General features: G+C 38.4%; 1 protein-coding gene across 1 annotated transcript; it reads right to left on the bottom strand.

The window, feature by feature from the left end:
- Positions 1-71,610: 71,610 nt before the first annotated feature.
- Positions 71,611-126,034, bottom strand: LOC145978638 (uncharacterized). The gene is made up of 5 exons (XM_083111393.1): positions 125,767-126,034; positions 89,526-89,647; positions 83,324-83,421; positions 74,318-74,406; positions 71,611-72,929 (listed from the first exon to the last, which is right to left on the bottom strand). Exon 5 carries the CDS (start codon positions 72,904-72,906, stop codon positions 72,163-72,165), a length of 744 nt encoding a protein of 247 aa, XP_082967519.1. The 5' UTR covers positions 72,907-72,929; positions 74,318-74,406; positions 83,324-83,421; positions 89,526-89,647; positions 125,767-126,034; the 3' UTR covers positions 71,611-72,162.
- Between the last annotated feature and the right edge of the window lie 5,432 nt (positions 126,035-131,466).

The raw sequence follows: 131,466 nt of genomic DNA, 5'->3' as shown, positions 1-131,466 counted from the left end.
ATATGAAAAATATAGGTTAATTTGTTCATCTAGTAGAACTTACGGTAAATATCCCTGCAAGTGACCATTATCATAAGCTTGCAATACAACGAACTTTTAAATAATGGCAACTTCTGTCCGAAAAAGAAACTGTAACATTGAAAATGCACTTTCCTCCTCCTATGACATGAGAACAATGCCTCAGAAATGTTTACCAGCTGTCACATATTTCAGGATGTGTGAAATAGTAGTGGATATAAACCACTAAAAATAAACTTATTTTCTCTGCAAAGATTTGTTTTACTCCTTCCTGTTTATTTTATAGTTATTTCTCATAACATTCTTATTTGTCCTTCTTGGAATTCATCTGTTGCATGTGGCGTAAGCTGTGACCCTTCCACGTAGTACATTCAATTTCCAACTTCACTTCCACGTAGTACAACCTGGACTGTATTTTGCAGGCTAACGAGGCTCTAGGGCGTCGGGACCTACGGCTAGTATAATCTTCCTAGTGTGTGTTTCGCCCTTGTTGTGCTGAGTGTCCCTCTACAGCCCCAGCTTTTAACTGAAGTCAGAATATCTTAAGATTTTAGTTATACGGCATTACAGTTGTATTATTACCTATGTTGGACCCCGTATCATGTGACGGGTGCAAAATAGACTAAGTGATGACTCCCTTGTAACTGCAACGCTTGTAACTCCCTCCCCTCTGTACAGTGGCGCAGGAACGGGGGGGTACAGGGGTACATTGTACCCCCGCAAATTTTTGAAGGGGGGTACTGTACCCCCCTAAATCCGTAAATCGAGTTGTGCCTCCTGTACCCCCCTTTGGTAATTTGACAGCAGACGGAAGGTGCTACTGTTAAAATTACCTATTATCAATTCGCCCAATAAAAAATGTATTATTGTTTATAAATTTTAAGCATTATAGTCCTTACGACAGAAATTCAAAACATTTAATTGTAAACTTATTAAACTACATTGTGCTTGCTACTAGTTAGTTCATTGACCTAAGTTCTTGGAAACCTCTTCAAGGAGATGAAAATTGTTTGAAATGTGTGTGGAACGATGGAATCAGATTAACTCTCAGACAATTACGCTGCAGACGATTGCTGCTTTGCGTAAGGGGGGGGGGGGTACACATTTCTAAAGCAGTGGTCGCGTCGATTCGAAGATAAGATACAAATTTTCATCAGAAGAGTATATGACCGACCCCATTTTCTTTTGAATATTTATAATGGAATTTTCCGAAACGGAACATTTACACGAACGAGACGAGACACGACAGACCAACTTGGGGGGGGGGGGGGATTACAATGCACTCCTGTACCTCACCCATATTTTTCATAACTTTGTAAGATGGTGTTGGGAAAACTATACTTAAACCTATATACTAAGATATATATATTTTTAAAAAATAGAGTGCCGATTAGCCTATCTGAGAATGAGGTAAATTTGGAATAAGTTTTCATAACTTCAGAGTGGAAACCGAAAGAAAAATAAGCACAAAGAAGAACGAGAAGGACCTCACCACACAGGAGACGAGATGAGGCTGTGACAATTCTCGACTCATCGCATCGCGATACCATTCCTAGGTGAAATGAAATCTTTCCTAGACATTTAAACAGGGTGCAATTTGCGATTTTATCAGAGGGGGACTATTTTTTACCTATGTATTAGGTATACTTATAATGGAACATAAATTGCTTAAAATCGAATTGTGATATCGAATGCAACACAAACACAACGCCATTTTATGTTAAACTCTAAAGTCAAATTGTAAGAAAATTATATTAGTCAGATGAATGCACGAGATAAATGAGACTCACTGCAGGTTCTATTGGTAGATTTTGGATTGGATTTACAAGGTCTCTGGGAGTAAGATGGGAATATTTGATTGATTGATTTGGTTTATTTTACTTCGCATTTCTGCCACTTTTGGATGAGGATTAGTGATGATGATATGATGAAATTGATGGACACTCAAAAATAACACCCATGGGCAGGCCAGGATTCGAACCTGGGACCTCAGGCGTCATAGCGCGCTATGCTAACCCCTCCGCCACGGAGTACGGCGAGGTGGGAATGTGTTTTGGATTTTCTTTGTAGATGCGAAAATCTTTAACTGTGACGCGCACATGCTTCTGCTTACATTAAAGTTTACATTTTCACATAAACTAGAAATTGACATGTCATCCTAAAACACACGCATGTATCTGCATTTAGTACCACTACATACGAAAATAAACCTTGGCCGGCTCTTCACATTGTCCACCAAAAATTGAAAAGAAAGAATAAACTTTTGAGCGTATGGCTTTCCTTGCTACTTCTGAGAGCTGAAGGATTTCGGTTTTGTAAATGAACGGAATGATATTACTTTCAGTACTTGAAGAGCGTCATTAGGTACAGCTAATTATATTACAAATAAATGATTTGTCATATTTCACAAATATTTCAAAGTTAGACTTCTTACGAATTGATTGGGAACCATCTGAACTCATTTTTTCTATTTTAATACAACACCCTATAGATGTCTGAGTAAATACCAAATACATGGCTTCTAAAAGGCATTGAATATGGTACACATCTGCCATAAATTGTTTAAAGATATTTTTATGCGTAGCTATGGGACTTTTAAAATTAGAAAGAACGAAACTGAAGTGGAACTACAATATATAATGTAGTTTCTATATCCAGTGGGTGGGAGATGATTATTCCTGGTTGGGGTGGCTCAAGATCCCCCTCACTCCTGATTTTCTGTTCCGTGAAATCCAAATAAGCCCAGAATGAGGTCCAGAGCTTAGCCTTATATGTTTCAGAATTGTTATCTGATTTTAAAATCTGTTTTTTTTTTAAACTTAAATTCTAACAAAAACAATGAAAAATATTTATGCAAATTTTGCATATAACAGGACATTCTTGTCTGCTGTTCTAAAAGAGAATATTTCTCATGGCCTCACATTATACCTAGGTATCAAGGACGTTTTTGTGAGGGTCCAGGGGGTCCGGACCCCTTCCCCCCGAAAGACTTACCAAGTAGTGAAAGTAATTTATCAAAATATAATTGTTTAGCATTTGTTATACTCAATTTTCATCAATGCCAATACCATGCTTGAACTGCGTAACAATTAAAAGTTAGGGTGCGGCAGAAATATCTCCCGAATTTCATTTGTGAATAACAAAGCAACGATAGATGTTATGCAAAACTTTATTGCACAGTTGGAAAGCACAAGGTTTACCATTTTATTGCACATTTGCAAAGAACAAAATGTTCCAACTATTTTTTACATAATTGCCACAAGTCACCATTTTGGGTGACATAGTTGACTTTGTTTTAAAATGCCGATCTGCACGGTGTACGCATTTCTGAAGTCTCGCCCTGAAGTTCTGCATTACGCTCCTAGTCATGTCTTGTCGGTATTGCTGCTCTTCCCTGTCTGATACCATCTTTCAGATCATTGGCTGTCCTCGGCCTTCCTTGGTAAACTTTAGCCTGCAGGTAGTCCCACAGAAAGAAGTCGCAGGGTGCGAACTCGGGGGAACGAGTTGGCCATGGAAGGTGACTTAAAAGTGAAATCAGACGCCCTGGAAACATTTCACGTAGCACGTTCATCGATACGCGTGCTGTGGCACCATCCTGTTGGAACCTCACAGCCAATTTACCACGTTCGTTCGATTGCGGCTGCAGGAAGTTGCGTAACATCCATACATAACGGTCAGACGTTACATTAACTGCGTGCCGTCTTCCTCAAAAAAGTAGAGGCGTTCATGGAGTTGTCTCGGTACATATGGGAAACAAAATGGTAACCCTTGTTCTTTCCAACTGTGAAATAAAATTTTGCATAACATCTATCGTTGCTTTGTTATTCACGAATGAAATCCTGGAGTTATTTCTGCCGCACACTGTATACTCGATGGTTTTCTCTGCTGAACTTATGGAAGGCAAGGAATTTGGCTCATACGGCTTTGAAGGATTCCAAAGAATTATGCACATTACTAATGATAATATCCATAAAATATTAATCAGGAACTTTACTTTTCGTTAATTGGATCTAACTCCTTCTTTGTTATTCAATAAATATTCAATTCTTTTTCTATCTGACATTAAATTCCTTGCCAGGCCAGTTGTTTTTGTGCAAATCTTGGCGATCTTACCTACACGTAAGCTAAACAATGAATACTTGCTGTTATATTTCTATTCTTTTACTACCTTTTACCTATTCATGTAATAATAACAATACAATATTAATTAATGTACATATTTAATTAATTAATATATTAAATTAATTAAATATAATTATCCTAATTATTATTATTATTGCGACACTTGATTGGACATATATATATATATATATATATATATATATATATATATATATATATATATATATATATGTATGTGTGTGTGTGTGTGTGTGTGTGTGTGAGGCTGAATTTTGTACCCCCCAAATGAAAAACGTTCCTGCGCCACTGCCTCTGTATGTGCGTGTGTTTTTCCTTTGTGGATAAGTGTATGAAAAAAGAAATATGCAGTCGCTAGCAAAGGTAAGTATACATTGATTCTCTTTATCGCCCTGTTGTTTTTCATAAGATGGTACTTTAGTGATAAGGAAAATGTCATCCTGCGTAGGTAAAGAAGAGATAAGTATCATCGAGACTTGTTAAGACGAGGTCAAGAACGTCGGGGAATGTAAAATCGAGATCGAAACTTAAATATTCGAGAGTCTTAATTTAAAATTATTTTCCTTATTTTGTGTGTCGATTCTGCCATTTTTGGCTAATTGCTACGACGAAGGTGAATGATGATTACTGTATATGATGAAGACACTCTCATAAGGTATGCAATAACGATGCGCATGTAAGTTTTCGAACCCAGACCTTCAGTGGTACGTCGACGATTTCGGTGAAATCGAAGTTGCTTTACTGTAAGACGTATTAGAATATAACAAAGAATCTATACTCTTTAATGTACAAACTTATGTCTTCATGGAGGTTTTCTTGTTTTAAATGTTTGTATTTCGAGATCTTTCCTTATCAAAAAAATTGTCAAAGTTTGTGAGTCCGGATGTACAGTTTAAAGTTATATCCGAACCAACATGTGGCCTCCCCGATGGCACAGTGGTAGCGTCGTCGCCTTGCTAACATAAGGGCCCCCGGGTTCGATACCCGGTGGATGCACATAGTGGTTCGGATCCCACTTTAAACTGTAGGTCCAGTCCCGATTAGCCTTACTGTGCATAAAGTGGACGTAAAAACACCAATTCAATCAATCAATCGGGACATCCCTAGATCGAAATACCTCTCGCATTTTCCTTTCTTTCGGATGAACGACAAATTTGCCAAATAATTCTAACCATACGCGTGTCGAGACTTTTTATCCCCAGAGGGGGATAAATCAAAACTATTTTCCAGGAGGACAAAGAATATGTACCCGTACTTATGGCGATGCTTTATTTTGAATTAATTAGTAAGGGAATAAATAACATTTATATTTATTTTACTTTCCAAGGTAAAAAGAACAGTGCACCAAATGAACAGCACTATCTTTTTCCAAGGGGAGTGACAAGTGCCCGTCTTGTCCCTCCCTGGTTCTAGCCACTTCCGCTTTTTTTTTTCCCCGTCCTATTTCCCTGGGTGCCGCTGAAGCGGAGGAGGGAGGGGGTTGGTTCGGGTATCACGTGACTTGCTGGAATTTTGTTTTCAATCGCAGGCGCGGAGTGTGAACAAAGGGACCAACTGTTTCCCCCGAGCGCTCGAGGCGTCTTTCAGTCTTTCCTATGCGAGCGCGGAGCGGTTTCGGTATTCGTTCGCGACTGAGCCGTTTCGAAGCGAATCAGTGAACCGGATCAGTCGTTCGTTGAAAAGATTCGTTCAAAAAGATTCGTTCGTTCGCGAACGACTCATCTCTAGTTTCAAGTCAACTGCATGCACAGTAAGGCCAATCACGACTGTGCCTAGAGCTCAAAGTGGAATTCGAACCACTGTGCCATGCGCCTCCACAGGGCATCGAACCCTTGGTTCCCCGACTACAATGCGACGACGTTACCACTACGCCATGGGGGGGGGATGTGATGAAAGAAAGTGATGAAATTCAGGAAGGGAGCAAAGAACTTCCATGACCAGACCGGGATTCGAACCTGGGACACCGTCAATGAGGTCTGCTGTAGTCAGCACTAAAACACAATTGCAACAGGTTTACTGCATCAATTCCGATTACCAAAATACATACATATATATAATTGAAAACTTTACTTGTATTTTCCCTATTTAGCGTCGCTTTTCTGTCGCTTGTAGCTAATGGTGACGATGAAGAGGAATGATGATTAAAGGAAATGGATGAAGAGACACACAAGACGAAACTCCGTGCCCAGATCGGGACTCGAACCTCTTCAAAAGAATAAGAGATAATTTTATTGGTCTGATACTGCCATATAATAGAAACTCTAATAACCTTTTATTCAATGATTTGTGGTTTAAACAACGTTCGTTATAAATCAGGCGGAGGAAATCATGAATACATCTTGTACGATGATTTAATGATTCCTGTACATTACAGTACGAAGCAAAACTTAATGAATTTATGAATAAATAAAGCACGCTGGGTTCGAGTATCGAACGGGAAGTTTTGCGAATAAAAATTTCTTCCGTGACGTGTCACAAGAGCGGGGGATACATAAAACGATTCTATCGAAGTTCGGAATTTTGTTCGTGACCTATGAGAATGTGGTGCCTCGCAATATTCTGCTGAAACCAGCAGCATGCCCAAGAAAACGCGCTGGGAGGGGGAAGTAACCGATGCTTCTGAAGTTCCGTTTCCTACAAAAATGAAAATAGAAAAAAGAGGTGGGAAAGAAAAGTTCTGAGCCGAGAAAACACGGCATAGAGGCACGAGAAATGAAAGTAAGCTTTATTCTCTGAAATTTCCATTTGCAGCTTTGATGTGGCAAAAAAGAAATAGTCAGTTTAGGAAATCTTGGTAGTTGAGACTGAGCTGGAAAGTGTCAAGTGCCCCGTTCGACGACACCAGTCGAAACAAAATGCACCAATCGAAACGAGACGGCACCAGTCGAAACGAGATGAGATAGGGACAAAGCAATGCGAAAGCGATGTCATATCAGATGAAGCAAGACAGGCGACACCCGGACCACTCGAGACAGGTAAGACGAAATCGAGAGCATCTGAGGTCAAACGAAGACAAGTAGATAAAACAAGAGACCAGTCGATTTGAAACTAAGACTAGCCCTGGTGAAACTAAGAACCAGTCGAGATAAAACAAGAGACCAGTCGATTTGAAACTAAGACTAGCCCTGGTGAAACTAAGAACCAGTCGAGATGAAACAAGAGACCAGTAGATTTGAAACTAAGACTAGCGATGGTGAAACTAAGAACCAGTCGAGATAAAACAAGAGACCAGTCGATTTGAAACTAAGACTAGCCCTGGTGAAACTAAGAACCAGTCGAGATAAAACAAGAGACCAGTCGATTTGAAACTAAGACTAGCCCTGGTGAAACTAAGAACCAGTCGAGATAAAACAAGAGACCAGTCGATTTGAAACTAAGACTAGCCCTGGTGAAACTAAGAACCAGTCGAGATAAAACAAGAGACCAGTCGATTTGAAACTAAGACTAGCCCTGGTGAAACTAAGAACCAGTCGAGATAAAACAAGAGACCAGTCGATTTGAAACTAAGACTAGCCCTGGTGAAACTAAGAACCAGTCGAGATGAAACAAGAGACCAGTAGATTTGAAACTAAGACTAGCCCTGGTGAAACTAAGAACCAGTCGAGATAAAACAAGAGACCAGTCGATTTGAAACTAAGACTAGCCCTGGTGAAACTAAGAACCAGTCGAGATAAAACAAGAGACCAGTCGATTTGAAACTAAGACTAGCCCTGGTGAAACTAAGAACTAGTCGAGATGAAACAAGAGACCAGTAGATTTGAAACTAAGACTAGCCCTGGTGAAACTAAGAACTAGTCGAGATGAAACAAGAGACCAGCAGATTTGAAACTAACACTAGCCCTGGTGAAACTAAGAACCAGTCGAGAAGAAACAAGAGACCAGTCGATTTGAAACAAAGACTAGCCCTGGTGAAACTAAGAACCAGTCGAGATAAAACAAGAGACCAGTCGATTTGAAACTAAGACTAGCCCTGGTGAAACTAAGAACCAGTCGAGATGAAACAAGAGACCAGTAGATTTGAAACTAAGACTAGCCCTGGTGAAACTAAGAACCAGTCGAGATAAAACAAGAGACCAGTCGATTTGAAACTAAGACTAGCCCTGGAGAAACTAAGAACCAGTCGAGATGAAACAAGAGACCAGTAGATTTGAAACTAAGACTAGCCCTGGTGAAACTAAGAACCAGTCGAGATAAAACAAGAGACCAGTCGATTTGAAACTAAGACTAGCCCTGGTGAAACTAAGAACCAGTCGAGATAAAACAAGAGACCAGTAGATTTGAAACTAAGACTAGCCCTGGTGAAACTAAGAACCAGTCATGATGAAACAAGAGACCAGTAGATTTGAAACTAAGACTAGCCCTGGTGAAACTAAGAACCAGTCGAGATAAAACAAGAGACCAGTAGATTTGAAACTAAGACTAGCCCTGGTGAAACTAAGAACAAGTCGAGATGAAACAAGAGACCAGTCGATTTGAAACTAACACTAGCCCTGGTAAAACTAAGAACCAGTCGAGATAAAACAAGAGACCAGTAGATTTGAAACTAAGACTAGCCCTGGTGAAACTAAGAACCAGTCGTGATGAAACAAGAGACCAGTAGATTTGAAACTAAGACTAGCCCTGGTGAAACTAAGAACCAGTCGAGATAAAACAAGAGACCAGTCGATTTGAAACTAAGACTAGCCCTGGTGAAACTAAGAACCAGTCGAGATAAAACAAGAGACCAGTCGATTTGAAACTAAGACTAGCCCTGGTGAAACTAAAAACCAGTCGAGATAAAACAAGAGACCAGTCGATTTGAAACTAGGACTAGCCCTGGTGAAACTAAGAACCAGTCGAGATAAAACAAGAGACCAGTCGATTTGAAACTAAGACTAGCCCTGGTGAAACTAAGAACCAGTCGAGATAAAACAAGAGACCAGTCGATTTGAAACTAAGACTAGCCCTGGTAAAACTAAGAACCAGTCGAGATAAAACAAGAGACCAGTCGATTTGAAACTAACACTAGCCCTGGTGAAACTAAGAACCAGTCGAGACGAAACAAGAGACCAGTCGATTTGAAACTAAGACTAGCCATGGTGAAACTAAGAACCAGTCGAGATAAAACAAGAGACCAGTCGATTTGAAAATAAGACTAGCCCTGGTGAAACTAAGAACTAGTCGAGATGAAACAAGAGACCAGCAGATTTGAAACTAACACTAGCCCTGGTGAAACTAAGAACCAGTCGAGATGAAACAAGAGACCAGTCGATTTGAAACTAAGACTAGCCCTGGTGAAACTAAGAACCAGTCGAGATAAAACAAGAGACCAGTCGATTTGAAACTAAGACTAGCCCTGGTGAAACTAAGAACCAGTCGAGATGAAACAAGAGACCAGTAGATTTGAAACTAAGACTAGCCCTGGTGAAACTAAGAACCAGTCGAGATAAAACAAGAGACCAGTAGATTTGAAACTAAGACTAGCCCTGGTGAAACTAAGAACCAGTCGAGATGAAACAAGAGACCAGTAGATTTGAAACTAAGACTAGCCCTGGTGAAACTAAGAACCAGTCGAGATAAAACAAGAGACCAGTCGATTTGAAACTAAGACTAGCCCTGGTGAAACTAAGAACCAGTCAAGATAAAACAAGAGACCAGTAGATTTGAAATTAAGACTAGCCCTGGTGAAACTAAGAACCAGTCATGATGAAACAAGAGACCAGTAGATTTGAAACTAAGACTAGCCCTGGTGAAACTAAGAACCAGTCGAGATAAAACAAGAGACCAGTCGATTTGAAACTAAGACTAGCCCTGGTGAAACTAAGAACAAGTCGAGATGAAACAAGAGACCAGTCGCTTTGAAACTAACACTAGCCCTGGTAAAACTAAGAACCAGTCGAGATAAAACAAGAGACCAGTAGATTTGAAACTAAGACTAGCCCTGGTGAAACTAAGAACCAGTCGTGATGAAACAAGAGACCAGTAGATTTGAAACTAAGACTAGCCCTGGTGAAACTAAGAACCAGTCGAGATAAAACAAGAGACCAGTCGATTTGAAACTAAGACTAGCCCTGGTGAAACTAAGAACCAGTCGAGATAAAACAAGAGACCAGTCGATTTGAAACTAAGACTAGCCCTGGTGAAACTAAGAACCAGTCGAGATAAAACAAGAGACCAGTCGATTTGAAACTAACACTAGCCCTGGTGAAACTAAGAACGAGTCGAGATGAAACAAGAGACCAGTAGATTTGAAACTAAGACTAGCCCTGGTGAAACTAACAACTAGTCGAGATGAAACAAGAGACCAGTAGATTTGAAACTAACACTAGCCCTGGTGAAACTAAGAACTAGTCGAGATGAAACAAGAGACCAGTAGATTTGAAACTAAGACTAGCCCTGGTGAAACTAAGAACCAGTCGAGATAAAACAAGAGACCAGTCGCTTTGAAACTAACACTAGCCCTGGTGAAACTAAGAACCAGTCGAGATAAAACAAGAGACCAGTCGATTTGAAACTGAGACTACCCCTGATGAAACTAAGAACCAGTCCAGATAAAACAAGATACCAGTCGATTTGAAACTAAGACTAGCCCTGGAAAAACTAAGAACCAGTCGAGATAAAACAAGAGACCAGTAGATTTGAAACTAAGACTAGTCCTGGTGAAACTAAGAACCAGTCGAGATGAAACAAGAGACCAGTAGATTTGAAACTAAGACTAGCCCTGGTGAAACTAAGAACCAGTCGAGATGAAACAAGAGACCAGTAGATTTGAAACTAAGACTAGCCCTGGTGAAACTAAGAACCAGTCGAGATGAAACAAGAGACCAGTCGATTTGAAACTAACACTAGCCCTGGTAAAACTAAGAACCAGTCGAGATAAAACAAGAGACCAGTCGATTTGAAACTAAGACTAGCCCTGGTGAAACTAAGAACCAGTCGAGATGAAACAAGAGACCAGTAGATTTGAAACTAAGACTAGCCCTGGTGAAACTAAGAACTAGTCGAGATGAAACAAGAGACCAGTCGATTTGAAACTAACACTAGCCCTGGTGAAACTAAGAACTAGTCGAGATGAAACAAGAGACCAGCCGATTTGAAACTAACACTAGCCCTGGTAAAACTAAGAACCAGTCGAGATAAAACAAGAGACCAGTCGATTTGAAACTAAGACTAGCCCTGGTGAAACTAAGAACCAGTCGAGATAAAACAAGAGACCAGTCGATTTGAAACTAAGACTAGCCCTGGTGAAACTAAGAACTAGTCGAGATGAAACAAGAGACCAGTCGATTTGAAACTAAGACTAGCCCTGGTGAAACTAAGAACTAGTCGAGATGAAACAAGAGACCAGTAGATTTGAAACTAACACTAGCCCTGGTGAAACTAAGAACTAGTCGAGATGAAACAAGAGACCAGTAGATTTAAAACTAAGACTAGCCCTGGTGAAACTAAGAACCAGTCGAGGTAAAACAAGAGACCAGTCGATTTGAAACTAAGACTAGCCCTGGTGAAACTAAGAACCAGTCGAGATGAAACAAGAGACCAGTCGATTTGAAACTAACACTAGCCCTGGTAAAACTAAGAACCAGTCGAGATAAAACAAGAGACCAGTCGATTTGAAACTAAGACTAGCCCTGGTGAAACTAAGAACCAGTCGAGATGAATCAAGAGACCAGTAGATTTGAAACTAAGACTAGCCCTGGTGAAACTAAGAACCAGTCGAGATGAAACAAGAGACCAGTAGATTTGAAACTAAGACTAGCCCTGGTAAAAATAAGAACCAATCGAGATAAAACAAGAGACCAGTCGATTTGAAACTAACACTAGCCCTGGTGAAACTAAGAACTAGTCGAGATGAAACAAGAGACCAGTCGATTTGAAACTAAGACTAGCCCTGGTGAAACTAAGAACTAGTCGAGATGAAACAAGAGACCAGTAGATTTGAAACTAAGACTAGCCCTAGTGAAACTAAGAACTAGTCGAGATGAAACAAGAGACCAGTAGATTTGAAACTAAGACTAGCCCTGGTGAAACTAAGAACCAGTCGAGATAAAACAAGAGACCAGTCGATTTGAAACTAAGACTAGCCCTGGTGAAACTAAGAACCAGTCGAGATAAAACAAGAGACCAGTCGATTTGAAACTAAGACTAGCCCTGATGAAACTAAGAACCAGTCGAGATAAAACAAGATACCAGTCGATTTGAAACTAACACTAGCCCTGGTAAAACTAAGAACCAGTCGAGATAAAACAAGAGACCAGTAGATTTCAAACTAAGACTAGCCCTGGTGAAACTAAGAACCAGTCGAGATAAAACAAGAGACCAGTCGATTTGAAACTAAGACTAGCCCTGGTGAAACTAAGAACCAGTCGAGATAAAACAAGAGACCAGTCGATTTGAAACTAAGACTAGCCCTGGTGAAACTAAGAACCAGTCGAGATAAAACAAGAGACCAGTCGATTTGAAACTAAGACTAGCCCTGGTGAAACTAAGAACCAGTCGAGATAAAACAAGAGACCAGTCGATTTGAAACTAAGACTAGCCCTGGTGAAACTAAGAACCAGTCGAGATAAAACAAGAGACCAGTCGATTTGAAACTAAGACTAGCCCTGGTGAAACTAAGAACCAGTCGAGATGAAACAAGAGACCAGTAGATTTGAAACTAAGACTAGCCCTGGTGAAACTAAGAACCAGTCGAGATAAAACAAGAGACCAGTCGATTTGAAACTAAGACTAGCCCTGGTGAAACTAAGAACCAGTCGAGATAAAACAAGAGACCAGTCGATTTGAAACTAAGACTAGCCCTGGTGAAACTAAGAACTAGTCGAGATGAAACAAGAGACCAGTAGATTTGAAACTAAGACTAGCCCTGGTGAAACTAAGAGCTAGTCGAGATGAAACAAGAGACCAGCAGATTTGAAACTAACACTAGCCCTGGTGAAACTAAGAACCAGTCGAGAAGAAACAAGAGACCAGTCGATTTGAAACTAAGACTAGCCCTGGTGAAACTAAGAACCAGTCGAGATAAAACAAGAGACCAGTCGATTTGAAACTAAGACTAGCCCTGGTGAAACTAAGAACCAGTCGAGATGAAACAAGAGACCAGTAGATTTGAAACTAAGACTAGCCCTGGTGAAACTAAGAACCAGTCGAGATAAAACAAGAGACCAGTCGATTTGAAACTAAGACTAGCCCTGGAGAAACTAAGAACCAGTCGAGATGAAACAAGAGACCAGTAGATTTGAAACTAAGACTAGCCCTGGTGAAACTAAGAACCAGTCGAGATAAAACAAGAGACCAGTCGATTTGAAACTAAGACTAGCCCTGGTGAAACTAAGAACCAGTCGAGATAAAACAAGAGACCAGTAGATTTGAAACTAAGACTAGCCCTGGTGAAACTAAGAACCAGTCATGATGAAACAAGAGACCAGTAGATTTGAAACTAAGACTAGCCCTGGTGAAACTAAGAACCAGTCGAGATAAAACAAGAGACCAGTAGATTTGAAACTAAGACTAGCCCTGGTGAAACTAAGAACAAGTCGAGATGAAACAAGAGACCAGTCGATTTGAAACTAACACTAGCCCTGGTAAAACTAAGAACCAGTCGAGATAGAACAAGAGACCAGTAGATTTGAAACTAAGACTAGCCCTGGTGAAACTAAGAACCAGTCGTGATGAAGCAAGAGACCAGTAGATTTGAAAGTAAGACTAGCCCTGGTGAAACTAAGATCCAGTCGAGATAAAACAAGAGACCAGTCGATTTGAAACTAAGACTAGCCCTGGTGAAACTAAGAACCAGTCGAGATAAAACAAGAGACCAGTCGATTTGAAACTAAGACTAGCCCTGGTGAAACTAAAAACCAGTCGAGATAAAACAAGAGACCAGTCGATTTGAAACTAGGACTAGCCCTGGTGAAACTAAGAACCAGTCGAGATAAAACAAGAGACCAGTCGATTTGAAACTAAGACTAGCCCTGGTGAAACTAAGAACCAGTCGAGATAAAACAAGAGACCAGTCGATTTGAAACTAAGACTAGCCCTGGTAAAACTAAGAACCAGTCGAGATAAAACAAGAGACCAGTCGATTTGAAACTAACACTAGCCCTGGTGAAACTAAGAACCAGTCGAGACGAAACAAGAGACCAGTCGATTTGAAACTAAGACTAGCCCTGGTGAAACTAAGAACCAGTCGAGATAAAACAAGAGACCAGTCGATTTGAAACTAAGACTAGCCCTGGTGAAACTAAGAACCAGTCGAGATAAAACAAGAGACCAGTCGATTTGAAACTAAGACTAGCCCTGGTGAAACTAAGAACTAGTCGAGATGAAACAAGAGACCAGTAGATTTGAAACTAAGACTAGCCCTGGTGAAACTAAGAACTAGTCGAGATGAAACAAGAGACCAGCAGATTTGAAACTAACACTAGCCCTGGTGAAACTAAGAACCAGTCGAGATGAAACAAGAGACCAGTCGATTTGAAACTAAGACTAGCCCTGGTGAAACTAAGAACCAGTCGAGATAAAACAAGAGACCAGCCGATTTGAAACTAACACTAGCCCTGGTAAAACTAAGAACCAGTCGAGATAAAACAAGAGACCAGTCGATTTGAAACTAAGACTAGCCCTGGTGAAACTAAGAACCAGTCGAGATAAAACAAGAGACCAGTCGATTTGAAACTAAGACTAGCCCTGGTGAAACTAAGAACTAGTCGAGATGAAACAAGAGACCAGTCGATTTGAAACTAAGACTAGCCCTGGTGAAACTAAGAACTAGTCGAGATGAAACAAGAGACCAGTAGATTTGAAACTAATACTAGCCCTGGTGAAACTAAGAACGAGTCGAGATGAAACAAGAGACCAGTAGATTTAAAACTAAGACTAGCCCTGGTGAAACTAAGAACCAGTCGAGATAAAACAAGAGACCAGTCGATTTGAAACTAAGACTAGCCCTGGTGAAACTAAGAACCAGTCGAGATGAAACAAGAGACCAGTCGATTTGAAACTAACACTAGCCCTGGTAAAACTAAGAACCAGTCGAGATAAAACAAGAGACCAGTCGATTTGAAACTAAGACTAGCCCTGGTGAAACTAAGAACCAGTCGAGATGAAACAAGAGACCAGTAGTTTTGAAACTAAGACTAGCCCTGGTGAAACTAAGAACCAGTCGAGATGAAACAAGAGACCAGTAGATTTGAAACTAAGAAGAGCCCTGGTAAAACTAAGAACCAATCGAGATAAAACAAGAGACCAGTCGATTTGAAATTAACACTAGCCCTGGTGAAACTAAGAACTAGTCGAGATGAAACAAGAGACCAGTCGATTTGAAACTAACACTAGCCCTGGTGAAACTAAGAACTAGTCGAGATGAAACAAGAGACCAGTCGATTTGAAACTAAGACTAGCCCTGGTGAAACTAAGAACTAGTCGAGATGAAACAAGAGACCAGTAGATTTGAAACTAAGACTAGCCCTGGTGAAACTAAGAACTAGTCGAGATGAAACAAGAGACCAGTAGATTTGAAACTAAGACTAGCCCTGGTGAAACTAAGAACCAGTCGAGATAAAAGAAGAGACCAGTCGATTTGAAATTAAGACTAGCCCTGGTGAAACTAAGAACCAGTCGAGATAAAACAAGAGACCAGTCGATTTGAAACTAAGACTAGCCCTGGTGAAACTAAGAACTAGTCGAGATGAAACAAGAGACCAGTAGATTTGAAACTAAGACTAGCCCTAGTGAAACTAAGAACTAGTCGAGATGAAACAAGAGACCAGTAGATTTGAAACTAAGACTAGCCCTGGTGAAACTAAGAACCAGTCGAGATAAAACAAGAGACCAGTCGATTTGAAACTAAGACTAGCCCTGGTGAAACTAAGAACCAGTCGAGATAAAACAAGAGACCAGTCGATTTGAAACTAAGACTAGCCCTGATGAAACTAAGAACCAGTCGAGATAAAACAAGATACCAGTCGATTTGAAACTAACACTAGCCCTGGTAAAACTAAGAACCAGTCGAGATAAAACAAGAGACCAGTAGATTTGAAATTAAGACTAGTCCTGGTGAAACTAAGAACCAGTCGAGATGAAACAAGAGACCAGTAGATTTGAAACTAATACTAGCCCTGGTGAAACTAAGAACCAGTCGAGATGAAACAAGAGACCAGTCGATTTGAAACTAAGACTAGCCCTGGTGAAACTTAGAACCAGTCGAGATGAAACAAGAGACCAGTCGATTTGAAACTAACACTAGCCCTGGTAAAACTAAGAACCAGTCGAGATAAAACAAGAGACCAGTCGATTTGAAACTAAGACTAGCCCTGGTGAAACTAAGAACCAGTCGAGATGAAACAAGAGACCAGTAGATTTGAAACTAAGACTAGCCCTGGTAAAACTAAGAACCAATCGAGATAAAACAAGAGACCAGTCGATTTGAAACTAACACTAGCCCTGGTGAAACTAAGAACTAGTCGAGATGAAACAAGAGACCAGTCGATTTGAAACTAAGACTAGCCCTGGTGAAACTAAGAACTAGTCGAGATGAAACAAGAGACCAGTAGATTTGAAACTAAGACTAGCCCTGGTGAAACTAAGAACTAGTCGAGATGAAACAAGAGACCAGTAGATTTGAAACTAAGACTAGCCCTGGTGAAACTAAGAACCAGTCGAGATAAAACAAGAGACCAGTAGATTTGAAACTAAGACTAGCCCTGCTGAAACTAAGAACCAGTCGAGATAAAACAAGAGACCAGCCGATTTAAAACTAAGACTAGCTCTGGTGAAACTAAGAACCAGTCGAGATAAAACAAGAGACCAGTCGATTTGAAACTAAGACTAGCCCTGGTGAAACTAAGAACCAGTCGAGATAAAACAAGAGACCAGTCGATTTGAAACTAAGACTAGCCCTGGTGAAACTAAGAACTAGTCGAGATGAAACAAGAGACCAGTCGATTTGAAACTAAGACTATCAATGGTGAAACTAAGAACTAGTCGAGATGAAACAAGAGACCAGTAGATTTAAAACTAAGACTAGCCCTGGTGAAACTAAGAACCAGTCGAGATAAAACAAGAGACCAGTCGATTTGAAACTAAGACTAGCCCTGGTGAAACTAAGAACCAGTCGAGATGAAACAAGAGACCAGTCGATTTGAAACTAACACTAGCCCTGGTAAAACTAAGAACCAGTCGACATAAAACAAGAGACCAGTCGATTTGAAACTAAGACTAGCCCTGGTGAAACTAAGAACCAGTCGAGATGAAACAAGAGACCAGTAGATTTGAAACTAAGACTAGCCCTGGTGAAACTAAAAACCAGTCGAGATGAAACAAGAGACCAGTAGATTTGAAACTAAGACTAGCCCTGGTAAAACTAAGAACCAATCGAGATAAAACAAGAGACCAGTCGATTTGAAACTAACACTAGCCCTGGTGAAACTAAGAACTAGTCGAGATGAAACAAGAGACCAGTCGATTTGAAACAAAGACTAGCCCTGGTGAAACTAAGAACTAGTCGAGATGAAACAAGAGACCAGTAGATTTGAAACTAAGACTAGCCCTGGTGAAACTAAGAACTAGTCGAGATGAAACAAGAGACCAGTAGATTTGAAACTAAGACTAGCCCTGGTGAAACTAAGAACCAGTCGAGATAAAACAAGAGACCAGTCGATTTGAAATTAAGACTAGCCCTGGTGAAACTAAGAACCAGTCGAGATAAAACAAGAGACCAGTCGATTTGAAACTAAGACTAGCCCTGGTGAAACTAAGAACCAGTCGAGATAAAACAAGAGACCAGTAGATTTGAAACTAAGACTAGCCCTGGTGAAACTAAAAACCAGTCGAGATGAAACAAGAGACCAGTAGATTTGAAACTAAGACTAGCCCTGGTAAAGCTAAGAACCAGTCGAGATAAAACAAGAGACCAGTCGATTTGAAACTAAGACTAGCCCTGGTGAAACTAAGAACCAGTCGAGATGAAACAAGAGACCAGTAGATTTGAAACTAAGACTAGCCCTGGTGAAACTAAAAACCAGTCGAGATGAAACAAGAGACCAGTAGATTTGAAACTAAGACTAGCCCTGGTAAAACTAAGAACCAATCGAGATAAAACAAGAGACCAGTCGATTTGAAACTAACACTAGCCCTGGTGAAACTAAGAACTAGTCGAGATGAAACAAGAGACCAGTCGATTTGAAACTAAGACTAGCCCTGGTGAAACTAAGAACGAGTCGAGATGAAACAAGAGACCAGTAGATTTGAAACTAAAACTAGCCCTAGTGAAACTAAGAACTAGTCGAGATGAAACAAGAGACCAGTAGATTTGAAACTAAGGCTAGCCCTGGTGAAACTAAGAACCAGTCGAGATAAAACAAGAGACCAGTCGATTTGAAATTAAGACTAGCCCTGGTGAAACTAAGAACCAGTCGAGATAAAACAAGAGACCAGTCGATTTGAAACTAAGACTAGCCCTGGTGAAACTAAGAACCAGTCGAGATAAAACAAGAGACCAGTAGATTTGAAACTAAGACTAGCCCTGGTGAAACTAAAAACCAGTCGAGATGAAACAAGAGACCAGTAGATTTGAAACTAAGACTAGCCCTGGTAAAACTAAGAACCAATCGAGATAAAACAAGAGACCAGTCGATTTGAAACTAACACTAGCCCTGGTGAAACTAAGAACTAGTCGAGATGAAACAAGAGACCAGTCGATTTGAAACTAAGACTAGCCCTGGTGACACTAAGAACTAGTCGAGATGAAACAAGAGACCAGTAGATTTGAAACTAAGACTAGTCCTGGTGAAACTAAGAACTAGTCGAGATGAAACAAGAGACCAGTAGATTTGAAACTAAGACTAGCCCTGGTGAAACTAAGAACCAGTCGAGATAAAACAAGAGACCAGTCGATTTGAAACTAAGACTAGCCCTGATGAAACTAAGAACCAGTCGAGATAAAACAAGATACCAGTCGATTTGAAACTAACACTAGCCCTGGTAAAACTAAGAACCAGTCGAGATGAAACAAGAGACCAGTCGATTTGAAACTAAGACTAGTCCTGGTGAAACTAAGAACCAGTCGAGATGAAACAAGAGACCAGTAGATTTGAAACTAAGACTAGCCCTGGTGAAACTAAGAACCAGTCGAGATGAAACAAGAGACCAGTAGATTTGAAATTAAGACTAGCCCTGGTGAAACTAACAACTAGTCGAGATGAAACAAGAGACCAGTCGATTTGAAACTAACACTAGCCCTGGTAAAACTAAGAACCAGTCGAGATAAAACAAGAGACCAGTCGATTTGAAACTAAGACTAGCCCTGGTGAAACTAAGAACTAGTCGAGATGAAACAAGAGACCAGTAGATTTGAAACTAAGACTAGCCCTGGTGAAACTAAGAACTAGTCGAGATGAAACAAGAGACCAGTCGATTTGAAACTAACACTAGCCCTGGTGAAACTAAGAACTAGTCGAGATGAAACAAGAGACCAGTAGATTTGAAACTAACACTAGCCCTGGTAAAACTAAGAACCAGTCGAGATAAAACAAGAGACCTGTAGATTTGAAACTAAGACTAGCCCTGGTGAAATTAAGAACAAGTCGAGATGAAACAAGAGACCAGTAGATTTGAAACTAAGACTAGCCCTGGTGAAACTAACAACTAGTCGAGATGAAACAAGAGACCAGTAGATTTGAAACTAACGCTAGCCCTGGTAAGACTAAGAACCAGTCGAGATAAAACAAGAGACCAGTCGATTCGAAACTAAGACTAGCCCTGGTGAAACTAAGAACCAGTCATGATGAAAGAAGAGACCAGTAGATTTGAAACTAAGACTAGCCTTGGTGAAACTAAGAACCAGTCGAGATAAAACAAGAGACCAGTAGATTTGAAACTAAGACTAGCTCTGGTGAAAGTAAGAACCAGTCGAGATGAAACAAGAGACCAGTCGATTTGAAACTAACACTAGCCCTGGTAAAACTAAGAACCAGTCGAGAAATAAACAAGAGACCAGTCGATTTGAAACTAAGACTAGCCCTGGTGAAACTAAGAACTAGTCGAGATGAAACAAGAGACCAGTAGATTTGAAACTAAGACTAGCCCTGGCGAAACTAAGAACTAGTCGAGATGAAACAAGAGACCAGTAGATTTGAAACTAACAGTAGCCCTGGTGAAACTAAGAACTAGTCGAGATGAAACAAGAGACCAGTAGATTTGAAACTAAGACTAGCCCTCGTGAAACTAAGAACTAGTCGAGATGAAACAAGAGACCAGTCGATTTGAAACTAAGACTAGCCCTGGTGAAATTAAGAACCAGTCGAGATAAAACAAGAGACCAGTCGATTTGAAACTAGGACTAGCCCTGGTGAAACTAAGAACCAGTCGAGATGAAACAAGAGACCAGTCGATTTGAAACTAACACTAGCCCTGGTAAAACTAAGAACCAGTCGAGATAAAACAAGAGACCAGTCGATTTGAAACTAAGACTAGCCCTGGTGAAACTAAGAACCAGTCGAGATAAAACAAGAGACCAGTCGATTTGAAACTAAGACTAGCCCTGGTGAAACTAAGAACCAGTCGAGATAAAACAAGAGACCAGTCGATTTGAAACTAAGACTAGCCCTGGTGAAACTAAGAACCAGTCGAGATAAAACAAGAGACCAGTCGATTTGAAACTAAGACTAGCCCTGGTGAAACTAAGAACTAGTCGAGATGAAACAAGGGACCAGTAGATTTGAAACTAAGACTAGCCCTGGTGAAACTAAGATCTAGTTGAGATGAAACAAGAGACCAGTAGATTTGAAACTAACACTAGCCCTGGTGAAACTAAGAACTAGTCGAGATGAAACAAGAGACCAGTAGATTTAAAACTAAGACTAGCCCTGGTGAAACTAAGAACCAGTCGAGATAAAACAAGAGACCAGTCGATTTGAAACTAAGACTAGCCCTGGTGAAACTAAGAACCAGTCGAGATAAAACAAGAGACCAGTCGATTTGAAACTAAGACTAGCCCTGGTGAAACTAAGAACCCGTCGAGATGAAACAAGAGACCAGTAGATTTGAAACTAAGACTAGCCCTGGTGAAACTAAGAACCAGTCGAGATAAAACAAGAGACCAGTCGATTTGAAACTAAGACTAGCCCTGATGAAACTAAGAACCAGTCGAGATAAAACAAGATACCAGTCGATTTGAAACTAACACTAGCCCTGGTAAAACTAAGAACCAGTCGAGATAAAACAAGAGACCAGTAGATTTGAAACTAAGACTAGTCCTGGTGAAACTAAGAACCAGTCGAGATGAAACAAGAGACCAGTAGATTTGAAACTAATACTAGCCCTGGTGAAACTAAGAACCAGTCGAGATGAAACAAGAGACCAGTAGATTTGAAACTAAGACTAGCCCTGGTGAAACTAAGAACCAGTCGAGATGAGACAAGAGAACAGTCGATTTGAAACTAACACTAGCCCTGGTAAAACTAAGAACCAGTCGAGATAAAACAAGAGACCAGTCGATTTGAAACTAAGACTAGCCCTGGTGAAACTAAGAACCAGTCGAGTTGAAACAAGAGACCAGTAGATTTGAAACTAAGACTAGACCTGGTGAAACTAAGAACTAGTCGAGATGAAACAAGAGACCAGTAGATTTGAAACTAAGACTAGCCCTGGTAAAACTAAGAACCAATCGAGATAAAACAAGAGACCAGTCGATTTGAAACTAACACTAGCCCTGGTGAAACTAAGAACTAGTCGAGATGAAACAAGAGACCAGTCGATTTGAAACTAAGACTAGCCCTGGTGAAACTAAGAACTAGTCGAGATGAAACAAGAGACCAGTAGATTTGAAACTAAGACTAGCCCTGGTGAAACTAAGAACTAGTCGAGATGAAACAACAGACCAGTAGATTTGAAACTAAGACTAGCCCTGGTGAAACTAAGAACCAGTCGAGATAAAACAAGAGACCAGTCGATTTGAAATTAAGACTAGCCCTGGTGAAACTAAGAACCAGTCGAGATAAAACAAGAGACCAGTCGATTTGAAACTAAGACTAGCCCTGGTGAAACTAAGAACCAATCGAGATAAAACAAGAGACCAGTAGATTTGAAACTAAGACTAGCCCTGGTGAAACTAAAAACCAGTCGAGATGAAACAAGAGACCAGTAGATTTGAAACTAAGACTAGCGCTGGTAAAACTAAGAACCAGTCGAGATAAAACAAGAGACCAGTCGATTTGAAACTAAGACTAGCCCTGGTGAAACTAAGAACCAGTCGAGATGAAACAAGAGACCAGTAGATTTGAAACTAAGACTAGCCCTGGTGAAACTAAAAACCAGTCGAGATGAAACAAGAGACCAGTAGATTTGAAACTAAGACTAGCCCTGGTAAAACTAAGAACCAATCGAGATAAAACAAGAGACCAGTCGATTTGAAACTAACACTAGCCCTGGTGAAACTAAGAACTAGTCGAGATGAAACAAGAGACCAGTCGATTTGAAACTAAGACTAGCCCTGGTGAAACTAAGAACTAGTCGAGATGAAACAAGAGACCAGTAGATTTGAAACTAAGACTAGCCCTAGTGAAACTAAGAACTAGTCGAGATGAAACAAGAGACCAGTAGATTTGAAACTAAGACTAGCCCTGGTGAAACTAAGAACCAGTCGAGATAAAACAAGAGACCAGTCGATTTGAAATTAAGACTAGCCCTGGTGAAACTAAGAACCAGTCGAGATAAAACAAGAGACCAGTCGATTTGAAACTAAGACTAGCCCTGGTGATACTAAGAACCAGTCGAGATAAAACAAGAGACCAGTAGATTTGAAACTAAGACTAGCCCTGGTGAAACTAAAAACCAGTCGAGATGAAACAAGAGACCAGTAGATTTGAAACTAAGACTAGCCCTGGTAAAACTAAGAACCAATCGAGATAAAACAAGAGACCAGTCGATTTGAAACTAACACTAGCCCTGGTGAAACTAAGAACTAGTCGAGATGAAACAAGAGACCAGTCGATTTGAAACTAAGACTAGCCCTGGTGACACTAAGAACTAGTCGAGATGAAACAAGAGACCAGTAGATTTGAAACTAAGACTAGTCCTGGTGAAACTAAGAACTAGTCGAGATGAAACAAGAGACCAGTAGATTTGAAACTAAGACTAGCCCTGGTGAAACTAAGAACCAGTCGAGATAAAACAAGAGACCAGTCGATTTGAAACTAAGACTAGCCCTGATGAAACTAAGAACCAGTCGAGATAAAACAAGATACCAGTCGATTTGAAACTAACACTAGCCCTGGTAAAACTAAGAACCAGTCGAGATAAAACAAGAGACCAGTCGATTTGAAACTAAGACTAGTCCTGGTGAAACTAAGAACCAGTCGAGATGAAACAAGAGACCAGTAGATTTGAAACTAAGACTAGCCCTGGTGAAACTAAGAACCAGTCGAGATGAAACAAGAGACCAGTAGATTTGAAATTAAGACTAGCCCTGGTGATACTAACAACTAGTCGAGATGAAACAAGAGACCAGTCGATTTGAAACTAACACTAGCCCTGGTAAAACTAAGAACCAGTCGAGATAAAACAAGAGACCAGTCGATTTGAAACTAAGACTAGCCCTGGTGAAACTAAGAACTAGTCGAGATGAAACAAGAGACCAGTAGATTTGAAACTAAGACTAGCCCTGGTGAAACTAAGAACTAGTCGAGATGAAACAAGAGACCAGTCGATTTGAAACTAACACTAGCCCTGGTGAAACTAAGAACTAGTCGAGATGAAACAAGAGACCAGTAGATTTGAAACTAACACTAGCCCTGGTAAAACTAAGAACCAGTCGAGATAAAACAAGAGACCTGTAGATTTGAAACTAAGACTAGCCCTGGTGAAATTAAGAACTAGTCGAGATGAAACAAGAGACCAGTAGATTTGAAACTAAGACTAGCCCTGGTGAAACTAAGAACTAGTCGAGATGAAACAAGAGACCAGTAGATTTGAAACTAACGCTAGCCCTGGTAAAACTAAGAACCAGTCGAGATAAAACAAGAGACCAGTCGATTCGAAACTAAGACTAGCCCTGGTGAAACTAAGAACCAGTCATGATGAAAGAAGAGACCAGTAGATTTGAAACTAAGACTAGCCTTGGTGAAACTAAGAACCAGTCGAGATAAAACAAGAGACCAGTAGATTTGAAACTAAGACTAGCTCTGGTGAAAGTAAGAACCAGTCGAGATGAAACAAGAGACCAGTCGATTTGAAACTAACACTAGCCCTGGTAAAACTAAGAACCAGTCGAGATAAAACAAGAGACCAGTCGATTTGAAACTAAGACTAGCCCTGGTGAAACTAAGAACTAGTCGAGATGAAACAAGAGACCAGTAGATTTGAAACTAAGACTAGCCCTGGTGAAACTAAGAACTAGTCGAGATGAAACAAGAGACCAGTAGATTTGAAACTAACAGTAGCCCTGGTGAAACTAAGAACTAGTCGAGATGAAACAAGAGACCAGTAGATTTGAAAATAAGACTAGCCCTAGTGAAACTAAGAACTAGTCGAGATGAAACAAGAGACCAGTCGATTTGAAACTAAGACTAGCCCTGGTGAAATTAAGAACCAGTCGAGATAAAACAAGAGACCAGTCGATTTGAAACTAGGACTAGCCCTGGTGAAACTAAGAACCAGTCGAGATGAAACAAGAGACCAGTCGATTTGAAACTAACACTAGCCCTGGTAAAACTAAGAACCAGTCGAGATAAAACAAGAGACCAGTCGATTTGAAACTAAGACTAGCCCTGGTGAAACTAAGAACCAGTCGAGATAAAACAAGAGACAAGTCGATTTGAAACTAAGACTAGCCCTGGTGAAACTAAGAACCAGTCGAGATAAAACAAGAGACCAGTCGATTTGAAACTAAGACTAGCCCTGGTGAAACTAAGAACCAGTCGAGATAAAACAAGAGACCAGTCGATTTGAAACTAAGACTAGCCCTGGTGAAACTAAGAACTAGTCGAGATGAAACAAGGGACCAGTAGATTTGAAACTAAGACTAGCCCTGGTGAAACTAAGATCTAGTTGAGATGAAACAAGAGACCAGTAGATTTGAAACTAACACTAGCCCTGGTGAAACTAAGAACTAGTCGAGATGAAACAAGAGACCAGTAGATTTAAAACTAAGACTAGCCCTGGTGAAACTAAGAACCAGTCGAGATAAAACAAGAGACCAGTCGATTTGAAACTAAGACTAGCCCTGGTGAAACTAAGAACCAGTCGAGATAAAACAAGAGACCAGTGGATTTGAAACTAAGACTAGCCCTGGTGAAACTAAGAACCAGTCGAGATGAAACAAGAGACCAGTCAATTTGAAACTAACACTAGCCCTGGTAAAACTAAGAACCAGTCGAGATAAAACAAGAGACCAGTCGATTTGAAACTAAGACTAGCCCTGGTGAAACTAAGAACCAGTCGAGATGAAACAAGAGACCAGTAGATTTGAAACTAAGACTAGCCCTGGTGAAACTAAGAACCAGTCGAGATAAAACAAGAGACCAGTCGATTTGAAACTAAGACTAGCCCTGATGAAACTAAGAACCAGTCGAGATAAAACAAGATACCAGTCGATTTGAAACTAACACTAGCCCTGGTAAAACTAAGAACCAGTCGAGATAAAACAAGAGACCAGTAGATTTGAAAATAAGACTAGTCCTGGTGAAACTAAGAACCAGTCGAGATGAAACAAGAGACCAGTAGATTTGAAACTAATACTAGCCCTGGTGAAACTAAGAACCAGTCGAGATGAAACAAGAGACCAGTAGATTTGAAACTAAGACTAGCCCTGGTGAAACTAAGAACCAGGCGAGATGAGACAAGAGACCAGTCGATTTGAAACTAACACTAGCCCTGGTAAAACTAAGAACCAGTCGAGATAAAACAAGAGACCAGTCGATTTGAAACTAAGACTAGCCCTGGTGAAACTAAGAACCAGTCGAGTTGAAACAAGAGACCAGTAGATTTGAAACTAAGACTAGCCCTGGTGAAACTAAGAACTAGTCGAGATGAAACAAGAGACCAGTAGATTTGAAACTAAGACTAGCCCTGGTAAAACTAAGAACCAATCGAGATAAAACAAGAGACCAGTCGATTTGAAACTAACACTAGCCCTGGTGAAACTAAGAACTAGTCGAGATGAAACAAGAGACCAGTCGATTTGAAACTAAGACTAGCCCTTGTGAAACTAAGAACTAGTCGAGATGAAACAAGAGACCAGTAGATTTGAAACTAAAACTAGCCCTGGTGAAACTAAGAACTAGTCGAGATGAAACAAGAGACCAGTAGATTTGAAACTAAGACTAGCCCTGGTGAAACTAAGAACCAGTCGAGATAAAACAAGAGACCAGTCGATTTGAAACTAAGACTAGCCCTGGTGAAACTAAGAACCAGTCGAGATAAAACAAGAGACCAGCCGATTTAAAACTAAGACTAGCTCTGGTGAAACTAAGAACCAGTCGAGATAAAACAAGAGACCAGTCGATTTGAAACTAAGACTAGCCCTGGTGAAACTAAGAACCAGTCGAGATAAAACAAGAGACCAGTCGATTTGAAACTAAGACTAGCCCTGGTGAAACTAAGAACTAGTCGAGATGAAACAAGAGACCAGTCGATTTGAAACTAAGACTAGCCCTGGTGAAACTAATAACTAGTTGAGATGAAACAAGAGACCAGTAGATTTGAAACTAACACTAGCCCTGGTGAAACTAAGAACCAGTCGAGATGAGACAAGAGACCAGTAGATTTAAAACTAAGACTAGCCCTGGTGAAACTAAGAACCAGTCGAGATAAAACAAGAGACCAGTCGATTTGAAACTAAGACTAGCCCTGGTGAAACTATGAACCAGTCGAGATGAAACAAGAGACCAGTCGATTTGAAACTAACACTAGCCCTGGTAAAACTAAGAACCAGTCGAGATAAAACAAGAGACCAGTCGATTTGAAACTAAGACTAGCCCTGGTGAAACAAAGAACCAGTCGAGATGAAACAAGAGACCAGTAGATTTGAAACTAAGACTAGCCCTTGTTGAAACTAAAAACCAGTCGAGATGAAACAAGAGACCAGTAGATTTGAAACTAAGACTAGCCCTGGTAAAACTAAGAACCAATAGAGATGAAACAAGAGACCAGTCGATTTGAAACTAACACTAGCCCTGGTGAAACTAAGAACTAGTCGAGATGAAACAAGAGACCAGTCGATTTGAAACTAAGACTAGCCCTGGTGAAACTAAGAACTAGTCGAGATGAAACAAGAGACCAGTAGATTTGAAACTAAGACTAGCCCTGGTGAAACTAAGAACTAGTCGAGATGAAACAAGAGACCAGTAGATTTGAAACTAAGACTAGCCCTGGTGAAACTAAGAACCAGTCGAGATAAAACAAGAGACCAGTCGATTTGAAATTAACACTAGCCCTGGTGAAACTAAGAACCATTCGAGATAAAACAAGAGACCAGTCGATTTGAAACTAAGACTAGCCCTGGTGAAACTAAGAACCAGTCGAGATAAAACAAGAGACCAGTAGATTTGAAACTAAGACTAGCCCTGGTGAAACTAAGAACCAGTCGAGATGAAACAAGAGACCAGTAGATTTGAAACTAAGACTAGCCCTGGTAAAACTAAGAACCAATCGAGATAAAACAAGAGACCAGTCGATTTGAAACTAACACTAGCCCTGGTGAAACTAAGAACTAGTCTTGATGAAACAAGAGACCAGTCGATTTGAAACTAAGACAAGCCCGGGGGAAACTAAGAACTAGTCGAGATGAAACAAGAGACCAGTGTATTTGAAACTAAGACTAGCCCTGGTGAAACTAAGAACTAGTCGAGATGAAACAAGAGACCAGTAGATTTGAAACTAAGACTAGCCCTGGTGAAACTAAGAACCAGTCGAGATAAAACAAGAGACCAGTCGATTTGAAACTAAGACTAGCCCTGATGAAACTAAGAACCAGTCGAGATAAAACAAGATACCAGTCGATTTGAAACTAACACTAGCCCTGGTAAAACTAAGAACCAGTCGAGATAAAACAAGAGACCAGTAGATTTGAAACTAAGACTAGTCCTGGTGAAACTAAGAACCAGTCGAGATGAAACAAGAGACCAGTAGATTTGAAACTAAGACTAGCCCTGGTGAAACTAAGAACCAGTCGAGATGAAACAAGAGACCAGTAGATTTGAAACTAAGACTAGCCCTGGTGAAACTAAGAACCAGTCGAGATGAAACAAGAGACCAGTCGATTTGAAACTAACACTAGCCCTGGTAAAACTAAGAACCAGTCGAGATAAAACAAGAGACCAGTCGATTTGAAACTAAGACTAGCCCTGGTGAAACTAAGAACTAGTCGAGATGAAACAAGAGACCAGTAGATTTGAAACTAAGACTAGCCCTGGTGAAACTAAGAACTAGTCGAGATGAAACAAGAGACCAGTCGATTTGAAACTAACACTAGCCCTGGTGAAACTAAGAACTAGTCGAGATGAAACAAGAGACCAGTAGATTTGAAACTAAGACTAGCCCTGGTGAAACTAAGAACCAGTCGAGATAAAACAAGAGACCTGTAGATTTGAAACTAAGACTAGCCCTGGTGAAATTAAGAACTAGTCGAAATGAAACAAGAGACCAGTAGATTTGAAACTAAGACTAGCCCTGGTGAAACTAAGAACTAGTCGAGATGAAACAAGAGACCAGTAGATTTGAAACTAACGCTAGCCCTGGTAAAACTAAGAACCAGTCGAGATAAAACAAGAGACCAGTCGATTCGAAACTAATACTAGCCCTGGTGAAACTAAGATCCAGTCATGATGAAAGAAGAGACCAGTAGATTTGAAACTAAGACTAGCCTTGGTGAAACTAAGAACCAGTCGAGATAAAACAAGAGACCAGTAGATTTGAAACTAAGACTAGCTCTGGTGAAAGTAAGAACCAGTCGAGATGAAACAAGAGACCAGTCGATTTGAAACTAACACTAGCCCTGGTAAAACTAAGAACCAGTCGAGATAAAACAAGAGACCAGTCGATTTGAAACTAAGACTAGCCCTGGTGAAACTAAGAACTAGTTGAGATGAAACAAGAGACCAGTAGATTTGAAACTAAGACTAGCCCTGGTGAAACTAAGAACCAGTCGAGATGAAACAAGAGACCAGTCGATTTGAAACTAACACTAGCCCTGGTAAAACTAAGAACCAGTCGAGATAAAACAAGAGACCAGTCGATTTGAAACTAAGACTAGCCCTGGTGAAACTAAGAACCAGTCGAGATAAAACAAGAGACCAGTCGATTTGAAACTAAGACTAGCCCTGGTGAAACTAAGAACCAGTCGAGATAAAACAAGAGACCAGTCGATTTGAAACTAAGACTAGCCCTGGTGAAACTAAGAACCAGTCGAGATAAAACAAGAGACCAGTCGATTTGAAACTAAGACTAGCCCTGGTGAAACTAAGAACTAGTCGAGATGAAACAAGAGACCAGTCGATTTGAAACTAAGACTAGCCCTGGTGAAACTAATAACTAGTTGAGATGAAACAAGAGACCAGTAGATTTGAAACTAACACTAGCCCTGGTGAAACTAAGAACTAGTCGAGATGAGACAAGAGACCAGTAGATTTAAAACTAAGACTAGCCCTGGTGAAACTAAGAACCAGTCGAGATAAAACAAGAGACCAGTCGATTTGAAACTAAGACTAGCCCTGGTGAAACTATGAACCAGTCGAGATGAAACAAGAGACCAGTCGATTTGAAACTAACACTAGCCCTGGTAAAACTAAGAACCAGTCGAGATAAAACAAGAGACCAGTCGATTTGAAACTAAGACTAGCCCTGGTGAAACAAAGAACCAGTCGAGATGAAACAAGAGACCAGTAGATTTGAAACTAAGACTAGCCCTTGTTGAAACTAAAAACCAGTCGAGATGAAACAAGAGACCAGTAGATTTGAAACTAAGACTAGCCCTGGTAAAACTAAGAACCAATAGAGATGAAACAAGAGACCAGTCGATTTGAAACTAACACTAGCCCTGGTGAAACTAAGAACTAGTCGAGATGAAACAAGAGACCAGTCGATTTGAAACTAAGACTAGCCCTGGTGAAACTAAGAACTAGTCGAGATGAAACAAGAGACCAGTAGATTTGAAACTAAGACTAGCCCTGGTGAAACTAAGAACTAGTCGAGATGAAACAAGAGACCAGTAGATTTGAAACTAAGACTAGCCCTGGTGAAACTAAGAACCAGTCGAGATAAAACAAGAGACCAGTCGATTTGAAATTAACACTAGCCCTGGTGAAACTAAGAACCATTCGAGATAAAACAAGAGACCAGTCGATTTGAAACTAAGACTAGCCCTGGTGAAACTAAGAACCAGTCGAGATAAAACAAGAGACCAGTAGATTTGAAACTAAGACTAGCCCTGGTGAAACTAAGAACCAGTCGAGATGAAACAAGAGACCAGTAGATTTGAAACTAAGACTAGCCCTGGTAAAACTAAGAACCAATCGAGATAAAACAAGAGACCAGTCGATTTGAAACTAACACTAGCCCTGGTGAAACTAAGAACTAGTCTTGATGAAACAAGAGACCAGTCGATTTGAAACTAAGACAAGCCCGGGGGAAACTAAGAACTAGTCGAGATGAAACAAGAGACCAGTGTATTTGAAACTAAGACTAGCCCTGGTGAAACTAAGAACTAGTCGAGATGAAACAAGAGACCAGTAGATTTGAAACTAAGACTAGCCCTGGTGAAACTAAGAACCAGTCGAGATAAAACAAGAGACCAGTCGATTTGAAACTAAGACTAGCCCTGATGAAACTAAGAACCAGTCGAGATAAAACAAGATACCAGTCGATTTGAAACTAACACTAGCCCTGGTAAAACTAAGAACCAGTCGAGATAAAACAAGAGACCAGTAGATTTGAAACTAAGACTAGTCCTGGTGAAACTAAGAACCAGTCGAGATGAAACAAGAGACCAGTAGATTTGAAACTAAGACTAGCCCTGGTGAAACTAAGAACCAGTCGAGATGAAACAAGAGACCAGTAGATTTGAAACTAAGACTAGCCCTGGTGAAACTAAGAACCAGTCGAGATGAAACAAGAGACCAGTCGATTTGAAACTAACACTAGCCCTGGTAAAACTAAGAACCAGTCGAGATAAAACAAGAGACCAGTCGATTTGAAACTAAGACTAGCCCTGGTGAAACTAAGAACTAGTCGAGATGAAACAAGAGACCAGTAGATTTGAAACTAAGACTAGCCCTGGTGAAACTAAGAACTAGTCGAGATGAAACAAGAGACCAGTCGATTTGAAACTAACACTAGCCCTGGTGAAACTAAGAACTAGTCGAGATGAAACAAGAGACCAGTAGATTTGAAACTAAGACTAGCCCTGGTGAAACTAAGAACCAGTCGAGATAAAACAAGAGACCTGTAGATTTGAAACTAAGACTAGCCCTGGTGAAATTAAGAACTAGTCGAAATGAAACAAGAGACCAGTAGATTTGAAACTAAGACTAGCCCTGGTGAAACTAAGAACTAGTCGAGATGAAACAAGAGACCAGTAGATTTGAAACTAACGCTAGCCCTGGTAAAACTAAGAACCAGTCGAGATAAAACAAGAGACCAGTCGATTCGAAACTAATACTAGCCCTGGTGAAACTAAGATCCAGTCATGATGAAAGAAGAGACCAGTAGATTTGAAACTAAGACTAGCCTTGGTGAAACTAAGAACCAGTCGAGATAAAACAAGAGACCAGTAGATTTGAAACTAAGACTAGCTCTGGTGAAAGTAAGAACCAGTCGAGATGAAACAAGAGACCAGTCGATTTGAAACTAACACTAGCCCTGGTAAAACTAAGAACCAGTCGAGATAAAACAAGAGACCAGTCGATTTGAAACTAAGACTAGCCCTGGTGAAACTAAGAACTAGTTGAGATGAAACAAGAGACCAGTAGATTTGAAACTAAGACTAGCCCTGGTGAAACTAAGAACCAGTCGAGATGAAACAAGAGACCAGTCGATTTGAAACTAACACTAGCCCTGGTAAAACTAAGAACCAGTCGAGATAAAACAAGAGACCAGTCGATTTGAAACTAAGACTAGCCCTGGTGAAACTAAGAACCAGTCGAGATAAAACAAGAGACCAGTCGATTTGAAACTAAGACTAGCCCTGGTGAAACTAAGAACCAGTCGAGATAAAACAAGAGACCAGTCGATTTGAAACTAAGACTAGCCCTGGTGAAACTAAGAACCAGTCGAGATAAAACAAGAGACCAGTCGATTTGAAACTAAGACTAGCCCTGGTGAAACTAAGAACTAGTCGAGATGAAACAAGGGACCAGTGGATTTGAAACTAAGACTAGCCCTGGTGAAACTAAGATCTAGTTGAGATGAAACAAGAGACCAGTAGATTTGAAACTAACACTAGCCCTGGTGAAACTAAGAACCAGTCGAGATGAAACAAGAGACCAGTAGATTTAAAACTAAGACTAGCCCTGGTGAAACTAAGAACCAGTCGAGATAAAACAAGAGACCAGTCGATTTGAAACTAAGACTAGCCCTGGTGAAACTAAGAACCAGTCGAGATAAAACAAGAGACCAGTCGATTTGAAACTAAGACTAGCCCTGGTGAAACTAAGAACCAGTCGAGATGAAACAAGAGACCAGTCGATTTGAAACTAACACTAGCCCTGGTAAAACTAAGAACCAGTCGAGATAAAACAAGAGACCAGTCGATTTGAAACTAAGACTAGCCCTGGTGAAACTAAGAACCAGTCGAGATGAAACAAGAGACCAGTGGATTTGAAACTAAGACTAGCCCTGGTAAAACGAAGAACCAGTCGAGATGAAACAAGAGACCAGTCGATTTGAAACTAAGACTAGCCCTGGTGAAACTAAAAACCAGTCGAGATGAAACAAGAGACCAGTGGATTTGAAACTAAGACTAGCCCTGGTAAAACGAAGAACCAGTCGAGATGAAACAAGAGACCAGTCGATTTGAAACTAACACTAGCCCTGGTGAAACTAAGAACTAGTCGAGATGAAACAAGAGACCAGTAGATTTGAAACTAAGACTATAGAGGAGCCCAAGTTAAGAGTTCAGTATGGGCTGTTATGGGCTTTTACTTTTGAGATCCCCATACCCATTCTGCCAGAAACAAAAGTCGTTAACATGAGAAGAGAAAATAATAAATATGCAAAAAGGAGAGGAAATGTAAGGTTTTGATGGTCTATACCTTCGAATACAATTCAGAACATTCAAAATATGCGCTTTCCTTTCTTATGTTAGGCGCGATTTGGGGAGTCAAAAATAACAGCCGTCCGCCTGTTGCCGCTCGCTGCAAACACGTGTTGGGAAGAGGGAAGGGGGTGGGGAAAGGCCAGGCAAAAGTTTGTGAATAGGCTTCCGTCATGGGGCCAGGTCAAGAAATTTATTATTTGTGTGTGGGCTTTCTCGTTTTGGGGAATTTTTCTCTGAAAACAGGCATATTGTATGCATTGGCGGATCTAGCGGGAATACCCCCGGTTCACTTGCTCTTCCCAAAGGATGACTAACTATTATAAAAAGTTAGATATTAAAAGAACATAAAATGATCGAGCAGTTCTTTTCCAGATAGTAAAGTTTGAGGCAAATGCATAAATAGGGAATAGATTTATGAGATACCTAAGTAAATTTAATCCGGGACTTGTTGTTTGCAAGGCTATAACGTCAACTGATGGACACAAAGCGAGAGCATTTTAGATTGAATATTTCCAATGTCTGTCCTTTCTTTCTGTTATCATTGTTCACACAAATACAACAGAACTTCATCTATTTCACACCTCTAGTAATTGATTAATTGAGTTTTAAATTCACTTTTCTGCACAGATATGTTAATTGGGACTGGACGGACTTACGGTTTTATGTGAGATACGAACCTTTAAATGCCTCCACAGGGTATGGAACTCTAATCCCTTAATTAAAATGCGACGACCGGGGTTTTTTGGTGTATGCCGGTATTATAATGAACACTGTTCCGTTTCAAATGAGACAGTGCAATGTGCAATGTGAAAGAGGCCTCCCCGATGGCGCAGTGGTAACGTTGTCGCCTCGTAATCAAGGGGTCCCGGGTTTGATACCCGTTGGAGACACATAGTGGTTCGGATCCCACTTTAAACTGTAGGTCCAGTCCCGATTTGCCTTTATGTGCATAAAGAAAAGAAAAACACTGTGATAAAATAGAGAGCAAGACGTATGAAAAGTATATTCGGAAACAGTTATTTTCAAATCTTCCTCCACGGACCGTCATTATTCTGGACCAACAGCTGCAAGAATGAACAGCTTCCCACCAAGTCATGCATTCTTGTATGTTCCTGGTCAAAGCAAACTATTGTAGGTGCCAGCACCCATGTTGTGACCCCACGCTTTTGATGGGCAATTGTTCTCCCATATTTAAATATAAGGGGAATTTGATGCTGAACGTGCTGCTATTACATTAAATTGCAAGTTCAATTTCATCTTAACATCGGAAATTATGTCGGAACATCAGTGTTGTGAAACTAAGAATTTTAATAAGACGATCGTCAATAACAGAAAAGATATCAGAACTAAAAAAAGCCTTAAAATTTGCACAGAATTTCTTTACGTCACTTTGAATTTTCACAATTTAAGTGCTTTATTGTTGTGAATCTGGTAAAGAATAATACATAATAATTCCACGCGACTGCACTTTTTTTATAGCTAGTTGTTATTAATACCCGACTTTCGTGATATCACACTTTTCCTCATGGCTACTAAATAGGGTTCTCTATTTTATACATACACATTTATCGAGAAGAATAATTATTACAAAAAAATATGTTACATTCTGTTTCATATCTCGCAACCTCTAGGACTTTCTTATTTACAGGAATTATAATCTTAAAAGGACGAAAATACGAGGGGGAAATGTCTGCTTCATACAAAGAAAACATATGTTAATATTAAGTTATCGGATAGGGCATAGTGTATAATAATAAATATTATGCGCTTATCCACTTAATACATTTTCTCTTTGTAATTTGGGTAGTTTCCCCGATTCCTACTCCCGCTGTTGAATTGCACACATACTCACAAGTCAAAACAAGAGGAAACATAAAAGCGTAGTGTAAAAATCTATTTTTTTAAAATTATAGACCCATGGCAGCTAGGGACGACCAAAATAACGTCAAGTTTAGTGCTCTTTGTGCATAAATATACTATATTTAGCCCGTCTGAGCTATCCTGTCGTTGCGCTTTAATATATTAATTCTTAGGTTCAGGAGAACGTAATTTTCAGAATCTTATGACTTGCTACATAATCCTAAAGGTTTGCTAAACCATTTTTGTTATCGATTTACGCGAGAAATTCTTACCTTCGTTGAAAATAACGTTTGAATAGCCATCCTATCGCGCTCCAATGTAAAGCTTAGGGCAACCAGATGACGAACGAAATTATTTAGGGACACAACAGTTCTAGCGCCTCTAGTGGAAAAGTTTGACAGTGAACAGCCCCGTTGACCACTAACTTTTGTTGCGGCGTGTACTACAGCAGACGCTTGATGCGCGCTGGAGCTTTCTTGTACTGCGCACCATGCGGCAACGCTGTTGCCATAAGCCCCATACTGAACTCTTAAGTTGGGCTCACCAATAGCCCTGGTGAAACTAAGAACTAGTCGAGATGAAACAAGAGACCAGTAGATTTGAAACTAACACTAGCCCTGGTGAAACTAAGAACTAGTCGAGATGAAACAAGAGACCAGTCGATTTGAAACTAAGACTAGCCCTGGTGAAACTAAGAACCAGTCGAGATAAAACAAGAGACCAGTCGATTCGAAACTAAGTCTAGCCCTGGTGAAACTAAGAACCAGTCGAGATAAAACAAGAGACCAGTCGATTTGAAACTAAGACTAGCCCTGGTGAAACTAAGAACCAGTCGAGATAAAACAAGAGACCAGTCGATTTGAAACTAAGACTAGCCCTGGTGAAACTAAGAACCAGTCGAGATAAAACAAGAGACCAGTCGATTTGAAACTAAGACTAGCCCTGGTGAAACTAAGAACCAGTCGAGATAAAACAAGAGACCAGTCGATTTGAAACTAAGACTAGCCCTGGTGAAACTAAGAACCAGTCGAGATAAAACAAGAGACCAGTCGATTTGAAACTAAGACTAGCCCTGATGAAACTAAGAACCAGTCGAGATAAAACAAGATACCAGTAGATTTGAAACTAAGACTAGTCCTGGTGAAACTAAGAACCAGTCGAGATGAAACAAGAGACCAGTAGATTTGAAACTAAGACTAGCCCTGGTGAAACTAAGAACCAGTCGAGATGAAACAAGAGACCAATAGATTTGAAACTAAGACTAGCCCTGGTGAAACTAAGAACCAGTCGAGATGAAACAAGAGACCAGTCGATTTGAAACTAACACTAGCCCTGGTAAAACTAAGAACCAGTCGAGATAAAACAAGAGACCAGTCGATTTGAAACTAAGACTAGCCCTGGTGAAACTAAGAACTAGTCGAGATGAAACAAGAGACCAGTAGATTTGAAACTAAGACTAGCCCTGGTGAAACTAAGAACTAGTCGAGATGAAACAAGAGACCAGTCGATTTGAAACTAACACTAGCCCTGGTGAAACTAAGAACTAGTCGAGATGAAACAAGAGACCAGTAGATTTGAAACTAAGACTAGCCCTGGTGAAACTAAGAACTAGTCGAGATGAAACAAGAGACCAGTCGATTCGAAACTAAGACTAGCCCTGGTGAAACTAAGAACCAGTCGAGATAAAACAATGGGCTACTAGTGGTAATATCACAAAAAGCAATTAAAATATTAAAAAACAGTAATTTATCGCTAAAATTCATATTTATGAATAATCTGTGGTTTTGAAAATCACGCGGACTGGGAAAAATCGAAATTAAGAAAAACTTCCAAATATTTGTTGAAAATGTGATCTCAACATCAGACATCATGCCACAGCCCGTATTTATACCATGACGCTATTTTTCTTCTTCAATTTTATTTCGCTCTCTTTGGTACATACTTCACAAACAAATCATGGCATTATAAAAGCCCAGATTTGTTTTATGTACCGCTAATATCATAACCTATAAAAAGCAGACGAGAATTCAGAAAACACTGAGTTAAAACATACCTGCAAAAAGTTTTCGGAGGTCGCAATTCTATAACAGCGACCAAGGCCGAAACTAACCACCACTTTCTCTTGCGAATTGGCGCCGCAACCTTTGTCCTTGACAGATAACCAGTTCCCATACCCTCTGCCAGGCTGCAGCACCCGGCAGCGCTGATAACTCCAAAACCCATATTTAAACCTTCGCCCATATTTAGACCTTCTCCTCTACTATTATTATTACTACTACTTTACAATCATACAATTCAAATTGAATTGAAAATGCTTTGGCGTTATATGCAAGTTCCCAGTCTACTATTCAGATAGAAACTGGATTCGCCTTGCTTCATTTAAATAAACATCCATCACTTTGTTGATGTCTTTTTTTACTTCTTCATAATGCACAGATATCAATCAAAGTCAGAGACCACTTAATCTACTGTCATTCACTGCTCCATGATTTTACTGTATAATAATAATAATAATAATAATAATAATAATAATAGTAAATGTAACTTACGGCCAGTAAGTCACAGAAAACAATATTTTTTTGTTATAAAATATAGCTATAATTTCACTATTCGAGTTACATTAACTCTTTCCAGAAATTTCAGGGGGCAAGTGCCCCCTGCTCCCACCCCTCCCCGCGGGCGCCGTTGCAGAAAAGTGTATTTATTAAATTATGCACTTCGCACACCCTTAACTAATCACCTGATACCTCTTCATGCAGCTCCCCAGTCATCCACTCGTTAGTTCACGAAGTACATATTTCTTGTAATTCACAATGCTGTTTTACCCATCGTAGCTTTTCTGAAAAATCAAAAATATGTTTAAAAATAGAACTAAGAACAAACAATTAGCACAATCTACAATTGGTCAGAGCAACAACATCGAACGCCATGTAACGTTTCAGGACTCCTGAAGAGATTTCAATATCCCCAGGGTCTTAGGACAACACTCGGAGAAACAATGAGGCAGACGAGTTAAGTTACATGGCTGTTCTAAGATAATAAAAAAATAAGTAGATAACATTACACTGTGCGGAGTGGAAAGATATGGCATAATCTTGCAAGATTAATTTTCTCCTGTCTCTTCACATGCTTACCTGTCTGGAAACTACATGAGCAACTCATTTGGATGAGGCTTACTTCTTGTCGATCCCATAATGTGATAATAGAAAGTATATTGATAACATTTTATCGTTTCCATGACATTTGATTAGGAAGGTCCTAGAAACCAAGTACGGAAGCTTTGTGGCGTAAAAAAAAGTCAATCAAAATAAAAGTCCGTTGTTTCAAATAAATTGCTTTAGACTAAATCAACCATCAATTCAGGAAAACATGGTTGACACACTTTTGTGTCTCAATATTGATTGATTGATTTTGTTTATTTTACTTTTATCTCACCATAATGCATTCAATTTTAGACTCAGTGTATTGTTTGGCAATTAGTCTTGGGCCAGGATACTTATATAACAACATTTTTGGATCAAATCAGTGAAATACCTATTGGCGTTTCATTCCAAATAGAGTCTAAATTGTGCATATTTTACTTATAAGTATATATATTTACATATTTTACTCATAAGTACATATATTTATATACTTCGTAACATTTTCATATTTAATACATTTAATACACATTTCTGACATTTTCTTATTTACGTATATACACTGAGGAATGTATGGCTCAAAACAGCTTTGAAATTTTTCACTCAACAGTCGCTTCTCTCGAAAGTGTGGAAGGATCGTTTTGGGACACGGTGAAAAAAGAAGTGTCTTCCGTTTTGGAGGGAAAAACCCAGGGTGCGATACAATTTTAGCTATTTCTATTGTCAAGGTGCTAAGTGGAGACAATTGTTCCGACGCCTTGGAAAACTGAGTTCTCACCAAAAGATTTGGGCAAGTTTAAATATGTACCTTTACTTGGTGCTAAGCGGGAAAATCATTTAGTCAACACAAAGCCATATTACGCGACAACAGGATTAGTTTCATATTTGAAAATAGATATTTATTATTCCTTACTGTTACGGGGATCGTTTTGGAAAAACAACAGGGATGTAAAATATTATGTTTAATAATGTATTTCTGTTGGTTTGTTCGACTTGAGAAACTGGCTGAAATGCTGGGAATACGATGTTCCTGACGCTACATATTTCTTACTTTTTGAACGTGTGACTGTCCAATATTGACATTCACAATTATTATGAACTTATTGTAAAAAAATTAAGGTGTTTGTAACACTGATACATATTTAATTTGTTTAGAAAGTTGTTGATAAAAATTGAACATCAAAAGAATGGCTGTGAATGCTATCTATCATTGTGATTGTACAAGTGTGTTAATATAGATATATATTCGAAATTATGATGTATCTACATTTTTATATGTGCAATCCGTGAACTTAACTAAAAGGTTATTTGGGATTAGCAAGATCCACGTCTCAAATGGTTTCAGTACATATTTTTAGGTTTTTGATGCATGTAGATGTACCTATTTTGCGGTTTTAGTACATTATTAGTCGGGACATTGTAATTACATATCAGATCTTGTTGTACTCGTATCTATTCCATCTTTACTTATAAACCAAAAAACTCAAGTTTATATTATACTTTTTAATTATGCCGCTGTTTGACAGGAATGTTATATACGTTAATTAATCCACAATTGCCACTGGTACCTCTCGGAAAAAATCTCTTCTTAACAAAATCACCTAGTAAGTAAACATGTTTTAGAATCCTGTTACATGAATCTTAAATCCTTTATAAAAAAAGAAGAAACATGAATATCATTATCTCTTCAGGTCTCTGATGTGTGTGCTTATTTGACTGTTTTCATTTAAAATGTCTCTAATATTAATTTTATGGCATAAAATTGTTCAGCTTCCTGTGATTGTTGTTTTTATAATACTATTGAAATTGAGCAGATTGCTGAATTTAGATATATTTAAATGATCTTAACGTAAGGTAAGCTAAAATTCCCCGTGTCATGAAGGCACATTTATGGGATGTGGGGTAGGGCGTCACAGGTCTGCTGTAGGTTCTATTCTCACCGCCATGAGAGAAGAGACGCTTTCTCGAAACGAAGTGTTAGAATAAGTATAGTTTCAAGTAATAGACAATGGATAATGTCCAATTAACATTGCGTGCTAATGTAGAATCATTGTCACTAACATGCAGAGAATCATCGAAATATTTGCTACACATACGTTACCGTAACATTCTCGTCATCTGTCCAATCTAGTGAATCTCGGCTATTTATCTTGTCATCTACATCAAAGCATTTCGTTAGCTTGAAGGTTCTGTTTTTGGTAACTTAATGGAAAGTATGGAGGCTCAACACATTCTTGATTTCAGTCACAGCTGAAGTGATAGCACCATTATTCGGTTCCAGGAACACGAACGAAAATTTTCTTTCAACAGAATACCCTCTGTTTTCTTGCAAATTATAACCATGACAACGTATATAAATTGTATTGTAATTGTAATGTCTAAACGGTAACCACAGAAACGAAAGTCCTATTGAAATTTAAGTTGTTCTTCCGTTCAACTGCTGATTGAACAGCAGTACTTGTGACTTGTCACCGTTAAAAATCTGGATATCTCTGAATAAAAACCCAACATACTTCTGGAGCAGAAACAACGCTCTTCCATTCTAGCAAGTTAAGAAATCTTAGATCTTTGTTCTACTATTGAGAGGAGACATGATTTGAGATGCCAAAGTTCTAGGCATTTCCCAAAGTTTTACGATAAGGAAGGTAAGAGTTAAAAATTTTCATACAGGGTTCAGGAGTATTACAAAGTTTTTCTAAAAGGGGTTTACGTGGGGGCAGCACGTCGAACCCCCAGCAGTTATAGGAGATATCCGTGACCGGGTTACGCTACTCACTCGTAGCTTCCCAATTTCCTCACGATGGTGGGTTGCCACCGGTCCTATACACAGGCCGAAAACACAGAGACTGAACCCAGGTGGACTCGAACCCATGCCGTTCCGTAGCCGGAATCCAAAGCACAGCGCCTTAGACCGCACTTCCACGGAGGCATATATTATTGATTATAATTTTATTGAATTTTATTTTGGAGTCCAATAAAATGACATTCAGCTAATAACAGAAGAGTTCAAGTTGAAAACAGAGTATTTTATAGGTATCTTCTACTGTTACGGCGGCCGGTCCTCATGCTGGCAAGGGAAGTGGGGAGCGGGGATTACGCCGCAGACCAATCAGACAACAGCGGTGGCGTCAAGAGTTACAACGCGGTGGTAGAAAGGACTACGTGCACATCGTTCTATTGCTGCTGCGTTTCTTATCGTGCTGCATTGGTCGCTTAACCGCTCCCTGCTCCCCTTGCCAGCATGAGGACCGGCCGCCGTAACAGTAGAAAAGACCTTTAGTAGGATATTACCATTCATCACGACAAAGTAAGAAACTATTGTTAATTTTCTGCCTATATTCAATACGAAGTTTTAAAATAGGAACTTTTTATTACATATAACATGGGCTGTAGCCTATAGTGCTCAGAATTAGAGGTTTTCTTACAATTCTATATGACAATGAACCGACATTCAACAAATAAAGCTTTCAAACAGGATAGAAATCAACTAGTGGGGCAACTAGTTAAATCTTTAGAGTTTAAGTCTTGATTAGCTCTTGTGCAGGGCTGACCAGGATAGGGGGGGGGGATATGGCGCAGACTACGCCATCGAATTTTTTGGGGGGAATTATTTCTCAAAACTAATATATAAAATTCTAAATTTACATATATTTTCTAAAATATGTATAAAATAAGTTTATACCTTAGGTTCACCATATTTAATTCTTTAAATGAAAAAAAATAAGTATTAGGGGAGGGGTGTGCATAGGAGGGTTTGTTGCGTCCACCGTTTGTTGCGTTTTGGGGCTGAATTTTTTGTGATGGAAATTTGACTGAGTGAAAAGTACCACATTGGATACAAGTTGAATTCCGTTATCAATAACTGTCATGTAGTGCTGCTATATAAACATAGGCGCCGACTCCATGGGGCTTGGGGGGGCTCGAATCCCCCAATATTAACGATGTGGGGCAGAGCCCTCCAAATAATTTTTTTAAGAGGATCTAATGTATTACTTTGCTTCTCTTGTAAAGTTTACTATGAATTTTGCCACATGAACTTAACTTTAAATACACATTTAAAATTTTCTAGACCATCAACTTTGGGGGGCTGAGACCGCTAAACTATCAACTTTGGGGAGTCTATGACCAGAGACAGCAAAACACATGACTTATTACTATATACTAAGTATGTAATTATGAGTATTGTTAAAATTTTTACTAAAAAGAGTTTCAAACTAGGGTAGTGGATGGGACGTTCGGGCTACAAATGGCTGTCACATGACATTCAGAACAAGATCATTGATATATTAGGGAGATCTGTTTTGAGCTCCCTGGTAGCAGATATTAAAAGTTCGGAATATTTTCCTATTATGGTTGACGAAACTTGTGACATATCCATCCGTGGACAATTAATATTCTGCATTCGAACTGTAAATAAAAAATTTGATATTTTTGAGGAATTCATGGACTTTTATTAGGGGTGTGCGGGACGGGAAAAATTTTCAATTTTCCGACTAAGTTGGGAAATTTTCGGGACGGGATATGTTCGAAATTTCCCGAAGCTCTGAAAATCTCGAATTCTACACGTTATTTTCACTTTAAGTGATTTCTGGATTAAAAACTAACAATTTACGATAAGTTTCAGAAATTGACAATGCAGAAAACGTCGAGGAATAACGACATTTTAAAATGAGCATTCGGTATTTCCCGACTGCTCGGGATCCCGAAAAGTTAACGATGTGGGAGCAGAGCCCCCAAAATAATTTGCTTAAGAGGATCTAATGTATTACTTTGCTTCTCTTGTAAAGTTCACTCTGAATTGTGCAACATGAACTTAACTTTAAATACACATTTGAAATGTACTAGATCATCAACGCTAGGGGGCTGAGACCATTAAACCAACAACTTTGGGGGCGGGCTATGACCAGAGACAGCAAAACACATGAGGGAGGTTATCTAACTGTCCCCCTCCGATTTCCATGAAACGTGGCAAGTATATAGAGGAGCCCAAATGAAGAAATACGCGTTTCTTGTTTCGGCTAAAAAACGGGTTTAGGGGCCAAAAACCCCCTCAAATGTCAACATGAGGACAAATTGAAGTGTATAGAGGGGCCCAAAGGAAGAAATATGTGTTTTTTGTTTCGGATAAAAAAGGTATAGGGGGCAAAACCCCCCTCAAATGTCAAGATGAGGACATATTGAAGTGGGTGGGCATCTAACCCCTGTGTCCCCCTCCGATTTCCATGAAACTTGGCACGTGTATAGAGGGGCCCAAAGGAAGAAATACGTGTTGTTTGTTTCTGCTAAAAAACGGGTTTAGGGGGCAAACCCACCTCCTCTCAAATATCAAGATGAGGACAAATTGAAGTGGGATCCACCTCCGATTTCCATGAAACTTGGCAGGTGTATAGAGGGACCCAAAGGAAGAAATACGTGTTTCTTTTTTTGTTTCGGCTACCACGCTCTGTTACCCAGCTCTGGTCCGTCTATTGTTATGTCCATGCCTATCCGGGAAGAACGGTGTCTATAAATTCAGCATCTCTACAATTGCACTGCGTTTGGTACCGACAATCCTACAGTTCTGTGCTGTGTGTTTTCCAATTATATGTTCTTCCTATGCCAGATTTACGTGGTTTCGGGGTCAGATCCACACTTCAATTTCTCCTCATCTTGACATTTGAGGGGGGGGGGGGTTGCCCCCTAAAACCGTTTTTTAGCTGAAACAAAAAAACACGTATTTCTTCCTTTGGGCCCCTCTACACATGTGCCAAGTTTCATGGAAATCGGAGGGGGACACTTAGATAACCTCCCTTGTAAGTATATACGAGTAATTATGAGTATTGTTAACAAACATTTTTACTAAAGAGTTTCAAAAGACGATGTACATGAACTAGGGTAGTGGATGGAACGTTCGGGCTACAAATGGCTCTCACATGACATTCAGAACGAGACCGTTGATATATTAGGGAGATCTGTTTTGCGCTCCGTGGTAGCAGATATTAAAAGTCGGGAATGTGAACAATTGACATTCGGCATTCGAACTGTGAATGAAAATGTTGATAGTTTTGAGGAATTCATGGTCTTTTACGAGATTAGGAACACTGAGGCCAAAACTTAAAAAAAGGGAGGGAGTGAGTCATTCATTAATTTATTTCAATGATCAGAGCCCCCCCAATAATTTTGACAAGTCTAGATAAAGTGTTAAATCTTATATCAACAAGGGATTTCTGTAGTGAGGGAGGGTTCGAACATTATTGAATTTTGGGGACTATATTTAGCGATATGGTATGCACACCATTTCGGCTCTGAACGTGCGTAAAGAGAAGCCGGAAAGGAGTAAATATCGCGGGATCCTATGAGAGTATTGACACTCCATTAAATTAACATTTTTGCAAGTCTGCAATAAAATTATGAGGGAGGCTATATTTAGAGATTTGTTTCGAGGGTTTACTTTCTTGCGTTGCCCCCTCTCCAAGAATCAAGAGCCGAATATATTACAGCTTTAACGATTTAACTGATTAAATAAACATATGGCTCTCATAAAAAAAACTACAGTTTAAATTATTTCGAGATAGTACACTATATAGCCTAATATCTTTCAGTCTCGCTGAGTTTCGCTTTGCTTTCAGTCTATACTAATTCCTAACAACTTCATTCGTGCTGAAATCTCTAATATGACATGAATACCTTTCTCATGATGGACATTTATTTTCAAGTTCTTGTCATTGGTACTATTCTAGGTAGTACTGATGCATTTTATTTTCAAACAGCCTCGGAAATTGCAAATTTTTACAACACCATTAAAGTTTACTCCTTATCATAAGATTCTATAAATATTGATATATTAAAAACTTTTACAGCGGGTTTTCTGAAACATTACATGTATATAAATTGATTCAAAGACATAGAAGTACTTTTCTGAAACATGAGAACTGAAATTGGACACAGTAAAATTTTGTATAACCCTTGTGGTAAGGCTTAAATTATGGATATATAAGCTTCTGCGTTCACTTTTTTGAATCTTCATATTTAAAGTGTAATATCATTATTTTATTTCCCCAAAGTACAATCCTAACCAATTTGTTCTTTCTTTTCAAACTCCACACATTTGTAGAATATACACGGACAGATGATAAGCTCACCTTGACATTACGTTTGATGCCATTGTAGATATTACTTGATTTAACATGAATCAGCTTGGTGGAATGACATATTTCTTTAATTTCAAAAGACGAAAATTACATCATGGAAACGGTTGGACAGAATTATCTCATTGAACATCATGCTCATGATTCACTCCAGTGTAACAGACACGCGATTTCAGACGATGCTCTGATTACTTTTATGGGTGCATTAACGCGGTATTAGGAAGTCTCTAATTTACTATTAGTCTATTCAAAGATAGTTTACAGCAAACACATATTTGATTCACTTGGTTTCTTCGATCGAATACTGGTAGGGAACTTAATTGCAAATTACTTCTAATCTATATTTTAATTAAAAATTAGTTTCCTTCACAACTTTCCGGCCCTCGTGGTGGAGTGGTTAGCACAGCGCTACGACGCCAAGGGTCCCGGGTTTGAATCCCGGCCTGGGCATGGATGTTTGTGAGTGTCCATTCATCAATTTCATCACTCATCTGCATCTTCACAAATTATCCAAAAGTGGCATAAAGAGCGAAGTAAAATAAGGCAGACCAATTAATCCTTCATAATTTTCCGCACTACACAATTCGATACTACTGCGTAATAGCATAGAAGCGTTGCAATTAAGGGATCAAGAGTTCGATATTCGATGGGGACACACATATTTCAGATTGCATTTTAAAACTGTCCACCCTATTTCAATAAACATACTTGTGCATAATACAAAGTGATGAAAGCAGGGAAAAAACAGTGGGAATGAATAACCAGCTTATCGACGTTTAAGTGCCTTAACAAAAAACCTTATTTGGTAAAATTATTGTAACTTAACAAAACTTTATGCACATAAAAGTTATTATGGCGGTTCACAAGCACTGTAAAACACGGTAACTGTTGATAGACACATACGGATCTCCGTCATATAACTACATATAAAAGTAGTTTTTTTTTTATTTAAATAACGAGAACATATGCTTCCCAAACACCTAGCCTCTATGCAACCTGGAAATACCAAATAGTTAATTTGGTTGCAGTCTATTCAGGATATTCTCTACTCTACACACAACACCATGACGCTCATTCTCCATGTGATTCGAAAACCTAATAAAATCTAAAAACCAGTTATTTTCGTTGAATAAGATTCTTAAATGTGTTTATTTAAGCATCTTTAGGTTTAATGTAGCGATGAGGATACTCCTTAGATGGAAGAGACATATTAAAGACAAAGAAATAACCGGTCCTGACCAGAACACTGATTACTATATGTACGTGGGCTTCACCATAAATCATGCATTTCAATGACCCCACAAGAAGAAGTATAATGCGGTAAGGTCAGAACTTTTTGAAGGCCATGGGATGGGCCCCTTTCTTCCAATCCTCCGTGAATTAATCATCTTTCCATTATCTGCGAAGGGGAGTTGATCAACTTGTTGAAAGATATCCCAATAAACAAACTTTAAGTGTAGTGTAGTGCGTAACGTAGCCCCATATTTCACAATAACTTCATCAAACTGCATCATTATTTCTAGGGTCTGAGTAGGTGTATGTGTATCCACCCCCTCCCACACACAAACACAAGCTGAAACTACATAAACAGATTCCTTCTCAGCCAAAATATGCATTTTATACGATATTTATGGGGTATGGGTCATATAAAATAATAGATCACGCACACAAGGACGTATTTAGGGGGGTACAGGTGCCCCCCCGGAAAGACTTACCAAGTAAAAATTAAATAATGAAAACTATATTGGTTTAGTCTTTGTTGTATAATTTCCTCTGAACTAATTGTAAGACAAAGATTATATTGGGATCATACGGTTTGGAAGAACAGGAAGGACGTATTTAAGAGGTCCGGACTCCCCACCCCACCCGAAAGACTAATTAAGTACGAAAATGAAATAATGAAAATATACTCGTTTATCATTTGTTGCATAATTCCCTCTGAGCTTATTTATTTATTTATTGAGAAAATTCCAGATACAGCACGTAGCCATTTTACACTGAAATCAGTAACAATGAAAATAACAAAAAAGAACAAAAATAAAAATAGCACAATAAGACAAAATATTAATATAAATAAGTCAAGATAGCACAATTAAATATTATTTGGCAACATACCTTCTGATGGTTGACCGAAAGGCATATTCTGTGGAAAATACATCCGCACTTGATGGGAGGTCGTTATATTGAGTGGGAAGTCTGTGGAAGAGCGATCTTTTTTGAATTTCCAGTCTAGGCTTTTTTGTGTAAAATAGATTTGTGTTGCGTGTTGAGCGCATAGGCACTCGAAAGTGGAATTCCTGGAGGAGCATGTTGCAACGGATTTTGCCATTGACAATTTTGTAAAGATACCTAAAATCGTTCAGTAAACGGCGCTGATAGGGAGTCTGTAGGTTTAAAAAGGCCAGGAGATGTGGTGTTGGAAAGTTGCGTAATGAGGGAACCCTGTAACGAACTATAGCCAGGAAAAAGTTAAGAACAGAATCAATTCTGGAGAGCTGAGTGGGACATGCCATGGACCAGACGGGAGAGCAGTATTCTATTATTGGGGAGATGAATGATTTGAAGTACAAGGTGAGGGCTGAGATGTCACTAATTTCGGTGAAACGATACAGTAAACCTAAGAGACGCATAGCCTTTTTTGTCGTGCCTGTAATATGTTCTTCAAATGTGAGTTTTTGGTCGAAAACAATGCCTAGGTCTTTATGAGAGGATACTGCTTTGATGTTATTGCCAAAGATGGAGTAAGATGACTTTAACAGGTTCTTTTTGAGAGAGATGGTGAGAGTAGTACATTTTTCAGGATTTAAAGTAAGTTTCCATGTCAGGCACCATGAAAAAAACGTTGTTATGTCATTCTGGAGAAGATGAGCATCGTTGGAAGTGGAGATTTCTCTGAAAATCTTACAGTCATCTGCGAAAAGAAGGTAATTACTAGAGGCGGCTGTGAGATGGTCGGTAAGGTCATCGACGAATAATATGAACAAGAGGGGTCCTAGAACACTGCCCTGTGGTACTCCAGAAAGGACGGGAAGAAAGTTAGATAGAGTTCCTGGAAGGACTACACGTTGTTGGCGATCGCTAAGGTAATCTGTGAGCAAGTTTAAGAAAGTTACCATGAATGTTGAATCTATTGCATAATTTATGAATCAAAAGACGATGACTGACAGTATCGAAAGCTTTGGCTAGATCAAAATATATAACGTCCAGTTGTGAATTGTTTGAAATACATTTCATAGCATGTGATAGAAAAACGGACAGGTTCGTAAGACAGGAACTACCAGAAAGAAAACCATGTTGATTTGAGCTAAGGTACGGAGAAACAAATTTATATAGCCTGTCTTTGATGATTTTTTCACAAATGATGGACAGAGGAGAGAGTAACGAGATTGGCCTATAGGAAGAAGCAAGGTTTTTGTTGCCATTTTTGTGAATGGGAGTGATGTTAGCTTGCTTCCAAGCGTGAGGAAAGACGCCCTCCGAGAAACATCTATTCAGAAGAATGCAGAGGGGATAAGAAAGGGATTCCCCAGTTTTCTTCAGGAACATGGTGGTAATATTGTCCGGCGCTAGGGCACGGTGAGCTGGGAGAGACGACAATAGACTTTTCACTTCATCGGTTGTAGTGGCAAGCTTTGTTAGAGAGGAAGAACAGACTGATCTTACGTTTGGCAACGTTGCAAGGGGGGCAGGCGGACAGAAGTTACTGTGGAAATAAGCATTTAAGAGTTCAGCCCTTCGGTCACCTTTCGCACTTTCACTATTGTGTGTAATTTCAAGAGGAATTCTGCTGTTGTTTCTTCTCGAGTTTATTAGACTGAAGAAGTTCTTTGGATTTTCCTGGATTGTTGCATTGATACTGTTTATGTATTCTTTGTATTTGTTTCGGAGTAGGTACTTTGAGTGCCTTCGAAGAACAGCGAAAGTATTGTAAGTGTGCTCACTCGGGAAGTCCTTCCAAACTTGCCAGGTTCGATTCTTGTTAGCCAGTACAGCGCGCACTTCGGAGTCGAACCAACTTGGAAATCGGCGAGATGCTATTCTTTCCGAAGGGACAAGGTCATTCACCGTTGCATGAATGGCAGCTGTAAATAGCTCACCTGCGTCGTCGACTGTCCCATCTTCCAAAAGCCCCCAGGGAAAACATTCGAGGGTACGTCTTATCTCCTCCCAGGGTGCTCGGTTCCATAGGTGGCGCTTCTTCTGGATCGATGGGCGATGACCTCTTTTAGTAGGTGGGGGGATGGAAATGGACACGTCCAAACTATCGTGGTCAGAACTGAGGAGGTTCTTACGCGGCGTAATGTTTACATTGTTCAATGTGGACACAACATAATCTAGATTACTGTCCTTCCTGGTGTTGAATAAATTATGCTGCCTTAGCTTTAAACCAGAAATGAAAGTTTCGATGAACCATAGGTCATTTGCACACTTCGCGATTCCATGACCAGGATCTTGCCACTCAATAGACAGGTTGAAGTCTCCGAAAAGTGCAACGTCCCCCAAGGCAATTGCAGCAAGTAACGAATCTCGACATTCTTCGAGAAGGTACAGTGGACTATTTTTATTCGGTCTATAGTACGAACCAAGGAGAAGATTAATTGCATTGGATACTGAAACCTCGACCCACAGTAATTCACAGTTCCGCTTTAGGTCATTGCGTACTTTACTGGGCCATTTTGTGCTAACACATATCATTACACCACCACCGCGAGTCGCACGATCTTTTCTATATATGTTAAAATGGCTTGCGAATGGTAGTTCACTGTCACTAACATTTTCAGTTAACCACGTTTCCGTAAATATCAAGCAATCGTATGTCATTAGTTCACACGCAAAAGCAGCACAGTCAGAAAGCTTGTTCTTAATGCTCTGTGTATTTTGGTAATACACAGAGAAATTTGCCAACGTTTTCACAGGTCCCGGATTCACTTGTATGTCCCCACAGATTAAAGCCATGCATAGGAAGTGAAAGTACCGGGCTGGGGTCCCCTTACCTGCCGAGCGCTGCTCCCTGCTGCTGGGTGAAGCCATGGCGGAGACACGCATACCTGTTGCTGCGAGTGCCGAAAATGAAAAGTCTCTCTCAGCACATCTCCATCGCGATAGATCATGAAAATCTTTTGACATCGGTGAGGAAACACTATAGCGGAGGCACGAGTACACCAGGATTAAAGATAAACTCAGAAAAAACACTGAAAAATCTCGAAAAACGGGACGACGATCAGCGCAGCTTCTACTAGTTGCCATATTGGGATCATACGGCTTTGAATGACATTACGAAGAAGATATATGTACACTACTACTCAAAATAATATGCATAAAATATTAATCAGAAACTTACTTTTCTCGAACTACATGTAGCATCAGTTTTGCTATTCGATAAATATTCAATTATTCATCTATTTGACATTAATTTCACTGCCAGGGCACCTGCTTTTATATAAATTATACCGATCTTAACTACAGGTAAGCTACGTAATCAATATGGCTGTTATATCTCTATTCTTATACAGTCTTTTTACTTATTCGTGTAATAATAATATAATATTAATTTATGTATTGTAATTAGTATAAATTTGATTTAATATAATTATTTTAATTTAAACATTATTATTATTACTATTATTATTCCTGAGACACTTGGGTCAGACCCCCCCCCCCCCGAAACATATTTCTAGATGCCGAGTATCCTTACTTTGCTTTAACGCGTTACCGAGTCAAATTCGTCGATTCAATCCCAGATAAGGCAAATATATTTCCTCCCCCACCCATTTTTCGTTTTCATTTCATTGCGCTGTCTTCATCTACCCGAAGAACATTAAGGTGTAGAAAACTCACGCAAAATAATAAAAAATCGAAATCTGAGATGCTAGAAATTAGAAAATATTTCATTACCTAAGAAAAGTTAACTAATGATATAAAAGATCCTCATAAAATTACATCACATATAGTAACTTTTGGATACAACAATATTTAGTATTGACTCACATAGCTTATCAAATGTAATTGTTACAGTCATTTCTATGTCCGTACTTACATCATTTTATTCCCTCTCTAGTCACAATTTTCTAATGTTAATAACATTAAGTGAGCAACTACGTGGGGGAAGGTGAAGGTGTCATGGCAGGCGCCGTTTAAGTATTTACCAAGAATCCAATTGAAGTGCGCGAATATGCCGTATCTTGATGCATTTATCAGCTTATCCCCATAAGGTTATTTGGTCCAAGGTACTACATAAACAATATTTTTGAACAAAAATAGCACGAGTTCTTTCCACCCCTCTCTACTTAATGTGCAACTTTCCAGATGGTAAGCAACTTTGATTATGCTTTCTTTGTACTACGGGGTTAAAAATCAATTTATCTCCAGAGGTCCGAAATATAGGAAATTGTATTACTGAAATAAATAGAATGGATGTTTCCCACCGCTACTGCTTGATATGTAACTCAACTAACTTTGACCAAACGGCAAGCAAAGGTTAAAGTAAATGCAGTTTACATACATTGGATAAATTTAGCTTCAAACGAATGAAACCAGTAAGCAAATGACAAGTTATTATTTACAATAAAAGAAGGAGTGTAATTATCCTGAAAATTTTCGAATTTATTTTAAATTTGCACAAGTTTTGTGTAAAAGAAACTGAATTTTATGATAACATAACGTGTAATTTAATATTCTGATATAATTCTAAAATATTTTAAAGGAAAAATATTGATAAATTGATGTATAGCCTATAATTATAATTAGAGTGGAATATTTACACACTAACATTAAAATATATGTTGAACAACTTTTAATTGTCACAGTTTTTAAGCATCGGTATCGGTGGGAATCGGTGAGAGTATCAGCACCGTTATCGGTTCAAAGTGGTATCGGCTCAGCCCAAAATAAAACGAAGCGTTATCTTTAACTCATCCCCCACATTATAATCTCTCAATATAATCTCGGTGAACTATGTAATAAAAGTGAATAAACAAGTTACTTGTTTCTATATCTAGGATTATAGAACAATTCCAAAACTATATAGCAATTTAAACGAAAAATACAGGCTCGACCAGGACTCGAAATTATGTGACAAATTATAAAGTAATTAGTAATTGTAATAATGATATACATTAACCAACGCGCACACACACACACATGCATTAACCCAAGTCAATCTCGACATAGAGCATAGAATTTCAGTTGCTCTGAAAGTAAATTTGATCCGAGATCTCTATGTGTTTCTGCACCTTAAACTTAGGAAGATATTCGAATTAACAAGAGTCGTTCTGGACGATGGAAAAATTGTTTACCAAATAAATGTACAATGTGATTCACTCAAAAATATTTTACACGTATTTCTCACGCTTTAGGAATTCAATAATCTTTATAGTTGCGCAAAATGAAAATGAAAAGTTACTCTTGTTACGTTGCAACTTGCATTGGAAAATGAAAACAAATAAGAAAAAAAGAAAAAAGAGAAATAGTGTCTGGAAATCTAGTACTTTCCGGGACCGTTACTGTTATCACCCACTCTCTCCTTCTTAGTACGCTATTGAAGTCATTTTTCGTGCGAAATAACTGCACATTTGGGGTGAATGTGAAAACGATTGCATTGCAGCTTTGAACCGTGTCAAGTTGATGCGTGCTGCCATCTCTCCGCAAAGAATTCAGTTACGTAAGCACAGACCTGTCCTCTGGTGCACCTTTGGTGAATCATGATCTCATTCGTGGTTTTGGAGTGCAACTGAAGGTGAGAAAAAATGCCCTCCTATTCGACAATCTGTCTGTCCTTGCCATCAGTGATGTGCTCTGGATTTTCGAAATGGGGGATTAGATATACTTTTTTTTAGTAGTCAGCCCTCATTTTGCCATATTATCTTGCATTTGACGTCCTTTTTGTAAAAAATATACTGGGCCAAAAGGGGGGGGGGGTGTTATGAGCCCCACCAACCCCCCTGGGCACGGCACTGCTTGTCATCTATAGGTATCTGAGCTATCTGATGACTTCTTTATAATAGTCTGGGTCAGATATAGCTCGTGTAACATGTTTCTTACAAGCGGGCTGCTCATTTTATTTCACACATGAACAACAACAAATAAGCATGAAAGCAAATCGAAACGAAATCGACATCCGAGAGTAAGAAAAGCTAAATGGATGCATTGCGAGCGAAGTGAGGTAAACTGTTAATATTCATTTCTTTGTAAACTGACAACAAATATAAATTTTGTAGGGCGCCGCTATTTCTAATACTTCCCAACTGTTCTCTATTTTGCGGAGGTTGAACGTTTGGAGGTTACTGGTAATGGTTCTTTGTTGTGGAGGAGGTAAGTTGGTGAGGAGCGTTCGAGGGTAGTGGCGTATATGGATACATGTTAATGCTTAGTGGGTGGGGGAAGTTAGAGCTTTGAGGCGATTAAAAATAAGAGGGGAAAGGACGCGGATCAAAAGGAAAAATGACTGGTGAAGAGAGGAGCATTAATAATAATTTACCTAATATCTTAACAATGTTGAGATGCGCGGGGGGGGGGGGGAGGCTAGAATTAGTGGGAAGAATCCCGTATCTCTACCATGTACACGAATCACTAGCGTTGGCTGCTGAATAAATGCTAGAGCATAGTTAGTAACGATTGATTTTGAATGCGGGGGTCATTGTTAATTAGAGGAGTAGAAAGTTGGGGACGTAAAAATTCGAGTAGCTAGCGTGTACGGTAGGATACAAAAGCTACATCAAATCCCGCAAATCCACCACGATGCGCGACAAGGTTTCTACGATTGATTGATTGATTGGTTGATTTAGTTTATTTTACTTCTCGTTTTGTGCCTCTTGGTTAAGTTGCGAAAATGGGAATGAGTTATAAAATGATGAAATTGATGAATGGACATTCACAAACAACCATGCCTGAGCGGGATTCGAACCCGAGACCCTTGGGGTCGCAGCACGATATGCAAACCACTTTTTTTAATTTTTTTTATGAAGGAATACCCCTATTCGACAGTATCCCCCGTCATTCACACATTTTTCACAATCTTTCACACATGTCAAGTTTCACTGTATTCACATTGGTTCTCATTATTCGGACAAACACAAACATCCAAGCCCGAGCGGGATTCGAACCCGGGACCCCTAGCATTGCAGCGCGATGAGCTAACCACTTTTTTTTTAAAATTAATGTGCTAACCACTTTTTTTTTTTATTACATATATTTGCAATTTACATTTCAACTCATTGAGCAAGTGAACATTACAGTAAGAAAATTAGCATACAATCTATTTATTTTACAGTGAGGTATCCTGTGGTATTCTTGATGCAGGTAATTTACAAATTGTATATTAAAATCTGGTTGCCGATATGTCGATAGGAAATAGGCATAGTGTCCTAAGAGCCATTGTACACTTTTACGTTTTGTTTTTGGGTAATAGGCAAACGCTGGATATAAAATAATATCTACAGAGATGTTATACACTGATGTTCGACAAATAGTACTCACAAGTTTCCTTATATAGAGCCATGATGTTTGTATTATTTGGCATTCACTCAGTCTATGGACTAAACTATCAGATACATTACATCTAACACACATTGGTGTATTTATTAATTTAAGATCATAGAGTCTCTCTCCAGTAATTAATTTTTGATGGACAATTATATACCATGCTGATCGGATTTGTGATGTAAGATGGTGGGCCTGAATATTATTCCATATTTCTCTCCAATTCATTCTGGGATTTTGCTCAATAATTTTACACTTTGGTTGTTCTAATTTGCATAGTCTGCGATATATTTCCGATGTCACTGGTATTGTTAATATCGGAGATTGTAATAGGGCATAACTAATATCCACTATTGTTGCCTTAAAATACCATAAAGTGTCTACCAGTCTAGTAATATCAATAGGAGCCTCTAGTGAAATATAGCCCAAAGCTCTTCTCAAAACTTTACTTGTGAGGCTGAGTGGATGCTGAATCAATGTCTGCGTGTCAGCTTGAATATGTAAGGCCTAGCATTTGAGTACTATGTTCACAAGATTCATTCCTCCCTCGGCAAAGGGCAAACAAAGTAACACATGCTTTACCCTCAATATCTGACCGTTCCAAATAAACCAATTTACTGCACTCTTAAGTTTATTTATATCTAACTTCCGTAGTGGGAGGATTTTTGCCATGTACCATACCTTTGACAGTGCATAGACCTGTACAAAGGTCACCCTTGACTGTAAACTAAGGCTGCGAAATTTATTTGTTTGTAATATCGCTTTAACCCCAGTTGTTACTCTATCATAATTTAATTGGATCATACTTTGAATACAGTGCGTATATATTATACCTAGTATGCGTATCGTTTGTACAACCTTAAAATTACCTCGCTGCAAGTGAGAATGAGTCAAATTTAGATTCAAAAGTGATGATTTTTCTTGGTTTATTTTTAATCCCGACCATATTCCAAATTTCTGTAATACCTGACACGTTGCATCAATATCAGACTGGTCATTTATTAATACAGTAATATCGTCAGCATACGCTAACACCTCAATAGTAGTAGAGTGTATGTTAATTCCTTGAACTTTACGGCCTAATTCAGAAAGGAAGGGTCTCAGTGCAATACAAAACGCTAACATCGACAAAGGATCTCCTTGTCTGTAAGACAAGAGTTCTTTTGTCAGGAAACCATTTATTTGAACTTTTGCTGTTGCATGTCTATAAAGACTTTTAAATACTGCAGAAAATGTCCACGTATACCGTAGCCCTGCAAAACGTTAAATAGATATTCATGTTTTATCGAGTCAAAAGCACGTTCAAAGTCTAATGCTAATATAGCATTTTCAGAATTATTTTTCTGTAGTCTATAACATGTAATTACTTCACGCATCGTTTGTAAAACATTTGTGATTTTCTTATTTAAACCAAAAACATATTGTTCCTCTCCTACTAATTTGTCGACATAAGGCATAAGTCTGCCAAGCATACATCGCGCCAATATTTTGTAATCCGTACATAGGAGGTGATGGGTCTATAATGACCAGGTTCGCTTGGTTTTGGACATTTTGGGATTAGAATTATAATACCCGTATTGGAAGATTTACCCATTTGATACTTGCTAAACACTGCATTTATCCAGTCCGTTATTGTTTCACCCATCAATTTCCAAAAGGTTTGATAAAACTTATTGGGTATCCCATCCCAACCAGGAGCTGAAAATGATTGACCTGCCTTAACCGCTCGAAACACTTCCTCACTTGTATATTCTTTGTTTAAATTTTCACTTTCTTCATCTGTAAAAGCCTCTGATTCGGATGCCAATGCATCCATCAAAGCTCCATTATGTGACGCTGGTTGGGAATATTGCTTCTCAAAATAATTATAAATGCAATTACGTATTTCAGGGGCTGAATTTATCTTTCTTCCCCCATTATCAAATATTTCACTAATACATTGTCTTTTGGCATTTTTTCTTTCATGAATTACATGGCTAATAGAGGCGACCTCATCGTTGTCAAAATGAGGAAGTCTACTACGAACTTTAACCCCTTGACGCCTTTCTGCAGTCATTTTTAACAGTACAGCTTGTATACGTTTGACTTGAGTTTGCACTTTTTCCCGTCTGTTGCTTGCTGAATTTGTTCACGCAACACCCTGTAGTAAAAATTATATTTATTTGTCCAATCTCTCGACCTTACAGTAACTGATACAAAATCTTTTTATACCCGGTTTGAGAATCTCCTCCCACCAGCGGATTATATCTATCCTCCTCAGACGGTGTGTTATCCATCTCGACCATTGGTCATTAAATGCTTGTTGGAAATTTTCCTCATTAAGAATTGAAGCATTTAATTTCCAACAACCGTACCCTCTAGGGACTATTGGAATGTCCACATTTATCATCATAATGACAGCACTGTGATCTGAAAAACATGTAGGTGTTATACTGATGGACTTTACAGACTGACGTAATGTGGGTGTTACATAAAATCTATCCAATCGGGATGCACAATTGTCACGTATATAGGTGAAACCTCTCTGCCCAAAATTTTTGTCACTCCAGACATCTGTGAAGTTAAAGCCAGTTACTAATTTTTGCAATGAATTCGACGTGTTAAATCCAGGTCTTTGGTCCTGCGGATACAATACACAATTGAAATCTCCCCCACATATTATGTGTTCTCTCCTACTCTGCATTTCAACCGCAACTTCCTGCGCAAAGAACTCATCCCTTTGTTTCCTATACTGTGACCCGGACGGGGCATATATACAGGGTGGCTCAATAAGTCACTTAACACCCTCGGTACAAGGCCACTGCGGCATGGAATTTGAAATTGGCGATGACCAATCATTGCCTGGCCAAGGGGGAACCACATTGACGCCACCCACACGGTCGGCGGCCATCTTGATGTCCGCCATCTTGAATTCAACTTCAGAATTTTAAATGGGAAGGGGGTCGTGCGAATATCAAAATGGGCTAGAATTTCACGAGAAATGCAATGGTGAAGGTTTTTTCGACGTATCTTTAACCAGTAAAAAGTTATGACTGAATTCTTGTACCAATTAGCTCCTTTTCGAGGTGTTAGAAAAATGCCTTAAAATTTGTTTAGCGCATCGGTAATGCATCGAGATCAAAGTGACGTCTAGGGAGAGACGTTCGCATGCCATTGCACATTATTTTAATCGGATACATCCATGAAGAGCTGCTCATTATGAATGGTTGTCGCGAACAATTTACAGTGTGACGCTTCCATTGAATTAAAAGTCCTTCACAGTGACAAGGCTAATGTTTATGTTCAGAAGGAAGTTCATAAACAGAATATTCGATGATTTTTATCTGATAACTAACTTTGGACAAAAACTGGTTCATAACGTTCCCATAAGTGTTCTGGTGTTCTTCCCTATTGAAAAAACTCTGTAAAAAGTACCTTCTTCCATAAGCAAGGATGAAAAAAACTGTTTATTTAACAAATCCAAGTAGGCCTAAGCATTTAAGGTTCCGTTGATGGAAAATTGACTAACCAATCGTGTTCCACACAGCACGCCACACCATTAACTTACCAGCACTAACCATTCAGCTTTGATCTGTTGAAAATGAGTTATCAGATAAAAATCATCGAATATTATGTTTATGAACTTCCTTCTGAACATAAACATTAGCCTTGTCACTGTGAAGGACTTTTAATTCAATGGAAGCGTCACACTGTAAATTGTTCGCGACAACCATTCATAATGAGCAGCTCTTCATGGATGTATCCAATTAAAATAATGTGCAATGGCATGCGAACGTCTCTCCCTAGACGTCACTTTGATCTCGATGCATTACCGATGCGCTAAACAAATTTTAAGGCATTTTTCTAACACCTCGAAAAGGAGCTAATTGGTACAAGAATTCAGTCATACCTTTTTACTGGTTAAAGATACGTCGAAAAAACCTTCACCATTGCATTTCTCGTGAAATTCTAGCCCATTTTGATATGTCGCACGACCCCCTTCCCATTTAAAATTCTGAAGTTGAATTCAAGATGGCGGACATCAAGATGGCCGCCGACCGTGTGGGTGTCATCAATGTGGTTCCCCCTTGGCCTGATAACGATTGGTCATCACCATTTCCATGTTGCGCGCTGCAGTGGCCTTGTACCGAGGGTGTTAAGTGACTTATTGAGCCACCCTGTATTATATAGCCTATCCATACATTTGCAACTTTTGCAGATATGATTCTATTATTAGGATGACATACCACATTTGTGAGGGGAACCGTATTACGTGTTAACAAAGCTGTTCCTGTCCATTGAAAATTTGCATTATTATGAATTCTTATCGTTGGGGAAAAATTGAAATTCATTTGTCCACATTCTTGGAGAAATACAATATCTAATGATGCTTGCATAATAAAGTCCTCTAATGCCGCCTGTTTTGTGAGGGATTTCATTTTGTTTATATTTATCGTCGCAAAACGAAGGGTCGTCATCATAAATACTATGATCAAAATTTTTAGGATTGGGTATTCCCAATACTTATACTTCCACCTGTGCCCCATCTAAGAGTAATACTTCTTACACTATTTTTATATGCCCCTAATGTTATACACCAAAAATTAACAAACACACTAGCAATATTATTTTTGCAGGGGGGAGGAACTACCCCTTCCCTTGATGTACCTTAATCCATAAATAACTACCACCACACAATTCAATATCATTAACTTACTGACAGTCCATATAAAAGTATTCATTCCAAATAATACTATTTTCTAATCTTAAAATGATTACCTGTACCCAGTATTCACAAACTTTCATGGCCTATCGGACTCGGATCAATAACCATTTCTTGTACATTTGTTTTTACATGTCGCAATGATCGTCTTTTCGTCCGATTGCTGTCTGACACTTTCCTTATATTCTTTGGTCGTTTTTGTGAGCCGGAAACCGAAAGACCCGTACTACTTTGGACACTTCCACTTTCACTATCAGTTTCTGAATCTTTTTCCAGTTCAGCTTCTTGTCGGAAGTCCTTTTGCTTGATCTGATTCTGCTTCCTCTCCTTCTTGCTCTGTAGCACTTCATCACTCGATTCCTCTTGCACTTTAGTTATGTCTTCTTGTCGTCTTCGTACTCCATCCTTCTTCTGCTCCATAGTATCCAGGGACATTTCTTCACTTTGTCGCGTAAGTTGAACATTTAACAGGTTCTTTTGGTTGCTCTTGCATATTTTCTTCAGTTCCTTCCTTGGTCAAAGTCTGTTGATCATTCTTGTGAATATTTTTCTCTTCTTGTATATGTATTCCCTGTTGAAGCCCTTCTATCACCGTCAATTGTGCTGATTTTTGACTCTGTGTCGTATGTAGATGTAGACGGTGCAATTACTTCGCTATAGGACAGAACTGCACGACCCATGACTTTGAACACTGTTGGTTTCCGTAAGTTATAATTAAACCGCATGTGGTCACTACTACCACACCATTCACAAGTCGGGATTTGACCATTATATACTACATGTGCCGTATATTGGCCTATTTTCACAAAGGAGGGAATTGGCTTCTTAATTGCTATCAAAACCTGACGCACCCCATTATACACTTTGTACCTGAATTTGTCACTCCAAGTTTCAGCTATCAATTCATCTATTGTCCCATATTCACTCAGTTTTTCACGAATTTGTCGTTCTGGCACTTCCAAAGGAAGATTAAACACTCGAACCGGCTTCACAATTCGATTCGCATCACTCAGTTTCACTTGTGTCACAGCTCCAATACTATAATAAAAAATCACTTCACCAGTATTTTCTTCTAATATTTTTCTCATTTTCCCAGGACGCACTAATTTCAAAAATACACATTTAATCGACGTGGGAATTTGTATGGCTGCAATTTCATCCTCACTCAGTTTGAATTTATCATGAATAAATTCATGTACTTCCAATGGACTAGGTTTCAAAGTTCCCGTTTCAAAACTGATTTGTATCGTATTTTCGCGATCCATTCTATACTTTACTTTTGTCTAATTAATCACTAGCACAGCTCAATAGCACACCCTCTCCCACACGTACGTACCGATATCGCGCTGAACTTTCACTTTTCCTCAAAGCACAGAGCTCGTACGGCACCACCTACCTGTTCGCGCTAGGCGCGAGGCAACCACTCGGCCACAGGGTCCGGCAAGGTTTCGACGAGGAACCAGGGATGTCACTTAGGGATGTAGCAATAAACAATGTTCAACTGCGTTTTACATGTTGTGGATTGCCCTCCATGACTCGGTGAAGAGGTAAGGAAGGCGGACGAGCAAAGCACACTCACCTAATCGGGCAGCAACCCCTCTGGCGTCTCGGACTCTGGTGACGAGCACGGCACGAGCGAGGCAATCACCCCGGATAGCAGGGATGGATTACTATTTTAAAACTAGATTGTTAGAAATGGAACTATTTAGTAACCAAAATAGGGGGGAAAGTTGAAAGCATAAAGCTGTATTGGTGTGACCAGTTTATTCATTTTATTTGATAATTTAACGTTCATGCTATTTGCGATAGGTTAATTTTAACTCTACGTGTTGGGGAGATTTTTCTAACCCAACTAATGGACAAATTTGCAGGATTCCTATGAAAGCCCCTTGAAGATTGTTTTACTAAAATATTTGTGCAGAAATATATAATTGACGCCTGTTCGCCTTCCCATGATAATATATATATATATATATATATCAGTGGCGTATTCTGAGTCTAAGACCTGGGCTATCTCACTATGACACCTGGTCAGCCGCGGCTCGTGCATTATTTTCCTGGGGGTTCACCGAAGTCATATGACATATTCAGTTTCCGCAAATACTTTCTTCGCGAAACAAAGGGATCGGGAGGGGGGGGGGGCTTAAAATATTGGTACATAATTATTTCATAGAATGAGGTTTCATAGCAGAGTTTCATAGTAATTATCATAAATTACTGTGACAAATGAAATTATATGTGGATAATAAATAGTTTTACGTTGACATTAATTTTCCAGGCGGGTGTGACCCCTTTTCCCCTTCGGAAGTCCATGCCTGCAATTATAAAGCGAATATTCACAATGGTTCTACAATTATAAAGGGAAATGGCAACCAACGGCATGTGCGTACCAGATACCTGAGACCCTATCATTGAAACGCCACAGCTTTTTTTTTTTTTTTTTTTTTTTAATTTGGAGTTAGTCGACCAGCACCGCTTTATCTCTAATTTTCTTTCAACAGACGAGAAAATTTGTTTCCGTTAATTGTTTGCATTTTAGCGGTCATTTTTTTACCTGCGCAGACGGCAACACCTACACTGCATCAAATGACGTAACATAGTCCATCCTTCAGAGCAACAATACTTTGCAACAACTATGAAAACACTTCGAAAACTTACAAACTTGAAACATTGACACCGACAGGGTTTGTCACGTCTTCCTTTCTTGTCTAACATCGCGGCATTCTTTTACTTTCACATATCCGAAGTGTTTCCATCTTTAAGGGAAAAGTCTGAATACATGCTCGAATTATTTTAGTAATGTATTTCTTTTATTTTAATTCATCGCGTCTATTTCCAGCTTTCATTCATTTCTACTCATCCTTCTCTGCCCAATTTTACATTTATGCCAAGAAGTTCGGCACAAAATTATTCAACAGAGAAGATTGAATATGTAACGAATGCGCTTCAAACTTGAACCTCACAGGGCAACACTGGAAGGGAGGAACCAGCTGGGTCTCGCTTCCAGCGAGGACGGTGCCTTCTGGCTTCTGCTGTGGCTTCTGAGAGAGCACGAACTGCGCATGGGCGTTGGTTGGAGATCGAGGTTCCTCAGTATCCTCTTCCATGTATTTTGCTCATATAGCTACTCCGAGCTTCTGCCTGCCGCCCGAACCTTCACTATGGCAGGAGCTCTCCTGTGGGGGTTCAGCTGAGGGTCTGCACGAGGGCGGCCGACTCGCGGTTTCTCTTTCTCAGCAAAAGAATTTGCCGTGTTAGGGACACAAATACATGACTTCTTGTGTAGAAATTTTAGCGAAAAATTGTCGAAAGGTAAAGACATTGTTTATTGTCCTTTCTCAAGGTAAATGCCGTATATTATAAGTGGGGGTTCACTGATCCTGTGCGCTATAGGGCCAACCGCGCCTGCACCTGGTCCTAGGCTATGGAGGAAGGGAGAAGACTGGACTCATTCTTGACGTCTTCAATAAAGCCACGTTGCCATCCCAAAGGTAGTCAGGTTGCCAACTTCTAAGAATTCAGGTTGCCAACTCCTAAGAATACAGGTTGCCAACTCCTAAGAATACAGGTTGCCAACTCCTAAGAATACAGGTTGCCAACTCCTAAGAATTCAGGTTGCCAACTCCTAAGAATACAGGTTGCCAACTCCTAAGAATACAGGTTGCCAACTCCTAAGAATTCATGTTGCCAACTCCTAAGAATACAGGTTGCCAACTCCTAAGAATACAGGTTGCCAACCCCTAAGCATACAGGTTGCCAACTCCTAAGAATTCAGGTTGCCAACTCCTAAGAATACAGGTTGCCAACTCCTAAGAATACAGGTTACCAACTCCTAAGAATTCAGGTTGCCAACTCCTAAGATATTCCTCTTCAGTATTTTACTTTGTAGGCTTCGGCTTCGCAGATATATATATATATGTATGGGGGTGTGTACACATACATAGGCCTACATATTATACAGTGTGGAAATTAACGGGGGATACCGGCGATTTCCTCTTACAAAAAAAAATATCCCCGGCTGAGGAAATTATTTTTTGTCCCTAGCAGGGATGCCCCCCCCTTAAATGAAATGGAATTGAAAGAACGGGACCATGCTAGGAACGACAATCGGACTGTGTAATTTCAATAGTATGTCTCTTCGAATATGCTTTGTTTGGGAGAAAATGTGAATTTGATTGGCAAGGCTTGGTATTCTACACAGCGTTCATTGGTGTAAACTAACCCCAGACATATACCCTGTCCCAATTATCTCTGGAGGAAGGCCACGTATAGCGGCAAAAATGGGGGGGATCGAGTGGGCAGAGCGAAGCAGTACACGCTGGAAACTGCAGTCACTTTCCCCTCCACGCAATCCCGTTCTCTTTCACATGTCATTGGTGAGGCCGTCTCGCGTCACTACTTTCGCAGAGACTTGTTTTCGTTCGCCTGCTCCAGAGATAGTTGGGACAGAGTGTAAATGCAAACTGTGAACGTAGAAATCGACTTGAGTGCGCAGTAACTAAAGACTTTTCCTACTCCTCAATAAATTGATACGTCAGTCTAGGCGGCCAACTGAAAATATTCTGACTGCGTCGTCATTTGGCGGCAGGTGTTGTGAAGTTTTGTTTCCCTGACTTACATTGGTAATTGCTGGTTCATTAGCCTTCTTGCAGTTTGAGTTCTGCAACCATTGCACGCGTCGCTTGGTGTCCGTCCTGTGTTGAATCTGTGGTCCTTACAAGGGCCGTAAGGTGTTGGTCCTTACAAGGGCCGTAAGGTGTTACCAGGGACGTGCATACCTGGTGGTGGTCCATACGACCACAGGATTGACATGTGTTTATAAGCTGCTCCAGAAGTTTTCGATTTCAAGAGCGATGACATCCTCCAGTGGTCCGAACTCCAGGTCCTCCTGGATTTGCCGGCTATTGCGGCGCGTGAAGTATCTGAGCGCTCAGCGAGCAACGTGATGGCTCGGCTACTTGACGGCCAAATAGGCGTTGCTCCGCGAGCGCTGCTCACTTGATCGCTGAGCGAACTTGAACCTTGCTCGCCACAGGTTTGAGCCACAGAATATAGCGTTTTTGTGTTTCGATCTCATGAGGCAGAGTGAAGAAGAGGAAAACTGTATGACGATGGCGGGTGGCGAGCCGCAAATGGCATGGCGACCAATGAGGAAATATTTATGATGAACGGCTTGCGATATAGCGTAATTAGAGCGGAAGTTCAAGTGACAGAAGGTGATGTAATATTCCAGTTGTTGTAATTGATTTAAAGTGATAGTGTTGTTTATTCCAAATAATAAATATTAAATGTAAATATAAACCGTAGTTTTGGAAAGTTGTGCAAGTGTGTGAAAATAAAAATTTCGACAGTTTTGTTCACATCAACTATTATATTTCCATTCCATAATTAACAGCATTTCAAACACCGACGCAGCCACATTGACCACAGATTATTCAAAGGCAAGTCACTGATATCATAGTATGCTGATATTTTGATCAATGAGCAAACTGCGTCAAGTAAATGATCTTTCTGCTCAACGAGCGAAAATCTTGACTCAGCGAGCGTCGCTCAGATACTTGACGGGCGTCGCTGCCCTACTTTGGAGTTTGAACAAATTGGTCTTGGGGATGTTGTGCCACGCTGATTGTATCATAGTCTTGTAGATCTTTAGTCTGGTCTCCAAGGAAAGTCCTAAGTTCCTGTAGATAGAGCACAATCATCCTATCCTTTGGTTGCCTATTTGCTGAAGTTCCTCTACGTGTTCGTTGAAAATTAGGCCATGGTTTATGGTAGGCAGAAAATATCCTTTCAGAACTTATCTTATGAATTTGTGGACAAACTGCTCATTTAGAAGAGTTGAATTTTAATTATGAATTACTATTATTATGAAATTAATCACAAATTGCTTTCCTACAACATTTAGAAATTCAATTAATGTGTAAACAAACTTAAAATAGTGATGAACTTTCTATCTTTACGTGACATTTGTAATTAATAATAAGTGAAGATATTGCACTGTCATCTTTGGACGAAAAATAAAAGCTTGATATGTTGTCTCTCAAGAGCGGGTTGATGGAGAAGTGAAGAGGCGTCCAACTTTTCCACATATATTTAGATTGATTGAATTTGTTTATTTTACTTCGCTTTTCTGCTACTTTTAGCTAATCGCGATGATGATGAAAGATATGATGCAATTCATGAAGGGACATTCACAAATAACACCCATGCCCAGGCTGGGATTCGAACCCGGGACCGCTGGCGACATATAGTTAAGAGACAAAAAGTAGTATGAAATAGGCTTTCTTTTGGCAAGGGGTGTAGTGTAGACATCTTTTCAGCGCCATGGGTAGAGGGCACACAGGAATTTTGCTTGCTCTCCCACGGCACCAGTCCTACCTGTTATGAAGGGATATACTATAGTTGCCCTTTTAACTACCTAAGTACTTTGATATGCAAAAATATCTACCTTATTCTTATAAATCAGGATAACATAATACTGGAAGTACAAGATCACAAGCTGTTGATATGCCAATTAAGAGAGAGGGTTCCACTTTAGTAGTCAGATATTTTACCATATCTTCCTGTACACGACTTTCTTTTTTTAGGAATCTCAGTTAAAAGATAGGCAATTTCCTAAACACACTACGAAGTTTATACGTTACTTGCCTTACTTTACTTACTTACATTTCGATATTTCTCAATATATTAAATATTTTCAACGTTACATCACTATGGGAATGGCCTAATGCTAGTTAGAAACAATACACTTCCAATGAGGCAACAATTACATTTTGAGTACAATAATTTCAATTTTGAGAAACTGTTGCCAATTAACGTTTTCGAACGCAAAAATCTCATGTCCTTGTTTGGATTTGTATTTTAAAAATATTATGTTCCAATCTCCGTCAGGAAGCACCAAGAAAATGTATTGGTTTAGTGCACACGACGGATAATATAATCTAGTTCAACGATAATTTTAAGGTACGTAAATCAGTATGTAAGGGTCTCTGATAAGACATTCTACATTCTGTGTTGGTTTTCCGTTTAATCTCTTCGCCTTCACCACTGAAGATGGATTGTTAGAAATGGAACTATTTAGTAACCAAAATAGGGGGGAAAGTTGAAAGCATAAAGCTGTATTATTGTGACCCGTTTATTAATTTTATTGGATAATTTAACGTTCATGCTATTTGGGATAGGTTAATTTTAACTCTATGTGTTGAGGAGTTTTTTCTAACTCAACTAATGCACAAATTTGCAGGATTCGTATGAAAGTTCCTTGAAGATTGTTTTACTAAAATATTTGCGCAGAAATATGTAATTGATATTTCAATGTAAAAAGAATGGCTTTGCATCTATGATGAAAGAAGTAGATTGTTCTTTATATTATATAGTTAGTCGAAGGTTCTTCCTTAAATGCTCTTGGTCAGTGATCAATGTGAAGAGGGATGCTGGGGTATGGGATCCCCTAGTCAGGAAATTGTATGCAAGGCATCCTCCAGCTGTTCCAGTGTCCCCATGTTAAGATATAGATTTATTTATTTACTGTATTTTTTTAAACTTTACGTCGTTTTTCTCCCATTTTGGAAAACTGAGAAAAACGCATGAGTAGTGATTTGATGGCAATACCAAACTTGGAAGATGCTGACAGCGTTTTAAGAAATATTTTTAGGATTTGAGAAGAGCAGACCTCTTGCACTGTTTCTGAGGAAGTATTTAGTGTCTCCTTATCTTTTTAATGGGTTATGGTACGTACGTTCTGTGTAGGTTCCTTTTCGGCCTTGAACTTTTAACCTTTCTCAAGGGGCTCTTTAACATTAAGGTAAGGATTTTAGATAAGAGTATACTTTGATGGGTGTAAAATGGCCATGCGTGCCGACGCACCCCAAAAATTTTGACTCATTCATTCATTCATTCGACCTCAGAATCGAATTTATACACACTGCATCTGTTATAAATGAAATTCAAAACAATGTCTAAGCGATAGATGCAATTGAATCAGCGGTGCTGAACTTGTGTAGCCAAGGATATATTTAGGGAGGAGGGGGTCCAGAGGGTCCGGACCCCACCACCGAAAAATTTACGAAATTATATTACAAAAATTAAACACTGAATATATCCTTGTTTAGCATTTGTTGCATGTTCGAGGGACGTTCGAAACGCGAAGAAAGAACAGAGAGCTACATGGTATTTATACATGGAATAATACGAACCTAAAAATGCATAATAAATTGATTTACACTAATCACACATATATATGTTTATACACTTGATTACCCAATTAATTAACGTATTAATAAATATTTCAATAAGGAAAAAAAAACACTGTTGCTCTGACACGGGGGCAGGGTAACAACTTTTATTTAACATGTTGTATTGATCCAGCTCCATTCCCAGATTTTCACATTCTTCTTCATCAACACCATCATAAACACAATTTTTATAAAAATCATGATAGACTGGTAGTATATATTTCAATAGTTGCATCAGGTCATTGTATTAGCTTTCTTAATTCTTCTCTGTTCACTGTAGTTCCGCTGTAACTTAAACAATGAAACATCTACAGTTTTAACTGTTTTCCTAAAATTAACTGTTTGATGCACGTCAATGTCAGAATAAGATAAACTAAATTTTACAATATCAGGATTATCATGTTCCACAATAATGTAAGTTGATTGATTGATTTGCTTTATTTTACTTCGCTTCAAGTGCCACTTTTGGCTAATTTGCGAAGATGGGAATGAGTGATGATGGTATGATGAAATTTATGAACGGGCACTCATAAACTCCATTCCCAGGCCAGGATTCGAACCCGGGACCTCTGGCGTCGTAGCGCGATGTACTAACCACTCTGCCACGGGGGCCGGCAATGGAAGTAACCTTACGTAAAAGCAGAGGAGCACCATCAACATATAATAATACTATACTACTATAATAATACTGTTTTAACTGTTTCTGCATAACTTCTGTTTGTCTATTACCCATTCACTTGAGTTTTTTACTCGTTTTTTTTTTTACCTTTTTTCGGAGATTCTGGCATAACAACACACTCAGTCACGGACGCTGCCATATTGTCTACAACGCCACCGAACTCGTAGCGGACATAAACAAAAGCACACACAGTTGGGATATGTCATTTTTTCACTGATAATATTTTCATTTTCCTTGTGGACGAATTTTAAAGGTGGAATATGAGAGTTTTGGCATATCCCAATTCTATTGATACTCCAGCCTATGAAAGGTAGGTGGCAGCAGTATACCGTCATACTTGTATCTCAAAAATCGAAGTCGGTTGGGATCTGCCGTTATTATTCTGAGCGCCTCAATTATAATATGATTGTTTAAATTTAAACATTATTATTATTATTATTATTATTATTATCATTATTATTATTACTGAGCCACCTGGTTCGAACCAACCCCTCCCGAAATTCATTTCTAGATACGTGCCTGTTTGTAGCTTAACAGCAGTAAGAACGTTAAAGTAATGAACGTACATAGCAGAAATTACCGTCACACAATTATGCCCTGCGTCAATTTAGGTCCTATGTTTCGTATCCGCTAATTAGCTTGTTATGCTTAAACCGCTACTCTAGAGGTCGGCGAACTCCTTGCAAAACACAGCTAATGCAGGCAAAAATGTGTCCCGAGACGACGCTCCACCGGCCAACCGATACAAGAGGCGGCCATTCCTCACGCCTTCCCTCGGCGAAACCGCAACACTTCAATATATTTTATACTGGAGCGTCTGTTTCGCATCGGGAGATATATTGCTGGCAACACCCAGGAAGTTCGCACTACCTCTGTCATCTTTCTTCCATTCCATTTCTCTTTCTGTAAGCGAAAACTGTTTCTCCAATTCCGAGATTTCAAACTTGACGTTCTCTTACGTAAAATTTGCACATTAAACGGATTCTTAAGAGTCCAGTTAAACGAGGGCAGGATCGATCCTGTACAGCTGTTGTTTCCTAAAGTTTTTTTTAAATATTTTTAAACATTAACCATAATCAACACAAATCTCTTTGATATACTTAAGTTAACGTTCTAGATCTATGTATGTTTACACTACATAGAACATAAAATAACTTTCAAAAATGTGTACACAAATAGAGATATGATAACATTAAACATTTCTTGTACTAATCCACATAGGAAATATATTGTCTCTTATATAACTGGTAGTGGTACAATGGGATGCACAAGTATTGCTTGGCAAATTGTTCATGACTAATATCAATACATTTTCTCTTGAATCCTGCATGGATTTAAGAACTGGATTTTTATGTATACTGGTACAGCGCTTGTCGCCAGCTTCTTTGTACTTTGTTGCAATTCCCGAAGATCCCATTGATTAAAATAAAAGAGAATAAACATGGCGAGGAACAACTTGCCATGTAATACTTATGCATCCACTGTACTATCCACTACAAATGGACTTACTCGGAAAATGCATTGATTTTTAAAGAAGCCGATCAGTACTTTGTAAAATGTAGACAAAGGAAATAATATGCAATAATTTGTAGAAACGCATTACGTTTTCTACCCATGCTAGTTCTTGAGACGTATCATAAATATTTTGAAACTATATCTTGATAGAATGAATACACACACACATATATATGTTCTCCTACAAATCATCCTTTTCATCATTTATTAAGTGCCGTACTTTTATTAAATCCCAACATTAAGATTAATAATTATGCTATAAATAACTCAACTGAGGAGTGTCCTTGTAAAAGTAATTTAGTGTAACAGTTTGCCCACATGTTTGGTAATTGATATCTAAGGACATTTATAACAGGAGACAACAAAGCACTATATAATATCCTATAATGCACGTATTTTTTAAATTAATTGATGAAAGTATCTCCACCCCCACACCCCCTATACGCCTTCATGGCGTGGTGCTATGCACAGGGGAACACTTTACCTTTTATCTCCAAATGCAATCAATTTGTTTGAGAAAATGAAACAAACAGTAATAGATTTTAAGAATATTTACTACTTCTTTTACATTCAATTGAAAAGTTAACACATGCAATTTTACAAAATTGTGGGAAAAGACATTCCTTAAAGTTTAATGGACGGAGTTTCTACGAAAATGTACAATCTCCATCTTACATTATAAAAGTGCAACATGAAAATTCTAATTCAGAACTATGATTGGGGTGAAATACTAACAGGTGGAGTACATGAGCTCATCGTCAGTTGCAGGTATGCCAAATCTATAAATAATATTAACAACCCACAAATCATGGAAAACACATTTAGTTGTGTTCGAAATTTTAGATTTCACAATGTGAAAAACGTGTCAAGAAAATCATATTTTCAACTTCAATTATTTGATTTTTTAAATAAAAAAATTCGGCTACTTTCTACCATAACGAAACATTTTATGTTGACAAGGAATTAAGTGCAGAAGTTATAATATTATTGTGTTTACATGAAATGTCTTTCTCCGTCTTAAATAATAGTTATATATAAACGTCAAAAACATTAAGTTTTGTCTTTACGAGGCATATTTTCATATTTCATTTACATGATACTGAGATAATTATATACATCCCTGTTTAGTTAAATTAGTTTAACCTGCTCAACTACGGAATCTTATAGTATAAATCTTACGATTAACACTAAACATACATACAGCTGAATAAAGTAAATATCCTCTTTCAAGACATTTACTCTGTAACACAAAAATTTTAATTTAAGAAATATTACATTTCTTAAATTAATTTGTATTTATAGGTAGGTAGTATTAAAATCTGATTTTATATTTAGATCTGAAACAGAAGTTTCAGAATTTTTGGACGTTTGTCATTATTTTGTTACTACTCTCAGGGCGCTATTCCAGTTGTAGATATTTTAATTATATATATATATATATATATATATATATATATATATATATTACCTTATCTTAGTCGGTACTGCCTATTTAATATTTCTAGAAGTACTGTGAATATGGGTACGTTGCAAGTTTATTCCGAAAGTGTTTAAGAAGGTTATTTGTGGAGCAATGTCTAAATGATATTGGCAGCTATTGATAATATATTAGTAAAATTATTTGTTTTCATACAAGTAAAACCATTAAACGAACTCGTACCTTCTGCAATCGCTTTAGCGACTTTACACTTGGAAATAACCTGTTGGCCACGTTTTGTAAAATGTACAATCATTTTCGAACACATTCGTTGCATCCTAGAACTGGAAGTATGAGTAATGTTTATTACTCACTAAAATAAACTGCTCTGTTTATTTCCTTTGTAAACTCATATTTGTAAAACGATATGTCAATCGTTATGAATTGTAACTTCACTTTCATTTGAGATCACTCTGTCAAAAATGTTGAAACGATGCAACAAAGATTACCTAAGCTTTGATAAAATTTTACATTTCTAATTGTGCCTACTTGTATAGCTGCACTTATGGTTCACAATAATGCAATTTCTTAGCAGTAAAAACAAATTAAAAAGCACACGTTTCACTTCAACCATTGGGTTCTGATCTTTCATACTTCGTGTAACCTTCCACAAATAATGTCACCAAGTGGTAGAATTCGTCCATGCTAGGAACGATTAGAGGAAAGTCTGTATCTTGAACATTTTCACCACTTCTTTGCTCACGTTTCTTCCTCTTCTTTCTCTTCCTATTCCCATCAGGGACTGTCCTTTGGAAATTCTGAACTGTCTCCACCCTTGCCATTGGAGGCGTTGCTGGAACCATCACCATCATTGTCTGCTGTTGCTGCTTCTTCTCTCTTATGGCCTGCATAATCAAACAGCACAGGTACCCTGCGAATGCAATGAACGAAAGGAACGTGACGGACATCTGGAACACCGAAGAGAGCGACGCTTTCTGATTGTCCATCTCATCCCCATGACCGCCACCACCCCCGTGTCCATAACCCCTTCGGAAGTTATTGCTCCCTCGCATGGGAGACATCTGCATGACCTGCTCATCTTTGGAGGTTGCTAGGCCCACCAACTTCTCGGCACGAGGTCTATCTACCTCTTCTGCAGAAACTTCGTCCTCCGATTCACGCTCTTCTGGAACTCGGACAATGTCTTTCTTGATCCTGAGTAACCTGTCCAGGGGAAGTTCGCTTAAACTGATCACATCCTGAAATAATGCTGGATCCTCCTGTTTGTTTTCCTCCAGTGATCTTGTTCCAGGATAAAACTGGAAAATGGCACCCAAGAGATACATCAACCAACCTAAGCGGAAGTTCATCTTTCATGGCAAGCGCAGATTATCTGAAATGTACAATAATAACATGGCATAAGACACGTGGTATTGTCGATGTGCTGTTCGCCAATTTCTACAAGGGTAACCTCACCAAGGCCCGTAGCCAGGATTTTATTTCGGGAGGGGCTCATTCTTTATCAGTAGCCGTCATATAAAGGCGAAAAACTGGGAGGTAGAAGCCCTGAAGATGAATTTCTCAGTATATCATAACTTATTATACAATATGTATAATCTTGCTAAGGATGTAAAATTATTTACCACTATACACTATTTAAATTAGATATTTGTAGGATTTCGGAGTGGGCTTCGCCCCCTTAACTCTCTTCCTGGCTACGTGTCTGACCCCACCTATTAAATTGAGATTTATATGTTCATAAGATTGTATTTCTTCCTTAGTATGCTTTTTGGCAATAGAATTGATAGAGCAAAACTCACACCACATGTCAGATTTTCACATCCTCCTGATGAAGCCACGTGATGCATTAAAAGCTAAAAGTGAAAATACAGGTATTTGCCCAAAGTAAGTAGAATTGAGTCTATGTTCTTGTTCTTGAAAATACCTATACAAACGTCTGGTTAATATCAGTGAATTATTTCTATTATTAATACAATTATGAAAACAAAAGTATATTTCTATGCTCTCAATTTGTCTCCACTTTTTACACCTGACTGTAAAATTACGACATACTCCCATGAGAAGTGGAGGATTGATTATATATTATGATTTAGTCCCTTTTTAATTAATTACTTATCACAAAAAAATCAAGTATGTAACGCCATTATCCCAGAAAAATAAATTGAATAAGGACTTGTTTTGAAAGGATAAATTAATAGCAATGTAGGAATAAGATACTTGTAGGGTGGTTGAATTTGCAAAGGCAATATTCAACAATCACAGTGAAAAGATATATTTTGTATTGAATCTGTATAACATGATGATGAGGCATTAATCGTTGAATGATTACGTCGTACTTATTATAGTTTGCTCAAAAGTTTATAACTCGTAAAATCCGCCTAAGTTATTGACTTTAAATAATTAGTTCTATCAAGATTTCAACTATGATTTGGTGAATTTAGGTTTTGTTAAATTTCTGTAGCACAATGAATCTTACTGACAAGTGTGTGCTTTCGATCCAAAGGAAAATATTTCCAACTTTCCTCTTTTATCATAAGTTATTGCATAATGGCATTGTGGATAAAATAAGCAACACTTTGAATGACCCTGACTTTTTAGATTTAATGTTTTTAATAATTTTGTTGCAATGTATATTGACGTATCTTATAAAGTTCACCATTTACTGAACATTCTAAATCAGTTTTAAGTACATTTTTATATTATCTGTTATTATTATTATTATTATATTATCATCATTATAAGACATCAAGGAATACTTGCCAACTTCGAGCACGAAGTCTTTTTTCGTGGCAGGGGCTTTGATATTAGTCTTCCGTTTACTTCCATTTGTTGTTCTACAAAAGGAAAGCCTAGAAAAAAAGGGGAAAGAGATATGGTCTTAGATTCATTCGCAACTTTGATTCTGTATCAAAGACATTACACATAAAAATATATTAACTGCTCATATATTTATCGGCATTACTATAGAAGGTGTTGCAGGGTGACTGCTGATGGAGGAATTCCTTGAATAATGAGGGTAGTTTCAGCATGGGGAAGATAATTAATTTGAATTCCCTGCAAATTTTGTTCATGAATGTGAAAATCACCTGCACCAACACTTCATTTTAAAGCTGCAATGATATTTTTACAAATAGCATAATGTACACCAAAGAGCGTATATACGCTCTTTGATGTACACTTTCACGCAACGTCATTGTCTGGTGTTTTCTACTGTACTTATCCTAATATACGTTTCGAGAGAACATATCTTCTTTCGTCTTCAATACTTAAAGATGAGAGTGACGCTATCCGGATATCACCTGGATGATATCCCGAGAAAATCTATTTTATCATTTGCCGCCAGAAAAGCTTCAAGAATTATTTCAAATTTATTTTTGCCAGTGGAGGGTATCGAACCAATTGCTAAGAAATTACTGTACTAGATCCTGGATCTGAGCTTTCAATACGGTACCACGAAAATAACTATGGGATGCACTGGTGAAAATTGGAACATCTCCTGCACTGGTACAGAGAATACAAAGTGTATACAAAAGAGTGAATGGAACAGTCAGATTAGAAGGGAAATGCTCAGATGAATTTTAGATAGAAATAGGAGTAAAACAGGCAGACAGCCTTCTGTTTATTATCCTAATGAACCAGATTATCAAACAATGTAAACTAAGAACTGGGAGATACAAAGTAGGAAACCGAAATATGAGACCAGTACAAGTACAATCAATCATTTATATATGCTGACGACATTGCCCTGGTGGCTAGGAATAGAGAGGAGTTACAGAAGGCGGTAACTGAATGGGCAAGTACAATAGAAGATAAAGGAATGAGCATGAACATAGATAAAAGTAAAGTGATGGTGGTGACAAAAGAAAGAGAAACTGCACCCCTAAATATACAGTGGAAAGAGAAGCAGCAGGAACAAGTAAACAGATACACATACCTAGGAACAATCATAACGTCAGATGGAAGAATGGATGAAGAAGTGAATAATAGGGTACAAAAGGCAAACCAAGTGTACTATCAACTCGACAACACTTTAATTGATAAACAGGAAATAAGTGAACAAACGAAGATGATGATTTACAAGACAATCTACATTCCCACATTGTTCTATGGAACAGAGAGCTTAACATTATTACCAAAACAGAATAGCAGATTTCAAGCAGCAGAGATGAGAGAAAGGCACTGCAATGGTTTGGACACGTTACAAGAATGGAGGACAATCGCAAGCCTAGACAGGTGCTGGAGGCCAGACCAGAAGACAAGAGGGGAAGAGGACGACCAAGAGTTCAATGGGAAGAGTATGTGTAAAAGATAGGAAAGAAGAAAGGGAAAACAATGCCGGAAGTCCGAAAACTAGCTTTGGACCGAAAAGTGTACAGGAAGTGGATGATAGAACCCGACGCTTAACGGCAGAAGGTGATGGAAAAGAAGAAGAAGAAAATTTTTAGTACTTGGCAACTTTTTATGGGAGCTTGATCCCCCCGGACTCTCCGTCTAAATACGACATTGCATACAAAAACTCCAGCAACAATTGCATACACATATGTCTGTATACTAATTGAAAACATGCTGTGTGTTGGCTTTCGATATGCAGCTGTTGATATTTGAGTTCCGGATCTATCCACTAGGACATCTAGGAATGGCTAGTTGTTAGTGTTTCTCTACAAAATCAATGCAAGATATTGACACACTTTTTTACTATTTACTAACAGAAATCTCTACCCTGTTTAGCCTCACAGAGTTCGACTCAAGATATCATCACTGACAATTCTTGATCCCAGATCAGGCTTCGTCAACGATGTTTATTTGTGCGTCCCTTCATTAATTTCACCTAACCATTATTCACACACTGAAAAGAGGAATACCAACTGTTTAGATATTTTTTTTGTTATTATCCACCATTTGTTTGGATATGCTATAAACTTGAAAGCGAAGTTGCGTGTAATGGATGTTGTATTTAGAATCAAGCATGTTAACTTGTAATGGTCAGTATGATGTGTGATTGTCTTCTACATTCACAAATAATCAATATTTACTTTATTTCTTTGTACACATGTTTTTTTAAAGTTAACAGGGAACCATTGAGATCAATTTATTTATTTATTGATTCATTTGCTTTATTTTACTTCGCTTTTTGTGCCACTTTGGCTAATTTGCGATGGGAATTAGTGATGACATGATGAAATTGATGAATGGACACTCACAAACATCTATTCCCAGGCCGGGATTCGAACCCGGGACCCCTGGCGTCGTAGCGCAATGTGCTAACCATTCCGCCACGGGACCGGCCGTTGAGATCAAGAACGCTGTATCTATGGCAATATTTTTAAAGTTGTATTTGATTTCAATTAGTTTTTGTTATGTAAGAAAATTGATTTATAATGTCAAGTGTTAAAAGTTGTAAATGAGTTTAAATCGGATTATTTGAGATGAAATAATAGTTTAAGGAAATTAAATTGTGCTTTTTTAATTCTTGCAACGTAAGTAATATGACATTATGGAAACCCAGTTGAGGGCTTGCAATTTAATTTTTAAAATGTGTAATAGTCTGCTCATCCTTCGCGTACTCTATGGAATAAATATTCGGTGTAAAGTATTGTTGCAGATGAGTGAGTCGTTTCTCCATGTGCAATTTAAACAGACGCGGTACTGGTTTGCATAAGGTGCATATTTATTTCAATTATGTCAAAATGCACAAGTATTAGAAAAATTAGAACAGTGTGTTCTAGATTATGGATTTCTCTTCACGTTGCAGTTGTAACATAATTTTAAAGGCAATTATTCATCTACATAAAGCTTAGAAAAATATTAATAAATGAATTCCAACTCCCGTGCATTAAAGAAAACGCTCGATTTTCAAGTTAATGTTTTCACTAATCACAGCAAGGTTTTAGCACTTATAGTAACAGCCAGTTCTTCAATTTTTCTTCTTTCCCTCCATGTGGTTTGTTATGTTATATTGAGCAACATGTTCCTAAATAATTAAAAGAGAATACTTCCAGTTTGCCAGGTAGCGTAGAAATCCCTCGCGCTCAGCTCTTTGCTCTTCGTGACCGGAAGTCTACCTCTCGTCATTAATTACAATTTGTACTAATTAGGCTTTGTTCTAAAGTACAGCTTAAGAAGTTAGTTTGGATGTATTTTGCAAGAATATTCACAATAATACACCACAATCAATTTGACCTTTCATGCGTGCTTACAAAACCTTGAATTGTTCTTAACATTGTATTTCTGCAAAGCAGTAGCGGCGATTGGGGGGGGGGGGGCGAGGGTGGCAACTGCTCCCCCCACCACTTTTCACCATTTTTGCAACCGCACTATGCTAAACGTTATAATTATACAAAGGGAAATATACTGTCCTTGCCCCCCCCCCCCCCATTTTTGGCCCCTTGGCCCTCCCGGTTTTGGAACCCAATCGCAGCCACTGCTGCAAAGTGATGACCCTGGGACCCTACATCATCATTGTCATCATGAATTTAATTATCACAATTATCCACTCTTTATAGAAAAGAAACTTAAGTTGTGATACTAGATGAAGTTATTATGTACATAGAGTCTCTCAAAATAATTTTCTTTATTGTTAACTATTTATTTTTAATTAAGATTTTATTTTCTTACAGGCAAGTGTACATTTCTGTTGAGGAAAAAGCGACCAATGTTCCTTGTATCGTAAGATAGGGTAAGTACTTTCCAATGAATTATTAAGTTTTGAAATGTATTGAATGAGGTAGGAGAAATAGCACATTTGTCTTCTCCATATGTTTAATTAGACGAGTTATCAGCTTTCTAACACATTCATTATGATTATGCTTCAAGAGCGTACAATACTCTGACATTCGTTTTCAGATTGGGAATTTTCTGGCATTTTTTGAGGAATCAAATTTTCTCTCAACTATAGCCTTCCATTCTGAATTGTAAGACTGTGCAGCACAAATGGATTCCCTAAGAAATTTTCACAAATTATTGTTGCTGGACGTAGTAGACATTGGCCTTTCAGTGCTGTCAATCATCATGTGTCCAATATTTACACGCTATATAACTTACCTACGGTGTCGTCCTAATTGCGAACAGTTCTAATTGCGAACACTTGTTGCCTGAGCAAGAATAAGCTCGAAGGGCTGTGTCCTAATAGCTACACATTTTTCTGATTTGGGACCTACAACTTCTCAAACTTCATGTGTTCTCTTAGGGGAGAGTGGGGCAAGTGAGCCCCCTTAAGAAAAGAAAGGTCATAGTGTGCACGTCATTTATTTGAGAAGAAACAAAGTTTTACCAGGCTACACGTAGAACGGTTATGAATATTTTTATCTAGTTCAAACACACTCAGTCACCCCCACACATACTCACCCCCCACACAAAATAACTCATCTGTTAAAAAATCGAAATAAATCAAGTCTGCATCTGGACGCACTTGACCCACTGGGTGGGGCAAATGATACCAGCCAGATACAGAATTTGAACACTGAAACTTGGTAAATAACTTTCAACAGACAAACATTCTAGATTACTTAAATCATGTGCCCAGGTTAATATAACTGCCAGATAACCCTTTCAAGAAGCTGATATTATCGGCAACTATCACACACAAAATTGTTTTGTCCAGTTTTCCAACGACAGCAAGTGGTCACTTAACACCTTTACCATTTCAGCTGTGAATGTGGGTGTAAATTTATTCTTGAGATGAGAGTTGTGAAAGTTACTTGTTTTTATGATATCTACCAGCACACAAGCGTTGTTGAAAGAGTTTTGCGACACCCTGTATGTATATATATATATATATATATATATATATATATATATATATATATATATATATGCGAGCGAACGCGCGTGTGTGTTTCTGCATGACACGAATTATTCTATGTATGTAATTCCATGTCTTAAAATTTACATACTAGAAATATACAGGGTGGCGCATATTGTATCTACCAATATAAGTTGGCAACCCTGTTGGAACGCAGGTGCGGATGTGCAAAAGTTTCCCGTGCTTAGGTAGATGTAAATCTGGCAATCGGTCTGCCATGGAACGTTGGCCGCTTCAGACGCGAATCATGGCAGTGGAGGCGTTTATCCGAAGGAGTTTCATTTAGTAGATGCAGCAGGTACTACGACGATCCAATGAGGGTCACCATCAACCCGTGCCAGAACGTCACAACACTAGGATGCGCCAGACAATAGAAAGCCAATGGCTGCGTGCAGGAACAGAAGTCTACAGGTCGGAGGAGGCGTATTCTCTGGTGTCCTGATGGTTCTCAGTGCAGTGCCTTCTGCGTCTCTTGAATGGAACCCCTTCGGATGAACACTGCCACGATTCGTGTCTGAACTGACCAACGTTCCATGGCAGACCAATTGCCAGACTCGCATCTACCTAAGCATGGGAAACTTCTGCACACCTGCATCCAACAGGGTTGCCAACTTATATTGGTAGATACAATATGCGCCTCCCTGTATATATAATAAAGACAAGGGATAACAAAACAAAACATAATATAAAACTGACGTCCTAGGGTATCATATTAGGAGTTAAGGCAATAAGCGTGGTTGGATGTGGGCATCATTTGGTAAAAAAACAACATATAAAATTATAAATAGTTCGATAGTTCGAAGTAAATGTACAAAAAACGAAAATATATTTTAAATTAAGGGAGAGTATACGTACAGGGAACAGCGATCGCATTAAATACTACTCAAGGTTAATAGTTATTTTTTGCATTACTTGCTTGATATTGAAGAGAACAAGAAAAATAAAAGTGGACGATGGTGTGTATATACAACTTTGATGAGTAAATAAAAATTAATATGTCATTGTAATAAAAGCTTACAGCTCGCCATGTACGATGGCCGATGAACCCGTATGCGGGGTATACAGTGGAAAGTCGTGTATAGTTTAAGTCCTCATTCGGACGGCACTTCGGTATCTTTGGCATAGCTTGAGAGGAAGCCGACTGGACGCTTATCTGGTTTAGAGCCAGGCTCTGCTTTTCTGAGAAACGCTGCTGTCACTTTTGCCTGCAGTGTTTAGACATTCAACACGAACTGCGACGACGTTACACTCCTACAGTCTCCACATTGTGTGTGTGTGTGGGGGGGGGGTTGCGTGTGTAAGCACAACACAATAACACAATTTACCAAAGATAACCGAAACGTCATGTTACGAAATCTCTAAAGAAAGTGAATTGGCAGCATTTCATTTACTCCATGTGGACTTGGCAAGTACTGTCAGTTCATAAAACGGACGCTATTGGTGGGAAAAGTTTGAGAGGAGGATTTACCGGGCTGCGTATTTACAAACCATAGAGTGCTGCGGAACCAAGTGGATATAACGCTTTCTTATTGGCTGTGCGCACCGGAAGTGTTTATGTTCCGTGTCCATCTTTATTTGTTTGTTTGTTTGCAAGAAAAGGATAAAAAATCAGACTCGTAATTATTTAGTAATAAAGTTTGTATTAAAAGTGTTGAAATTATGTGAAGATATATATATTTTTGTTTTAAAAAGTGTAAAAAATGCAATGCAATCGTTTTCTGGTGATAAAAATCAATATGAATTTTGAATAGGCTATCTCTGTAAGTAAAAAAGGTAAAGTTCTCCCCTGTGCATAGCACCACTCCATGAAGGCGTACAGGGGTGTGGGGGTAACGCCCCACACTTTCTTGATCCGGTCGCGAGTGGGGGTGATGTGATCAGCATCACGCCCCTGACCGCCTTTACCCCCCAGGGTTTCCCCCAGGTACCCATGTTATTCGACGCTGGGTGGGCGCCGGGGCCGCTTCCATCGTTAGAAAAGTTCCCGGATTTGAACCGGCCGGGTATGGTAGTCAGACGCGTTACCGACTGAGCCACCGTAGAAGCATAATATTGTTTAACCGGTTGAACAATATCAAGAATATTTGAAAATGATTTTGAAAATGTAATAAATTATGTAATAAACGCTAAAATAATATCACTGGGCAAACAACTAAAACTTCGAATTGAGATTGTTTGCAATAACCTAGATATGCATTTGTATTTTCGAAATGATCATAAGTAGTTACAATGTTTGCAATGATGAAATTTTAAATAGGTAAAGTCATTCACTTCACGAAGAGTTTTGTTTTCCTGTCTTTCAAAACACTAATTACAAGAATATGCTAATAGGGGGTTTCTTGCCTTGTTGGGATCGATCTCTGAAATCGACACTGTAAATTTCAATCCTGCCATCTAGCGTTTACTCTTACACCAATTACCTTGAAGGAACACTGGATAATGAAACGTTTTAACTTCCGGAATGACAGCCAATCAGTAGCCACATATCGCTGGAGGTTCTGCAGCACTGCAGGGTTTGTAAATACGCTACCGGGCTCTACGTGGATTTGGCATGTGGTTGTCAGAGGGAAACGAATCTTTCGGAACTTCCTTTGGAGTAAATTGGCGTTCCAAGGAGAACTGCCAATCCCCGTTCTCTTGCAAGCGCAAGAAATGCCACTAGGAATTCTTGCAACACCGTTGACCTGCATTAATTCTCATTTTGTGGGCAATCATCGGTTATCGTATGTGACGAGCTGCATAAGAAGGCCTTTATTTAGTACTTGTGTCTTTAGAAAGAGGCTCGGTTAGGGGCTGGACGTACGCCTATTGCCGACGAAATCGGACATACACATTTCCTCAACTCGAGCCCACAGCGCATTTCGTATTGGCATTCTGTTCTGTGAACACGCTACAGAAAACTGCAACAGAGCTGGTCCACATGATATGGACAACAGATCCATGCCGTTGGAACGTGGCACCTCTCTGTTCTGTCTGCCGCGAATGTCAGCATTTGCTCTCATATAGGCGGATGTGTCGGTGTCGTGTTGAAGAAGGATTTTTATTCGCTTCTGTGTAGTTTCCTTAGGTGACAAGTGTTGTTATACTGCCGCAACATAAGCTCACTTTAGAGCAAAGGAATTTTATACAATTATATGTGAAAATAAATTCATGCAAAAGAACCAATACGTGTGAATGCAAAATTTCTCAAAAGATGTGAAGAATATGTGGCAGTACAAGTTCAACATCTTCTGTAACAAGTGAATACTTTACTTGTAATTGTAAAATATTTAATTTAAATTATTAAAATAAATCTTTGCGCTTGAATTGAAGGGTTACGTACACTAGAGTACACAGGATTTTTTTCGGGAGGAGCTGGAATCGTAAAGGTCCATAGTACATAGCTGATTTCTATGGAGGCGACATACACAATAAGACATTTCGTATTTTTTGAACTTTCTAATCTTGAAAATGGCAATCGGGGACCATTTTAAGGTGGGTTTGCCTTTACCTCTCTGTTTTTTCCAGAGTTCCTAACTGCTTTTATTTGAAAATGTACATTTTATTAAAATTTTGGAGGGTGCTGTAGCCCCAGCAGCCTCCCTTCCATGCGCACGTCAGTGGTTACGTACATCTAATTCCGCGGCCAAGCGGCGTGCTTTCAGCAGCTACGCGGGTAGTGTTCTAGTGGCACAAAAACCAAATGATGGCACCGTATATAGTTAAGAAAGGTTAGATATTTTTGTAATGGGTATGGCAGTTTTGCCCAACCGTATGCAATATTAGGAAATGTTCTTGCCACGAACCTCAGGGTAAACCACCTTATTACTTCCTCCATATTAATTGGCTACGCTAATAAAATTTCATAGAAATGTAAATCATAACAAAATAGAACATTAATTATTTTGGCATGATATCTATATGCCTATAAATTAATATTGAAAATTAACTTTTTTCTTGAAATGAATATTTGTACAATTGCTTACCTTGCTGCACACAAGAAAAATTGGTCTCAGCACTTTATCGCAGTCTGGATATTCCATAATCTTGAAAAAACCTCCATCTTATTCTTACTTCTCATTTTCTGTAAAAAAAATAGAATTTAGGAAGATGATGTCTCAAACTCACTACAGAAAATTGTATTTTCGAGCGACTTACTCACTACACACACAACCACACACACACACACAGCGTGTGCTCGTATGTACGTATAGTGCTTTTATCTGGCAGTAGGCAACGGTGTGCCGTACCGACCCCTTTTTGTAGGCGAGAATTAAAACTAACAATATTTTATTGTAAAGAAAGAAATGTATGTGTAACTACATAAATGCATGATCATTTAGGAACATATAGCACAATATTTTGAGTATTTCAGAGTAACAATAATAAACCAAATTGAAGAGTACCGGAACCTTACATCCCAAGAAAAAGCACTTTATATATGTATTCATATGTATACCAACATTAATTATGATTCCTAATTGTGAAGCTTTTTCATTGAGTTACAAAATTAATCCAGCGTCAAATTAATTGTGTGTGGTATTAAAGATGTTTTTGCAATTACAATGAAATTTCAAAACTAAATGTTAAATGAAGTTTATATTTTGCTACCTATAAATAGCCCTGCCGAAACAGAATACAACACGTGTCGTTACTTTTTGCATTTTGGGTTATTTGCATCGTGTTTGTACAATACCTCCAGATCAATCGCGACGATGGCCTTGATTGATTGATTCAAGTAAATTTGTTGTGTGGCCATTTTGCACTCTTCAGAGAAAAATATATTGGTTGGATCACTAGATGAGAAGAAACTGTATCCTAAGGGATGCTATTGAAGGAATGGTCAAGGGAAAGAAAATTCGGTGAAGAAGAAGATGCTAAATGATTGACGACATCAGAATAAATGGGTCCTACGCTGCCACAAAGAGAAGGGCTGAAGATCGAACAGCATGGAGGTTGCATGACCTTCCCCTGGTCAGAAAACAATGATTGTATGCGGGAAATATCCCGTTACCCAACATCCTGTCTTAAAAGTTTAAAATTCGATACCCGGTGGAGGCACATAGTGGTTCGCATCCCACTTTAAGCTGTAGGTCCAGTTCCGATTAGCCTTTCTGTGCATAAAGTGGACTTAAAACAAGAACTCAATCAATGAATTTAAAAAGTGGTGAAATAATGAAGGCGATGAATATTCAAACACACTGAAATGGTTATCCAAGACTGGAACTTAGGAATCAGTAACTTCGTAGCACAGTACGATTACCTACGGAGACTGACCCATGTCGTCATAGAATGCCGAAGTCAAATATCCATATGTTAATCGTTCTCTCTTTCGTTCCGACCACATTCGTGAAAGAATACTGCGGCATGTGCAGATGTGCCAGCCATGTCTGCACTATTTAAAGCCATCTACAATCGACTTTAGTTATTGATGTGAGTAAGTGCTGAAAGCATTTTTTTGCGAAAATGAAAGAAATATTCTAGTACTATTCGCATGTAAATGTATCGATAAGTAACTTACTAGCTATTCTGTTTAGCGAATGAACATTTTGAGCCACAATTAGAAAGTGATTAACTTACCTTCTTTATTATCTACAGATTTCCATGAAATCTAGTCCCATTTGAAGTGATTTGGTTACTTAGCAACGGTAATACTAATTTAACAAAGAATCCAAAGAATCAAAGTAAAATATACCAATTAGGTATCCAACATCAAAACACAAAAGTTTGCTAAACCTCGAAATACAATTTCCTACTATTTTTGAATCTATATGTGCCATTGGAACGTATACATAATAATTTCTTATTTTAGGAATGGTTCCAAGCATAAAATTAAGAAATATTTCAGTGTTTCAGTTAAATGGTCGCGGTGGCTCAGCCGGTAACGCGTAACGCGTAACGCGGCAACCATGCTCAAGGTCCCGGGTTCGATCCCCGGCCGGTTCAAATCCGGGAACTTTTCTAACGTTGGAAGCGGCCCCGGCCCCCACCCAGCGTCGAATAACATGGGTATCTGGGGGAAACCCTGGGGAGTAAAGGCGGTCAGGGGCGTGATGCTGATCACATCACCCCCACTTACGACCGGATCAAGAAAGTGTGGAGAGTTACCCCCACACCCCCAATACGCCTTCACAGGCTAAGCACAGGGGAGCACTTTACCTTTTTTTTTAGAACTTAGGGGGACAAAAGTACAAAGATGTATAATGTGTCCTCCAAGTGACGCAACTCGGTGTCTAGAATTTTTTTATGGTTCTCTCTAAAATCTGCGAATTTGCAATTATCTTAGATACCTCCAAAAATACCAAATATTTTCTGATTTTGTATTCATGATGCAGAGCATCCCCCCTCCTCTCTTTGTATACATAAATCTTATTAAAAATGTGAATTAATGAAAAATGAATTCCGATATACGAATAATGAAGTATCGGTGGAGCAGCTGGTGATCTGAGTCTATTGGTGTGCTATCGCCAAGAAGACTTATTTTCTAAAAAATAATGATTAATAAGGAATCTCCTGTTATAAACTAAACGCTTGACTAACTTCTTAAAATACACATTTATGTCAGTCTTAAATCTCGCATGTATGCAGTTCGAGAACTGACTAATCCACAGTTGCCAGGCCCAACTAAGTCGACATGGTAGCTCTGTTTTTTATGTCTTTTTAATGCGACATTTTATCATGAATGCAATTAAATATTGACATTAACAAAAAATGTGCAAATTTTGCAGTGTGTTAAGTGAGGAACAAAACGGTTTCATCCATAGCATTCCATTTAAAAAATATTTTAAACATTTGTAAAAAAAACACAACCAGGTGTTTTAACATAACCCACGGGTATTCATCATGATATGCTTCTGCTTTGTTAATTCAATATACATTTTCAGCCACTGCACAGATTTCTATGCGCAGTAAACAGAATGACACGTATTAAATGAAAAGGCATAGTTACAAAACATGTAATAACCACAAACTATCCAACATCTAGTATTAAAATGTGTTTTAAACATGTCTGAAAAAAACATGTATAAAACACTTTGTTTTAAACGTTTTAAACATTTGTAAAAAAAAGCCATGTGTTTTAAAATAAGTTGTTTAAGACACTTTTGTTTTAAACATGCCCAATCTGTTTCAAACTGACTGGCCAGGGATGATGATAAGTGGCAGGTCATTTCGCGAGTGGAAATCACGTTGAAGGAAAATTGAAGACTAAAATTGGTAAACGCTGTAAGTGCCACAATAATTCAAACACCGTTTTCCACGTTAAACTCTGAAATGTGCCATGCTTTATCATGTGGTAAACGTGAAATGTGTCTGGTAGCCCTCTAAGTAGTTCAAAGGGCGTGTGAAGAGGCACTAGTGTGCATGTTCTTACGGGCTGATGTGCTGAACGATGTGATTTCCCAACACTTTCGCTTTTGGCACTTACAACGTTTACCACTTTTAGTCCTCAATTATGTTTCTTATTCCGTGGATTTTATTTAGTGTATTGAGTGAGCTAATTATGTATGTTTTGAATGATTTGTGCTGCGTCGTGTGGTAACGAAAATGAGTGACATAATTGAGGACTAAAAGTGGTAAACGTTGTAAGTGCCAAAAGCGAAAGTCTTGGGAAATCATATCGTTCCGCACATCAGAACGTTCACACTAGTGACCTTTTTACACGCCCTTTGAACTACTTAGAGGGCTATCAGCCACATTTCACGTTTACCACATTATAAAGCATGGCACATTTCACAGTTTAACGTGGAAAACGGTGTTTGAATTATTGTGGCACTTACAGCGTTTACCAATTTTAGTCTTCAATTAACAAACTATTGACGAAACAATTTACTCGGCTTTTGAACGAGGATAAGCTTCAAATCGTGAAGATATGCAGGCCTCTGGCATCCCAAAGAAGCAGTGGCTGCGATTGGTTTCCAAAACTAGAAGGGCAAGGTTCAAAGAGTGGGGGGGAGGGGCAGGGACAGTATAATTTCCCTTAGTACATAAGGTTAGCATGGCGCGGGGGCAAAAGTGGCAAAATGTGGGGGGCAACTGTCCCCCTCGCCCCTAATCGCCGTCACTGCAAAGAAGAGAAGAATGGATTTGATTTGTTCTTTAGCGTTGCTTATATGCCACTTTAGATAATCGCAACGATGAGGATGAGTGACGATACGATGAAACTGATGAAGGGACATTCACAAAGAATACCCATGCCCATGCCTTGATTTAAACCCGGGACCCCTCGCGTCGCAGTACGTTGTGCTAATAACGATTTTACCACAGAGGTCGCCAAGAGAAGAACGGAGTTCCTGTTCAAATTAAATATTCAAGGTAAGAAGTTGATTATATATTTTATTCTCGCACGTTGCCCTACATAAATATTTCACAGTATGGGCTTTTATAAAAAAACTACAGTATTTCTGAATTATCACGAGAAGTCCAATGTTTTAAATTCACCAAGCCGGTTAATATTTGTTAAAATAAAGCGGGCATTACAGGCCGCAAATGTCGGCATCTCCGTCAGCGCCGCCCGCCACGCTTCTCCCGATCTCTCGGCTGCAGATCGAAATGGACGCACGGTATAAGCATAACCCAGCATAACTTTTGTCTATTAAAAAGGATAACTTAATTACATCTTATAGTTGGTAAGACACAAAGGGTGACCTTCGCAGAAAACACTAAAAAGTCAACTTCACTTTCACGCGTCGGTAACTGCGATGTTGTAGTCCAAAGAGGCTCTGGCGCCTTGGCCTACAGCCAGTACATTCCTCTGTGGGCTGTGTTTTGTCCTTACCTAGGTATATGTGCCAAGCGCTCCTTTGCAGCCTTATTTTTTAACCTGGGTAAGGAGGATTATGCCTCAGAGACAAATGTTGATCTTTTTTATGATAAGGGGTTTGATTCATTATTCAGGAAATTCAGCCGAAGTGCTGACGCACCCAAAATTTTCATTCCAATCAATCAATATTAAGGTCCAAGAATTTATCATAAAAATTGTCAATCTCTGTTTCGTAGTTGGCCATGCAAATGTGCGAAGTCTCTCCACTGTCTGGATGTTTGGGGGTGTAGTATTTTAAGTGGAGTGAAAGTAAGACTCAAGAAAGAAATAGTTGGAGAGTAGAAGGGAGTGAGAACATTTTGTTAGGGAGGCAAGTCACATTTAAAATGAGGATTATGTTTTAAGCCCATTTTATTATGCACGGGGCTTTGAAAGTTTATCATACGAATCCATTAACAACGCTAGACACCACAGACTATCCTGTGGATGAAATGAATAGACACAGAAACAACAAAGAAACGGAGAACAGGTATCCTGAGACGTGTGCATAGCAAGAAAAGGGTATCATCCTATTGCTGTTGCTTTGTGATGAAGGGTACCCGGGTTTGATCTCTGTTGAATGCATATTTCACAGTGGTCCGGTTCCGACTTTGAATTGCAGGCCCTCATTAGAAAACTGAGCATAAAGTAGACTTAAAAGGAATCTTCAACTCACACATTCTGAGTCATGAAGGAACATTGATAACAATAATTGAAGGAACAATAGAAGGAAGAAGAAACGAACATGTAGAGAAATGCAACATCATCATAATAAGAAACAACTCAAAACAGTATCGTCGCATGCAAATACACAAGCAAACAAAACATAAGAAGGAGAAGAATGGGAATAATTATGCAATATTTATTGTATAAAAGTGACCTTTCGTAAGGAATATTTTTTTAAAAAAAATAAGCAAAATAACCTTCTTTAGAATTTGAAATCAAGCGTAAATAAAAATCCCTCGATATATCAAGCTTTTTTGATCGTCCAAGTGAGTAAAATAATATAACAACAATTGGTGAAACATGCATTGGCATGGTTTATTGTTTACGTGTGCTTTTGTAATAACGAAATTTGCTACAAAGGACCTCATGTTTCATTATTCAAAGAAAAAATATTTCGTGTTTCAAAGAAAAGTATTTACTATTCTGTAAGTCTTCATCAATAGTAGTCAAGTACTGACTATTTGCACAAATCGTACAGGTTTAGCTATTCACTTACAAGCTTCGAAGGTTGTTTCGTATGATCGATATCACATTTCTTTTCTTACAGACTCCAGTTTGTCTATAAAACTTTAGATATGATACTATACTAACGAGGATGTAGGAAATTAACGTTTGAATCACATTACTTTGTAATGATGCAGATATTGCAAAACAGTACTTACAACTTAAAAGTTCTAAACTTCATGAAATACTGCCTGACTGGACTGAGTGACATCCGGCATAAGATACATGTTTGCTTCTCTGTTGTGCAGTTCCAACGTATCAATGATTGTCCTTGCAGATTCTGAAACCATATTAAAAGAAGCCACAGGTTAGATCTATAGCGCATACACAGTTATTGAAAATGTTTTTGATGATATAGGTACTCTTTGTATTAAGTTTCTTTGAACAGATATACACTGGTGGTGGGTGCTACTTAGTGAACAAAAAATCTTCGTCTCATCACAAGAATTCTGTTATACATGTTTTACTTTTTTTCTCCCACTTTCATTGACAAAATGAACGATATGCTTCAAATTAACATTGTTGGATGACATGCTTCTACGTACTAATCAGAACATTGGCATATCTCTCGGCTTATCGATCATAGATTTTTTTAACAAACTGATAATGGGGAAAATTTATGTCACAGTTAACCAAAATTTAAATTCTATTCCCTTACACCAAATTTTACCTTTCTAGCATTCGTAGTTCCGTGAATACGCAGACCGAGATAAGTAATACTTTTTGATATTATTATGTTATCTGCATTTTACCCAGAAAATATATTTCTGCTTGTAAGTTTTACGCCTAGGTCTCTATCATGTCGATTGTCATAAAATTTTTTGGATCCCATTTTCATTAATTTAAGCCGGGCCCTGTGGCCGAATGGTTAGCACATCGCGCTGCGACGCCAAGGGTCCCGGGTTCGAATCCCACTCGGGCTTGGTCGTTTGTGAATGTGCATACATCAATTTCATCATTTCATCACTCATCCCCATCTTCGCAAATTAGCCCAGAGGCACAAAACGCGAAGTAAAATAAACTAAATCAATCAATCATTAATTTGAAGCAAATCTTTAATTTTGTTAGTCAAAGTGGGAAAAAAAGTATAACTGACAGACGGAGAGATCGATCGAGATATTAAATATGCTGTTCTACTAGCAGCTTGTGCGTACATCTTTCAGTTAAAAAATTATCTTTGTACATGTAGTACGTAGTTTTCGAGGAATTAAAATATATCGATGGTTCGATTACTAATGGGAACAGTCAAACGGAGAGTTAACGTTGAATTAAGTTGATATTTTTTATATAATTTGGTACGTACACCAAATTACATCCACTTCTGAGATATTGACTGTTAAATCATGAGAGTGCGTAGACTAATTTATTTGTGGGTGTCTTAAGGGGAATTTCATTTGCCTACCTGTACAGTGCTAGCCTAATTGTCGTACCTATATGTTCCTTTCTCAATGGAATTATTAGGTATTTGAAGATGAAATTTAAACATTATAGTCTCTCATTATTCGAAATCACTTGAGCATGGGTTTTCCTATCATTGAGACGATATTTATATTATTTAAATAATGAAAATAAACAATTGAAAATCAATATTGGTAACTTCCTAATAACCAACTGCAACAAATGTTATACAATTCAAGGTATACTTTTACAGGTAATATCATCTGAATCCCTCTAATAATACAAATTAAATAATAGCAACTTCTCATTATTACAATTAGCCGATATGAAACCACTATTAATATCACTTATACCTTGCCCAACCACAAATCGGTTTGCATTTCTTTTTCTTGAGGACCAGGTTTCAATTTCCGTTGCAATTTGCAATCTTCTTGTTATGTAAAAAATTACTTAAACAAATAAGGCTTGTGAGTTGAAGTGCTCGGGAGAGGGATAGCGGCGATTAGGGGGGGCAAGGGGGCCAGTTGCCCCCCCCCCAATAATGTTTCGCCACTTTTGGCCCCGCACTACCCTAAACGTTATATATATAAGGAAATATACTGTCTTTGCCTTCCCCCCAGGTTACACTTTGCCCCCCTCCCCGGTTTTGGAACCCAATCGCCGCCACTGATGCTGGCCTATTTATATAGGAGCTCTGTGCTTGATTACTGATTATTATAAACACGCTTCCAAAAGTTAAGCACGCGATGGTAAAATCAACAAAAATGGAAAAGTAAAGCTTTGATTAACACAAAATTGCACATGAAGGTAGCAAATGTGTTTATGCATTAAAGAAAACAAGAATTGTGTACAAAGATGGAAAACAAAAATACTTTTCGTAAGTTATATGATGACGTCACATTTGGGTCATTAACATAATGATGTTTAAAGGCAAAAAGGCCAAAACAAAACTTACATTAATATGGTATGTGACCACCCCGGACCTTCACACAAACTTTACAACGATTTTCCATGCTTTCAATGAGGTGATCAACCATTGCAGATGAGAGCAATGGCCATTCCTCCATTAGGCCAGTTTCCAAGCCTCCGAGACTGGCTGGAGGAGAACGTGCAGATACAGCACGCCCGAGAGCATCCCAAAAGTTTTCAATGGGATTAAGGTCGGGGAAATATGCCGGCCACTCCATACGAGAAATGCTCCCACTTTCCAGGTACTCCTCAACGACGTTGGCTTCATGGGGACGGACATTACCGTCCATAAGGAGGAAATCGGGACCAACTGATTCAGCGTAGAGATTCACAATGGGGTCTAGGACTTCATCCCGATACCGCGCAGCCGTCACAGAACCGCCTTTAAAGATGTGCAGCTCGGTGCGATATCCCATTGAAATTCCAGCCCACACCATGACGCTGCCACCTCTGAATGCGTGATGTTCGATGATGTTCTTGGCCTGATTGCGTGTGCCTCGTTCTCTCCAGATCTTACACGCTTATCATCCGATTCCAGGGCAAATCTGGATTCGTCCGTGAACAGGACGTTGCACCAATCCGAGACAGTCCAATTGTCATGTTGACGACACCACTTTAATCTTGTCCCTATGGCTTGGACGGTTAGTGCAACACAAACACGTGGTACTCGGGCGTACAATCCCTTCATGTGAAGCCTTCGGCGCACAGTACTGGCAGATATTGTCTTACCAAGTGCCGCTGCAACCATGGATGTAATAGTTGGAGGTCGCTCGTCGATTCCGCTTGGCTACTAGCCTATATCAATATATCGATCATCAGAGGGGGCGGTAACCCTTGAACGACCGGGCACAGGTCTCCGGACAACTGTTTGACTTGTTTGGAATTGTTTCCACAATCGAGAAATTACCGAATGATCAACTCCAAAGAAAATAGCGACATCTTTGATTGATTGTCCTGCTTCAATGCGTCCGACAGCACGCCAGCGCTCAATATCTGTCATTCGTCTTCTTTCAGCCATAGAAACACGAATATTACAAAAATAATCCTACAAAAGTTATCAACACTTCGTATCAGCTTTTAAGTGCACCTCAAACCCTTCAGAATGCTGACGTCTTCAACGAAAGTGTGATGATTCTTGCAAGAAATCCTCGCTTTAATGCTATTTCAAGAGCACATATTAAGCACCGAGGTACAAATCATTCGCTCCTCTACTTACAAAAAGGAAGCTACACATAAAAACTGGCATCTACATCCGCAGCGATTTTCAGCCACTCAAATTCAAATATGCTTTCGAAAATTTGCATTGCGTGCTTAACTTTTGGAAGGCAGTGTAGTAAACAATATCAAATTGTTTTGGGGAGGGAGAGAGAGCGGGCCATCTCAAATGAAACGAAACTCACTTTTTTTTAAATGCAAATATTATTTTAATTACTTTAATCTTAGTTTCTCTACATGCGCACGCCTGAGAGTTAAACATATTTCGAATGTTGGCTTTCGGTTGTGTGACTGACATAGACAGGCACTCAAATCAAGATACTTTGTATCACATTACGTTTGTACTAGCTAGATGCTCCTGTCCACAGAACTTCACGTTTCTATCTATAGTAGTTTCTGAGAATACGATGTGTTTTCTTGTATGATTGCTTTGGATTGCATCATGTACAGACAAATGGAGAATATGGATAGATAGACAATTCTTCCCAAATTCATATGAACATTTTAAGACTCACACAATTCGAAACTGGTTGCCTTACCTTCTACAAGAGATTTCCATGAAATATCTGCACGCCAATTATAAACGATTCGGTTGCGTGGTAACTACTTTGACAAATAATCCAAGGAAAATGTACCAACAGTATCCAACAACAATGAACAAAATTTTGCTTAGTCTGGAAATATAATTTCCTACTGTTTTTGAATCTCTATGTGGCATTATAAGTAAACATAGTAATTTCTTATTTTAGGTACGGTTCCCAACAAATAATTAAGAAATATTAGATGTTCTTCTTACTTAGTGTCCTCTGAAAACTATAACAAACTTCATATGAGTGAGACATATTTTGCTGTTGATTTGTTGTTGTTGATTTGGTGTTTTAAGTCCACTTTATGCACAGTAAGGCTAATCGGGACTGGACTTACAGTTTAAAGTGGGATCCGAACAACTATGTACCTCCATCGGGTATCGAACCCGGGGCCCCTTGATTACAAGGCAACGCCGCTACCACTGCGCCATCGAGGAGGCCCTAAGAGACATATTTTACATCAGTGTAATTCATAAGTAAAAAAGTATCTAATATCTCAAGCTGCTGTGTGTCTATGGAGACTGTCTACACGGTTTTTGAAAGCTAGGAGAGATGGAAAATACGAGAGATGGTGCAGAATTTAAAATGTGTCCATTGTTCATTTTCATTTGTTTAATTCCTACGGACAGACTGACGAACCAATCAAAATTATTTGTGTAGCATTAAACTAACATTTGCTACGTCTTCAATTCTAGAAAATTTTAGATTTTTCACATATTGCCTAAAACGTCTTGGTACACGTCAGAGTTCACCTACGCATCGATCAAAAGTAAAGGAGGGCCTCCCCGATCGCGTAGTGTTAAGGTCGAGAGGTTCCTTGTTCGATACCCTGTGGAAGTACAGTCACCAGCAATAAAAATTAGACACCTATATCCTGAAACACTCCGTTTCCTGCAATGGAAGTCTATGTTTTCGTTGAAAAGTAAGTTTATAGATATTCCAACACATTTATCACTTCTAGGTGATTCACAAAGCACTTCTTCAACATTATTTAATGATGTGGATGTAGACTCAGCATCACTTGAGAGTTCACAAGGGGATGTGAAATCAGTACCGGGAAGAACGTTTGCAATAAGGTCGGCACACTGCGAGGAAGCAAGGAATTTTCACAATTCTAGCGAGAGTCACTGCGCGACTTTTTGCAAAAAAAAAATTTGCAAAATTGAACTTTGCGGCCGCTTAGATTGTGTTTGGAATGTTGTGTTTTTCTTCATGCTGCATGGGAATAATAATTCAAATTATTATTATTATTATTATTATTATTATTATTATTATTATTATTATTATTATTATTATTATTATTATTATTATTATTATTATTATTATTATTATTATTATTATTATTATTATTATTATTATTATTATTATTATTATTATTATTACTGTCGCAGATCTTTGACTGTGATAAATTAGCCATTTTTATTTTTTTCTACAGCATTTTCCATAATATTTCAAAAGCTCAAGGGGGGGTTTAAACCCGGTAATCCCCCCTTGCGTACGTCACTGGCGTTATGTGCGTTGCCTAACTGTATGGCGGTGGCAGAGAATATCCCATTGAAAAGTTGGTATTAAAATCCAGTTATCGCCGTAGAGTTACGCAACATAACGCCTTTCATGGAAGTGAGTTTCTCAGGATCTACGCGTCACATTTTTATTGCCGGTGACTGTACATGGCGGTTCGGATCCCAATTTAAACTGCACTACCAGTCTCGATTAGCAGGGCCTCCCGGATGGCGTAGTGGTAACGTCGTCGCCTTGTAAAAGGGGTCCCGGGTTCGATACCCGGTGTAGGCACATGGCACAGTGGTTCGGATCCCACTTTAAACTGTAGGTCCAGTCTCGATTAGCCTTCCTGTACATAAAGTGGACTTAAAAGAACAAATCAATCAATCAGTCTCGATTAGCCTTATGTGCATAAAGTGGACTTAAAACAAGAAATCAAAGCGAATTAAAAGTAAGGACCAAACCAGGAAAACCGTCCCAGGCCATTCATTTACCCCCCGCCACCATATTTCACTGTCGACAAAACACACTGTTACAAATAGAGTTTCGCCAGGCACCCGAAAAGTCCACCTCACACGTTCATCCGACTACCAGATCATACACCGTGACCCATCTTCCACATGGCGATGTTGTTTGCACCACTCCAAAGGAAGTCAGACATTGGTGTATGTGTTTGATCAATGGCTTCCTAGCACCAGCACGACTATTAAAACCAAGTTCTATAACTGACCTCTGCACCTGAGCTGCGACGGAATTCCCCTGCAATCGTTGATAAGGCTGTCTGACGACTGATTCGCACAGCACACTCCAGAGTTCACAGGTCCCTAGCGAAAAGTGTCTTGGGCCAACCAGAGCGATGATTGGGTTCAGTGCTTCCATGACGTTTCCACTTGGCATTGACATCGCTAACACTGCACAGGGGCACATTTAATTGCTGAGAAATCTCTCTGATGAAATACCCAAATTTATGGGCCCCGGCTATCATGCCCTGTTCAAACTCTCCGTTTAGTTATTGTAACAACAAAAGCGTCTAATGTGTTCTTGGATTTGAGTTGATAAACCTTTTCGAGCAGACATCATCTCCGGGTAGGTATAAACTCAGGGCAAGCCCTCGTACCTACTGGTCCGTTGGGGGAGAATGAGTCAAGGCAAGAACTTAATATACCGTTCCCTGCTCCTACCAAAATAGACAATAGTTAGGCTGGAGTTAGAGTTGTCACATTCAGTGACGTCATATTGGGCAAGTTCACTTGGAACATAGGAGTGTCCAGTAACTTTTGGCTATATAATGTAGCCAACATGCTCCAAAAATTTGAGAAATGAGTCTCATTCATACTGTTCTTGGACTTTGGTTATGTCTTGCGTATCGTACCCTAGGCGCTGGGTGAAAATGACAAGTCTGCTGTTATGCTTAACCTAACAGGAAGCAGACAAATTAATGCTTAATGAGAAATTACGCAAACGTTAGGGAGGAGTGTTGATGGTGAAAAACAGTTGGCAAGTGAGCGAGAGGGAGTGAGGATCGGGGATTGAGAGAGCAAGTAAGTTGGGGGACGATTATTGAACAGTGGTGCGTGAACAGAGTGAATTCTGACATGTGACAATTGAGATTATTGATTCAGTCGTAGAGAGTATAAAACCCATTTATTGTACATGTCAATTCTTGCCATTCTTCTCGAGTGCGACCTCTCGCACATCCCACATTTAGGCCAAGCGAGTAATGACTTTCGGAAGATGAATGAGTAGTATAATTAATGCTATAACCAGGACAAGAAAGTATGAACCCCTCTGAAGCAGATTTGGCTACACTTAAAACAAGCTCAACATGCCCATATGAGCTTTTTGCTCAAGTGTAGTACCCCCTCTAATCCAAGATTTTTGTAAAAAAGCCCTCATGGATTCCATGAGAAAGTATGAACCCCCTCGGATTGATGAGGCTACACTTATAAAAGGCACTTCTGTGAGATTGTTGTCCATAAACTTGTCAAAAATATGCCCCTCTTGATATTTTTTTTGGCCACACTTAAAACTAAGCCAAGCTGCTCATAAGAGCCACACACCCATACCCACCCATATTTACTTCCGGTCTATTTTTGGCTATTTCTGCCCACTTCCGGTCTATTTCCGGTCTATTTTTGGCCATTTCTACCCATTTCTGCCTACTTCCGGTCCACTTCCGGTTTACTTCCGGTCCACTTCCGGTCCACTTCCGGTCCACTTCCGGTCCACTTCCGGTTTGACCACTTCCGGTCCACTTGTGGCCAAGTTGTGGCCTATTTCTGGTTTATTTACAAGGGTGGTTCAATAATTATTGTCCCTGACATATAAGCAGTATTATTTTTCCACAAAGTCCCCCTTCACAGTAATGCACTTCTTCCACCTATGCTGTAAAGCCACTATGCCAGCTTCAAAGAATGTCTGTGGCTGAGCCGTGAGCCATTCTTCCGCAGCGTCCATAACAGCAGCATTTGAGGGAAAATGCGTCCCCTTGAGGTGCTCCTTCAACCTCGGGAACAAATGAAAGTCACTAGGGGCGAGGTCGGGTGAGTAGGGAGGGTGTTCCAACACATGGAAACCAGCAGCATGGATTACGGCACCAGTAACATGGCTTCTGTGTGCTGGAGCATTATCGTGGTGAAACAGCACTTTTCGCTGCAACATCCCACGCCGTTTCTCCTTGATTGCTTCGCGTAACTTAGGGATTAGGGCTGCATAATAGTCCCCAGTAACAGTGTGTCCCACCAGGTAGTCAATAAGTAGCACACCCTTCGCATCCCAAAAAATTGTGGCCATAACCTTGCGTGCTGATGCTTGCACCCTGAATTTGCGGGGGGGAGGTGAATTGCTGTGCCGCCACTCCATACTCTGTCGTTGGGACTCGGGATCATAGTGGTGGAGCCATGTCTCATCCACTGTCACAAACCTATCACAGAACTGCTTCAGGTCTACCCCCATCAGCTCCAAACCAGCCCTTGAACATTGAACTCTGTCTTTCTGTTGTTCACGGGATAACATTTTGGGACCAATCGCGCTGACACCTTTCTGAATCCCAGGTGTTCATGCACAATGGTTTCCACTGAGCCTACAGAGATGTGCATGATGTCTGCTAACTGTTGCACCGTGATTCTTCTGTCAGCCATAATCATGTCATGCACAGCATCAATGTTTTCTGGGGTGGATGCTGTTGTTGGAGGACCAGCACCAGGGGCCTGTTGACAGCTTTCCCTGCCGCAACGGAAATCGCGGCACCAGTTTTTTACCACCTGGTAGGTAGGAGCCCCATCACCCAACACACTGACCATGTCCTCATGAATCTCCTTTGGGCTTAGCCCCTTTTTCTGGAGGTACTTGATGACAGCTCGTTGTTCGGTTTTCTCCATTTTTCAAACTAAGTGCCACCTCTTACACATAAAAAGAGAAAAACAAATTTACTGTAGCACCTACGGTTCTGAAATTTTGCATATAGGCATCTAAGACATTAGGCTACAATATCCCCATCATTCATTGCAATTCATATCCTCTAAGTATGCCGGGGACAATAATTATTGAATCGCCCTCGTATATTGCATTATGCTGTGCAACAAATTATTATCCAATAAATTATTAGATACGTGTTGTTTTCTGATTGGGTGCTTATGACATAATGTGATTATGTGTTATATTCTGATTGGTCTATTGTTTCAGATGTGTTGTTTTCTGATTGGTTGCTTATGACATAATGTGATGATGTGTTATATTCTGATTGGCCTATTGTTTCAATGCGGTCCGTGCTTAGGGTATATAAAGAGATTTTGCATTGCATATCAGCCAGTATTGTAAGAGCTGTTGAAGAGTAAGGTTGTATTGTTCCAGTGCTGCTTATATTTTTTAATTGCAGATTTGTATAAATTGAATTACAAATCACACTGCTGAACCCAACTGATATTTTTATCCAGTATAGAGATTTGTTTTGAACCCCAAGAAATTTTATATAAATACCAAAGCCAAAAATATTAGCACACATACACACACACATACACACACACACAAAGCACAGTGCTGAACCCAACTGATATTTTTATCCAGCATAGAATTTTGAATTGAAGCCCAGGAAATTGTATATAATAAACAACAACAAAAATGCCGAATCAAAAATATTGTAATCAATGCAATAAGAATATATCCAGCCCCAATTGGGCCAAGCACCAAAAGATTTGTGACCCAGACAAATACAGAACTCCCACAAAAATATGCCCCAAATGCAATAGAAAATATAACATGCAATACTTCACATATACACATAAAAATACTTGTTCTGCACAGTCATCAACATTGCCCCCACAAGCATCTACATCTGGTCTGAAAAGGAAGCATGAAGCACCTGTTAATGCTGGACCTGCAAAGCAGCTATGCTATGCACCTATCCATAGCAGTTTTAATGCCCAACTTAGGGATTACCGGTTTGTATCAGAGCCAAGATGTGGTATTAACAATTTTCTGAACAATATAAATCCTGATCTGCAGGCAATTCTTAATGCACAAAATGGTTCTTATAAGCTGTCCCTCAAATTGTATACACAATATAAGAAGCCAAACGGCACAAAATTTACACAGCCCCACAGAACAGAAACTGTACCTGTATATTCAAATGCAAATTCAGACACAATAATAAGCAGGTTGATAGATCAATTGAATATTAAACACTCTGAATTTGCAGCAAAAGAGTCTGGATGGAGCCTGTGTGGCTCTCCACACAAGTTATATGTTAATATTTCTGAATTCTGCCCATTACAAGGATCTACATATTTGCCATTACCTGCCAATATCAAAAACAAAACAGCCGTGGTTAATATAAAAAATACCGACCAGAAATGCTTTTTGTGGTGTATATTAGCTGCTTTGTACCCAGTTTCAAGGCATCCTGAAAGAATAAGTTATTACAAACAACATGAACACTTTTTTGACGATGCAATGGAGGGTTTAGAATATCCAATGTCTGTTCAGAATATTGATAAATTTGAAAAAAGAGCCAGGGATATCAATGGCAAACAATTATCTATTAATGTATTTATTTGTTCCACTGGCAATTGCCCGATAGAACCTCTCAGAATAAGTACAATTGATGATGAATCTGCTATTCCAATTGATCTGCTCTTAATTGAAGGGGATGGCACATATCATTACACTCTGATACATAATCTTGAAGCTTTAGTGAGAACACAACTAGACAAATCTAATAGAATATTTAAGTTGTGCAGAAGATGTTTAACTGTATTTGATGGTCAAAAAATGGTGAATGGGGTTCAGGAAAAAAATGCAGAAATTGCAAAAAACAAGTTAATTGAGCATCTGAAATATTGTGGCAATCATAAACCTGTTCATATGGTGATGCCTAATCCAAGTGAAAATTGCAAATTCAAAAAGTTTGAAGCCTTGTTGGAACACCCAGCATATATTGCCTGTGATTTTGAATCAATCCTCAAATCTCTTGCATCCTGCAATCCAGATCCTGAAGAATCTTCAATTACACCATACCAGCTACATGAACCTTCCAGCTTTTGTTATGTGGTTGTACAGGATGGTGTTGTTAGTAAAGAATATTCATACATGGGGCCAGATGCCATCAAAATATTTGCACATAGAATAGAAAATGAGTGCCGTGACATAGCATCTAACATCTTATTAAAATCAAAACCCATGTTGCCTTTAACAGAGAAACAGATTGAAGATTTCAACAATGCAGAAAAATGCCCGGTATGTGATTCTGAATTTTCAGATACAAATATCAAGGTGAAACACCATTCTCATACAGATGGTAAATTCTTAATGGCCCTGTGTAATAGCTGTAATATTCAGATCAAGAGACCAAGATTTGTCCCCATATTTTGCCATGGAGCATCCAATTATGATTTCCATCATTTGATCAGATATGAGGGGTTTGAGAAGCAGAATTTAAATATTTTAGCTGAAAATGATGAAAAATATATATCTATTAGCAAAACAATTAAAGTTAATGGTGTTCCTATTCACATAAGATTTCTTGATTCTTACAGATTTTTATCTGCTAGCCTGGCTACACTGGCCACTCAATTATCTGATGATCAATTCAAAATCACACGTGCATTGTTTCCAAATCAGGATCTGAAATTAATTAGGCGGAAGGGTGTATATCCATATGATTATGTTACAGATTTTTCTAAATTTGATGAGTGTTCTTTGCCACCACAAGAAGAGTTTTACAGCAAAATCAGAGGATCTGGAATCACTGATGAGGATTATCACCATGCCCAATTCATGTTTAACAATTTAAAATGCCGGACATTTGGTGATTATCACATGGCATATTTGAAACTTGATGTGACCCTCTTAGCTGATATAATGCAGGCATTCAGAAAATCTTCTATGCAAAATTATAAACTGGACCCAGTGTATTTTTTCAGTGCCCCGGGCCTAGCATGGGCTGCAATGTTTTTCAACACTAAAAAGCAATTGGATCTGATCCAAGATCAAAATATGTATCTGTTTATGGAGAAAGGTATAAGAGGGGGGATGGTGCAATGTTCTCAGAGATATGCCAGAGCAAATAACAAGCTTATTCCCAATTATGATCCAGCACGGCCATCAAATTATATAGTGTATGTAGATGCCAACAGCCTCTATGGTCATGCTATGATGCAAAAACTGCCATATGCAGGGCTTGAATGGGTTGAAGATTTCAATATTGAGGATCTTCAGAACTATGATGACCGTGAATATGGCCTAATCTTAGAGGTTGATCTGATAATTCCAAAAAATTTCCACAAAAAATTTTCTGATCTGCCCCCAATTCCTGAGGTTCAGTGCTCACCTGGCTCTAAACAGAAGAAGCTCATGATGACACTGGAGTCAAAACAAGGCTATGTCATATATTACAAGAACCTCCAGTTCCTGATGAAACATGGTGTCCAAGTGACCAAAATTGGCAAAGTTTTGAGGTTCAGACACTCAAAATGGTTGAAACCATACATTGATACAAATACAGAGCTTCGAACATCTGCAAAGAGCCAATTTGATAAGGCCTTGTTTAAATTGATGGTTAATTCTGTGTATGGCAAAACTATTGAAAATGTCAGAAAACATACCGATGTTAAAATAATTACTGACCCCAGCCTGAGCAAAAAATTGGTTGCAAAGCCTAATTTCAATTATAGAAGAATTTATGATGAAAATATGACACTTTTCAACATGAAAAAAACAAAAATTAAGTTTGATAAGCCTATTTATGTAGGGGCTGCAATATTGGATTTGGCCAAATTACATATGTTAATATTGTATTATGATGTGTTGAAACCTTTTTATAAGGATCGTGTAAAATTGATGTACATGGACACGGATAGTTTTGTTCTTGATATTAAAACAGAAGATGTTTATCAAGATATGGCACAGCCTGAATTGTTTCAATACTTTGATACCAGTGAATTGCCAGGCTATTTGAATATTCAACCCCACAACAAAAAAGTGCCCGGCAAGTTAAAAGATGAGACACTTGGTGATGTTATTGTGGAATTTGCTGGGTTAAGTGCCAAGATGTACAGTTTTAAAACATGTAGTGCTGTTGTCAAAAAAGCCAAGGGCATTGGCAGAGTTACTGTTGAAAAAGAGCTCCAATTTGATGATTATAAAAATTGCCTCAAATCCCAGAGTTTAATCAGAACATCAGAATCCAGAATTCAGAGTGTGGATCACTTATTGACTAGCAATATTGTAAGAAAAGTGGCTCTGGACCCACATGATGATAAGAGATGCATTTTATCATGTGGCATACATACTTTACCATGGGGGCATTGTGATTTGAAAAATGGGAATCAATGCACAAGCACAGAGCATGATTTGAAATAAATAAACATGCCTATGAACTTATTTGGGTTCAAAAAACAGGCTATTATGGAGCTGCCAACACCACAACCCTCTTCTGATATGCTGTCTAAACTGAGTGGCTTGTTAATTATTCATCTGAACAGCATACTTACAGATATTGATGATGAAACAGGCAAAACATTGTACATATTTAACAATAATTTAAATCATTACCAATTACCTGTAGGTGGGCAATTGCAATTTATTACAACCCCTGAGGGTGATGTTAAAATTTCAGTAGGGAGAAATATTTACAGAATTAAGCACTCAAACATGGTTTCTGGCACTGTTTATACTGTTTCTGCTGGTGACTGCTTATATATTGAGGTCCCTGGATCATATGACAAACTTATACCCTTTTTTATAGAATTAAGAATCAGATACTCTATAATAAATAACTACTAAACAAAATGCCTAATGATATTTTTGGCCATACAAGACATGAAGATCACAGTGATGAGATTTTGATGCTTGATGTCAGAGTCAAGAAATTAAGAAGTGATTTACAAGCTTTACAAACCACACTCAATGCCAGTCTTCAATTAGAAATTACAAATTTGCAATCACAATGCATGGACCCTCTTCTTAAAATTGATTCTGAACTCAAATTGCTGCTTCAGAAATATACTGACCTGGCCACATTGGATAATTTTCAAAGTTTGGAAGAAGCTGTAGCAGCTCTTCAAGCCAAATTTAAGACCCAGGCTAACAACTCTGAGCAATTGAAACAACAATTGGAAGAGCAAATAAATAATGTCCAGACACAACTACAAACAATTGTCAAAAGCATAAAATCACAAGAAGATTTTGATCTAGTGATTTCCACTCTAAAAGAACAGATTCAGTCACTCCAAATACCTAATCTGGACCCTCTGAACAATGCCATAGCCGAGGTTAAAGAAAAAATTGAGACACTTGAAAATTTTATGAACAACTTGCCATCTTCTGATGCTTTGAATGCAATAACTCGGAGTGTAGCAAATATTAAGCTGCAACTTGAAACATATGAAGATTTTGGAAAAATTCAAAGTTCCATAACCCATCTTGAAGGTACAATAGCAGCAGTGCAAAGTGATTTGGCAAATGTTCTAGAATCCAGATTGCCTGGGATTGTAGATACCCTTGTCAGTGTCCAGCAACAAATCACAAAGCTTGAAAACCTCAACACTGAATCTGAACTATCTCATTTTCATCACTTGATAGATGATATCCAAACAAAACTTGAAATTTTACAACAATCCACACCCTCTCAGGCAGATATAGCCCTGCTCCAAAATGCCATGCAAAATGTGGCTGATGCTTCTGAATTACACAATGTGAAATTGGCACTTGAATTTTTGCAAAATACAGTATCAAATTTGCCTACATCACAGGAACTTAAAAATATTAAGAGGGCAGTGAATAGGATATTGAAATCAGAAGATATCAAGAATATCCAGGCAGAGATCAAACATCTCACACAGACAGTGGCCACTCTACCAACAAATCAACATATTAATGAATTGCATGCCCTGTTTGAGGATATCAGAAGGCAGGTCCATGATCTTACTGCTCAAAATTCAAAATTGGCAGTTGTTGAAAATTTGCAACAAATTGTAGCTAATATCAAGCAACAGCTAGGGACCATGGAATCCAATCAAGCAAATGCTCTGTCTGTTTTTGCCACCCAGCTTCAAGATATTGTGCAACAATACAAAAAACTTGCTGTTGACATAAGAATCAAGCCTGGGCACGATGAGATTGTTAGAACCATCAATGAGCACCTCGAATCTGTAACTGTAACAAGCAGATTGCTCACAGCAGAAAAGGAAATAACAGGCATAATCGAGAATCCAAAACATTCAGTAATTCTTGAATTGTACAGCATCCCCAACAAAGAATATGATTCTCCATTTACACCAGGTGGCAAAATATATATGCTGTCCCCTGCACAATTTTATTACCAATTTTTTGTTGGGGGCACATTGAGACCAATCAAGATCAAATATTGGCTTCAGCCACAGGCACACCACTACCCCACCTTATCAATAACAAATGCTGATAACAAAGTGAAAATCACCAGTGTAGAATTGGAGGATTTTACAGATCCCAATACATTGGAAACAGCCTATACTGAAGATGATGGCTCTTTGGAATTTAAAATACATATTGGGGACAAATTATATTTAGAAAATCCTGCAGTCTCAGCTGCTGAACACCCCATAGTTGCAATATTCTTGTTTACATATTATGTCTAGAAAAATTATTGTTGATGAATTACACAGACAAGCCCGACATAATTTTCAGAGACTCCCAGTAGTCACAAAGGGCATAGATGATTTATGGCAAAGCGACTTGATTGAAATGGCAAGTGGGCAGTTGAAAAACTTAGACAAAATCAACAAGGGCCACAAGTATCTACTCACTGTAATAGACACATTTTCAAAATTTGCTTGGGCTGTGCCACTCAAATCCAAGACTGGAAAATGTGTTACAGAAGCCATCAGAACAATCATCAATCAGAGTGGAAGATCCCCGCGCTATTTGCAAACAGATAATGGCAAAGAATTTTATAATTCAGTGTTTCAACAATTTATTAAAAGCCAGGCAATAAAACATTATTCGAGTTACAGTGACCTCAAGGCCTCAATTGTAGAGAGATTCAACAGAACCTTAAAAAATCTTATGTATAAACAATTTACACTGCAGGGTAATTATAAATGGATTAATATTCTTCCAGAACTTCTACATAAATATAACAACTCGGTCCATTCCACAATCAACATGAAACCCTCTGAAGTAACTTCATCTGATGAGCAAAAATTGATCAGCACTGTTTATTATCCTAGATATCAGCCAACAATAAGAAAGGCCAAATACAGGGTGGGGGATCAGGTAAGAATCAGCAAATATAAGCACTTATTCAAGAGAGGCTTTACAAGAAACTGGAGCACTGAATTATTTACAGTGGTTCAAGTTAAACCTGGGACCCTTAACACATATATAATAAAGGATCACCGAGGAGAAATTCTCAAAGGCAGGTTCTATGAACAAGAGCTCAACAAAACTAAACAGCCTGACACATATCTCATAGAAAAAATCATCCGCAGAAAAGGCAATAAATTATTTGTCAAATGGCTAGGACTTCCAGAACACAGCTGGATCGATGCAAACAAAATAATAATATGAACACCTGGGATGTTATAAAAAGGCTCCCAGAACCTGAACAACAAAATAAGAGAAATGGCAAATTGCTACCTGATAATATTAGGTGTCTTATTGTTGGGCCATCTGCTTGTGGTAAAACTACACTAATGGTTGATAATTTTTTATTGGCACCCAACTGGTTAGACTGGAAAAACAGGCACTTGTATATCTTCTCTAAGAGCTTGGAACAATTAAAATATCAGCAGCTGATGAAGCTATATGATGGATTGGATATTGCCACTTTTGAACCAGATGTTAAGCCACTTCATGAATGTCTCGATAATTCTGTTGTTGTGTTTGATGACATTATATTGGATAATCAAAACAAGGTTAGAAATTTCTTTACACAGGGCCGGCACAAAAACATTGATTGCTTCTACCTGGCACAGACTTTTTCAAAAATACCCAAGCAGCTGATCCGAGACAACAGCAATTTTATATGTGTGTTTCATCAAGACCATACCAACCTCAAACACATACATGATGAATATGTAGGTGGGGACTTGAGCTACAATGATTTTTCCAAGATTTGCAGCAAGTGCTGGAACCAGGACAGTTATGGGTTTGTCACAATTGATATGACAAGAACACCCAATACTGGCAAATACAGAAATAAAATCAACAATTTTCTAGACATTGAAACATAAATAAATAACCATGAAAAGGCCAATTATTGATGATCTTAAGTTAAGAGATTATCTTGTAAAAAGATTTAAGGGATGGAAATCAGAGAACCGTGGAATTTATGAAAAACACAAACAAACAGAACAGCCTGTAATTGATGCTATTAATAATTTAGGTAAAAATATCAAAACTGTTACAGAGCAAAATCAAAATTTGCTCACAGAGCTTGTACCTGTAGCTGCAAGGAACATATTAGATTATCCATTCACCCCACTTTCAAGTATTCATACACCTAGTCCTATTGCTCCTAGAAGAATTGAGGCTAGTCAGGATCCTATTGAATTGGGTCTTCTTGCTCAAAAATATTTAACCACACCTAAAGACAATAAAGATGAGGTTTTTGGCTTATATGCTGACACAGAGCTTGATGGGAGCATCATACATAGAATTGGCAATTTCAGAGTAACATTTATGGGAGATGATATAATTGTATATTCAGAATCTCGTCTTGGAGAAAAAGGTGCTTTTGTTAAGTATCTCGGAACACCTGGATTGTGGGAACTCATGACTAGGAAAAGGCCTGGCAGCTATACAGATCAAGATTATGAGGATTACAAAGAAATATTAATAAAATCAGATGCTCTATACCAGAACAATGATCCCACACAAAAAAGAGTCAAGTCTAGCAGTGGGGCAAAATACAATAATTTAATCAAGCCCATATGGTCTCAAATCAAGACTGGCAGTGGAATCAAACAATACAACACCCTGCCTAAAGAATTTGTGTGGGTTGATGATGTCAGGAAACTTGTAGATAGGCTATTGGTAATAGCTGGGGAGGAAAATGCTGGCAACAACAATTTTTACAATGAAAAGGTTGGAATTATGGACATGATAAGCACCAAATTGTCTAATTTTATAGTGAATGACACTAAGGGGATTGGATATCTCATAAAAATTATTAATACTCTACCACCTAAATTTTGGAATATTTCTGAGGGTCGGGGCCTTGTTAATGACATTATAAACAAGCTGCCATTTGAACTACACATTCCAGGCTATCAATATTGTGGTCCAGGCACAAAACTGGATCATAGATTAAACAGAGGTGATCCTGGTATTAATCCCTTAGATGCTGCTTGTAGAGACCATGACATAGCATACAACACACATTCTGATCTTGACAAGAGACATGTTGCAGATAAGAAATTAGAAGAGGCTGCATTTGGCAGATTTGTAAGCAAAGATGCTTCTTTAAGTGAAAAAATAGCAGCATTGGGAACCACCATAGCTATGAGCACCAAACAAAAACTGGGGTGGGGGCTGTGAATATGTATATAATAAACCTACAATGAAGGCCAAGGGTGTTATGTATCAAATACCTTATGCAGGTCTCAAATCTCTTAAAACTATTGACAGTCTCGTAACCAAAAAGCAGCGCAAGAAAAAAAATTCTTGTATTGCAAAGGGACATGGTATGAAATTGTTGCTTAGTACCCCCCAATTAAAAAAATTACAGCAATCAAGAAACAAATCACATGTGGGGGGATTCATATTTACCATTCCTGCCATCTTAGCTGCTCTCGGGGCTGTGGGGAGCTTGGCCGGGGGATCAGCCGCCATAGCAAAAACAGTAATAGATGCCAAGAAAAATAGGGCAGAATTAGATGAGCAGAGGCGCCATAACCTGGCCATGGAGAAACAAGGCAAAGGTGTTAAGAGAGCCATGAATAAGTTTTAAAAAAACAAGAGCCGCTTACAAACCAAGATATTGAAGCTTTAATCAAGCCACTGGGCATCAAACATTTTAGAGGTGTGTACATGTCTGATTCTTTACCGGAACAACCACTCAACAAAGAGTGTGGCATTGTTAATTTGGATGAGTACAAAAATCAAGGCACTCACTGGATTTGTTATCTTAAATATTTAAAAAATGAGGCATTTGTGTTTGATTCATTTGGAGGTGTTCCACCTGAAAATTTAATAAAATATCTAAATTCAGCTAATCTTTATTACAATAATGCCCGTGTTCAAAACTTCAAAGATGTTAATTGCGGACATTTGTGCTTATCTGTTCTTAGATACATGTCTCAAATAAATAAACCATCAATTGAAGATTTTCAAAAAGCCTTGTGGTATCTGAAACATCATGGGGGTATTTCATCTCACCAGCCAAAATTCAATATTGAAACTCAAATTGCATGATGATATTGTATATCCCAAAACAATAGCTCTCAGAGCATTTTATGGCATGTACCTAATCCCCAATATTACACACCACAACAATACAATTGCAGTAGGGGATGAAAAAATTGTCATTACTCCAGGGCAATATAATCTCTCCACTCTAAATGCTCAATTACCCAGAGGTGTAGTGTTAAGTCAAAATTCTGTCACTCACAGAGTAGAGATTGTATCTGCCACAGAAACAGTAGATCTGGGTACCATAGGAGAGCTGTTAGGCTTTGAGAACAACACAAAACTTGAACCAGGCATCAAACACACTGCTATGAATATACCTAAATTCTTGGCCATAGAAACTCTGAATATTCACTGTAATGTGGCCGAGGGTATGATCACCAAATCAAATGGCATAGGCACTCACAAACAAACAGGCATCATTGCAACATTCAAGCCTAATTCTGAATTCATGGAGCCCATCATCTACAATCCATCCCCAACATTATATTTTCCTGTGTGCCATAATAGAATAGATAATATTGAATTGATGGTCACTAATGAAAAAGAAGAATTAGTTGATTTTGCTGGAGCCACAACAACTGCAATCATAGAAATTAATATTTAAATAAAAATACATACAAGAAGAAAATGGAAAATATTGAGAGTTATGAGCTACAATCATTCCCTCCAAACAGGAGGACATTTGCAAATTTAAATCAACCCAACACAGAAATTGAGGTTGATCTTGATGTAGGGGATGGATTTATACACCCCCACAGAGCAGATCTATACATCAAATTTGATGTTGTAAAGCTCGATGGTACAGATTATCCGGCAAATTCTAATATAAGATTGGTAGATAATTTTGTGCCCCATCTATTCTCTGAAATTGAGATCAGAAAGCATGGCGTTGTTATAAACAGAGTGGATTATCCCGGCATTACCTCCACAGCTTTGGCCACATTAAAATTATCCAAAACCGAGGCTTCATACTACAAAATCGGTGGATTTGAGGCTGGTGATAAGATATTATCTAAGAACCACACAGTGCTGTTCCCCATGCGCCTATTGCCAGGATTCTTCTCAGATTTCAAAGATATTATGTGGAAGGGTGGGTTAAGAATCACATTTAGAAGAGCTGCAAATGATAATAATGCTTTGATGAGGTACAGTGCAATAAACCCTGCAGGGGAAGCTCTGCCCAATACCCTACCAGATGCAGGCAAATGCATTATTCAGACTATGGAGTTAAGAATCCCTGTTGTTGAATATGAGGCCAGTTATGCTCTTAAATACAAAGCTGATATAATAAAAAATCCACAGGTTCCTCTACAATTTTATACATATCAATGTGTACAGAAACCTGCATCTGGTACATATTATGAGTTTGATGCTACAAATTCATTCTCCAGCATACAATATGACATGCCTGATTTTGTGGTGGTACTGTTTCAGACTGGAAGACACAATAATCAGGAAAAAAATTCAAGTAAATTTGATAGCTGCAACATCAAGAACATATATCTTAAAAATGGCAGAAATGAGGTATTTCCTAGAGAAAATTACAATTTAGACATGTCCAAGAATGATTTCCTCAAATTATATGAGGCTTTTACGGCTTTCAAAAGGGTCACTACTGGCAATACTGACATGTATTACACACCAGATGAATTCAAAGCACAGAGACCCATGTTTGTAATTAACACTTCAAAAAGGAAACAAGTTGTGGTGAATGACAGAACAAATATTAAAATTATCTGTGAATTCCATGAGGCTTTACCTGATGACACCATATGTAGTGTTATTCTCATAGGAGAAAAATCATATGTTTATGATGTAAGAAATGAGAGAGTCACGGAGCAATTCTAGAAGAATTACATTATTTTAATACTAGATATACAAGTTGAGCCTGGTGCCCAATTGAACTTAAACCGGAAGTAAATATGTATGTATGTGTGTGTGTGTGTGTGTGTGTGTGTGTGGGTGGGTCTTGGCCTAGTTTTAAGTGTGGCCAAAAAAAATATCAAGAGGGGCATATTTTTGACAAGTTTATGGACAACAATCTCACAGAAGTGCCTTTTATAAGTGTAGCCTCATCAATCCGAGGGGGTTCATACTTTTTCATGGAATCCATGAGGGCTTTTTTACAAAAATCTTGGATTAGAGGGGGTACTACACTTGAGCAAAAAGCTCATATGGGCATGTTGAGCTTGTTTTAAGTGTAGCCAAATCTGCTTCAGAGGGGTTCATACTTTCTTGTCCTGGTTATAGCATTAATTATACTACTTGAATGATGAATAGCTACGCCATCCAGGAGACAATTCAGGGTCTCTGGTCCGATCCCAACGTAGTATTGACACTACATCACGCTTGTGACAACTATGTCACCTCAGATAAGGTAAAGGTAAAGTTCACCGTGCATATAGCACCGTGCCATGATGACACATTTAGAGGAGAGGCCCAACCAATTTTCCATCTAGGCTATTTTGGAGGTGATGTGATCAGCACTCAGCTGGGTGAGTACCGGAGCCGCTTCGTGCGGGGACAAGATAATATAAAAAACCGAACAAATCTGTAAAGTGTTACTTCAGTAACTTCCAAGTAGTAATCATCACTTTGAAGCTCACTGTAACTTGGATTCGATTCTCGCCGGGGGACATGCTAAGCCTTCGGATACCACCATGATTCTTGCCTAAAAGCGGACTTAAAGTGAACTTGGTCATTCTCTCGATTGGACTTTTAGACCACCTTTTGGTCCTTTTGGGCGACATTACCATGAAGTTTAAAATATTAGCGAAACAACATGTATATTCCTTTTAAATTGTGGAACACGTGGAATGTTCCTACTCCTGAGAAATTTGGACAGTTTTTACGGAAAGCAGATATCCGCTGATATTCACATTTCACCTTGCACAGAATAACATAAATGCTGTCAACTTGTTCTGAAATAAGGAAAGTAAACTTGAAATTATGGTAATATATTTCTCATAAGGCATTTGGAAGAAATGTACTGCATAAAAAGGAGAAATTGTTATGTGTTGTCATCTTAGAAATTATGCTTTCATTCATTGGACAGGTCTATTGAATACAAAATTAAAATGTTAAGCCCATCTAGATCAGGACTGTCCCAACTACAGCTCTATATATGGCCCACATCATTTCTTGTAACTGCCTCTGCACAGAAAAACGTTTGGGCACTTCTGATTTACATAGAAATCGCAAAAAATCCTGTCATTATGCAGAGAGTGTTTTTTGGTAATAATTTTTACACTTCTATTTTCTGTTATTTAACGTCGCTTTCTTTTAGTCCACCATGACATTTCAATGTTGAAGATGAACTATTTAAATACATGATGGGACAAAAACACACGGACACATCCGCACCTTACGCAGGAATTGAATGTAGGACCTCTGATATCGTAGCACATTAAGGTAACCGTTCTTACACAGCGACAGGCATGATTTCTACTTCTACGATAAAGTGCTGCTAAGCACCTATTAATTATAAAGGAAGGGGGAAAGGAATTTATATTTGCGTATGAATGGGTTGATAAAATGAAGAAAAGAATGAGCAATGCTTAGTTATGTGCAGTTACGCACCAAGAGAGTGATGACGACATCGTTCAAGGAGACTAAGCACCTTCTTGTTCCGGGGAGACAGAGGGACGTGTGAGGATGATACATGGAGGCGAGATGTAATCTTGGAGATTCTTCCACCCAGAGTTCCATCTGGTACACACGGTAGTTTCAGACACGTAGCTACCTGGCAGAAAACGTGGATCTGCAGTAAGCTGTATCGAAAAGGCATTTGGAGGTGGGGGCATTTAGAAACAGATATGGCGTAAAAGTTGCGTAATCGTACGAGCCTCATATGTTACTTTTTTTTCATTATATTACCGTATAGAAAAATGTTAAATTGCATCTCTTTCTCTGGAGGACTTCGTGTATTCAATATTATTGCAAAATTTTGTATTAACATTTCAACTAAATAATTAATTGTATAGATATGAAATTATATATACGTATGTGTGTGTGTGTGGGTGTCAGTGTATGTGTGCAGGGCAGTGTGAGAATTAACGGCGGGGATGCCGGGTATTAGCCCCTCCCCCAACGCAAAAAAAATTGTATCGCCTGCAAAATAAAATTGTTTTTAACCCTGCCTAGGATGTTTTTTATCCCTGAAAGCATACATTTTACCTTTTCTCATTTATATAACAGACACAACTGAAAAATCATTCGCGTCCATTAATGACCCTATCACGAAAGATTTCTAAAAGTATCCAGCCACAGATAGAGGTACATAAGCAGATATGGAAAGAGGCAGGAAAACCGGTGCCCTGACCTTCTGCTGAGAATCGCCACTCCCAAGAAGTTTTGAAATAATCCGTTGAGAGGCGCTGAAGGCACCACTGCCAGAAAGAACAAGAGATGGCGCTGCTGTATTTCATCTCTATCGAGATAAAGGACTGACGTTACCAGACTGCCGCTTCCCCGGATCTGTGATCCAGTTTTGGGGATTAAAGAAGGACACCATTCTGCAACTGACCAACCTTACCAATCCGAGACAACAGCAGGTTGTTTTACACTTAAGTTTTCATGGCACAGTGCTGCTATTTTACACGGATTAAAGCACAGATTACGAATATTAGCAATGAAGTGTTTACAGGAAACGCGTACTTAGGTAGGTTAGATGGACATGAAGTTTGAAATAAATTTGGCCATGTTTTCAGTGTTAGTAGTTCGATAGTTTTTTTGTGTGTATGATCTTAGGGTTTTCTTTGAATGTAAATATACTAAATGTTTGTAAATTACATGTAAATGTTATCATAAAATTTAATGATCTAGCTTGTAACCAATGTTTGAGGCACTTAGAACCGCAATATAATAGTTTAGTTACTGACTGGTATAATTCAAGATTTTCGTAAAGTCCTTCCCACATTTAAATTCACAATAACTTTGTAACGAACAGAGATATTTCAGTGAAATAAAGTTTGTACTTCACAGCAGTCTTTAAAATTTTACCTGGCAACACTGCATATCTGTCGTCCTCATAGCCCCACCTAAAACTGGGCACCATTCACGTCGATGCATTCCTGCAATCTCATCCTGAAACCCAGAATGGTTTTTCCGATCCTGCTCATCTCAAATGCCCCTCGATGACTGCCGATACGTATCTTTGCTCCTAGGTCATCCAGACCTCTTGGCTTCTCCGCGTACACTTCCATCTTGACATATTCCCACAGGCAAAAGTCACACGGAGGCAGATCTGGCGACCTTGCGGGCCATGATGTGAGTACTCTGCGGCCAATCCACCTGCCTCCAAATTCTTTATGCAGGAAGTTTCTGACTGCAAGTGCGAAATGAGGAGGTGTCCTGTCTTGCTGGAAGTGCACGTCATTCCTGATACCAAGTGCATTCAGCTGGGGAAGGAAGAACGTCTGCAGCATGTTGAGGTCGGTAGCCCCCATCACTATATCTTCCTCTGAGAAGAAAGGGCCGATTAGGTGATCCGTCGACATAGCGCACCACACATTTCATTTTGGGCTATCCCTCTCGTAGGTTTGGAATTCGAGCGCCAGAACGCACGATTTCAGTTCTGCATACCCCAAAACGCAGTGACTTCCCCTGAAATCGACGCCATCTTGGAATAACCTGATTGCTAGCAGTAACGTGATACTCTCAATGTGCAGTTTTGCCAGGTAAAACTTTAAAGACTGCTGTGCAGTACAAACTTTATTTCACTGAAATATCTGTGTTCGTTACAAAGTTATTGTGAATTTAAATGTGGGAAGGTAAAAAAGAAGTGCTCCCCTGTGCTTAGCACCACGCCATGAAGGCGTATAGGGGGTGTGGGGGTAACGCCCCATACTTTCTTGATCCGGTCGTGAGTGGGGGTGATGTGATCAGCATCACGCCCCTGACCGCCTTTACCCCCCAGGGTTTCCCCCAGGTACCCATGTTATTCGACGCTGGGTGGGCGCCGGGGCCGCTTCCGACGTTAGAAAAGTTCCCGGATCAAAACCCAAATTTGCATATACGAAAAACCTACCTCCCCAAATGAAATCACAAATACGTCACTGAGTGAAAATCCGCAGAAGCAAAGAGCTTAATTCGTACAATGGTAAAGGGTGGTTCATAGGTGCGGACATACCCTCTGAAACCAATACGAAGAGGGAGACTCGTATCAAATGTCTCAATATATAATGTAGGACAGGACGAAAAGTTGTTAGGATGTGCTAGCTTCATGGTGACCCATTTCGAATTCCACCATCTTGAATTCGAACCCATTGTGAATGGAAATGTGGAAATCTAAAGTACAGCAGATATACTAATCTATTCTATTTCTTTTTGTATATGTGTGTCAAGTCATATTACCCCAAAGAACACATCCGATTATTTTTAAGCGATTTTCTTGTTTCCCGAGCGTGTTTCATTTTCACATTTCACAAACCGCTGATGATCAGAATTTAATTTTTGGTCAAAGTGGGAATTTTTGTCGAAACAATTTCGTCTCGAAGTCTGTAATTCGTCCTCATTATGTGTTACATTTTGTCCCATGAGAATAGTTCATCCATTATTTGATTTATTTGAAGAACATTAAAAAATGATATTTTCCCATTTTCCTGTGAAAAGCATTACTTATATTTTCTTACTCTACACCGCCATTCTGCTACTTTTGACAAATTGCGATTATAACTATGAATGATGATTATGACATTTATGAAGAGACCAATCAAAGGTGTACCCATAATAAGGCCAGGAATCGAACCCAGAATCTTCGGTGGAGATTTCGTGAGTCGATGATCAACAAGGGCTCTTAAACACCCAGTTCTATACAAGTATTTCACAACTACTTTTCTGCTTTCCCCGATTCATAATTTCTCATTCAGTCTACTAAAGTATTTTCGTCAACTTTTCACACTTGCTTAGACTGAAATTTTCACATTTAGAACGTTTATCGGCACATACTATATTTAAGGTTCAATCTCAGGTATATGATGCGACTTTTCAGCATGACGAAAGGCATGTAAACATTGACGTTCAGTGAAGTGTAAATTATTGCTGTCTTCTTTTAGAAAATAGTTGGTCAATAAATTATAAATATATTGAAAGAGAGAGAGATAGAGAGAGAGAGAGAGAGGAGAAGGGACAATATTCAGGGTTCTTAAAGGTTCAGGAATTTTAAGAAAATTGAATTCCGGTCCAGGAGAGAATATCAGCAAGCGTAAATGGGTTATAGACCGTAATGAACCTTTTTATCTGTAAAGTATTTCAATTCGGTCCAGTAACCTTTTTTTCCGGATCAATTTAAATTCAATCCAGGAACCATTTTTCCGGATCAATTAAAATACGGTCCAGTAACCTTTTTTCAATGAAACAATACGCAACTTGTACCGAATTGAAATTGTGCGAGAAAAAAGATTCCGGTCCTGCAGCGGAACCCATTAGAATTTTAAGGTTCCTGGACCTTTAAGAACACTGATAATATTTCAGCCTGGATAACTCTTGAATATTCAATTGCTTCACTTACGTTAGTGTCATTATTCTCAAGTAATGGGGAAACGGAACACACAACAAAATAATCCAATTTCTAATCTCAAAAATCCTGTTTTTTCTCATTATTTGCAGCAAATTATAGGTTCTGTGGTTTATATCTAAAATCGATTATGCATACTGATATATTCGATATTTCTGTAAATATTTAAGCAAGCTAAAATTTGATACTGGCAAATGAGTAAATCTGATTATGCTAGAATTGCACGTAAGATTTGCTCGATAATTCTCTACATGAATATCCCGGTGCATGTCACTCAAATGAAAACTTCCATAGCCAAAGGAACTAATACATTAATCTCACCTTCAAATTGATTACATCCTCAAATCATATGCAGATCATTAACTTGGACGGAAACAGTGACATGGTACTTCATTTAGCGTATTGTTGCTATGTAACATCTTAACAATGACAAAGACTTCAAGACTGAGAACAATTGAAATTGAGGACTAAAAGTGGTAAACGTAGATAGTGCCAAAAGCAAAAGTGTTAGGAAATCGGATCGTTCCGAACATCAACCTGTAAGAACGTGCACACTAGTGATCTCTTTACACGCCCTTTGAAATACTTAGAGGGCTACCAGCCACATTTCACGTTTACCACATTATAAAGCATGGCACATTTCACAGTTTAACGTGAAAAACGGTGTTTGAATTATTGTGGCACTTGCAGCGTTAACCGATTTAATCTTTAATTTTATTGTTATGCGTTCATTTCAGAATACATACTCAATATTGTTGTCAATATGTATATAGAATAACAAAGTATAAGGGTGAAAATGTCATGAGAGTTATAAATCGTATTAATGTCATTGGTTTTTTCCATATTTGCATCATCCTATTTTGGTATGTTAAAATATAACTGTACTATTGTGAAAGTCTTCCGCAAAAGCCTGCAATGTGCCTTGGAGCAGACGCGTGAGCATTTCTAGCATTTGCTTTAGACGAGTGTGTTCAGACCAGTGTTGCCACCCATGTAACTAATTTACTGTTTGTTACTAATTTCCAAAAAAATCAAAATAAATATGTATTCGTCAGTGTCAGTACTTTTTTCTTTCCATATTGTGTAGATACCCAGCATGCATCGTGCTGTGCAATTTGATCCTCGCAGCGTTGCAAACTGCCGTGAAAATGTGCAAGAAGTAGGATTTTCTGCTGACGTCATAACATTTAATTTCTCTGTCACCCTACACATTGCAACCAAACAAAAAGCCTCTTTCGACATTTCTGTGTACGTAGAGACTAAAAGTTCAGAGAAAGTTGTCGTAAACCAGGAATTGAGAGAAGTTTTGGGGCAAAAATATGATTTTGTTCATTTTTTTCTCCACCCTGCACGATACCCCTCCCTCTCCTGCGTTTCTTCAGGTACGTGGTTTATTTCTTTTAACCGCAAAAACATGCCAAAGGACCATGCTCTCTTGTGTTAAAGTCGTATCCATCTCCGACATTTCGTTACCAACTTACAGCTATTCAAAGTTCAAGAGACAGGACTTTGTGGACACTCTGTATTATACTGATTGTCCTTTAATTTCTTCTCTGTGGAGAAAAGTGAAGGAAATCTTTGATCCTTCTCGAACACATGAGAATAGTGCTTACATGGCTCTGAATAATGTAGTAGAGTACATGAAACTTAAAAATATGTTCGTTGATTGATTGATTTGCTTTATTTTACTTCGCTTTTCTACTACTTTTCTCAAAGATGAGGATGAGTGATGATATGTTGAAATTGATGAAGGGACATTTACAAAGAACACCGATGCCCAGGCCGAGATTCGAACCCGGGACCCCCTGTTGCAGTAACGCGGTGTGCTAACCACTCCGCCACCGAGGCCAGCTAAATAAAAACTATGTTCGTATCATTTATAAGGTCAAACTAAACTACACTTATTAATTCTAGACTGTTGGGAATAAGCACTTGATTAAAAAATTCAATTTTAAACTGTTCTTTATGTTCATTCTTTTAATAACAAACATTATATACATGATATAACATTCCTATTAGATCTCCACTGTTTATAATCTTTACACATGCCCAATATACAATTATACTGATTATATTTTATTTAATTGATTTTATGTGACTAGATGAAAGCAACAAAAATAATCGAAGAGTGTGACGTATGTATCTCTTTACCCTAGAATTAATGTTATTTCCTTCACATATTTCTACCTTTCGGCTGAACAAAGATAAAAGTTTAAAAAATACCAGCCATTGAAGACCAGACTGTACAAGTCTGGTTCCGAGACAATGCGATGAACATAAAACATTGTCTTCTACAGAAATGTGATACAAATTTGACATAAAGTGAAATAAATCACGGCTTTTGTTTTCAGTGTTACTTCGAATCTGTAAATAATTTCTATTGATTATATCGACCTAACAGTATAGCTGGTGCGAACGTAGCTACTATTTATCACTGCATCTACTATTTTGTTACAGTAATGATTAATTTACATTAATAACTAATACGCACTCTTCCTCATTTGCTGCAGTACAAAATTATGAATTAAAGATGATGACAAGCTTGTTACTGGTAAAGGACAAGAATAGATATCAAGATTTCATATGGTTTCCAAGCGCCTTCACCTTTGTAATCAGCGATTGTGGGTTCGCTTTCCGGTGGGTAAATATCAATAGTTCTTAATTCACGTTGAAATCGCAAGCAACCGTGTTAATGGTAACATTAAAATAAACTTTGCATTAACATTCGTACGCCTTGTGTTTTTACACGTAGGTAACACATCGTATGTGAAATGAAAATACCAAATCTACATAAAAACTAGTATAAATTCTCTCACTATAGAAAAATAGTGACTCGAAGACAAAATACTAAAACAAATCATGCAACATTTAAATACGTAACTGAGAGTCAAGGGCGTCAGGATTTTCTCTCAGGGGGCAGGGTTATAGAAACTTTTTAATATTATTGTTATTATTATAATTATTGCTATTATTACTGCTTTTATTGTTGCTATTATTTTTTGTTATTGCTACAACAACTACTACTACTACTTGTTTGTTTTAAAAACTAAGTCATTTGTAATTTTCATATTCTGTATATCTATATACAATTTGCATAACTGTATACTGACAAAAAGCTGTTTTTTATAGTTAGATAATCAGTGTAAAATAGACTGTAAGCTTAAATGTATGTAACCCTACTTCAAATAATAGTAATAATAGTTTCTGTAACTTATGGCCTGTAAGTCACAGAAAACAGCATTTATTTTGTTAAAATATCGCTCCAATTTCACCATTCGAATTACATTATCTATTTCCAGAAATCTCAGGGGGCAAGTGCCCCCCTGGCCCCTCCCTGCGGGCGCTCTTGCTGAGAGAAGTATAATTATGTGAAGATTCTTGTATGATTGTATGAGTAACAAAGCTAAAGCTTGAAATTGGCGGAAGAAACCCTCTTCGAACCACTATATATGAAAATCTTAGTGCACAGGAGAAGCTATACCCAAAAGTATGCATTTGCTACAACTACACAGAGTTGTTCAAAATATGAATGTCTCGCAAAATTAGTACCCTCCCCTTCACCCTTTCTCCTTGACACGCACTTTTTCTAGCGTGGTTTCTGGTGTGTGATTATGATATTGGAATAGCATGGCAAAGTCTACAATGAGAAAATAAGATACGTGTTCACGTACGTGGATACGCAGGATGTGTTCAAGCAATTTGAACAAGAAAAGTAAGTTTCCTTATTGCACAATATATCTGCAACAGTTAAAGTATTTGAAGTCATATTTATGGTTATTTTATGTTGTTTTTCTATCTGTCCAGGTTAATAGAGAATATGAGATTGAATAAATTCATGAACCAAGCGTGCCAAACGTTCGAACCAAGGACTCCAATCTCTGATTGCTGGGGCAATAGCTAATTCAAGCATATTTCTTCAATAAAACTTATGTAGGTAGAGGGGTGTAAGAGGCGGCCTTCTTCTAAGGTGCCCAAAAGTCATCCTTACTTCCACGTAGTACACCCTGGTCTGCATTTTGTGCAGACGAACGAGGCTCTGGCGACTGGCACTATGGCCAGTATAATTTTGTGTGTTGTCCTGTATTTTATCCTTGTGTGTGCTGAGTGCTCCATTACAGCCTAAGTTTTTAACCAGTCAGAATGTTTTAATGTTTTAGCTAACGACATTGTTATTTTAGTGATGGCACAATTGTGTTCTTGTATATGTTTTAGATAAGGTAAGGGGCTGGACACCGTATAATGTGACGGGTGCAAAATAGCCTTTAAGTGCTGACGCACCCAAAGAATTTCAAATCAATAAATTATGTAGGTAGATTCCAAGGAATTCACAAATAGAAAATACCAGTCAAAAGAAAACTCATAAGTTTGAGTTGCATTGAGGATTCACTGTTAAATCTGAGAAAACCATATGAAAATCATTAATAATGGGTAACGTTTCCCGTGCATATAACACCGTGCCATGTAGGCACAGTTAGGGGATGTGGGGTAGGGCCACACACATTCTCGATCTCGGCCATTTTTGAGGTGTTGTGATCAGTACCACTCTCTAATAGAAATAAGAAATCAGGCTAGTCTTAGGTGGTTAAATAACTTTGATCATACAACATTAAGCAATTATAATATAATAAAGCTAGAAGTTAATCGCACGTTTAGAAGTAAAAAAAAAAAAGAGTTTACTTGAAAAGTAAAATTAACGAAATTGAAACAAACAGCAAAAGCAAAAATATCAGAGATTTATATAAAGGTGTAAATGAATTTAGAAAGGGGTGGCAACCTAAAGTAAACTTGATAAAAGATAAAAACGGTGATTTTTTTGGCCGATCCAAGCGATATTTTAAATAGATGGAAGAACTACTTTAATGACCTCTTAAATGTTCATGTAGGAGATAAATCAGAAGTAAATAAAGTACACACAGCAGAACCTTTAGTTCCAAAACTTAACTTGACTGAAGTTAAAGATGCTATTAAAAGGCTAAAAAATAACAAAGCACCTGGCATTGATTTAATACCAGCTGAGTTAATTAAATATGATGGAAATTCGTTAATATGTCAAATTCATAAATTAATTTGTTTAATATGGAATAAAGAAGAAATCCCTCAACAGTGGAAAGAATCCATAATTTTTCCTGTGTTTAAAAAATGTGATAAAATGAACTGCAATAATTACCGTGGGATTTCTCTACTCTCAACAACATATAAAATATTATCTAACATTCTTTTAACAAGAATAACCCCATATGCTAATGAAATTATAGGTGATTATCAATGTGGATTTAAACGTAACAGATCAACTACAGATCAAATTTTTCTCATCAGACAGAAACTTGAGAAAAAGTGGGAATATAATCAAAGTGTCCATCAGCTATTCATAGATTTCAAAAAAGCATATGATTCAGTCAAAAGAGATAAATTATATAATATATTAGTCGAGTTTGGAATACCTAAGAAGCTTGCTAATATGATAAAAGTATGCAACAGTGAAACAGAAAGTAAAATTTGTGTGGGTATTAATGTGTCTGACAAATTTACAATTCATGATGGGTTAAAACATTATCTCCATTGCTCTTTAATTTTGCCTTAGAATATGCTGTTAGGAAGGTAAAAGAAACTAACGAAGGACTAAAATTAAACGGTGTGACTCAGTTGTTAGCATATGCAGATGATGTATACTTATTAGGGGATGATATAAATACAATTAAGAATAATGCTAAAATATTTTTCAAAGCAGCTAAAGAGATAGGTTTGGAAGTTAGCAAAGAGAAAACTAAATATATGCTTACAGGCCGAAACCAAAAGTTAGGTAATAATCAAAATCTAATTATTGATAACAACTCGTTTGAACCAGTTTCCAAATTCAAGTACTTAGGAGTAATAATAACAAATGAAAATGATATTAAAGAGGAAATAAAAAGCAGGCTTAATTCAGGAAATGCATGTTACTTCTCTCTTCATAAACTTTTGTCTTCTCGTTTAATATCTAAGAAACTAAGAGTTAAAATATACAAAACAGTAATTTTGCCTGCAGGCAAATGTATTATTATATTGATGCGAAACTTGGCCCCTTAAATTAAAAGAGGAACATAAATTGAGAGCATTTGAAATTAGATCCTTAGGAAAATATTTGGACCTAAAAGGGATGAGGAGACAGGTGAGTGGAGAAGGTTACATAATTTAGAAGTACATAATTTGTATTAATGTCCAGATATTATTAGAATGATTAAATCAAGAAGACTTAGGTGGGCAGGCCATGTGGCACGAATGGGAGATGAAAGAAGAGTTTACAGGTTTCCTGTTGGGAAACCTGATGATAAGAGACCTGTAGGAAGGTCAAGATAAAGATGGAGGAATAACGTTGAGATAGACCTAAAGGAAATTGGTAGGGATGGAAAAGAGTATATAGATCTTGCTCAGGATAGAGACATATGGAAGGCCTGTGTTGCTGCAGCCGTTGGGTTTAAGAAGGCTAGAGAGTTAGAGTTAGTTTTAATATCCATCTATCATATTTCGCTTTATTTTTAGAAAGGTAATAGTTATCGTTATAAGAATGGAATTCGCAATGAGAAAACATACTTCATTTTCCAGTAATGAATATGGAATGCTACTGATTTGGAGTTTACGTATTTATAATTGAGATTACTCAAAACATACTCTATATTACTTGCAGAAACACATTTGAAATATAAATGTTTTATGTACTTAATTACTATTAGACATGAGATTACGTAAGAGCCTGTCTGCAGAGGGGGTCAAAGGGATGGAACATGATGAAACGGTGACGGCAATTAAAGCACCAACTAAGGCGTGGAGTGCTTACGGTCCTCGCTGCGAGAAGGCACCAAGAAGCTGTCTCTGCGAGTTATCAATCAAAAATTTACTTTGTAGGGCTTTGGGAATTAATGTTCATAGATAGTGTTACGTTTAGTACATCTTTGGTATATATAAATATGAGATCTAGGCTTAGACCAACGTGATACATCATCAGACAGAATAAAAACCTTCCTTGTTCCTCGTCTGTTGACTTGAGTTTTAAGTTTACTTTATGAATAATATTCTAATCGGAACTGGACCTTCAATTTAAAGTGGGGTTCCACTGGGTATCGAACCCGGGACACCTTGATTACAAGGCGACGACTTTACCACTACGTCATCGGGGAGCCTCAGAACGAAGAGACTTTCGATTGGGTGGTTCACCCATATTGGCTCCTACACTTAACAGTATTATATAATTGTACTATGCACTAAGCATATGTTTTATGAGACCCGAATATAGGCTAAATTTACCTAGGTACGTGTGCATACTACATCGATACTGTGTGTGTGTGGAAAGGGGAGGGTGGAGAGCTTAACAAGCTACGAAGGCAGAGGTCCCAAGTACGAACTCAAGTCAAGGAAGGTCAAAACACCTTATTCAACATCACACGGAATTTGATAGTCGGAAAGGAATTTTTGGGACAATCATAAGGAAATTTTAAGTTTTATCCGGGAACAACACTGGAAAGAGGACGGCAGAAGTGAAAAAGGATAGGTCGCGGGTAGGCTGTAATTCCAAGAACATGTTTCGCACAAGTTTCACGAATTCCAAACGTTTAAAAATTCTGGCATTTCTGCCAATTGAAAAGCTTTGAATACGTGTTTGAAAATGGTTTGCCGATTTTGGTTTCTTCCGTTGCATTAATCCAACATGTGAGAAGTTTCGAGGAAATTGAACCCTAATACCTCCCTCCCTCCCTTTAAATTAGATCACAGTGTTGCATGGAAAATTATATTTAACCGTCATTACTGATTTCACGCTGAACGTTTCGGATGTAAACTGATTTTGAGTCATATCTTTCAATCAATATCATCATGGACACCGACTTTATAGGGGGCTGCACCATTTATCCGCAAAGTCCCTCAAGAAGAGCAGTCATTATGTATACGTATTTAAAAATGTAAAATAATGTTTATATTTATCTTCATTCCCAAATTTATTTGAAGCGGCAGTACTGGTTTACTTTAATTTAGTGTTCATTTGGAACATTTACTGGAGTTAATTCCTCCAGAAAATATACTTCAACAAATGTGATAAATTACGTTTCTTATGACAATACTTCGATTTTTAGCAAGTAAAAATTGATAGCACATTTCGTAAAGATTTTGACTCCTTCGTCCCTCTCTTAGCACAGTGCGCTACGACTCCAGTGATCCAGGATTCGAATTCCGACATTGGTATTGGATGTTCTTTGCGACTCTTCTTTCATCAATTCCATCTAATCATCATTCATTCCTCCAAAAGAAAAAGCCACGATAAATAACAAAACTAGAACCTTCAATTTGTCCCTGGTGGAGTGTTTCACTTTAATAGACGTCAAAGTCTAAGCCTACCCACAAATTGTACCACGTGATAGATTTGTTGGTCTGTCGCATTGTAGAAGCTTCATTTCATTTATATTGTAGGAAAAATGTTGTCACGACTTCGAACTTTTGCCTCTCAGAAGATTTTTTTTTGTGAGCCTATACAGGGTGAATCAAATTATGTTCATGCATCAGATAAGTCTCTAGTATTCTAAGAAGATGCAGTTCCAAGATTTGCTTTGTATATGTAAATATTGGGAATACTGATTTATGAAAGGTGAGAAAAGTGTTTTACATAAATGTTACAAAAATAAATGTATATATTTGTAATAATAATTTTCATTGTAAATGCCAAATGCATCAGCAACAAATAGAATATATATCTAGGATCTTGGGGATCTTCTTGAGTACTATAAAGGGATTCCGGGTTCGATTTCTGGTGGGGTCATATCTCAGAGCCTTGATCCTGACTTAAACTGTAGTTCTAGCATCAATTAACCTGTCTGAACATAATCTACACTTAAATCACAGAACGTACAAATCCTAATCATATAGTGCATTTGGTATTATAATTGTCGTCACTGTTTCTAAACCATGTGTTCTAATGATTAGCAGAACGTAATGGCATAATATATTTATGTGACTAGCTTTCATCTTCCGCGACGTACAATTTAATTTTAAATAATGGTCAACTGTATCTTGTAAGTCATTAATGCTTGCATTATTATGGTAATAAATTTATATTTGCCTACACAGTAGCAAGTTTTTGAATGCAAATACTGAGACACAAGAATATAAACGAGTACGATAAGAGTCTGAGGTTTATCGGTTGTGAGACGTGGATTACATTGTCCATAACCGTGTTAATATCACTAAGGAATGGTTTATGTTTGGGAGTACCATTGTGAGCAGACCCAACCTTTATCAGAAACTTAAGAAAAGCTTCCCTTCACCTTGTAATAAACATCAGTAACAGAAAAAAGTACTTACAAATGGTTAATGAACCAGGAACATTCGATGAAGCAGAAACCACGATTGCTGATATTTACGTCCTCAATGTAAAACACACTCACTCACTGCAGAACAGTCATGCCACACTCTCCGTAGAACGTTTTCAGGACAGTTCAACCTTCCGATACACCCGACGAGCAGATACTGACTCTCTCCTTGGTCCACAAAGCAGGAGCGAAAGATCACGCAAACTGCTCCACCCAAGCAACCCGGAGGAGAGAAGCCTCCCTAATTGCACGAGCAAGAAGCCAGCAAAGGTTCGCATGCAGATGAAGAGAGGAAGTGAGACCCCTGCAGAATGAACGGGATCTCTCGCAAGGATGATGAAGATTCCTTCGCCGTTTTTGCTTCTGGAGGACTTCTTTGCCTGGAACAGTTAGCGGGCAACGAGTGACGCAGACCGTGGAGGTCCTTAACGGATGCTGGCTCTTCTCAAAAACAAAGCTCATGCAGGGTTATTTGCGCTTTTCCCGCTAAGCTCGTATTTTTCTTCCCCATCGCACACTGCGCCCTCTTCTTCAATTTCTTGCTGCAATATTTCACGCAACGAGTCCTTTGCCTCTTCTCTCGAACTTTTTCCCATGGTTCCTTCGAAATATAACCCGTTCAGCTTTACGACTTGGCTTCGGGGCAAAAAATTAGTCATAGTGAGGAAGCACTTGTAGCACGTTCCACAGTCGAACTTCTAATTATTATTAATCAACTTACAAGCGAGTAAACTTTACGATTCTCCTTGGAATAATAATTCTCTGCAAGATGAACCCTTTTCTTTCCAGTGCTTGCATATTACTATAGTCCGAGAATAATGTTTCAAGTGTCTTTAAAATATAATTCTGAGTAATTTTTCAGTTAAGAACTTAGAAAGTAAGAAGAATAGGCAGATCAATTAAATACTTGCAAAATTAATGGAAATAAATTAAGGAAACTGCAGCAAAGACAAGATAAATTATAAAATCAAAGGCAAAATTTATGGAAATAAATTAAAGAAACTGGAGCAATTATATTATAATCACTATAAATGATTACTTTAATTTATCTTGTCTTTGCTGCAGTTTCTTTCCATAAAAGCAAGTGTTTATTTAATCTACCGATTCTTCTTACTTCCTAAGTTCTAAACTGAAAACTTTCTCAGAAATATATTTTAAAAATACATGGAATATTACATAGTTTGTGTCTTTGAAACTTTCTTTCTGTTCGCAAATTGTCATTTCTAATTTCATTCCATAACAAATGGAAGTAACTGTAGAGAAGACAAGATAAAATGTTCGGAACTTAATATGCAAGGTGGAAAGATAAAGAGTTTATATTGTAGGAATTATTATTTCCAGTAGAATCGTAAAGTTTATTCGCTTCTAAGCTTATTAATAATAATTAGAAGTTGGGCTGTAATTATTTTCTGGAACGTGTTACAAGTGCTTCTCAAAATGCAAACATTGCACAAACTTCTTTATTTTAACAATGTTCAATTTGAATTTTATTCTCACGGATAAACAGGCGAACTAACTATACGTGACGTATAAACAACCAAAAATCTACACATGTAAGCATCTACAGAGCAAAAACAGAAAGAAACATAACATTTAAATTACATGTTTACGGAGGTAAACGTGAAATAAAAATGAAATAGTAACTAAATAATATGTATATAATAGCAATTGCACCTCATCCCACCTACAAATATCACCGTACTTGAAGGTACGGACTGTGCCGACAATTACAAATCATTGTTGGTGCTGTTTTCGAATTCAACATAGCAAATTAACCTCCATCATACTCGGAATATTCAAGGCAGAAAACCTTACATTTCAGTATCTCGCTAGCTGCAATGGAACGTAGCAATTACCTTGAATCCTTTCAGGGAAAAATTATGATTCACGATTTTTAATGAGTTTGTACCGCGAGTACTTGGGTACATGATGCCTGTCTCTGTTGCCCAAATTCCCAAATTCTTGCATGATAGGGTTGCTGACCAAGATTATATGTCAGAAAAATGCCACTTTTTCATTTTACCAATTAAATAGTTATTATCAAATCCATTAATGTAGAAAATGACCCGTATTGGTAGTTGACCACAGATTAGTATGGCACCAGTGACAAAACAAATTTATAGCCCTTCTATAATTTCTCATTCACTCTTCTACCCCGAACGTAAGAAATACTCTGAACTGAGACATTAATTAATTTCTGGAATAGATTGGGAATCAACATTATTTTTAAAACTTAACTTAAACCTCGTGTCACGAACTTATTGATCACTCCTCGTATGTTTCCAATATATAAAGAAGATTTTTAAAGCGATCCCGGAAACTTCACAGGGAGGGAGAAGGGTTTTTACCCCCCCCCCCCTCCGGTCCGCTCTAGCCTATTATCTATGACCTTACACAATGTAAGGTCATAGATTTTAAAATATTTTTTTTAGCTTTTCCTCTCTGAAGATGTAGAGTACTATACAAATTTAACAAGATTGCTGAAGTATGATCCAGTGGAGATTGTCTGGTTAGTAGCACAGTTATATTTGTTTGTAAGAGGAAATTCTATATCCCAGTAATATGCAGAATGACATTGAAGGCCTACTTTTAAGATATATTCTTATGTAGTGTCAACAATAGTAATTAACTACTATTGACAGCAAATCATAGGCGTAGCTAGATCTATATATTTGGGTGTGCACAAAGAAAAAAAATGAGGTCTTGCACCTTTTTAATAGCATATTTTGCAACACAATCACTTGGCTCTTTAACTGCACTGATGTTTGTAAAGGACTATAAATTCACTAAATGACAGTGTTGAAAATTTCTGAATATATGTAGTAGAAAAAATCAAATTGCATAGAAATTACACACACACACACAAATTGTTCATAAATGTTACAAACAAATACATCAAAATACACGTCATCTATAACAAGAGACGTCTGTCAAAAGGTACAATGTTCTTAAACTCATCAATAACTTCATTTACATCCAGAGACTAAGCTTTTTCTTGTTCCACAAATAGCAAGAGCATGGCTTCCAATCTATCCTGCTTCGGAGTTGCTTTTGATTTAGTTTTAACTTGGGTAAGCTTGGAGAAAGCTCTCTCACACGTGCAGCTTGTGACAGGTATAGAAGACAAGCGCTGTAGTACAGAGTAGAATGCAGTAAATATCTTCTTTCTCCAATGACATCAAAAAATCGAAAATCTATAGACACTCGTTTCATCAGCGATAATGCACACGTTTGTACAATGACATTTTCAACTTCTTACAAACTGCCGCTTATGTTCTCTCTTATTGAAATATCTGTCTTTAATTCTCTTTGATAAAGCAGCCCATTAGGGTGTGCCTAGGCACCCCCGGCACACCCCGTAGCTACGCCTATGCAGCAAATAGACATAAGATGAGAAAAATATAGAAAAGGAACATGGGCATAGCTAACTAGAAAGACAAATCAACAAATGCTTGCAATCAAGAACTACAGAAAGTTAACATGATATCCGAACATTGCCAGCTCGATGGTCTAAGTGCTTAAGTGGATGGCTTTATATTTTGCCACCAAAGTTCCAGCATTTGTGTCTCGGTCTAGGCATTGGTATAATTTGTGAGTATCCCTTCATCACTTTCATCTAATCATCACTCAGCATCATTCTCGCGATTAGCCAAAAGTGGCAGAAGAGCAAAATAATAAAAATGAAAATACAGATATCTGAAAATTCAGGGTATTGATTTTCATCTCACTCACAAGACACGTCACCATACCTGAATGGTGCGCTGTTCCTTTAACTTTTATCTTGGTTGTGAACATTTAAGGGGGAAGAATCTTTGCCAGCTACGGAGAAGTGAAATTAGCTATTTCAAACTTACAGCTCGCAACACACCTAATGCTTCCGCGTTGACCCAGCACACTTTTTATGCATATAACAGGGTGTCGACAAGTCAAAAACCTCATGAAAGACAAGAGAAAGTAAAGAAATCAACAAGTAGGTTAAGACGTCAAAGATAGATCAAGAATTATGCTTGTGGCCAAAGATTTCTGCTATCACAATGATTGAGTTAGTTTATTCTGTTTTGCTTTTCTTTCCCTTTTTGGCTAATGGTGGTAAGATGAGATAGAAGAAGGGACAATCACAAACATATAGGGAAGACAACACGAACCTCACAGAAGATTAGACTGGTTGTGAGTCCAGAGGCCAGAGCCTCGTCAGTCTGCCAAATGTAATCAAGTGTGTACTACATGGAAGGGAACATTAATTGTTACATGTATTAATATATCAAGCAAGGCTTTTCAAAGTACTGCTTACGTTTCCGTCTTAATCTGCCTTTTGGTAGGGGTTTTTCATTAAATAAAAAATATTTATTTTCTTCATTGCAAATTTCTAACTTTACCTAAGCAACGGTCTAAAAAAATAAAGGTTAAGAAATACAAAAGAGTCTAAGAAATAGTCATTAAAAAGTAAATAATTTTTAGATTTTTTTATTTTGCTAGACACACAGTGCATAAGTATAAGATGTAGTTATTCCGCTTTTATACTTGTAAGGGCTTCAAGGCGGTTCGAGGTGTGTGGTCCGGAGAATTTTGACATGACTGTGTTGGCGAAATGATCTTGACATCACTTCTTAAAATAATATATATTTTTCTTCATATTATGCCGCCTTTAAAAAATACACCGGTTTACCAGATAGATTGATTGAATTGTTTTATTTTACTTCCCTTTTCTACCATTTTTGTCTAATCGCCAAGATGAGGATGAAAGGTGATAAAATAAAATGTATGAAGGGACAATCACAAATACACATGGACAGAACACCACCATAAGTCCCACACAGAATTATACTGGCTGTGGGTCCAGACGCCAGACCCTCGTTAGTCTGCAAAATATAGTCCAGGGTGTACTACGTGAAAGAGTGTTGACATTTGGGTGTTTTCCGAAAGGGTCACCCCTTACACCCCACCTTTATTACCAGTCGACATTTTGTCGAGTCCAGGTCAGTGGCCACGTCAGCGGATCGAAATCAGTTTAAAAATTATAAATCCACTTTCACTTAATCTTGGCGAATTACATAGACTACTTTGTAATGTTTGCAAAAGTCGAGACTTGGATATAGGGAGACTTTTAGCTAGAACTCTGGGTTCACTTGTCAAATTATTGTAAAGAGATCCACAAGATTAAAGAAGGATGTGTGAAATATGGTATAAATATTTAAAATATATAACTAATGTTCAGACATAACTTGGTCTAAAAGTTATAACTGAAACAGTTGGAGGGTGGGTGGCAGGTCCGTACCCAGGGGTGGGGCCATTCCGCCACCTCGAACCATGAAATATTTAAATATGAACTTTTAAAAAGCTATGAAAATAACATGGACGATTTTGAAAATTTGTAAAATATTCAATTTTTCTCTTTGCATAAATGAATGTGTTTGTTGTGTAGAAGTCTGTAGTCTGCAATATTGGGTAGTTTTAGTTTTATAATCATTGATGCAAATGTACCACTGTGGCGGAGTGGTTAGTATAGCACGCTAGGACCCGGGGAGTTTCTGGTTCGAACTTCAGCCTGGGCATAAATGTTCTTCGTGAGTGTGTTCTTTCATCAATTTCATCACATCATCGCTCATCTTCATCGCCGAGATTAGACAAACTTGGAAGAAAAGCAACCCAAAATCCTGGGCACGGGCTTTAGCAACATAAAATAACACGAATG

The sequence above is a fragment of the Lepisma saccharinum genome, chromosome 25 (genome assembly GCF_977018435.1).
Source record: "Lepisma saccharinum chromosome 25, izLepSacc3.1, whole genome shotgun sequence".
In the NCBI taxonomy this organism is placed as follows: Eukaryota; Metazoa; Arthropoda; class Insecta; order Zygentoma; family Lepismatidae; genus Lepisma; species Lepisma saccharinum.
This window is presented reverse-complemented; position numbering and strand designations above follow the sequence as displayed.

Coding starts and splice junctions, on each gene's coding strand:
- LOC145978638 (XM_083111393.1), bottom strand. CDS start 72,906: ATGAACTTCCGCTTAGGTTGGTTGATGTATCTCTTGGGTGCCATTTTC.